General features: G+C 36.1%; 1 protein-coding gene and 2 long non-coding RNA genes across 3 annotated transcripts in view; 1 reads left to right on the top strand and 2 right to left on the bottom strand.

Moving 5' to 3' along the window:
* The window catches only part of rgma (repulsive guidance molecule BMP co-receptor a), a 20,224-nt gene extending 20,063 nt beyond the window's left edge, over nt 1–161 (bottom strand). Inside the window, 1 exon segment of the mRNA NM_001045011.1 lies at nt 1–161. This exon segment is cut by the window's left edge and continues 286 nt beyond it. The gene's annotated coding sequence lies outside the window, so the exon portion shown is untranslated.
* Nucleotides 162–66,326: 66,165 nt separating this feature from the next.
* On the top strand, nt 66,327–139,411 carry LOC148679551 (uncharacterized). The gene is made up of 5 exons (XR_015945122.1): nt 66,327–66,411; nt 78,926–79,026; nt 98,369–98,589; nt 98,761–99,086; nt 138,289–139,411. It is a non-coding gene; the product is annotated as an uncharacterized LOC148679551 (long non-coding RNA).
* LOC147839737 (uncharacterized) lies at nt 135,385–141,335 on the bottom strand. Its single transcript, XR_015515012.1, has 3 exons — nt 140,229–141,335; nt 139,728–140,033; nt 135,385–136,662 (listed from the first exon to the last, which is right to left on the bottom strand). It is a non-coding gene; the product is annotated as an uncharacterized LOC147839737 (long non-coding RNA).
* Nucleotides 141,336–144,179: the final 2,844 nt, after the last annotated feature.

The following is a 144,179-nucleotide window of genomic DNA, read 5'->3' as shown; positions in this document are numbered from 1 at the left end:
CAGCCAGTTTGTCGAGACACACACGATAAAACAGAAAACCTCGAGCATGTTTTCGAATCAACAGTGCTATTGGTTTAGCCGTGATATTCCCAGATTCGTCTGTGGCTCTCAGGACCGAGTAGGAAGAGCCCTCGGGGCAGCAGTGTTGATAGCGCTGGCTCGTTTCCTCGCCTCGGTGTTGTGAAATGACGAGTTTGAAAGTGTGTGAGGCGCAATGATCAGCGCTGCAGACTCCAACTCCCCACACTGTCACAGTCAATTCAGGGTTATGCCTGCTAAACCAAACCTATTTCGACCCTGACGGTTATTGAAATTCTTCCAGGTTATTATACTAGCACTAATTAATTATATGCACGATCACGATTACAAAATAAATGCATTAAAAAGACATTTTGTTCACACACTGTCTGCATGCTCTAATTTAGTGTTTGGATGTGTGTTTTCCACCCTATCTATCTATCTATCTATCTATCTATCTATCTATCTATCTATCTATCTATCTATCTATCTATCTATCTATCTATCTATCTATCTATCTATCTATCTATCTATCTATCTATCTATCTATCTATCCATCCATCCATCCATCCATCCATCCATCCATCCATCCATCCATCCATCCATCCATCCATCCATCCATCCATCCATCCATCCATCTATCTATCTATCTATCTATCTATCTATCTATCTATCTATCTATCTATCTATATCTATCTATCTATCTAATGTTCCTGTATCTGTCTGCTAAAACCTAACAATCTGCTAGATTATGTCATGGAAACTATAGCATGTGCTATTGTTACAATATATTCTTAATGAATGGACTATAACTGAACACACATATTTTAAATTATTTTTATGAATTTAATGTGGTTATCAGATGTACACATTCAAAATAATCAAAGCAGCGGGAGAGTTAAACAAATAAATCAGGAGTGACTAGATTTTATAGAGTGTAATCCATATGGCAAAAACGTTACTACAAATTTACTATAATTTTTATAAAACAAACAATTCTATAAGATGCTTTATTGACATCATTCTGCAGTATAAATCAAATTTGCTCTCAATCTGTGCTCTCTCAATCACTGGCACTGGAATCGGTCTGACATCAGATGGTGCAAGGCTCACCTTCACTAACTGCGACTTGATTGATTTAGAAATTGGAAACTATATTTTGAAGACAACCATTACAGTGACATGTATGGCTGCACGATATTGAAATATCTAACATTGCAATATTTTGAATTTTGCGATGTGAATACAATTCCACCAGATGACTTCAATATCTATATTAAGAAAGAATTGATCATTTTAGATTAATTGGGAAGATTTTGCAGCTGAGCGATATCACATTTATCAAAAATGTGATAAACAATTTCTATAAATACAATAAAGAAACAGATACAGTTAAACTAAACAATGATTCGTTGTTTTTCGAGTCTAACTGTATTCAGGTACTGTATAACATAAACAATACAGTCAAATTAATCATTATTAAAGTTACAAATGGTACAATTCTTATGTCTGGATGTTTTTTAAAACCTTTATACAGCCACAGGCCTCAAATACATATGTAAATAAAAAAAATTATAATACAAAATTAACATTGCAAATCCTGCGATGTGACTGATCACAATGCGATATTGATGCTAAAACGATATAGTGTGCAGCCCTAATGACATGACTGTCTACCAATGATTTACACGACACAAGACTTCTTCTAGCACTCAGGAATATTGAAATACAGGACAAAACTTTTTTTGTATTTCAATTAGTCAGGACACTAAACGTAGAGCTAAAATACATGACTGTTTAGGGAAATAAACAAGACATTTGGATTACAATATTTCAGTAACATAAAACAACTGACCAGTTAGATATTTTGGTTCTGCAGCTAACAAAACAGTTTGAAAATAGACATAGCATCAACATTTGTGCAGTATCAAGGAACAGAGAGCCTGGAAGCTGGTCTGGAGTAGCATATATGTGGAGTGTGAAGCGTATTTTCCCCTCCCCCTCTCAACACAGTAATTACAGTACTCCAGTTCAGGTTTTCCACTTACCATTTTCCATGAAACACCATTAGGAGTGAAAGTGTTAAAACTGACACTTGGACGTAAAGAAAAAAGTTTTAGTCAGAGCTGTGAAGCAATGAGCTGTGCACGTGCTTAGCACATGTTGCCTCATTTGGGACCAAGCTCCCAATCCCTCTACATTTATATAAAATATACTATCAAAATACTTTAGATTATATCCAATTTTCACATCAATTCTCATGATTATTTAAGTTGCAACAGTGTATTTATTTAAGAAACTCAAAAAAAAAATCCATACAAACACACTGTATCAGCTAGAATGATTGTTTATTGTTGGGTGTAATTACAAGCGATCTTTAACTAAAAGCAGTCAAGTTACAAATAATATAATTAGACAGTCTAAATGTAAATGGCACAGATCCAAAAAGTAACTCAAGTGCTAGAAACAAGACTTGCTACTCTGAGTCATTTTCTGGTAACTGCAGAGCAGAGGTGTGACTGGAGACTGCCACTGTATGACCTAACTATGTTATAGCAGTGCAGTCACATAAAATGCTTTGACTAGTCCCTATGTATAAGTGAGGCATTTTTTCTTCAATCTTGTCAAAGCCTTTTTAAGTCAATTACAAAAAAGATTGATAGCTCTGTTATGAAATAAAAAAATTAAGACTGGTTAGTCTGTGACTAATTGCTATTTGGTCCAAGTTCTTAACACAAGGGCTAAGCTTACACAACTGGTTCGAAATGGTTTGAAATGGATATCAGGGAATATAAATAATAAAACATAAACAATGACAAAATTAAGAGTTTTTGACTCATTTCAGCCCAACATCATGAGGAAATAACAATTTTACATATTGTCAAAACAAATTTTGGCTATTTTTTTAAATTGACAAAGTACCCATTTTGTATGGATAACAAAATAAAATTATGCATTTTTGTTTGTCTGTCAAACCATCATTTTCATTAATTTAGTCATTTTCCTTTGGCTTAGTATCTTTATCCATCATGGGTCGCCACAGCGGAATGAACAGCTAACTTATCCAGCATATGTTTTACACAGCGAATGCCGTTTTAGCTGCAACCCAGTACTGGGAATGCACACATGCACGCACGCGTGCACGCACGCACGCACGCACACACACTACAGCCAATTTTGCTTATTCAATTCACCTGTAGTGCAGGTCTTTGGACTGTGGGGGAAACCGGAGCACCTGGGGGAAATCCATGCCAACATGGGGAGAACATGCAAACTCCACACATAAATGCCAACTGGTCCAGCCAGGACTCAAAGCAGCAACCTTCTTGCAGTGAGGCGAAAGTGCTTACCATTGAGCCACTGTGTCGCTCAACTGTCATTTTGATTTATTTAAAATAAGTCAGGCCACATTTTGTTGGAAATGTTCATACACCCATGTATAGATAATTTGTGCATTTATCAGCCTGATGCTTACGAGTGAGAAATATTTATCATTGTTTGGTTCATCAGAGCTGAGAGTCTTTAATATTTCTAACAGCACATTTTCTTTTAAAACATTCATGTCAGATATCATAGTTCACATGGAGTGCATTTTGCATCATGCACAATATGGAAAAGACACAAGCAGTCAAAGATGCTAGTGTTGCAAGTTTACATAAAAAAAAGTAATGGGAAATCATTATAATCATAGTAACTGTCTTCTTTGAAGCATTGCTTGCTTGGGGTGTAGATTGGAGTCTCACACTACAGTTATTGCATATCAAATCAATCTAGTTGGATTTCAATTAAAACTGCTGGAGTGAACACATAAGAAAGGAAGAAAAGCATGATGCTTTGCATGAAAAAAAACAAAAAAACAAGCAAAAACATAGTCAACAACAGGCTGCTGAGAACATGAGGATGAGCCTTTGTGACTGATTGTTGTTAATCATAAATAAACAACTCAATGTTTGACAACCTAAAATGCACTTTGACAATATAATTAAATGGTAACGTATTGTCACTGCTTTGTCTGCTATGGCCATGGCAGATGTCAGAGGCATATCACTTTTGCATTAATCTGCTAGTTTCCTAAGGAAAGGCTTCATCCTGGTGTGAAGAGAATTGCTTTAGAACAGCCGGATGCTGGACCTCCACCTCAAACACAGCTGGCGGAGGACAAGAAAGAGTGGGGGTGCAAACAGACATGGCTTGCTAAAGCTATGTGCTCAGCTGACACACGTTTGGCTGACATCTGAGCAATAAACCTAGCAGTTGTGAAGAATGCACCTTATGTCAAGAATAGCAATTAAATATCTATCATAAGCATTAGTAAGGGTGTCAGTAGGCAACAAGGTGTTAAATCCCTTCTAATGGATTTAAAATCTGTATACTACTTTTGTATTCCGAGTCCACAATGACATCAAATTTGAAGTAAATTAAACGATTTGTTAAAGAATACGCAATAATTTTCCACACTTATTGTAGTCTGCAGGATTTATACTTTCATGTGTCAAGAGTATAGTATTTAGCAATTCATTTAGTTTAACATTTAGAGGAGATTTTCTATGTGAAAAAAGTCTCAGTAACAATATTGGCCGTCTATTATAACTCAAAAACTGTTCTACAGCTGGGCTGGTTTTTCAAATACAAAAGTATGTTTGTATTTAATGGGTCCAAATTGGCATGCTAAAATATATTAGCACCTAAAGTGTACATGCTGTTTCAAAGTGTTTCTCAACCATGTTCCTGGAGGACCACCAACACTGCATGTTTTGGACATGTCCTTTGTCTGTCACAACCATTACAGGTCTTTCAGTCTCGGCAAATGAGCTGATGATCTGAATTAGGTGTGTTTGGTTAAGGAAACACATGCAGAGCTGGTGGTTCTCCAGGAACGTGGTTGAGAAACACTGCTGTATCAGTCACAAAACAAATACAAAAAAAGAAATCTCTGAAAATGTACTATCCCCATGACACTTTTTTTATTCTGAGTGTAGATTACATTTGAAAAAAAATACATAAATATATTTGACAGTTGTTTGTTGTTGTTTTTTTTTGTTTTGTTTTTTTTTGCTTTTTCAAATCGTACATTTTCATACAACTGAATTCATATTTGTAAGAATTAGCCACTAAACTGACAAAACGAAAAATACTTACATTTTCTCTTGAGATCAGGCTGGATAGCCCAGTGTGCCAACATATTGCAACAGCACTCCAGTTCCAATCCCAGCTTGTGGACCTTTCCCGTTTATGTCCCCCTCTCTCTCCCATATTACTTCCTGTCATACTGTCCTATGAAATAAATGTCAAATGATATTAATATATTTTTTTACACATTTTTATTTTAATTTAAGATCAGCAGCTAGTACATCCATTCAAAATAAACCTACTACAATTTTATTATGATCCAAAATAGTTTCATTGTTCAAAATTCATCCTTTTTGGATTGTGTAAATTGTCAATATCCAAATCCAGCTGAGTAATCCACGGTCAAAGAATAGACCCTGGGATCAAAATGACCTGCGAACTGAAAATGTGTAATTTGTATCTATTATGCATTTATAACTACTGGATGCCACATATGCACTGAAAATAAAATAAAATAAAATATTAATTTCTTCATTTTCTTTTTGGCTTAGTCCCTTTATTAATCAGGGCTTGCCAGAGCGGAATGAACCGCCAACTGATCCTGCATAACTTTTACACAGCGGATGCCCTTCCAGCTGCAGCCCAACACTGGGAAACACTCATACACACTCTTTCACACACATAAACTACAGACAATTTAGCTTATTCATTTTACCCATGTCTTTGGACTGTGGGGGAAACCAGAGCACCTCGAGGAAATCCATGCGAACACGGGAAGAACATGCAAACTCCACACAGAAATGTCAACTGGCACAGTTGGGGCTCGAACCAGCGACCTTCTTGCTGTGAGGCGATCATGCTACCCAATATACCACTCTGAGACCGCTAAATAAAATAAAATAATATAAATTGGTCATCCCTCACTCAGACACACAATCAGATGCAATCAGTTGCAGTTATTACTAGAAGAAATGAAGAAAAATCAATGAGAGCAATCCTTTTTGCTCCTCATGATTTCCTTTCATTTGCTTCGTGACTGAATACTGACAGCGCCAATCTCATTATGTTTCATGTAATCCATAATAGACACTCTTGTCAGTTTTCAGGCACATCTTAAAGCCTTGGCCACTATAACAGGACGTGAGGTGAGGATGGAACTTGCCAGAGAGTCAGGCATTGTGGCCAGTAATTATGGAAAGAGACCGTGGATCCTGATCTGGGTGAAAACCATTAATTTTCCAATTTGTCTCATGAAAAGGTAGCGGATTGGGCACAGTGAATCTAGCCGGTGTTTATTTTATGGAGGTTTGTGGAAGAGTCCTCTGTAGGAACGCTGTAATCTGGAGCATGGTCACACATTTTAGATGAATGCGTACAACAATGGCGAAAGCATGATCAAAGGAATGGTTTATCTCATTTCTATTGTGTTGTGTTTAATTAGGTAGATAGGTTTAAAGAATGGCTGGCCTGCCATTTTCCCCTTTGTTACAGGCAGGCTTTATCAGCATATATGTGGGCTAGTGAATATCCGCACTAAGCTTTCTAAACAGCAGCTTAAACAGAGCTGTCGCCGTGTTATCTTCTTCACAGCTCAACACAGAAATAATGAAGTATGCGTTCTGCTTTTAAGTGTAGCTTGCTTTATGTGCAAGTGATGCAAGCTTGAAAGTGAGCCAACAAAAATATGCTTTCAAACCCGTCATGTTCAATGCATGTAGAGATATATGCAGATGCGCATGTGGGACCAGTTCCATATTTAAATATTCACACAACAAAGCAATTTAAGGTTAATTATGTTGACCTCAGTCTGCATCTAATGAATACCAATGCCACATGAAGGGAAAGACTGTTGAATTTTTCAAAATGAAAGATGCAGTTGTACGATAGGAGTCGCACGATATTTGTAAACAGGGTTTTTCACGATAAGGAACATAAAAGTGAATTCATAAACATCTGTGGAGTTTTATTGCTTCTCATAAATTCTGTCTATGATAGAACTGATAGATTCAGGTTTGTTTACATTCTCAGTCAGCTTTGTTCTACCTGCAGGGACATTCCTATAAGTGATTTGTTGTACCAAACTGTTAAGCAAATAGATTTGACACATTCATCAACTGTCCCATTATCTGACACACACAACAGCAGAGAGCAATCATTTGTGACTCGATCTCAAGCTAACATAGTGCTTTAAATCAATAACATGGTGTGTTTTTGTGTGTATACAAGTATACAAGTTATAGTGAGTTATCTCTAAACATATATATATATATATATATATATATATATATATATATATATATATATATATATATATATATATATATATATATATATAAATGTATATTTATAGGTATAATATGTGTGTATTCAGGGACATTTTGTTTTGAAAATATTAACTTAAGGACTCCCATGTCTATTTTTGATTGTCTTTACCTCCTGATTCATACATTCATCTACAATTATCATTAAATAATTAAGTATAATTTGAATCATTTTTGTCTGTTTACTCTGGTTATATAAACAGTTGAATAAAACATCACTGTAAAAAATGCTGGGTTCCACACATTTCCTTCATGTTGTCCTAACACAATCTGATAAAGTTAACATAAGCGTTTTTACAAATTTAAGTAAAAAACATTTGTATTTTTTTGAGTGATCTATTTTCTGTATTATTTGTTATTTCACTTACAGTAGATTAGTTATTTGTCGACTCTGCTATCATGATAATTCAGTTCATTTTTAATTCATTACCTGCAAAATGTTTTTGAAATAAGTCATTTACAGAGCTGGGTTGATTAATTGATAGATTACTTATTAATTGCAATTATACTTATAATGCTAAATATGGAGTACATAGTAATATAATCTCTTATTTACACATTGTAATGTAATCAGATTACTTTTGGATTACATTTAAATCAAATCTATTCTTCAACACGAACAAGAGCATCAAAGCTTCTTTTGTATGAAGAGTAACAGTATCTCAAATACTAACATTTACGGATATACAGTTGAAGTCAGAATTAATAACCCCCCTGAATTATTAGCCCTGAATTATTAGAGATTTCTTCAACACATTTCTAATCATAATAGATTTAATAACTCATTTCTAATAACTGATTTATTTTATCTTTGCCATGATGACAGTAAATAATATTTGCTATAGCTTAAAGAGGCTAATAATTTTGACATTTAAATAATTTAAAAAAAGTGCTTTTATTCTTGCCAAAATAAAACATAAGACTTTCTCCAGAACAAAAATATTATCAGACATGCTGTGAAAATGTCCTTACTCTGTTAAACAATATTTGGGAAATAATAAAAAAAAAATCTAAATATATATATATATATATATATATATATATATATATATATATATATATATATATATATATATATATATATATATATATATATATATATATATATATATTTCAGAGGGGGTTTAATAATTGTGATTTCAACTGTACCTTGCTGTTAGTGTTTGCAGAAAGTAACACTGAATAAAACAAATCAGATCTTATTAATTTAAAATATTTACTTAAAATTAAGCACACTTACGTTGTGGCAAAAGTAAAAAAACCAACGTCCCATGTCTTTCTTTAAAAAATTAAATGTTTGTAAATTATTGATCAATAAGGGTATGTTGCTTCTTTTTCCAGAATTCCTTGTTGCTGATATCTGTGGCAGAAATCTATGAATTTAGGCATAGAATAATTGCTTCTGAAGTTTAAACTGAGCATCAGAATGGGGAAGAAAAGTGACTTAAGTTTAAGATTTTGAACGTTGTATTGTTGTTGGTGCCAAATGTGCTTGTCAGAGTATTTCAGAAACTGCTGGTCTATACTTGGATTTTCACACAAAACCCTCTCTATAGTTCACAATGCAAAGTTAAAAAAAAAAAAAAAAAAAAAAAACATGAGCTTTGAGCTGATAGAAATGCAACTAATTAAATAAACAAATGCAGTCTGCAGAAGAGTACTTTAGAATGCACAACACATCAAACTTTGTATCAGATGAGTAACAGCAGCAGATGAAGAGCACTGGTGACACTGCTGTCAGCAAATAACAAAACAATTGGACACTAGAAGTAATGAGTGAAGTAACAATGTGAAAGCATGCATACATCCTGTCATGTATCAGCAGTTCAGGCTGATGGTAACGATTAAACAATGTGAAAGTAGTTCTTGGCCAGTGGCATTGAGATATGAATGCATAAATATTAATATATATTTTTATATTACACCTGCAAAGTATCTAAATATACATTTTCAGTTTCCTTATCAACCATTGCTGTCACAAAATATGATTCTGATACTTTGAAACGACTCTCAAATAGATTGGCTCCACTGACCCTGTCATCAGTCGTTCCTTGTTGATAAAATAAATCAATGATTCAGCAATATCTAATGAGACATGAAGGCATTGTGTGCTATAGTAGACAAACTCCAAACAAATATGTCAGAACTGCCTGGTAGGAACACCCCCGTCTGTGATTGCTGTGCCAACTGAAATAACTACCTTCATTTATCTCTTTCTCCCACAGCGCATATCAGGATAATCCCTCTTCTCTAGACTTCATGCATAATGCAACAACCTAATCCACAAGAATGGGTGGCAGGTGATTATAATTACTCAGGTAAGACTGCATCAAACAATACAGTGCTTCAGTTATCCCAGATAATCATTATAAATTCCATTTTTATTTTACACATTTTAAGCTAATGGCTGTTAATTATCTACTTCTTATATAAATCTTTGTTATCATGGCGAATTGATAAAATTGTAAGCGATAACATGATCAATTTAGAAAGAAAGAGATAAAGATTTTATGTTATCTTTGACTCTCCTCAGCTTCATTAATGCCTTGTTCATAGGATAACTGATATTTAGGTCAAGATAGTTGAGACTTAGGCCCAATCCCAGTTCTATTTTTTTGTACCCCTACCCCTTAGCCCTTGCAACCGAGGGTTAAGGGGAAGGGCTTAAAAAATTACCCCTTAAGAATTGGGACAGCACTACTGTCACAATGTTCAAGAAGACGTGGAGACCCAAATGCAAGCGGCAATATTTATTAAACAAGGAGGGACACAGAACAAAGAGAAGCTGGCTGGCTGGAAGTCAGGTGTTCACAAGAAGAAGATGAAGGGACAAATAGTTCTCCGTCTGCAGGGCGAACAAAGTTCATCGGGGAGATCTTCAATCTCCGTCAACAGAGCGAATCAACAGTTCATCGGGGAGAACTTCAATCTCCGTCAACAGAGCGAATCTAAAGTTCATCAGAGAAAACTTCAACCAGCGAACAACCAGCGAACTCAACGAGGAGAGCCTGACAAAGACACAGAGACAAGTGAGGATAACGAACTGACAAGGTGAGACAGGAACGCTGAACATTTATAGCCACAGTAATGCGCTACACCTGGAGCGCAATAATCAGCTGAGCGGTGCTAGGCGACCGATGACCATGATCATGTGACCGCCCAGCTGATGACATGAACACAACAACAACACTGACAGCCACGCGACTCTCACACAAACACAGAGACAAGCGCACACACACCGCAAACCCAAATAAACAATTCACACCACGCAGACACATCATAGAAGAGCAGATAGATCCACAACCGTGACATTACCCTCTCCCCTAGGGACGCCTCCTGGCGTCCCCAGACGAGCCTACCTGGCGATTGTAATCATCGATAAGAGAGTGATCCAGTATGTCCCCAGCCGGAACCCAACTTCTCTCCTCAGGACCGTAACCTTCCCAGTCCACCAAGTACTGAAATCCTCGTCCCCTCCGTCTAGAGTCCAGAATGCGCTTAACCGAATAAGCAGTCTCCCCATCTACGAGACGCGGCGGGGGGGGAACTGGTGCATGCGGATTAATTGCCGTATGAAAAACGGGCTTTACTTTAGATACATGAAACACGGGATGAATTCTCCTGTACGCTGGAGGTAATTTGAGGCGGACTGCCACAGGATTAATGATTTTAGTGACAGTAAAAGGGCCAATAAATTTAGGAGCTAACTTATTACAAACGGTGCGGAGAGGAATGTTTTTAGATGAAAGCCACACTTTTTGACCGACAACGTAAACGGGAGGCTTAGACCGGTGGCGATCGGCTTTAGCCTTAGTGCGCTCCCCCACCTGGAGGAGGGTCTGTCTGGCCCTGTTCCAGGTGCGGCGGCACCTCTGGACAAAGGCGTGAACGGAGGGGACCGCGACTTCGGATTCCAGACTGGGAAAAACTGGTGGCTGGTAACCTAGACTACACTGAAACGGAGAGAGGCCCGTAGCAGACACTGGTAACGAATTATGTGCGTACTCCACCCACGAAAGTTGCTGACTCCAAGAGGATGGATTCTGCGAGACCAAACATCGCAATGTGCGCTCAAGATCCTGATTGGCTCTCTCGGTCTGACCGTTACTCTGGGGATGAAAACCAGAAGAAAGACTAACAGTAGCCCCCAATAAACGACAGAATTCTCTCCAGAATTTAGAGACAAACTGAGGCCCCCTGTCAGAAACCACGTCTGTCGGGAGGCCATGAATGCGAAAGACGTGATCAATGACAGCAACCGCTGTCTCTCTGGCTGAAGGTAATTTGGGCAGAGGGACAAAATGAGCAGCCTTCGAGAACCTGTCCACCACGGTTAAAACCACCGTGTTGCCATTAGAAGATGGAAGACCCGTAACAAAATCTAGCGAGATGTGTGACCAGGGTCTCGAAGGCACTGACAGCGGTTGAAGGAGTCCAGCAGGTGGGCGATTGGAAGACTTGGAAGCGGCACAGACAGAGCAAGCCAAAACAAAATCGCGCACATCACGAGCCATTACTGGCCACCAGAATCTTTGTTTAATAACGAATAATGTGCGACTCACCCCCGGATGACAGGCTACTTTGGAGGAATGACCCCACCGGATAACGTCGGACCGTAGATCCTCTGGCACAAATAATCGACTCGGCGGGCATCCGATCGGGGGCGTTACCCCATCCAGGGCTGTGCGAACCCGCGATTCGATCTCCCAAGAAATATTCGCCACAAAAACCCTCTGCGGAAGCACCGGATCTGGAGATGACGTACGATCAGAGCGATCAAAAAGACGAGATAACGCATCAGGTTTGATGTTCTTAGAACCTGGTCTGTACGATATTGAGAAATTAAATCGTCCGAAAAATAATGCCCACCGAGCCTGCCTAGAGTTTAGTCTTTTGGCAGATTTGATGTACTCAAGATTTTTATGATCGGTCCAAACGATAAAAGGCACCCCAGAACCTTCTAACCAATGTCGCCACTCCTCCAACGCAAGCTTGACGGCCAGCAACTCTCGATTACCAATGTCGTAATTTCTTTCAGCAGCAGATAAACGATGTGAGAAATACGCGCAGGGATGAATCTTGCCGTCCAAGGCAGAGCGCTGGGACAGGATGGCTCCGACCCCGACCTCGGACGCATCGACCTCCACCACAAACTGCCGAGAAGGATCAGGGGCTATGAGAATCGGGGCTGAAACAAAGCAACCCTTCAGTTTGGAAAATGCAGCTTCGGCTGCGTTAGACCACCTGAACGGTGTCTTGGAGGAGGTCAAATTAGTCAGAGGTGTGGCGAGCTGGCTGAAATTGCGAATAAACCGCCGGTAAAAATTGGCAAAGCCCAGGAACCTCTGCAGGGCCTTACGGGAATCTGGAGTTGGCCAATTTACCACAGCCTGAATCTTCTCTGGATCCATGCGCATCCCCTCGACCGACACGATATGCCCCAAAAACTGAACCGACTGTGCATGAAAAACGCATTTCTCCACCTTGACATAAAGCCCATTCTCTAACAGCCTCTGCAACACTCGCCTGACGTGCTGAACGTGTTCCTGGAGAGAGTGAGAAAAAATCAGAATGTCATCCAGGTAGACATAGATAAACTGATCTATCATATCTCTCAACACATCATTGACGAGTGCCTGGAAAACCGCCGGAGCGTTAGAAAGGCCGAAGGGCAGAACGCAGTACTCAAAATGCCCTCTAGGGGTGTTAAACGCGGTCTTCCACTCATCCCCGGGTCTTATGCGAACCAAATGATAAGCATTGCGGAGATCTAATTTTGTGAAAAAGTTCGCCCCCTGCAGGCGCTCGAAGGCTGAAGACATCAACGGCAAAGGATACGTATTCTTAACCGTGATACTGTTCAGCCCTCGATAGTCAATGCATGGACGAAGAGAACCATCCTTCTTTTTCACAAAAAAAAATCCCGCCCCCGCCGGTGAAGAAGACGGGCGGATGATCTTGGCTGCTAGAGAATCAGAAATATATTTCTCCATAGCCTCCCTCTCTGGAACAGACAGCGAATACAACTTGCCTTTAGGCGGAGACGTACCTGGCAATAAGTCTATAGCACAGTCATAGGGACGGTGAGGAGGTAGAGAAGCAGCCCGAGACTTACTGAACACTCTCTTCAGGTCATGGTACTCACGGGGCACGTTTGATAGATCCACCTGCTCCTCCTGAAACACAGAACAAGGAACATTAGAACAAGCAGACAATAAACAAGATTCATGACAGCTCTCACTCCAAGAAAAGACTGCATTATGCCCCCAATTAATGTGAGGTTTATGTAACACTAACCATGGATGTCCCAGAATGACAGAAGTATCAATGGTGTCTGTGAGAAAAAATGTAATGAGTTCTGTGTGATTCCCCGAAGTAATGAGTTTTATGGGAGCAGTAATGTGTGTGATGGTAGGAAGGGACAGTCCACTAAGAGCATGCACCGCTATAGGTGAAGAAAGAGGAGAAACAGGTATGTTCAGACTGTTAGCTAATTTAGCATCAATAAAGTTCCCCTCGACTCCGGAATTGATGAGGGCGTGGCATGTGTGAGAAATGGAATTAAAACACAGTTTGATGGATAAGGAAGTCATATTAGGAGAGTTTCTTCTAGGCATAATTTCACCCACCAATAAACTCTTACCCATAGATGGCTTATTACTCTTGGCTGGACATAAAGCCACAAAATGACCCCCAACTCCACAGTACATACACAACCCCCCAGCACGTCGACGACGTCTCTCCTCCGAAGACAGACGAAATCTTCCCATCTGCATGGGTTCGGGCTCCGGCTCAGTGGGCGTTACCTCTTGAACACAGGGCTGCGAAGCCAGACGCTGAAGGCAGGACTCCTTGTAATGTCCCCGACGTTGAAGACGATTGTCCACTCTTACCGCCAGATTGATGAGCCCCTCAAGCGTTTTAGGCAACTCCAACGCGTAGATTTCATCTTTAATGTGCTCCGCTAGACCGTGAAAAAACATGTCCCATTGCGCCTCGCTGTTCCAGCCACACTCTACCGCCAGCGTGCGAAACTCGATGGAGTAGTCCGCGACGCTCTGATCTCCCTGACGGAGCTCTGCCAGCTTTCTGGACGCCTCTCTGCCTGAAGCTGCTTGATCGAAAACCACCTTGAGTTCGTCCGAAAATGCTTTGAAAGTGTTACAACAAGGGTTCTTGTTCTCCCATACCGTAGTTCCCCATAAAGCCGCCTTACCTGTGAGCAGATTAATCAAAAATGCCACCTTGCTCTGCTCGCTGGGAAAAGAAGAAGGCTGGAGAGCGATGTACAGTGAGCGTTTAGCTAGGAAGGCTCGGCATAGATGGGGTTCGCCCGCGTAACTCTGCGGCGGAGGTAATCGTGGTTCACTGGAGCGGCTTTGACTGACAACTGGACTGGCTGGTGGATCAACGGGAGGAGGCGGCAGAGCGGATCCGGCGGCGAGACCCGAGCTGAGACGTTGAACTTGGGTGGTGAGCTCGGAGACTTGGTTCACCAGAGCTTGAATGGCTTGGCCGGTGACTTGCATTTGCTGATCCTGATGATCTAAGCGAGCGGTGCTGCGGGACAAAATCTCTTGGATCTCCGAAGTGCTTGCTGGGTCCATATTGGTCAGTTCGTTCTGTCACAATGTTCAAGAAGACGTGGAGACCCAAATGCAAGCAGCAATATTTATTAAACAAGGAGGGACACAGAACAAAGAGAAGCTGGCTGGCTGGAAGTCAGGTGTTCACAAGAAGAAGATGAAGGGACAAATAGTTCTCCGTCTGCAGGGCGAACAAAGTTCATCGGGGAGATCTTCAATTTCCGTCAACAGAGCGAATCAACAGTTCATCGGGGAGAACTTCAATCTCTGTCAACAGAGCGAATCTAAAGTTCATCAGAGAAAACTTCAACCAGCGAACAACCAGCGAACTCAACGAGGAGAGCCTGACAAAGACACAGAGACAAGTGAGGATAACGAACTGACAAGGTGAGACAGGAACGCTGAACATTTATAGCCACAGTAATGCGCTACACCTGGAGCGCAATAATCAGCTGAGCGGTGCTAGGCGACCGATGACCATGATCATGTGACCGCCCAGCTGATGACATGAACACAACAACAACACTGACAGCCACGCGACTCTCACACAAACACAGAGACAAGCGCACACACACCGCAAACCCAAATAAACAATTCACACCACGCAGACACATCATAGAAGAGCAGATAGATCCACAACCGTGACAACTACATCACCTGCACACGTCATCATATGTCCTCGCGATCTCTTGCTTTATATGAGTTCAGATGATGGCGACTACTGTAGAGATGCCAGTCATGTTATTTTTTGGTATTTATCTTGACTGAAGCCATATGTTATGTTATCATAACGATCTAATGTGGCAATAAGATCGTAACAGTATTATGCATTTACACAGTGGCCATATTCATTAATGTTAACACACAAAAAAACAACATTAACATTATAGCAGACATTGTAAAAAGCCCATTCCCAGCCACTAGACTTTTCTGACAAGGTATTCCAAAGTCATCGAGTATCAGAATGTTGTGGGACTGCTGTACAGGAGTTATTAATAGGGATTATAGATCGTGAAATTTAGCGGTCATTATTTTTTGGATTTTTTTTTAAAGCATGACGGTAAAATATGAACGCGGTTATGAATATATTAAAACATGTGTTTGTTTGTTGTAAAAATTCAAAATAATGACAAAAAATACTAATCAGTGGATCCCCTTACTTCCGGGTGCAGCTGGAGCTAGTGTATTTACGGTAATTTTTTCCGACCCCTTGGTTTCAAGTGTGGTCCTGAAAAATCTTCGTTTGAAGGGGTGTATAGGGCTTGCCCTTAGCCTTACGCGTTCAAGCTAAAGAGAATTGGAACACCACTACCCCTACATGGGCATGCGCAAAACAAGGGGTAGGGGTAAGGGGAAGGGCTAAGGGGTAGAATTGGGATTGGGCCTTAATGGGACAGATGAGCTAACAATGTAAGTATTTACTAAGAAAAGTGTATCTGTCAATATGATGAAAAAAGCCCTGCCTACTAGTAAAGGAGCCAATCATTGATTGCTATAAACTGACTATACTCTGGGGGAGGGGCTTGGACTAGTCGTGAGTTTCTGCAGATTTCGTGTCATTTGGACGTTTAGAAATTAAACTAAAGAGATAGTTGTTCAATTTAGTTGGAGATTCCTAATATGAAATTCAATCGTAAGCTTGGGAAACAATTTTGAAGAATTTGATGTATCCCCATTCAGACAGAATGTCCGAGCATACTGCCCAAGAGGCGTTTCAAAGATGGCCACCAAGTGAAATTACTTGCCTTAAAGGGACTTTTCTCAGACATACTGATATTGAAAACTTGAATTTGAAAGATGCCTTGCGTATTTTAGAAAATACTTGTTTCTAAATGATGTTTTATAAACAAATTTTGTAAAAGGCATGTGCAGATATTTCAACAATGCTAATACATCATTGACAACCATATATTGTCCAATCAACATTAGATCACACCCCCATAAATACCAAACCCGTCCTACCGCTATGATCCCACTATTTTAGCATCCCTCCACCACCACGGCACCTCTCTACTTAAAGGAGAGGTCCAATTTGATAATATATTTTAAACTTTAGTTGATGTGTAATGTAGCTGTGTGAACATAAACAACATCTCTGAATGTAATATGCTTAGCAAAGTCTACAAAGTCTACAGCTAATAAAGTTTGGGAACTACAAAAAAAACAAAAAAAAAACAAAAAACGTCCTGGCTGGTGAGATCACGAAGGCTTCAGGTTACGCTCATTCTCCTCACGCACACACCCCGCACAGCAAAGGGAAGTGGCCAGAGGCGCTGTAATGTCATAGCAGAGAAAGCTAAAATGACGCCCAAACGCTGTTATTGTATTTGGGCTTCCAAAGGACATGACACAAAGAGAAATGTGCTTACAGTTTAATGTTAATTGTATTCCAGAGAATTATAAAAAAAAAAATATATATAGCTAGCATTTGACAAAGGACAGCTTCCCGAATCTCTCCCAGTTCAGCGCTGGATTTGGCTTAAAACTCCTCAAAGAAGGAGCAGCTCCAACCATAATAGAGACGAAGCTGTGTATTGTGAGCTACAACCTGTAGATGTTTTTATTTATTAAAATTGATCTATTACATGCATAGTTTATAGAGATAACAGTATGTTGTAGCAAGGATGTAAACAACAGGAAATTCTGTTTGGCACCATAAAATATTTTAGCTACAAATAGATATTTATCCATCAAACCGCTGTAAACACTCATAGTCTTCACCAGTGCTGTAGTTTCTCTCTATGTGGCTGCTTTTCCTGCATTCTATATTACAAATAACGAAATCGTAAAAGATATGTGAACGTTTAATATTGCTTATACATGCTTATTCCGAATATATGTAAAAGACACTTGTCAGATTTTCTTTTAGAAAGCAGGCATATGGGGGCTGGCTTGTGGTAGCTGGGCGTTGGATAGCAGAGGGGGTGGGGAGTCGCGGAAGAAAGTGAAAGTGAACAGCAGATGGGGGAGAAGGGTGGATGTGGAGGGGGATCAATAAAATGAGTGTCCCGATCGGGATGCAGCATGTTCCGGCACAAATTAAGCCCTGCCTGAATACTGTTAGAAAATCACCAAATGCTGCTAGTCAAAGTATCTTGAAAAACTGTATTCATATCGCAATATTTATCGCAGAAAAATAAAATATCACAATTTTCCCAATCAGATTTTTCTCATATCATGCAGCCCTAGTTTTTAAGCTAGTATATATTATCTTTTTAGTTTACATAATTGTGCCATTTAACTGCAATATCACACTTGTATCATTGGATTGTACCTTAATATCATCACAACTTTATCTATGTATATCTATGATCACATTTTGTTTCTGGAGTTTTTCAAGAATATTTTTTATTTATTCAATTGAAATTTTATGGCTGAATAAATACTGAAACATGATGCAGCCAGTCTACAGATCTGGCTAGATCATGTCATTCACCAGTTGATAGCACAGAAAACTATGAAGAACTGATTGGTAAAGTGTGAGTTGATATATTAGTTAAGTGTTAGCAGCTTATGTATGTTATTAGGACGTTAATCTAAAGTTGCAACTATTCTTCATTTGCTAACAGTTAATAAATGAAGAATAGTTGCAACTTTAGAATAATGTCCCAATAATCCAAATAAACTATTAACTTATACTTAGCAAGATTTTAGTAAGTAATTTACTAACAGCTTGTTCATGATTTTTAGGGATAGTTATGAATCCTTAAAATACAGTTAACAAGTCATCTATAGCTTGTTAACTGACAGCTTGTAAGTTATCTACTGCCTATCTACAAGGCACAGTTATAAACTATTAACAAACTATTAACTTTTATTTAACAAATAATTTATAACTTATTAACTAACAGTTTATTAATGGACTATTAACTAGTTATAACAGATAGGTATAAATAATTAGCAAACTATTAATTTTTGTTTAACAAGTCATTTATATTCCATTAACTAACAGTTTGTTAAAGATCTGTTAACTAGTTATAATGGATAGTTATTCTAAAGTGTTACCTAAAATGTTTCTGAAGACAATCACCTACTGCACCTTTAATGGTGACTGCTCACCTTGTGCAGAGCCTTGTCATATATATTGAAGAATTTAGTGAGAACGCACTTTAACCAACAGGTACAAACAGGTTAATGCAACAGCACATATGCATGACAACATTAATGAACGCCTCTGCCAAAGTTCCTTTACAATCGACACACATTCATTTCTTAAGTAAAGTGTTTTAGCACTAACCTAGCAATTTTGACTTAATTCATGGAAATTGCACCTACATCTCTTAAGTGAAGCAATTTGTGAAAAGCCGATGCTTTATGTAATGCCTCTTCTAAATCACTGTTAAGCTATTTGCATTGCATTATAGCATTGATTTCTTTTTTGTTTGTTTCTCCTGGCCCAAATAACCATAGAATGTTATTGGCTTTTTTTTCTAATCCCAGTATATTATGCACACACATGCGCATGCAGACAATACATAGAGCTTGTGTGCCGAGACCCCATGATGACTGCCTAGACATGCATTATGCATCAGGAACGCTCGCTGAATTAAAAAGCCAAGGAATCGGCAGTGTGCTGCGTCTCAGTGCACTTACATCACCTTAGCTTATTCTCACAGGCGTGTAATTTCCTCCCTGATGAAACACAATATTAAATGTGTGGCCCTGAGAGCAAATGAAAACGAAATAGATGAGAGCAGATATAAACGCAGACAAGTGGCACTAGGAGGGAGCTGCCCACAACACACAGGACAGTGCCAGACTTAAAATGTTGTTCTGTCTTTATGATTGAGGGTTCGTCTAAAGCGCTCGGCACAGCACAAACCACTGATGTTGAGTGCTAGGAGGCATCATTAGCTTCACTTTATCAGACCCACACGGCATCGATGTGTATCCCAGTGAAGTATTATATAAGCCAACACCTTTTAGGTTGAAGAATGGAGCTGAATGTTTATAGCTTCATTATGTAAACACATTCTGACTTTTATAAGCTGGCGCTGTTAGATGTGTCTTCGACATATCAGTCTGTCAAGAGCTCTACATGCTTTTAATTCCCACTTAGCACTTAGAGGAGCATGGTCTGCAATTATAATTGTTTCTGAGGCAAACTGGAGAAGATCAAAATGAAACCCTCGACCACATAGGCAGTTTGGTGGTAAGGAAATGTTTTGGCTCCTGGACTGAACGTTCTGTAGTTTACAGATGTGACGTATTTATGTCATCATTCAACAAACAAAGTTAACTCACAAAAGTTGCAGGTAGTGTACTGCATTTAGAAAAAAGGCCTATGCAGTGTATGCAAAATACATTGCTATTCACATTTAGATGTAAAAAAGAGTTGTTTTGACTTTTTAGTGTTGCCAGATCTCGGTAGAATTGAAGAAAATTAGAGCAATCCATAATAATATCCATCTATTAATTAATTTTCCTTGCTTAGTCCCATATTTATCAGGAATCGCCACAGTGAAATGAACCACCAACTGTTCCGGCATATGTTTTATGCAGTGGATGCCTGGGAAACACACATACACACTCATTTACACACACACTCATCATACACTTAGGTTTATTCAATTCACCCATATGAACCTACATGTCTTTGGACTGTGGGGGAAACAGGAGCACCTGGAAAACCAACCAAACCAACATCGGGAGAACAAGCAAACTCCATACAGAAATGCAAAATGGCCCAGCCAGGACTCAAAACAGCGACGTTATTACTGTGAGGCTAACCACTGAGCCACCGTGCCAACCCACCATTCATTCATTCATTCATTCATTCATTCATTCATTCATTCATTTTCCTTCGGCTTAGTCCCTTTATTCATAAGGGGTTGCCACAGTGGAATGAACCACCAACTTAAGGTTGATTTATACTTCTGCGTCAAACGGCGGCATATGCTACGTCGCTGACGCATAGCCCTTTGCCGTGGCCGTCGGCGTCACTGACGTGCACCTCTCAAAAAATGTAACTACACGTCGCAACGATGCATAGCGCAAGCTCTGTGATTGGTTGGCTTGGTAGCCGTGACGAGTCTGGGCGGGACCAAGAGCCGCATGAATGGTGCGAGCCTGATGGAGCGATTGTTTACAAGTGTGGAGTCCCAAGAAGGAGCTCTGGATGGAAAGTTTTGTTTTGTGTTTATCTCATAGTTAAAGTTGTTGCACATCCGCCGGTTCCTGCCTCAAAATGAGCGAGTTTGAGCCACTTGTACATCCCGGAAGTGTTCAGGAAAAGCAAAACAGCAGTGAAGAAACTCGACACAGAGGAACATTTACACCTCACAGTGTTAATGCAGACCAACAGAGACAACGCGCAGAAGTATAAATGCACAGCTACGCCCGTTGCATGCGCCGTGGGTTACGCCGGTCACTTGACGCAGAAGTATAAACCAGGCTTTATAAAGCATATGTTTTACAAAGCGGATACCCTTCCAGCTGCAACCCATCACTGGAAAACACCCATACACTGTAATTCACACTCCTACACTACGGACAATTAAGCCTACCTAATCACCTTTTGTGCATGTTTTTGGACTCTGGGGAAATACCCAGTATGGGAAACCTAGCCAGGCAATCTTCTTACTGTGAGGCGACAGTGCTAACCACTGAGCCAATGTGCCACCCTTCCATAATAATATAAATAATTTATAATAAGTATTAACCTTAATCCGAGTACTTTTGTCTTTGAAATATGAAATGTAATATTGCGACATGCACCAACCAATTTAGCAACTTAGTAAACAAGTTTGCACAAGGGCAAAGATAATTATTAAATTACCTGCTTCTTTGTAAAGAAATGCTGCCTTACATTCTTTAGTTAAATCAAATGAACTTTTCTGGTCATCTCGAGCTCCATCAATCAAACTGACTGAAGATATTCAGTTAAACTTTGTATAACTTATGTGGAAACCTGATTAACTGATTCAAATCAGTTAAAGTAACATACAATATTTATCTTTTTTTTGTCATATCATTTTTTACAGTGTTGTACATGGCAATTAGGCAACTGTAAGATTAAGCTTTTCCATCATCAAACAAACAAAACATCAAACAACATTTGATGTATAAGCAATTGAATAATGATTAAAATAATGAAAATTATGTTATTCATTCATTCATTCATTCATTTTCTTTTCAGCCTAGTCCCTTTATAAATCTGGGGTCGCCACAGCGGAATGAACCGCCAACTTATCCAGCACACGTTTTACACACGGAATGCCCTTCCAGCTGCAACCCATCACTGGGAAACATCCATACACACTCATTCACACTCATACACTTTGGACAATTTAACCTACCCAATTCACCTATACCACATGTCTTTGGACTGTAGGGGAAACCGGAGCACCCGGAGAAAACCCACGCTAATGCAGGGAGAACATGCAAACTCCACACAGAAACGTCAACTGACCAAGCGGAGGCTCAAACCAGCAACCTTCTTGCTGTGAGGTGACAGCACTACCTACTGAGCCACAGCGTCGGCAAAATAATGCTATAATATTCCAAAATAAATCAAATTTGACCAATACCTAATTAAATTTAAATGTGGTAATAAAAATACATGTAATTTTTAAATTAACTGATATTTATGTTTGATATTTAGGATTTTACTGATATTGTTGGGAAAAAGGAATATATTTATTTACAAAGAATAAAATTGTAATTAAAAAAAAATTTAAATTCTCGAGTAAATACTGATCAAAAATGAACTTCATGAAGCTTTGCAGAAACTTCCTGTCAGCAGAAAGGTGTTAAAACTGACCACAGAACACAGTCTTATGCTTTTATTATTGTGCAGAAAATTTGTAGAAAAAGAGTATGTATGGATGGGGTGCGGCCAATGGAGAACTGGAGAATGATTGACAAGTGACGAATTTCGCTAAACTCCACCTGTTAATGTCAGCTGCCTATATAAGTTGCAGTGAGGAAATGAAAACTGTTGCACACCTCCTGAATGTAACTTTACCATTGCATTGAGGATAACAGAAAAAAAAAACCTTCAAAATTTTGACAAGTAGGGTGAGACTGTGGCTCAGTGCTTAGCACTGTTGCCTCACAGCAAAAAGGTCATTGGTTTGAGTCCCAGCTGGGTCAATTGGCATTTTTGTGTGGAGTTTGCATGTCCTCCCCGTTTTGGTGTGGGTTTTTATCGGGTGCTCCAGTTTCCCCCACAGTCCAACGACATGCAGTACAGATGAATTGAAGAAACTAAATTGGCCATAGTGTATGAGTGTGTGTTTGTGAATGTTTCCCAGTACTGGGTTGCAGCTGGAAGGGAATCCGCTGTGTAAAACAGATGCTGGATAAGTTGGCAGTTCATTCCGTTGTGGCGACCTCTGTTAAATAAAGTGACTAAGCCGAGGGAAAATATATGAATTTTCATTGTAGGGAAAAGAGCCGCATGGGCATTAAGTTTTCTTTTCAGTGAGTTAGAGGACAAAAAGATGAGATCTGAATAACAGAAATGTCATTTTTAGGAGTTTTTTGCTTTAAGGGAATGAAATAGCTGAGATATAGGTCTTTTAATGGGGCAAAACTCTCCAGAGCTATAATGTAAAGATTTCTACTTTCTCAGCCGAAGAGTTATTAAGCCAGACATTATTTGCTGCCTAGCTGGTGGTTATGAGTGTTATCTTGGTAGCCGTGTAGAGCAGAAGATATTTTCTTTTTCATTGATGGAATGATAACTTTTCAAAAGGAGTCCTCAAAATGACTCTGTGGCTGCTATCATCTTAGTTGCCATAGAAACCACTAATGGCAAAAGCCAGTTTTTTTCCTATAAAATAAAGCTCCTTTTATGAAGCCTGGGTTATTTAAACCAGGATACATTTACCCTTGGTGTGCACTTATATATGCTATTAGAATCTGGTTTAAAATGAATATGGACAAGATAAGATGTAGTTTTGGTTTCAGCTTCAAATTAAATTCACAAAGGTAAACATTTATATTATACATTTGTTATTTTAGATTTAGCTTTCAGAAGAATTGTTGAGTTATTTGAGGAATATTTGCAAAGCAAAAAGGTTTTAAATTACAGTTAATTAGCATTTTATGGTACTGTAATCCTTAAATTTGTTTAGTAAACCCTGCTGTTGCTATTGGCATCAAAACTTTTGACATCAAAATTTAAACAGGTGTGTTTAACTTACTCATTAGGCAGCAAACAACTTTATTAATATTTTAAGTTCTCTGAACTTAATGTTTTACGTTCTTTAAACGGTTCACCATGATTGGTTGCTGTTGAAATTCTTCCTTGACCGATTGATCAGGCAGATTGGGTGGTCATTTTCCTTGTGATGCTGAATTTTGCTGAAGTGCAGCAGGACAGAGGCACTACCTGAATTAAAAAGGGGTCTAAGCCAAAAAGGAAATAAATGAATGAATGTCAATTGAGAATTGTTTTAAATATTACTGAAAGTTTTTTAGAATATCAAATATTACATTATATACACTAAACTACATTATTTTGTGTATTTATTGATTTATTTTGTGCTATTTTGATATACTACAGTAACATTAATACTGAATACAAATGTTGGTATGCACTGACTGGTCAAATAGTCACATATTTTTATTACTTTATTAAAATATCAATTTGGCTTAATTGTTATGTAACTTGATATTTTAAGCCAGTGTAATGAAACGTTTTGGTTACAATATTTTATTAATTCAACTTAAAATCTATAAATATAATCTAATAAGCAAGATATATGTATGGTAACACACATCAGTGCATGTGTCAAGAACATCACACACAATTGTATTACTCTCATTAGCATGAAAATCATATCAATCTTACCAACGTGAGCAGCAGAGATAAGAATCACCAAGCGGCTCGATGGTGATTCATGTCATGGACGTGTCAGTCTCTCCCAGTGTCTAATGGCTGTGTTGTTAATTTGGAGGAGGGTTGTGCGGAGCAGTCTTGTATGCACAGCTGTAGAAATACGTCTTTTCTTTCTTTTGTACTGTCCAGTCGCCAAGGCCAGAGCTAAAATTACTACAGCTGCAAGCCAATTATCGACCCTTCGCAATTCTTCACAGCTTTTCTGTTTGGCAGATGGAAGATGGCAGCTGCTCTGAGAGCTTCGGTGGCACAAAAATAAATAAATAAATACAAATTTCAGCCCTGGATCCTTTTGCTTGGAGAATGCAGGTTCAATAATAAAACTCTTATCTCATAGAACCCTGCTAATGCACTTCATAATGCTCTTCAGTGGCTCAGGTGTTTAGTGCTGCAAGACTGTGTATGTGAAACTGCAGATGTGATTTCAAAGCAATTTTATGAGTTGGCAGGAGTCCTCGAAACACTCTAGACAAAAATCACTTTTAATTAGGCAAGGAAAGGCATAAAAACAGACTACAAGTTGCCCAAATACATAATTTGACGGGAGAACTCGGATGCTTTTGCCAAAAGCTGTGAAAGAAAATGGGTTTGTTTGATAGATTGCTCTTATGTCATGCTTGATATGGATTATTATGAGTTGTCTGCCATTTAGTTTAGCTAATTTAAATATCTGGCTTTAATTGTTTATATTGCAAGCATTTTTTTTTACTTGTCTGTGTATCACATTTTATGACATGGGGATTATAATCATTGACAGTTGTCACATAAGCGAAAGGCTTATGTGTTTACTGTAAATACACTTTCAAGCGGCGAATAGATATGTAATATATTTTTTTATCTTAATTATTTTGAAAATGCTATCACTTACCAACCCTCTGTGTGCATTTGTATCTAGTCTTTCAGCTCATGTCATCATGTCACTGCTAAAAAGTACATCTTCTGCATTTGTTTGGTATCCATATGAGGATACAAGGATGGTACATGAAAGGGAGGTGATGTAATGATCTGAAAAGCTGTATTTACATGCAGTTGAGTTTAGTAAATGCTTCCTAAAGAATGATATTCATTATAGTGTTGTGTTAGTTTTGTTTAGTAACTATTGTTGTTTATATTGTCTGTATTAATTGTAAAATTAAAGCTTTAATAATAATGTTTCATGTTATTATTTTAGAATATATATATATATATATATATATATATATATATATATATATATATATATATATATATATATATATATATATATATATATATATATATATATATATTAGTTTATTAACACTTTGGGCTCCATTTTAACGGTCTAGGCGCAAAATCTAAAGAGCATGGTGCAAAAGCATTAAGGCTGTGTCTGAATCCACTTTTGCTATTTTAAGGACAGAAAAGTATGGTTTGTGCCGTGGCACATGGTCTAACATGTTTGTGCTTATTCTCTTAATGAGTGATGGGTGTCTTTTGAAAATACCATGCATTAAGACAATAGTCTCATCTCACATTCCCTTTCAGAGTCAGTTGTGTCACGCTATGTGGCGCATTTGCTATTTATTGACTTTGTAAGTGAAAAAACTGAATGCTTCACGAGTGAGAAAAGAGTTAAACAAACCCCCTGCAGCACAAGACCTCCATTTGACCTCTTTACTTTCTCTTTACTTTACTTCTACTTTTTACTCCTTTACTTTATTGGATAAGGTTACGGTGTTGTATGCACTCCACTGAAGACATCCATTCATCTACATATTTAATTTTGTTTGTTAAGTGCAAAGATTTGTTTCAAAGCTATTTCTAAATTCAGTTCTAATTCCAGCAAATGAATAAATGAACAATAAGAACGAAGTGTGGTCAAAAAAACCTTATCCAAGCACACTTCCTATGCCCCATATGGCCAAAATCCGACAAATCTAGGCTTGTTTTTATTAAAACAAATAGAAATATGTACATAAATAATAATAATAATAATAATAACAATAATAATAATAATTTTATTTATATTTAGATATTATAACATAATTTTTGTGAAGCAGTGGCACAGTAGGAAGAGCTGTCGCCTCACAGCAAGAAGGTCGCTGGTTCGAGCCTTGGCTGGGTCAATTGGCGTTTCTGTGTGGAGTTTGCATGTTCTCCCTGCGTTCGCGTGAGCTTCTTTCGGGTGCTCCGGTTTCCCCCACAGTCCAAAAACATGTGGTACAGGTAAATTGGGTAGGGCTAAATTGTCCGTAGTGTGTGAGTGCGAAAGAGTGTATGGATGTTTCCCAGAGATGGGTTGCAGCTGGAAGGGCATTCGCTGCGTAAAACATATGCTCGATAAGTTGGTGGTTCATTCTGCTGTGGCGACCCAAGATTAACAAAGGGACTAAGCCGAAAATGAATGAATGAATGAATAATAATAACATTATACAAAAGCAAGTTGTCATGAGATTAAGAAGGCATGGAGGCAGCGGCATAGAATTGAACATAGAACTGAGGGGACATGTGCCCACCAATTTCCACCAGTTACTGAAATGCTCCTACCAATAATTTAATCGACTTCAAAATAAGGTAATGCTCTGTCAACTCCTAACCTACACATGTACCAAGTCAAGTTTGCTACTAGTTCACCGTGATACTAAGGCAGTGCAATTAATTTAAATTCAGTTTTGTTTTTGGCTTCCATGATTATGAAAAACAATAATCGGGATAAAACATCACACACCTTCTCAAAGCCCGACTGCAGTAAAATAATGTAAATTGACTTTTGCAGCATGGGACGTGATTGTTATTTTTTATTATTTAGTGTTTATTTTAAATTATTAAGTAGTTTAATCATGTTTTAATAGCATGCAACTTGTGCTGTTCAATGCATGTGCTCAAGGGATGTAATTTAAATTTAATTTTTTTTTTCATATGTAAAGATGTCTGCGTATTGCTGTACATCTTGTGTGTGTTAAGCAATGTGTACGCTTTTAAGGCACACAACTAATGCGTTCTGCGCTGGATTTTAGACCTGTTTTCAGCTGGTCAATTGGGCAGTCTATTTTAGTTCATGTTTATATACTTAACCAGAGTCAATATTTTCTTAGACAATGGTCACCACACCTAAAGACCTTGTTTATCGGTTGCATTTCAAGACATTTATTGGGTTTTTGTTCTCAAACAACTCCTGTGTATAAGACTAATGCATCTCTCATCTCTCTCAATCCAAACTAATGCATCACTCCATGGCTAATTCCAGAATGTGATTTTTACACCTAATGGACACTTGAGCCATTAATAGCAGACCAACGCAGTTACAATAGATTAAATATATTGAGAGTATGTTATAGACAGAACCAGTCAGAAAGCCAATCAGTATCAGGTGCAACCACTATTTGCCTCACATAGTGCTACACATCTTCATCACATAGAGTTGATTAGGTTGTAGATTGTAGCCTGTGGAATGTTGGTCCATCCTTTTTCATTGGGCATGGAAAATATTGGCAGATACTGGAACACACTGTTTTATACACCAAACCAGAGCATCGTACACATTTTCAATGGATGACATGTCTGTTGAGTATGCAAGAACTGGGATATTTTCAGCTTCCAGGAATTATGTACAGATTCTTGCAACTTGAGGTGGATGAATGATGTCGATGATGTTAGTGGATGAATGGCACACCTTGGGTCAAAATATCCAGGATTTCATCATGGTATCTATGTGCATTCAAAACGCCACCAATAAGCATACTGTTGTTTTAGTTGTTCATAACATATGCTTGCCCATATCATAACCCCACTGCCACCATTGGCCACTCGATTTAAAGTTGACATCAGCAAACCACTCATTCACATGATGCCTTACATGCTGTCTGGGATTAATCCGTGAAGAGAACACCTTTCCAAAGTGCTATACACCATCGGATCTGAGAATTTGCTCACTGACGCTGGTTGCGATGACAAAGTGAGGTCTGGTAGAGACCTTGATGAGGATGATGAGCTTCAATGAGACGGTTTCTGACAGTTTAGGCAGAAAGTCTTTAGTTGTGTTTACGGATTGTTGCATCAGTTGTCTAAGATGATCTTGGAGGTGAATATACTGGATGTGGAAGTCCTGGGCTGATGTGGTTATGTGTGGTCTATGGTCGTGAGGCTGGTTGAAAGTATTACCAAAATGCATTTGGAGAAGGCTTATGGTATAGAAATGGCATTTAATTCATGGACAATACCTCTGTTAGACATTCTTGCAGTCAGTATGCCAATAAAATTTTTTTTTGAGTGCATATATGTTTATAGTAACAATTATGGATGCTATGATTGATCAGCCGTAGATCGGTATCGGCCGATAATCACATTTAATGACTCAATTGGTACATGGTAATCTGGCCGATCTTATAAACTGATTGCAAATGTTTGTTATTGTGTTTACAAGCAGATAATAACGCACATGTGCACCTGGGATATACATACAGCAGCTACTGCATGAGCTTCTCTCATTACTGAGAGTTCCTACATAAAGAGCTTCTATTATGGGTTTTTGATAATGACCTCATGTAGTGTGTAACACAGCTCCAAGTGAAGTGAAATATCCAGCATTGCTTAAATCTAAAACTGGATAGTGTTTTTAGAACTACTGATTAATTTATTAAAAAAAAAGAGTTAACTTATAGTGCTTCAAATGAATTGTCTTGATAACGAGTCTTTAGCTGTTTTGGCTTGACATCGATATGAAACCTAAGCCCCGCCCAATTGTTGTGTGCACATACCCAGGAAGATTGAAACCTGCAGTCCCGCCCACAAACAGACAAACACTGTAGCAGATCTCGGTTGAATCAAGTCATGAAGACACTGTGCTCAGCTGGACATTATTGGTAGTGTGAGGGGAAAGTTAGTGTTATTTTCTCTACCCAAAGATGAAACTGTGAAGAGTCAGTGGTTTAGTTTTATTTTTGCAAAAACTCCTCAACATTATAGCCATCATTTTTCTGATGAGTGCTTCTGGAATCTACACGCTTACAACAGGAGATTTGTCGGCCATTTGTTAAACGAAGGATCAGAAAAGACTATTGATATGTGGGACTTTGTCAGAGCTCAACAGTAACTTTACAGTAACTTACACAGTTCAAGGATCAGTTTCTTTCTCCATTTCACAAGTGTAAGTGTGTACAATTAAAATGGTTGCCTCCTTGTTTTCTGTAGCTTAAAAATTATGTATTTAATTGTGTTTTGTTACTTGTAATATGTACGGTATCTTGTTAACTCTTTATATTCTCATATCATGTCTAAAGCCACGTTGAAAACGCAACACATGCCTGCTTTGTTTACAGATTTAAATGCATTTGTGAAATTCTGCTAAATAAGATAAATAACAAAACGGGAGGGTGGCGGGAGATGGCTCTGAAATACGGGAGACTGTGTTGGCAGGTACACTTACACATACACTGTGCACTCTGACTTCTTAAATATTGTTGATAAGCCGTGGTGGCCATTTCAATCTGTCTCACGCTGAATGCTGTTTACCAATCAAAACAGACTGTCATCGGTCCAATCAGTGCAGATTAGCTTCGCGCTAAGGAGGGGTCAGGAACAAATGAATCGCTGAGCGAATCATATGGGAGTCACTGGGATAATCAGGTATAAATAAATGCATATTATAAGACAATGAAAGTGTTTTTTGACCTTGCATGCATATCAGCCTGTTATTGGAGACCCTTAAAACCAAAATATTACCCTTTTTAATGTAAAATAGTGGCTCTTTAGGTTACATTGCATCTACACGCCAACTAATTCTCATTAGATTATAAGTGGACTGTTCGGTTGGGGATAGGGTTGGGTTGGGGTTAGGGTTAGTGTAAGATGTTATGTACTTGCAAAGTTTCTTATAATCAGTTAAATGTATGTTGAAGGAGCAGTATCAACATATATTGAGCAGGCAGTCTACTAATACTCAAATACACCATCAAAAAATGCGTTCCAAAATTTTGAAATCTGTGCTATGTTCTGTAAAGCTGTTTCTGACCATGACATGTTCACACCTAAATGTTTAAAAGACACATGCTTAAGAAATTATATGCAGCATCCTTCATTTATTCTCTTAGGTAAGGAGAGATGTCCACTTAAGCATCATACTTAGAAGGAAAATGTGCTTTACGCCTTATAAAGGTTGAAGCATCAGAATCAGTAATCAGTATCTGAGCATCGTATTGAAATTTTTCAAAATGTTTTACAAGGTTTGTGTTTTGAAGCTTCACAAAACTCTATTGTCTCTTCTAAACATGGCTTTTGAATTCAAAGTTTCACCTCTGTTTACCTGGGGTGTTTCCTTGAAGGTTTTTTGCAGCATTTTTACAAAAAATGTAGTGCCAAACATGTGCTAGTGTGAAATGAGGCAATGTTAGAGTGTTACGGATAGATGGTTAGCAACTGACAGGCAGACTTATATTTATGTGCTTTGGACAATTCTGAAAAAATATTGTACTGTATAAACTGATCTCAATGTCCAAGAAAAACATCTAATAATGTAGGCGATAGGAGTGCAGAACATTTCATTCGTATGTTACAATATTAAAAGCAGTATATAATATAGTGATATGCAATGTTAAAGCCTTTATGTGGACAGTGAAATCAGTAAAACTGGCACCACCAGACATACAAACAAGAATGTAAACCTGGGATTTAGGAGTGTACAGTGTTGAAAATCTATATATGGATACCTAGGTTTAAATGGTTTACCCTGGATAAATCATGTGCAGTATGGAATTTGAAGATATCCAAGTACTTAAGAGTTAATGTTGTAGTTGCATTAAAATATAACCCATATTCTATCATAATTTTCTAATATTCTTTTTCTTTTTAAGCAACATAATTACATCTTTTAAATATGATTGTTGATCCTGAATAAAATGGCAACTTTTCTATTTTTATTCATTAGGCTTTTCTAAATTTTAATTACACCCCAAACATTATATTGAATACCAGCTAATATTTCACAAGCCTTCAAGTGATCGAGAAAAATAAGTTAATTAATTCATGACTCGATAATAGCTAATATTCCACAGGCTTTAAAGTGATCAAGAAAAATAAGTTAATTAATTAACTCAATAATTAATTGTTGCACGTCTGAATTATTCATTATTATACATTGTGCAGTTCTTAAAACATGACATTTATCAAGCTGGTAATCACTGGTCAAGAAACAGAACAATGCTATCTTTATGCTAAGATTTACATGTGATGGTTTTCTGTGCTGGAGAGAGTTTAGTGAGCAACGTTGAACTGGTTTCCATTCGCTGCACTCATTAATGAGCTGAATAAATGTCACTGCGGAGGTCCAGATTAATTAAAAACCACAGACAGCCAATTGCAGGAAAATGATTTACAGATATCCTACCGGCTGTTGAGAATCAAACGGAAAGTTCCGATGAGCTAAATTACACTCTTATTGATTGCTTGCAGTAAAATTAGGCTGTAATTGCTCCGGCTTGCCTATTACGATGAAACTGTTAAAGATGGGGTAAATTCTACAAACAATGTAAAATCTACCCTGGCACTTAATTATAGACATGTGAAAGTAATTTGTTGGACAGTTAGCTCCCTGCTGAGATGCTTCTAAATGTAGCATTCAGGGCAGTTTAGAGATTTAGGCAGTTTAAAATCCTTAATGCTGCAATTCTGATTAAAATTTTTTAGCAAAATTAAGCAAAAACAAATTTAGTGCTTTAGTGCATTTTGTCAAAATCACACTTTAAAAAACAAAAACCTTTAAAAGGATAGTTCACCCCCCCCCCCCCAAAAAAAAAAAAGAAAAAGAAATTGAACATTTGCGTATCGTTAAAAACAACCAAAGCTGAATGAATTTCTTTTTTTCATCTTTGAACTCCAAAAAAAAAAAAAAAAAAAAAAAGAAAATTTTGTATAATATTGAAAACTTGTAGCCATTTTTGTAGCCGTTTAAAGAATTATAAATATTAAACCTTTTTTAGCAATATTTTTTAACCTTTACTAGAGATGCTTCGATCGATCATCCATAAATCGGTATCGGCCGATAATCACATGTAATGACTCGAATACTACTACTACTACTACCACCACTACTATTATTGCTACTACCACTACTATTACTACTACTAATAATAATAATTATTATTTTACTACTACTACTACTACTACTACTACTACTACTACTTCTACTACTACTACTACTACTACTACTAATAATAATAATAATAATTATACTACTACTAATAATAATATTAATAATTATTATTGTTATTATTATGATTATGTAGGATATTTTTTATTCATTTTGTTTATTTATTTTTATTTTGTAAAGTCTACTTATACATTTTGACACATTCAAACCACTGCAGAAATGCTCAAACCAATAGGCCTATATTTGTTTTATAGGTTTGTTTTCACAAGCTTTTAGACGTAACATAGCCTAAATTTCACTTAGATCCATAATATGTCACCTATAGCTTTCGTCATAAGCCACGGCTGTGTTCAAAATGACATAAATGTTTTCAGAGTGCACTGGGACGGGATCGCAATTGTCAGTATGAAGATCGCTAAAACTGAACTGTAAAAATACTTTAATCATTCCAAGTTTAAATGTGGAACGTTCTAAATTAATAGGGCATAGCGGGGATAACAGGTAATAGAACACAATGAGGAACTATGTTTCTAACTACAGCTCTAGAGGTCTAGTTGTAAGCGTACAAATTTGCGATGCAGTTTGCGAATGTTCTTTGAAATGATAGATTTGGGAAATGCCAAATCAACAAACTATGTTTGTAACAACAAAACTTGCAAACTTTTGCGAAAACTTCATCACCTCTGGCCGATCTCATGAATTGATCGCAGGCGTTTACGATTGATTCTTCATTGCAACCATTTATATTCAGTGTTTTGAGCTTTTGTGACACAAATGTTAACTTGAATATTTAATAATTTAACTTTTGTAATATACTGATTGAAATGAATAGTAGTTTGTAGGGCCTTCCTTTTTCCTTTTAGTAAAGAGGCAATATATTTATAGGTGTGTATTTTAACTTCTTATGCATCAAATATGCACTTCAAACTTTTCTTCAGTGAGACATGTTGAATATTTCTTCCATCATTTGTAATGTTTCTAAATTGCATTGTCAATAGTTTTTCCTACCAATTTGTTTTAGTCAGTTTTATCAATTTTTTTTTCTGTAAAGCTCCTTCTGACCATGACATTTATTTACTACAGTAAATGGTTATAAGAGTTATGTTAATTTAAGAGCTAGTATAAGAGTTAGTTGATATTTAAGGGATTATATGCAGCATTCTTTAGTTATTCTCTTAGGTAAGGCAAGATGTTATCATACTTAGATGGCAAATGTGCTTTATGCATTATAAAGCTCGAAGCATTAGAATCGGTACGCAGTATCGGCCGATCACCATGACAAGGAATCGTTACTCGATATCAGCTGCATAAATCCTGATCAGAGCATCAGTTTGTTACAACTTTTTAACATCACAAGTCAAACAAGTCAAATCAGAGATAAAGCTCCTATAATGCATTTTGAAAGTACAAAAACATCTATAAATATGAATATGGAATCACTTTTTTTACAAAGTACATTGCTTACTAAACTTTAAAAATAAAGTTAATTAACTCAATATTGAGTTGGTTAAAAGTCAAGTCAACTAAAAAAAAGCTGCATAGCAAGTTGCCTTACAATTTAAAGTTTAGTCAACCTTTTTTTTGGTAATACTTCATTTTGATGGTCCATCTGAGTCTGCTGATACTGCTTCTTTAACAGACATTTAACTGACTATAAAAAAATTACAAGTACATGTCAACTTACACTAACCCTAACCCCAACCTAACAGTCTTATAATTTAATGAGAATAGTTCAAAAAAACTATAAAAATAAAGTGTAATCTTTTGTTTTGTTTTTACATTGTCTATTAAAAATGTACAGTGACTATTAAAAATAATGTTTGTGTCGTGAGGAATCCATATTGATCATATAATAAGGCCAACTAAGTTGTGTAAACCGCCTTATGACATTATTGACATCTGTTGACATTATAGTATGGCGTTAAACCAGACAAACCACATGCTATAAGTTAAATGGCAGCTACTATTGTGTTCTAATAACAAGTATCATATGGCAATATAGTTATCTAAATTATAAGTTACTTATAGTTGTGGTAAGATTTGATTACGATATCTAAATAATGGGTTTTCGGTATGTAGTTGCATTAGCTGCACTGCTTTGTTTTGTTTTGTGCCATGTGTATATTTATTTATGAGGGCAGGGCAGAGAAAAGCCCTGAGAAACAGAAACTGGCTCAGGTCAAAAGTTGCTTAAACAGAAAAAGGCTGAGGCCCAACACAACTGCCAAAATAATACCAGTGACTCATAGTTGCCTTGAAGCCATGCTGCCATTCTCTTCTCTGTTTCAACACGCAGTCTAGCCATGAACTTTAATTAAACACACTATATTTAGAGACAACATTATCACCACTATCTTGCATTGTAGAAGTGAAAGTTGTGATATTGTTCAAAGAGTTTGAAGTCATCTGTCAAACATATACATATCATTTAACTGTGTGGAGAGGGTTAATGATGAATAGGGTTTGTGGTTGGGAAAAGAGGAATTGGATTAAAGAATTTTAAGGTTTGTTTTGGTAATATAAACAATATTTTTAAAGAATTTAAAAATGTTAAATGCAAAATGTTTTAGTACCGTTTTAATTAATACTAATGTACATTTAGTTGGTTGTTATCACAGAATAGTGCAAAACAAGGAGGAACAGCACAGTGACAGATATGCATATTATACACTATGCACTTATGCAATGTACTTATGCACTTACACACTGAACAGCATAGTATATGTATGCAGTGTCATGCCAAATGGAACAATAAGGTTTTTTTACCAAGTGGAAATTCAAACCGTTTCCCTGATGCGTTTGACAGTTGCCAAATTAATGAAATAAATGACCAAACTACCAAATAATTCCTGCCATGAGTATAACCATCTATATTCACCATCGGAAGGTGGTGTAAACACTCTCATAGGAGAAATTAGCTTTCACAATTTAAAAAAAATAAAGTAATCCAACATGTGTGCCCGATAACTCCGCCCCTTCCGCCGCATGATCAAAGCTGCAGTCGTTGACTGTGTAAAGTGAGCAACGTTACACACTTCATTTTACCAATAAGTGCGTCATCCAGGTAATTACAGGGCACTTATTATTTTTAGAGTTTTCAGAACGCACTACTTACACTATTTATTCTACAAAATGGTGTAGAGTGGTGCATAAGTATGCGATTCGGGGCACACCTTTTTTTTGTTTATATACAGTTAAAGTCAGAATTATTAGATGTTTAACAGAGCAAAGAAATTTTCAAAGTATGATTATTTTGTCTTCTGAAGAAAGTCTTATTTGTTTTAATTTGGCTGGAATAAAAGCAGTTTTAAATTTATTAAAAAAACATTTTATTTATTTTTAAAATTTATTAACCCCTTAAGCTATATATTTTTTCGATATTTTTTCAAACCATCGTAATACAATAACGTGCCTAATTACCCAAATATCACTTAAGCTGAATAGAAGTGTCTTGAAAAGTATCTAGTAAACTATTTTTTTCTGTCATCATGGCAAATATAAAATAAATTAGTTATTAGAAATGAGTTATTAAAACAATTATGTTTAAAAATGTGTTGAAGAAATCGTCTCTCCGTTAAACAGAAATTGGGGGAAAAAATAAACAGGGGGGCTTATAATTCAGGGGGGCCAATAATTCGGACTTAAACTTTATATCAAGTCATCCAAGGATGTTATTACTCATCATAGAATGGCTCATTATATATAATATATACTATTTTTCATTATTAAAAGCCTGTGTCATTTTCTTGACCTAGCAACTATAGGCAAAGTAAGCATGCATGGTTAAGGGTTAAACATCTCCAATGAAAAAGGCCTGGAGTGACTTCAGCAGATGTCTGCAGGCTTTCCCCTCCCAGAGTGGGAAAAAAGCTGTTTTATACGTGCAGTGTGGGAGAGGCATCTACAAATGCTAATGCAAAAATCTGCCTCGCTCAAACAATACCTGGCAAATCCCATGAAAACTGCTCTGTTGTCCAAACCAAGTAAAATGTGGGCGCCTCGACCTGCTGGCCAACATAAACTCTCCTAAATTGGTATTCAGGCAACACACTACACGTTTTAAAACAAGTGTTTGGGTATTGTAGTGCCAAGACTGGCCATCGGCTTTCTCGAGAAGAATGCCAATTTAAACACAGCGGCGCTGCAGTAATATTCTCAGCACTTAGGCCTTGTAGAGTTGAGCGAAAGCAGGATAGATGATGTTATGTAACCACAGTCCGTTCCAGTCTGTTCGCGTCAACCAAAACAGACGGCAGCAGTTTTGAAAGAGCAGAATGCAAAAGTTAGACTCTGCAAACAGTAAAATGAATCCTTTGTGTGAGCATACGGCAGGATGCACTGCATCTACTGCGCATCCAGATGGCTAACACATGTTCTTTCCTGTTGCTGTCACTCTCTCCCCATTTTTTTTCAATAGAAAGGTGATCTACATCAGCAGTCTTGGCTATGTCTCTGTTTGGCAAAGTTATATTGTAACACCAATTCACTGATAGGAAGGTATATGAAAAGTTCCTCTGAATAATAACAAAACATCACTTTACGAAGTCAATTTATGTGATGTTCTCTAAAATAATCAGCTATATTTGCTATTTAATTAAAAAAATAAAAAGTAAAACTAAAAAGAAACATAAAAGGAGGGCAAATGGTTAAAGTTTGTGTGAAATTAAAATTCACAGTTTTTATTGTTTTATTTTTGGGTGAGTTACTTTTGAAAAGTAATCAATTACAAATTACTGATAACTATCCGGAAATTTTAATCTGATTACATTACTAATTATTTGATGCAAAAAGTTATCATTTACTAATTACTTTTCTTTGAAGTTAAAACATATAAAACATACCAAATAAACTGCAGCTCTTTCAGTAATTTAATATTCAACAAAAAACATTAAAATGGGTTGATAACAGCAGCTTGACATATTCAAAAGACTTACAGTAAATAGTTCACCCAAAATTAAAATGCTCTCATCATTCACTTGTTCCAAACCGTTTTAATATTTTTTTAATTTTTTTTTTAACACAAAAGAAGACATTTTGAAGAAAGCTGGATGCCTGTAACTATTGACATCCATAGTATGAAAAAGCACTGCAGTGTTTGGGTGTTCTGTGTTTGTCTGAGTTAATTAGTCTACCAAAATATGCATACTCCAAAGTATGAAGCTGATCGGCCAGTTTTTGTCAAGTGATTTGTGGTTGATTGCACCAGGTGACTGGTGCGCCTTGGAAATGCGAGCACGTGCAATATGTGCTCCCTGTTTAGGCTGAGTTGGGTCGCCATGTTTTTGGGTGCCGGTGTCCTCCTTGGTGACGAGAATTGTTGTAGAATGCTTTCTGTTCAAGTGCTTGAACAAGTTGCTGGTGGAGTTAAAAACAGTTTAAAGTTCTTTATAGACTGGACAAAGATTGATTTTCAAAACAATATTTTAGTTTTTAACGCTTAATGAAGTATTTTCTATATTTCCACTTAAAGAAGCAACCACTCTCAACAGCAGCCATTTCAGCTAGAGTTCTCCAGCAATTTAAAAGCACATGCTTATTAACTGACATTGCAGCAGAAAATGTGATTTAAACAAAGCATTTTTGCTTCTAAAAACTATAATTGTAATGCAACGCAGTTAGTAATTATAATCAAATGACACAAATTTAAAATCTAATTCGTTACATCACTGCATTCCTCAAAAATTTAATTAGAATACAGTAACACGTTACTGTGAAACACCCAAACTATTGCTTCATATTGTCTCAACACAAATCAACTAAGTTAACATAATTGTTTTTTTTTACAAATTTATGTGGCTTGAACATAAAACAATTAAGTTGTCTTCTCCAAAAAGCAGGAGTTATAGTACACTGTAAATAGAATTATATGGTTAATTAGTCCTGACAGCATATGTTTTTAGGTCATTACAACTTATTAATCAAAGTTAATTATATTTTAACTTGGGATGTCCTGATCAGGTTTTTTGCCCTCGAATCTGAATCTGAGTCATTTGATTTTGAGTATCTACCGATGCCGAAACCTGATCCGATACTTCTTTAATACATAATAAAAGAATAAAGAAGAGGGAAGAAACAGATCCAGGATGATCCTTAAAAAAAAAAAATTAAATAATTCACCTTATTTTAACATTTAACAAGTCTGTTAAGAAACAGAGCACTTATGTGAGGTAGCTTGAACAATCAAGTAATAAATTATATACATTTTTCCCTTTTGGACAGTACTGCAACAGTAAATGTAAAAAAAAAAAACTAATATAAAAACAAATAGCACCTAAAATTAAAATACCTCGTAGGCAATCCCAAGTTTACATATCTTAGAGTTTACTATGGCAATTTTGTCTTGATAATACTTTATAATTACTCCAGACCAGACATACTCAAGCTTTCCGATTCAAGCTGCTTCCGTGTTCTACTTTGCCGGCATTTAACCAATAGGGCCCCGATTTCCGATCATTTGATCAGATCTGGTCATCCCACATTTTAACTTAATTTTATATTACACAAGCTATTTTAAGTCATTTTAAGATAACATAATATAAGATCAATGAACTCATAAGGATTATTTGATTAAGCTTAAAAAATTTAAGGCAACCAGGATTTTTTTTACAGTGTACGCATTGCCAATTAATTTATCCTTAGTAAGGTTTACTACATAGGTAATAGAGATTATTAGACTGTTACATTTAAGTTCAACAAATCTCTAAACATGAAGTCTGGAATTTGTTTTAGCAGTGCAGTGTCTTGATCTAAACTCCACCAGTCTGAACGAAGAACCACCTTTATTCCATTTGGCAAAGGCTTTTATGCATACACACACTCGCTAACCACAAAAGAAGGAAGGCTGCAATACACCCCCACAGTGCTGGGTAGTAAAGCATTGGAAACGAGTTGGAGGAGAGGTGAAAATGTGTGTCAGGTTAATCCTAACAACTGCAAACCATTTTTTTTGGCTAAATACGCTATCGATTGAAGGCCATTGATTTGAGTGTGTATATAGTATGAGCACATGTGTGTGTCTGTGAGTGTCTGTGTGTGTGTGTGTAAACAGCTGCTCTTGTGACACATTGGCATTCCTGCCAATATCTGTCAGTATGGAGCTCTGAAAATAAATCCTAGGCTTTCAGCTGTCTCAGCCCACACAGAGGAAATCTGAAATCACACAGCAGTTTTAGATAAGAAAGTCACACAGGCTCGATTCCTGCCAGATACGTCAGCCAAAAACTGCCCGGGCTGCAGATGCTGTCCATACTTGCCTCTTTGTTGCATCTATATCAATATTGTAGGAAGGTGTTGGCTGTTTTTGTAGTATTAAGTTTGAGAGATACAAAGTAAATGGCTGAAGCCTCACTGACTTTTGGTGTACTGTATGATAGAAATGAAATTAATTCAGCAGGACAGGTCTTTCAACAGATGATCATGTCAGCTTGTCTATGTACTTGATGTAAAAGTAATTAGTTACAGTATTTTGTAAGCATATATTAGTGTAGTCATGTAATTCATACATAGAATGACAATTTAATATATATTATTTTGAAGAACACAAACTCAAAATATGTCAACTGTACTAATAGTGTTATCAGAAAAGAAAAGAAAAGCACATGTGGCCAAACTGAAGTTTGTGAACATCAAAACAAGAAATTTTATTAGTGTCCTTAAATTTCAGCTATATTGACCTTTTTATTTTAAGCACATTTCAGTTTGGGTTGCAATATTGTGTCATGTAGTGTAACTCCATAAAATATTTCTGTGTGGAGTTTGCATGCTCTCCTTGTGTTTGCACGGATTTCCTCCGGGTGCTCCAGTTTCCCCCACAAGTTCAAAGACATTATGGTATATGTAAAATTACTAAATTATCCATAGTGTATGTGTGTGAATGAGAGTGTATGGATGTTTCCCAGTGATAGGTTGCAGCTGGAAGGGTATCCGCTGTGAAAATTTGTGCTGGATAAGTTGCCGGTTAATAAAGGGACTAAGCCGAAAAGAAAAAAAAACTCACAGCAAGAAGGTTGCTAATTCGAGTCCTGGCTGTGCCAGTAAGCATTAATGTTTGGAGTTTGCATGTTCTCCCCATTTTGCCGTGGGTTTCCTCCGAATGCTTTGTTTTACCCCATAGTCCAAAGACGTGCAATAGGTGAACCGGAAAACACATTTGTCCATTTAGTGTATGAGTGTGTGTGAATGAGTGTGTATAGGTGTTTCACAGTACTGGGTTGCAGATGGAAAGGCATTCGCTTTGTAAAACATATGCCAGAATAGTTGGTGGTTCATTCCGCTGTGGTGACCCCTAATAAAAAATGGACTAAGCTGAAGGAGAATGAATGAATGAATGAATATATCGCACTGTTCATTCATCAGAGTGTATTACTGTGCACACATTCATAGACATTGGAAGTTAGAATTATTAGACCACCTGCTTATTATTTCCCTAATATCTGTTTAACGGAGAGAGGACTTCTTCAACACATTTCTTAACGATAGTTTAGAAATTAGTAATTTAACTGATTTATTTTATCTTTGCCATGATGACAGCAAATAATATTTTACAAGATGTTTTTCAAGACACTTCTATACAGCTTAAAGTGACATTTAAAGGCTTAACTAGATTAATTAGGTCAACTAGACAGGTTAGAGTAAATAGGCAAGTTATTGTATAATGATGGTTTGTTCTGTAGACTATCAGAAAAATAGCTTAAAGGGTTAATAATTTTGACCTAAAAATGGATTAAAAAAATTAAAAACTTTATTCTTGCCGAAATAAAACAAATAAGACTTTTTTTTCCAAAGAAAAAATATTATCAGACATACTGTGAAAATTTCTTTGCTCTGTTAAACATAATTTGGGAAATGTTTAAAAAAATAAATAAATAAAATAAAAGAGGGGCTTATAATTCAGACTTTAACTGTAGATTTCAGTCATGTTACTGTCTAGGAAGACCAAAATTTCTGTTTGTTTTAAGGCACAGGCAACAAACCTTATTTATTGATGAATTTGACAGTGATGTGCTAATTTACGTAAATAAATGTAGTAAGAGTATTATGTATGTCACAATGGTATAACAGTAATGTGATATAGCAGCATTTTTATACAACCCCTGAATCAGAAAAAGTTGGGACATTATGGATAACGGAAAAAAAAATGTAGTGATTTCTAAATTTACTCTGACTTTTATTTCATTGCAAACAAAATGAACACAAAAGAGTTCATGTTTTGTCAGGTCAACTTCATTTCTGTTTGTTTTTACATTTGAGTTTGTCAAAGTGATGGGCATGAAGTCAACTAAAATGTTAGTTAATTTAGATTGTACAGTGTATATTTTTATTGTTTTACTTGAGGTATCTTGAGTTATTCAGTGTATTCATTCATTTTTGAAAGTGTTAAAGTTAGAATTATTAGCCCCCCTAATTTATTAGCCTCCCATGTTAATTTTCCCCCCAATTTCTGTTTGACGGAGAGAACATTTTTTCAACACATTACTAAACAATAGTTTTATTAACTGATTTCTAATAACTGATTTATTTTATCTTTGCCATGACAACGGTAAATAATATTTGAATTGATATTTTTCAAGACACTTCTATACAGCTTAAAGTGACATTTAAAGACTTAACTAGGTTAATTAGGTTAACTAGGCTGGACAGGGTAATTAGGCAGGTTATTGTATAACCAAAACGATATTGCATAATGGTTTTTAAAAATGAAAAATTTTCCTTGCTCTGTAAAACATTATTTGGGAAATATTTTAAAAAACGTTTCATTGACTTTTTATTGCTTGGAAAAATTCTGCAATGACTTGCATGTGACTTGTTTCGAAATTGACTCTGACCTTAAGTACAATGTTTATTTGGACACATACAGACACACACACACACACATACACCCCCATCTCTGCTACTTCATTTATAAAGGCGTTCTTTTGCACCTGCAAATCCTTTGACACAATGCAGCTGACTGACAAAGAGGTGAAGCCTTCAATCTCATTGAGGCAACTGACAGCCAATGAGGCTCCCACACAAAAAAGAGAAGAAAATAAGATTCTTTAAAGGCATCCAGTGGAACCATAGAAGGAAAGAGCTCTAAAGAGAGACAAAAAGGAGGGGAGAGAGTATGTGAGAGAGTAAGTGTGTGATTGAGAGCTGAACACGGGCAGGCCATGCCTAAAGCAACTCATCCCACTCACCAGCCTTCACCAAACACAATATTTCACCAAACAAAGAAAATGTGACTTCTCAAAGTTCATCTGAGTCGCAGCTACATTTATTAAAACGACAGTTATGTGTTCAGTTAAGCTTACTCTCCTCTTCACAAGCTCTCAACTGTGGTTTCATGCCTTGAATAAATCTAATAGATTAAATCAGCCTCATGAACTGTTTGCTTTATCAGGCCCACCTGACTTGGAATGGGGTTGAACTCTTGGTGCATAAAATATGTAAAGTTTTTTTTATTATCAGTTGAAAAATGATTGCATTCAAAATTATCATCCGCTAAACAAAAGTGGATCATTTAATGCTTTCTACTATTGTTAAGGGAATTAACACATAGGGCTGAACCTGAATATCAAGTTTTGTATACAGTTCTGAGTCAGCAACTAAATGTACTTTACTATACTCATAGAAATAAATGTGCTTAATGACAATAAGGACATTCACAGCAGGTTGTTACAGGACCTCAACCAAAAAAAAAAAAAAAAAAAAAAAAAAAATTCTCCTGGTCTTTTGCCCAAGAACTAAATTCCCTCAGAAGCATTTTACTGACTGCATACTATATACCTCTTCTGAAATTGGATGTAAATCTATTTTCCACAATGTTCCTAAATCAAAATTGTTCCCTTCCTGCAGTGCGAACCCTAAGAATAATTTTTGGCAATAGTTTTAAAAAGTCATTTTAGTAGCAGGAACCTTAGTAGCAGCTTATTTTGATGGTTCCATTTAGACTTTGTTAAAAGTTAAACAATGTTTGAAAGTAATTTTGAAATACATGTTAAGTTATCACAGCAGGCACACAACGTCACAAGATGTTAATAATAGGTTAGATTTAGGTTATGACATCAGATGACCAAAATTCAATATCTATGAAGCATCTAAGGATAATGTTATTTTGAAGTCCAACACCAATGTCAAATGATGTTGATATTTGTGTTGGAAAGTGACCAAAATCCAACATCGAGCCAACATCTTAAACCAACATCGTATCGACGTTAAATACTGCCATTTATTTGACAGGTATGACAACCAAAATCCAATGTCTGATAGGCGCCATTGTGGTAACATCCACACAATGTCAAGCTGCCATTAGACGTTGATATTTGGTTGATTTTAGGTTGGACATTGGACATTGACATTGTCGACATTGACGTTCGGTTATGATGTCAACCTGATTTTTTTCCAAACAAAATGCAACATTCCCACGGCGTTGGGGTACAGTCTCAATCTGACGTCATGTTGAATCTACAAACCCTAAACCTAATCCTAACTTTATCCTAAAGGCCTTAAACCTGCACAGCTGTTGAAGTAAATTCAACAGCAGATGATTTTTTGACGCATGCACAGTGGCCATGTTTGAGGGGTTTCTGAAAGGTTATAGTATGTTATTTCACAGAGGAACTGTGGATTCAACATTTTTGGATAAACAGGTCAATATTTCTATAGTTCAATTCAATGCAACTGGCCTCTTGTATTAAGATCATATGACTTCTATGTATGCCAGGTCACCTGTAAATGTGAATGTTTTTATTGCAGTTTTGGAAAATATTTCCTTTTGAAAAAACGACTTTATGCAAGCAAATAACTCTTTCGATTCTTAATAGTTTCTAGTTTAGGTTGCCCATTATTTGTTGCATATTATCAATGTTCAATTTTTGTCCGATTTTTTCTTATTTTTTGTGTTACTTCTGCTTTGCTTTTGTAGAGACACTAGGTCCGATACACAAAGCAGGCAACTGAAAACTATGAATATGGCAACAGCAATTTCAATTGTACAATACAGTAAATTATAAATATCATGCTTTGGCATCTTTTCTCACAATGCAATGCTCATGTGTACATTATATGCCTCTCTGCTGAAAGAGGTGGTATTTATTTGGCTATTCAAACACATTCAACCTTATGAGTGTTTATACTCAAAAGCAACCTGAATGGAAACTCAAAATGTTTCTGTGAAATCTCTCTTTCGGAGTATGCATTCTTTAAGTTGTTACTAAGTTTGTAATTGTAGGGCCTAACTGTAATTGTAATGGTAATTTATTTCATTCATGCCCAGTCCATGGACTGTACATTGGAAAAATGGCATGATGTGCTTTGTCAGACACCTGGCACATGACTCTAGCTCTGCAAATGAAAGCACCATGTGTCTGAAAGAAGCGCCTTTAAGGAAATGAACCCTGCACAGCAATAAGATGGTGAGCTCCGTAGCCCTTTATCTGATAATCGCCTCTATTATCCAGATTGTGCAGCAAGTCTAATTTGAAATGATAGTCCGTGTGGTGTGAACAAAGACGAGGTGACACCTGGAATTTTACTACAGTTGAACTGACTATTGTGTTAAGCTAAATTAAGCTTGAATTTGTAGAAAGCTCCTACAATGAAGCTCCAAGGATGTGGGAGAGATAAAGCGATGGATGGCAAAATTTTGTGGGTAAACTCTGTAAGAAGTTTAGCAATCATGTAAAAATATTGCATTGATAACATTGAAAACACAGAAAACACTATTAGACCCTTCTCCACAGTGCTGTAAAGCAACAGAAGGTCCCCTGGGGATATTTGAGAGGGAGAAAAAAATCTAACGTCACATTTGACAGTTCTGACATTTGTAGGCAGATAACAACTACAGCGCTTTCTCCTTACTGAATGCACTAGCAGATAAGCATTTCCCTTTAAAATGGTGCTGTTAGTGTGGCAGAGTTACGTTTTAGGTCTGTAAGAGTTTGATGCAATATTTATTGTTAAGAAAAAAATCTCCAATGATCACATGGGACAATAACAAGGGATACCGCAGTTTGAAAAGGTTAAGGTTTTAAAATCCACCAACATTTTCTGCTATACCGACCCTACGGTATGTGTAAGATTTTTTTTTAAAATTTATTATTATTATTTAATTATTTTTAAAGGTTTTTAGGACAACAGTATCTCTAGCAGAAAAGCTATCCAAAAAATTTCGTTTTAAACAAATTTTATTTCTCAAATTTAAAAGTAGTGAAGCAGTCAAGGACATCCGAAGTATTTTAAATATTTAAATGAGTATTTTCTCAAAATAAAATATGTTTTGTTCAAAAGGGGAAAAAAGTTTTTGTTTTTTACCCAGACATTTAAAAGTAATAAATTTTAGAGCAGTCATCACAATACCGTAAAAACGTGAAACCTTGATATTTTTTATCCAAGGTTATCATACCCTCAAAATCTTATACTAATCACATATTTGATCAAAATCACTAGATAAATACACACTTTTTTGCAGTGATGCAATAGACCATTTTCCCCCTAAAAACTTTCCAGTAAACAGTTCTTAGAAAGTACCATGTTTTCATTTGGTTAAAGATGATAATATTTTCTGTGTATTTTCCCCTGTAAAGAACATTTTGGAAAAGAAAGATTCCTCAGATTCACTTATGTGTATTAAATAAATGTGTATGTTATTTGAGTAAAATGTTAATTTCGACTTCGATTCATTTTGACAAATATTAGGAATTTTAAAAAACACAAATACAGGCAAGCCTGAAATGATTTATACCCCTGGCAAATTCTGACTTATAGTTCCTGTTATTCAACCAGCAAGCTGTTTTCATTTATTTATTTATTTATAAATTTTTATAAATTTTTTTTTTTTACCAAAAAATGACACAGGCTTCTCCAAAAAGATAATATAATGTGCAAGAGGCATAACTGTGGGAAAAAAATATATATTTTGGTATAAATCATTTCGGGCTTAATTGTATTAATATGCTCTGAAATATTGGCAGGAAAGTATTCCTTTCTTTAACTGGCCCACCAAGGAAAAAAAAAATGTTTGGATTGCTTTTTTAACTCTTAATATTGCTAGTTAACACACTCAATGCAATTTTCATCAACACATCCCGTAATTTTAAATATATCAACCTCTACCAAATGATGAAAGTATGGTAAAAACTTTATGGTAAAAGTATCCGGTACAATACCGGATTTAATACATAAACTATGAAAAAATGAAAATATGAAGTGTAAGAGAAATTTATTTAAAGATTATTCAAAATAAAACATTTTTGAATACGAAATCATCTTTATTTTTTGAAGTAGGCCATAAAATATTTCCGAATCTCATTTAACATGTATTCTTGTTTTTTTATAATAAAACCAAAATCAAGTGTAGTAGTGCAAAAGCATTGTTTGCTTAATTTTCTTGTAAACCAACAATAATGTGTGTGTAAACCATTATTTAAAACAGTCATTTTTTAATTACTTTAACAGCCATTATTTAAAACAGTAAAGACATGGTTAACCAATTGGTAAAGCAGCAGTGAAATGGTTAAGAACTTTAGTTAAAACAAACTATTTTGAAATCTCAGACCTAAAGACATCTTTTAGCATTCTAAATTTTTAATATTTGATTTATTCCAAATTACATTACTTAAAAAGAATATTTTCATTCCATTTTCCTTTGACTAAGTCTCTTTATTTTATCAGGGGTCGCCACAGTGGAATGAACTGCCAACATATCCAACAAATGTTTTTAGACAGTAGATACCCTTCCAGTCGCATCCCAGTACAGGGATACAACCATTCACTCTCACATTCAAACACATACACTAGGACCAATTTAATTTATTTAATTCACCTATACAGCGTGTCTTTGGACTGTGGGGGAAACCGGAGCATCCGGAGGAAACACACGTGAACACGGGGGGAACATGCAAATTCCAAACAGGTGGGGCTCGGACCTGCGACCTTCAGTATGATTTTATTTCCGCTTTCACTAAGATAAATAAATAATAAGAGAATTTTTTATTTAATTTACTATGTCTTTAAGACCTTATTTTTTACATAACTGACCTACATAACACATTTTTCCTCCAAAATAGGTTGACTGCTATTGAAACTGATGAAGGTGGGTGAACAGTGTTTACACATACCTGATATGACTACACTGAGCATTGAGCTTTAACATATTACTGATGTTACATTTACGGAGCATTTCATTGATACTGGTTTGAAATGAATACAGCATTCACCTAAATCCTCAAGGGTTTTAAACTGCATGTTTTTTTTTTTTACTATAACATAAACTCATCTTTCCAAAGGGCAACCAGGGAGAGGCCGTTTCTATTTGAACAAGACACAATCATTCAAAAGAAACTAATATGGCAAGTCAGTAGTTGTGCTTTATGTATTTCCTCGGCCCCTCCCACCAACTATGTCATCAGTCGAACCCTTTGCTACCTCATAAAAATGATTTAACGTTCACATCCTTTTCATGATTGTCCTCAGAGAGAAATGACTCTAGTCACTTTTCAAAAGGTTAAGATAAAACAATGACATGGCAATACCTGTAAACGGGCCGATGGGTTTGGGAAAGACAGAAGGTCTAATCTCAGTTTGGTTGGATTTATCATATCTGCTTTAGTAATCCTTAACACAAAGCCTGGATGAGTGCTGTCTTTGTGTGTGTCAGAATAGCAGGCTTGCAGAACAAGCCTTGGCGTGTATTTTCTTTTTTCTCTTTTTTTTCTTTGTAACACTGTGGCAGGTAGGGAATCTTAGGTTACAGTGGGGAGATCTTCTGACAACATGGAGGTGCTGAGGGTATTGGGTGGGGTGAGGTGGGCCGGAAGGTGGATGTGGAGGACTGCAACAATGTGATCCATACCTCTGTGAAAGTATTTTTGCTTTTTTTTCAAATAAAGAGTTGAAAGCATACACTGAAAAAAATATTGGATTGACTATATTTGTAAGGTAAGTGGTTGCAAATCATTTATTTAAATAAACAAATTCAGTTTAGTAATGTTCAACTTAATTTTTTTGTTTAAATTTAAATTGTTTGCAACTACTTACCTCAACAAAATTGAGTAAATCCAATGATTCATTTGCATGTCTTAGACACAAGATATAATATGACAAAAATGTCAATCTAAATGTAGGTCAAATATTGACAAGTCAAACTTGGCTGGATTATTACTTTTTGTTATTATTATTATTTTAAATTACACTTGTCATAAAGTTGTTCTATATCTCCTAATGATGTTTTAGAAAGATTATATTTAAATGCTTATGATCAAAGCGTTGTAGGTTTAAAACTAAATGATACATAAGTATTTGCATTAACCTATAATGAACATTTAGATTTTTGTGGAAAATGAAAATATGGTCAATAAAATTGCTTTTGTAAAATAGAAGTATTCAAACTGAAAAATGGAGATATTGAAGAAGCTTTAAAAGTCTAAAGTTGTGGAATGTAAATTGCTGCTTGTATAGATTTCTTTATTTTTTTATTATTAATTCATTTAATTTATTTTAATATATATAAATCCTAATTAATCCTATTATATTAATCCTTTTAATAAGGGTTATTATTTAATTTATATATATATATATATATATATATATATATATATATATATATATATATATATATATATATATATATATAAAGAAGTATTCATCTTGAAATACTGAAAGTTTTTTTTTAAAGATAAAAAAGCCATAATGCAAATGTGGACATTTTACTACACAGAGACGTGTTTTATTCATTTTAAAAATCAAACATACTGTATAAAAGTTTATGTTGGATTTGCAGCATAGTTATGGGATTTTGATAACTTAGAGGCCATGGAAGTTTGCAGTGTTTTTTCTTTCTAAAAGTAATGAGCATATTTTTTTTTTTTCAAAAAATAGTGGGCCTTTTTTTGCTCATAATCTTTAGCAATATAGGCATCTTTTGTAGATTTAACAGATTTTGTACTTTATTATTGTCTCTATTTACTTTACGACTGTAAAACAGCAATTTACAACTCTAAGTAAAAACTAATGGAAACAATTCAAAGTGAATGTGGAAGCTACACACATACAGTTGAAATCAGAATTATTGTTTTTTTCTTCTTTTTTAAATATTTCCCAAATGGTATTTAACAGAGAAAGGAACAGTATGTCTGATAGTATTTTTTTCTTCTAGAGAAAGTCTTATTTGTTTTATTTTGGCTAATAAAAGCATTTTTTATTTTTATTTTTAAACCATTTTAAGGTCAGAATTATTAGCCCCTTTAAGCTATATGTTTTTCCGATACTCTACAGAATAAACCATATACAATAACTTGCTTAATTACCCTAACCTGCCTAGTTAACCTAATTAACCTATAGTTAAGCCTTTAAATGTCACTTTCAGCTGTATAAAAGTGTCTTGAAAAATATATTTTACTGTCATCTTGGCAAAGATAAAATTAATCAGTTATTAGAAATGTGTTATTAAAACTATAATGTTATAAATGTGTTGAAGTAGTTTTCTCCCCGGAAAATATACAGGGGGCTAATAATTCAGGGGGTTTAATAATTCAGACTTCAACTGTACATGGTTTCAAAAATCAAGCTATGTACATTTGCTACATACATTCTGTTTGGATAACAAACAGAGCTACAACTGAAGTGTGCTATATAAGAAATAATGCAAAAATACTGAATTACAGAACACACGTTGCAGCACGTATCAGCACAAGTGATTTTCAAATCAAATATTTTCACGTTTTCACAGGTGCTCTCAGTATGACAAAGCTACTTTCGTATGCTAAAGCAAGTGTTGAAAGAACAAAAGAGCCACAGGTGCAAGCTCGCTTTACACCTTGACCTGGTTTGTCAGCTTGTCTGCTGAATTTGTGCCACGGCAAAGCGAAGTGTCAAAAGCAGCAAATCTGGGTTGACGAGAGGGAGATTAAGGGCCAGAGGTCGGAGAACAAACACAAAACTCCTCAGAGATTTAGGAAATTCTCCAAAACACAACATTATTTTACACTCTTTGCGGTTTCCTTTCATACCTATTGTCAAGTGAATATCTGACGACTAAATGGATCTGGATTGCAATCGGATATGTTAAGTATGCGCGCTTTGTGTACGCGCACATGTGTGTTTATTTGTTACTCTTGGGGTCTATGAACCAGAGCGAGGTGTTACAGCAGTGCAGCTGTTAACAGACGATATCACTCTGTAGCCTTGACTTTGTGTGTTTATTTTGTGTGTGTGTGTGTAGACATAAATGCACCTGGGGGTGTCCATGCTTGCAAACCTTCTGAAAACCTCAAAGCTCTTCTGGCTGAGACACAGAATACCTGCATCATTGTCACTTCAGCACCTTAGGCAGGCAGGAGGCAGTGGATGGGGAGAATAAGTCATTTGTCAAAACGGGGCAAGTTGAAACTACAACCCCATTTGTTCCACTAGCGCAGGTTATGGATCCAGTTAATGAGAAGAGACAAGGTCTTACACATTTTCAAGCTCGCACACACACACGTGTATATTCACATGCAAACATTGACCTAGCTGTTCACACACACCCACCCAGACAAAAATAGCTAGTCATATGGAAAGTCGAAGAGAGGAGCTTCGTCTGTAGGAATCAAATAAATATCGTAATGTCTCACACAATGAACATTCACCATATACTTTCTCAAAGTTATGATGTGTCAAGAAGCAAGACATCCTTTCGACAGCCTCTGTCTTATGAAATATGATCCTCCGTGTTCGAGGAAGTTGTGAAATTGTGTTTGGAATATAAAATCTGGCTGGACTGGTAAGGCATATAGATTCAGTCATTCTGACGAATGACCAGGTCCAGTCAGAATTAGCATTTTAGCATTGCGGTTTTGTGGAAAAAAATCTACTAAATTAATGTAAACATGGAAACATTTATTAAATTGAAGTGAGTGTACAGCCCTCGACAGTGCATTTATTATTGAAAAAGGTTATACATTATATTGGACAGCTGTGAAGGGGAAAAACTCTAGGAACATAAAATATTATTAGTATATTTTTTATTTTGTACGCTGCAAGCACTTCTCAATGAGACAGTAAGAGAAAAGAGGTGACTTAAGCTCTGAATACTAATGATCCAATGCTCATTTCTCTCTTTATAGGGAATATTTTGATAATTCTTATAACCTTGTTAGAACCAGTTTTGGCATGAACTAGGAAGAATAAGCTTCTACCATTCTTACAAATTAGTTCTTAATGCACTTTTCACAAACATTTGACATTCACTACACAGCAGGCCCACAACATAAGACGTTGACATTAGATTAGATATAAGGCATGACGTCAGGTGACCAAAATTCAATGTCTAGCCAGTGTCTAAGAACAACGTTATTTTGACGTTCAATAACGACGTCAAATTACATTGATATTTGGTTGATTTTAAGTAGTGTTGGAAAGTAAACAAAATCCAATGTCTGATAGGTGTCATAGTGGTAATGTCCACACAACGTCAAGGTGTAACATGATTCGTTGATATTTGGTTGATTTTAGGATGGACATTGGACAGTGATGTCGGCCTGATGTTGGGTTTTGATGTCAACTTGATTTTTATTTCCAAACAAAATCCAACAACCTCATGACGTTAGGGTACAACATCAATATGATGTCATGTTGACATCCTGTGCCTGCAGGGTAATATTTCCTATTAAAAATTTGTTCATAACTAAGAGCAAAATCAACAACCACTCTGTATTAGTCCAGTTAAGTGATGATAGTTTGTTCCAAATAGTTATAGCAGTTTTGTTCATAATAGCTTGATAAAGTTTGAATATATAAAGGTATTGTATAGGATGTCAAAAACTTGCCAAATTCACTCTCTTAGGGGCTCTGTGTGTATTTTTGCGTGGTTACTTCATGCATTTATTTGAAATACACTGTTTTAATTCATGGCGACGCAGTGGCGGAGTAGGTAGTGCTGCCGCCTCACATCAAGAAGATCACTTGGTGACCGGTTTGAGCCTCGGCTGGGTCAGTTGGCGTTTCTGTGTTGGACTTCGATAAGCCAACATTTCTTTGCACATGGCCCTAAGATATATTTCTGTGGTGACGCAGTGGCGCAGTAGGTAGTGCTGTCACCGCACAGCAAGAAGGTTGCTGGGTCGCTGGTTCGAGCCTCAGCGTTTCTGTGTGGAGTTTGCATGTTCTCCCTGCGTTCGCTTGGGATTCCTCCGGGTGCTCTGGTTTCCCCCACAGTTTAAAAACATGCAGTACAGGTGAATTGGGTAGGCTAAATTGTCTGTAGTGTATGTGTGTGTGTGCACTGAAAAAAGTGTTGCATGCAGAACTGTTGCAAACAATTTATTTGTGTTGAATTTAAACAAACAAATTAAATTGAATAATGTTCAACTTAATTTGTTTGTTTAAATTCAACACAATTAAATTGTTTAAAACCACTTAACATAAAAAAATTGTGTAAATCCAGGGAATCATCTTTGAATAATTTTTTTCAGTGTGTGTGTGAGAATGAGAGTGTGTGGATGTTTCCCAGAGATGGGTTGTGGCTAGAAGGGCATCTGCTGCATAAATGCATAGTGGATAAGTTGGCGGTTCATTCCGCTGTGGTGACCCCAGATTATAAAGGCACTAAGCCGAAAAGAACATAAATGAATGAATATATTTCTGTTGCTATGCTAATTTAGAATAAAAACTGCAATGTTTTAAGTTAATAATTTAGGATTCACCATTCTTAGGAATGCATGTGAGAACAGTGCTGCTTAAGAACATGTCATGATTCCAGCATACAATAAAAAAAGTTGTTTTTAATAAGTTCACCAAAAAAAAAAAAAAAAAAATGGGCATGAAATCTATGTATATAGTCCTTGTTATAAATGATGTATCTGTGTACTTCATTATTTTGTAAAAAAAATTTTCCATAATAAATATCTTTTTTTTTTTAAATCAAAATCAATCCCTGTCCCCTTAAAATGACTTTTCTTTAATTCTCGTAGCATGGAATGCCTTTTTCTTTCATTTTGTTAGCAAAACCCATCTTTCAATCCAATTAATTCCAATTGGTTCATGCATTATCCTACATTTTTTCTAGGACCATATCAATTGGATGTAGATTATGCTAAGGAAAAAATGACAATTATAACTTTCATTTCATGCCAACTTTAAAAAGATATTGGTAAATGAGGCCCAATGTTATTAGCTGTAATAAAAAAAAGGAATTAAATTAGCTCCTACTCCACAATGGGTTTAACCCAGCGCAATAGGAACTAAAATAAAGTAAGTTTAGATTGATGCAGGCTAAACACCAGCACAATATTAAAAAATAATAACTAAATTATTGATTTGATTGTAATAGATTCAGATATGCAGCACATGAAGACTGGTGATCACTAAAATTGGAAGACATCTGAACTTCCTATTCTCTGACTTTTAATAAACTGACAGGATCTGCCTTATAACCAAATAAATGTAAAACATTTACAAGAGAAACACACACAGCAGATGGTGTGGAGAATTTTGCATGGACCTGCAAGTGACATATTTACATCTCAGGTAGCATCAGAAACTGCAGTCGACCGATAATGATCTGTCTATGTTTAGGATTACTTGTGTTTCACAGCAGTCCTATACACTTCAATATGATATTGGATGCCTTAAATGAAGGGTTTAGTTTTTTGTGCATCATAAATTCAAATGGTGGTCATTAAAAGCATGGATCCTGATCACAGCTGTTCTCAGATCAGTTACCTGTAAGCTCTATTTCTCATGTCATGAACACATCTGTTTAACCTTTGCCAAATCTCATTTCTGCCCTTTACAACACTGGTAATCGCCCTCCTGCTGTCTCATTTCCATCAAACTCACCTTCAGTTTTAATCAGAATGAGCCTTGTGTACACACTCACTATAATTTAAGAGAAATCCTTGCCTACTTGGCTGAAAATGGAATTAGGTGGATGAAAAAGATCTACTTTGGCACACATCATGAGTGTTCATTTTGGCAACATGTTTGTTTTCAGACATGGTGGAAGAACATCGTTTTCACACAGAGAATCTCCTCTGACGGATTAAAATGTGTTTTAGCCAAATGGTATTCATGTCTGGTGTGCATTGCAAAATCAGTGAGGGACACGTGACTACTGAGGGTTCGGTCTGCATAATAATGTTCATTATAGCAGTGATTACAAAAGCATGACAGCTGCAGTTTGCTATTTTCTGGCTCAGAAAAGATGGACAATCCAGTCTGTTTGTGAAATAATAAGCACTGTCTGTTCTTTTTTTAAATTAAATGCAGGCACTCATTTTATACACAACAATGCATAGCAGTTATATACCTTTTTTTTTGCAAAAATAATGGTGAATTTGTCATGTTTTTTGTATGCAGGTTGGACCTTTGAATTCACACAAATTTATATTAAATCAAAATTTCTATTCGTTGTTTTAAAAATCATTTTGCTATGAATTTCAGAACTCTAATATCATTTCTTAAAAAGCTAGACGCAAAATTCACAACCATTGTCAAAATTGCAAATTTAACAAAACTCCTAACACTTTTTTAAAATGATTGGATACACATAATTCAAAGATGCTTCGTTTATTAAACTAAGATCTCCTGTTCAAAATAACAATTTCATTTTAAAAAGCAAGTCATACATTATGTCACACCCTTGGTTTGTTCCTGCTCCTCCAATCACCGCTCTCCCTCACAAACCACCTCTCACCAATCACGCGAACCATCACCAGCCTACTAATCACCTGCACCTGTTACCTCAATCAATGGATACTATAAAGACCTGCCTCATTCTCCTGTTCATGGGCCAATATCAAAGTCGGATGGTTTGCTTCACCTTCGCTTATTTGTCTACTCCTCTTTATCCATGATTGTCTCCTATGAGCCTCAGATCCCCAAGCAACTGAATAAGGGAAGTGAATAGACTATTACAGTGTTAACCTGCAGATCTACCATTTACCTGATGAACTGTGTGCTTATATACTCACCTTCTGATGTTCCTTAGAACGAACTATGTGTGAGATTGTTAACATCACATGTATACCTTGTGAGCTGTTGATGAGATTGCTACCAGCCGTTACACCACTCTCCTGCCTCCTCACTTTGATTCAGTGACTTGTTTAGAATAAAACCCTTAAAGGATAGCCATCCTTGTCTACCAGCGTGACTCATTACATCTGAAATAACTGTGTATTCCCTTAATTAAAATGAAGCAACTATCAATTTATACATGTGCTCTTTAAATAAATAAATACATTTAAATCCCACAGGCTGTTAGAGTCCAGTCAATTCACCCCCTTTGATATCTCATCCAGCACCTCCCCAAGCATTCGTTGGGTATGTCCCATGGTGAGTGGGCTTAACAAACCACTTGTATAAAAGACACCCTTTCATCTCTCTGACTCTTGCTCCAGGTTGAATATTTGCACTATAGACACTTTCTTAATCACACCATGTCCTTTGATAACATTGTGCATTTTAAATTTTGCTTCATACAGGTGAGTAGGTATGACAAACCACCTGTGAAAGCACTGTAGATACACTCTTTTATGCACATGGCACTTTATTTAAGCTCCATTATACACAGAGGAAAACAATGTTTACTATAAATGTACTAAAATCATGTTGCGCTGCTTGCTTCAACCTAAATATCTATTTTGCACAATATTAAACCTTAAATACCTCTTTTTCCTTTTAATACCTCTTTTGTATAATATCCAGCACAACATTGTTCAGTCTCATGTAATTGTACTTGTTTAGCCTGTCTTATGTGTATAGTTAGGTATCTTACAGTGTATTTTAGTTATGCATATTATTTTTAAAACAGCTTTTATGTCCACTGATGTGTTTTATATTTATGTAGCACCATTGTCCTGCGAGACACAACATTTTGTTCCTCTGTATGTCCACACATGTCAGGGGTGTGACACCCTGTCAACCCTGACACTAGCCCCCCCCAAAAGGGACGCCACCTGGCGTCCCTAAAGGGAACATCCAACAAGGTACAAGACAGACAAGAAACACCACAAGACAACATCAGAGACAAGACAGGGAGTTGAACAGGCAAGACGACATGAAGGGGGGGAGGGAGGGAAGCCAAGCCAGACCCAAAACGACAAACAAGGGAGGGATGGGAGGGCAAGACAAGGGAGGATCAGTCCAGGGTGGGACCGGAGGAACTGTCCAGGGTGGATCCAGCGGGTCAGGAGCCCCAGCAGGGAACCAGGGTGGAGCCGGTGGGTCCGTCCAGGGTGGAGGAAAGGAACACCAGGGAGGAGCAGGAGGGATGACCCAGGGAGGGTCTATGAGGGTAAACAAGACCAGAGGTCTGTGGGGGGCAAGGGGCAAGGAGCCGGGCTGGGGCCGGCTGGGCAAGACGTCTGGGTGGTGCCGGCAGGGCAAGGAGCCGGGCTGGGGCCGGCTGGGCAAGACGTCTGGGTGGTGCTGGCAGGGCAAGGAGCCGGGCTAGAGCAGACAGGGCAAGACGTCTGGTTGGGGCCGGCAGGGAAAAGGGCCGGGCTGGGGCCGGCAGGGCTAGACGTCTGGGTGGTGCCGGCAGGGCAAGGAGCCGGGCTGGGGCCGGCAGGGCAAGACGTCTGGGTGGTGCCGGCAGGGCAAGGAGCCGGACTGGGACCGACACTGGAGGGCGCTCAGGGGCTGGAGCCGACACTGGAGGGCGCTCAGGGGCTGGAGCCGACACTGGAGGGCGCTCAGGGGCTGGAGCCGACACTGGAGGGCGCTCAGGGGCTGGAGCCGACACTGGAGGGCGCTCAGGGGCTGGAGCCGACACTGGAGGGCGCTCAGGGGCTGGAGCCGACACTGGAGGGCGCTCAGGGGCTGGAGCCGACACTGGAGGGCGCTCAGGGGCTGGAGCAGACACTGGAGGGCGCTCAGGGGCTGGAGCCGACACTGGAGGGCGCTCAGGGGCTGGAGCCGACACTGGAGGGCGCTCAGGGGCTGGAGCTGACACTGGAGGGCGCTCAGGGGCTGGAGCCGACACTGGAGGGCGCTCAGGGGCTGGAGCAACCCTCGCAGAAGAGGCCTTTCTCTTCCGCCTTCGCTTTTGGGTGCGGGTTAACCCTTGGGGGCTGGACATAGACCAGGAGATGGTGCTGGTGGTGGTGAGAGGGGTCCATTCCCCCTCCAGGATCTCCCTCTCCTTCCTTAGACAGGAATAGTCCACCACCTCCCAATACGTCCATGTCCCGATATCACCCAGCTCCTCCCAATCGAATGGCTCATCCAAGCCCCCGGACTGCCTCGAAGATCTTCTGCGTAGATGCCGAAGGGGCGATGGTTCTGCCGGTGAGACAGTCCTCTGGCAAGGGGTTGGCCGATGGGTCCTTCTTGCTGGGAGCGAGCTGGGCGCAGAAATAGTCCCATTTCCGCTGAGTCCTCTTTTTGGCCAGTTCGTACAATCAGGGGTGTGAATGGGAAATGGGGAAAAAGGGGCAAGGACTCAAATGCAGGGAAATGGGATTTTATTAAATAATAAAAATAAAATAAAATGCAAAATAAACTACCCCGAGGGGGAAAACATTAACAAAACAAATACATTCACATACAAACAGGACTGGGCAGACTGGCAAGGATGAGGACTGGCAACACAACAGGACTAGACTTCAAACGACGAAATGTGATGACGAACTGGCACAGGACAGCAAATGTGAGGGGTATATAAACTGTAGAAAATTAACACACAAACAGGTGAACGCAATTAACTAATAATGGGTTAACAAGGAGGGTGGGACAAGACAATAGACGGGAGAGCGCATGACACAGATAGACAACACAAGCCATGCGCTCACTTAACAGGACAAGAACATGCAGCCAATGAGAGAACTCATTAACCGCATGTTCATGACAACAAACACAACACTGAAGCACACGACAAAAGCACGTGACCACAATGTAAACACGAGCCACATGCTTTGACAAGAGACGCAAGACACGAGCACAGGATAGATAAACACCTTACTATGCGCTCACACATAAGCAATGCGCATGCTTCATCTCAGCGCCAACCAAAACTGAAACCAACTAGACGGAGGCGCTGAGAATAAAGCAGCGCGCTGCTGACAGAACAAACACAAACACTAGTACAAGAGCGCGCGCGTCTGAGGGACGCAGAGCGCGCGCGGCCACATGAAGCGGCAGCGCGCACACTCTGCGTACACCCATGAAGGCGCGCGCGCACACAGAGACAGAAACAGGACCAGGCATGAGTAGTGTCAGAGCTCTGCCACCAAAACAAGAATTTACAAGATCAAAGTGGCAGAACCCTGACAACACATGTAGCGAAATGATAATAAAGCTTGCTTTATTTGATGATTGACTTGACTGACTTGCAAAACAATTATAGAAAATTATAAAAAACTGTAAATGTTTACATTTGTTGTGTATTTGTACATTTCAGGCTGGTCAAGTAAAAATGTAAAAGATCAGATTGAAAACACTGCTTGTACAGTAGCTAAAATATCAGTTCACTTAAATAAAAAAAAAATCAATGATCCTAGAAATCTCTTGCTGACCCTCATGTCATTCAAACATATGGCCTTCTTTATTCTGTGGAGCATTTGATAAAACAGTTTGAGAAAATAATGCGGTATCAGATTATTTTAATGGTCACTTTTAACAAATTTTGGTGATTTTTACATGAAGTACATGCCAATTTTATTAGACTGTAAGATTAGGTTTTGGATTTCGGTGTTAATTGGCATGTACATGTAAAGTTTCTTTTAGTTAGAAGAATATCTGCTGGTGGATCAGTATTAGCAGATATTAAATAGACATTCTACTAGTATTCTAATGGGAATAAGTTGGCATGTATTTGCAATGTAATTTATAGGCCCAATCCCAATTCTATTCCCTTTAGCCCTTGAAACTGTGTGAGTGGCAATGGCTTTATTACCAGCACTACAATACCTGAACGCATCATCATATGCCATCACAAGCTCTTACTTCATATGAGATTGGCAATGGTGACTGCTGAAATTGATCCAGTTGTTATATTTTTGGTATTTATCTTCAGAAAATCACTGGAGGCAATAATATCATGTTTTCATAATGATATAATGTCTCAATATTCTTATAAACACACAAAAACAACATTAACGTTGTACCAGACGCTGTGAAAAGCTCATTCCCAGCCATTAACGTTGGACTTTCCTGACAGGGTCTTCGAGTTCAGTACGGATGCAGCCTTTATGATGCAAGCTGAGATTGGGAGACATCCACACTGTAAGACCTTAGCATTCTTTTTTACAGTAGAACACTGGCAACACTGTTGCCAGATACTCACTGTAAAGATTTGGTTACAGTAAGTAACTGGCAACAGTGTTGCCAGTTATTTACTGTAACCGAACCATTAAAGTGAGTAGCTGGCAACAGTGTTGCCAGTTAATTACTGTAATAGAGCAGTAGTGGTAACTAACTGGAAACTGTGGACAGTTAATTATTGTACTGTAGTGTGCATACACATTAATAGTATGTCATAGTGTTACTAAAATTAATTTGTATTCTTACCTGTTATTAAAAATATAAGGCATAAAAATTCTGACAAATTTATTTTATTGTTTTGGCAGCAAACAAATATACAACAGAAAATATAACAAAATTAAGAAACCAGCAGATATAAATATCATCTTACATATTAATGAGAGCCACAGGTCTGCACAGTAAGGCTGTGGTCACACTAATGTTTGAGTATGCGAAATTCTGTCATATGGCACCGCGAAAAGGAGTGGGATTAAACAAAATAATTAGAGATTGAAAAAGCAAGCGACTGGTCCATAATTTTTGTTCAGAGAGGTCATGGTTTGATCTTTGATTGGTCTCAAGCAATCACATGATGCAGGTGAGAGTTCTCCAAGCTTGAACTTTGCAATACTACGAACTGTAAAATTTGTCACATGAGTTTGCATTCTAGGTCTGCAGCATTCACATGCGTATGAATGGAAGTCTATAGGGAGAAAAGTGCAGTGTGACCGGGACTTTAAGCTGTAACTCTAATTAAACACACCTGATAAAACTAATTAAGGCTCGTTAAAAATCTACAGGTAATGTTGAATCAGGGTGGGAACTAAACTCAGCTGCCCTTCAGTTCTTCAAGAACTTGGAGTTTGACCCCCATGGTATATAGCAGGGATGCTCAATCCTGTTCCTGGAGATCTACCTTCCTGGAGATTTCAGTTGCTACCCATATCAAACACACCTGCCTGTAATTATCAAGTGGTGTTCAGGTCCTAATTAATTGGTTCAGGTGTGTTGCAGTGAAATGTGTTACTCTCTCCTCAATGCGAACCATGCATAAAAAACTGAACAGCAAAAAACACAAAATAATAATTTTATTTTTTTAATTATTTAAAAAAGGCATATAAAAAGAACACATAGATAGAGATATAGATAGAAATTTTTTTGTCAAACACAGGCACATACTGTCAATTCTCAATAAAAAGTTTAAAATAATTATTAAAAAAACAAAAATAAAGTTGGCAACACCGAATATCCAAAGGATCCAATCTTTTTTTGAAATTATAATTGTTATAATTATTATTTACTTTAAAAATCTCATGACAACAAACTTTTATATTGTTTCTAATATAAATTCATAGGTGGAAACACTACTCTGAAATCTGAAATAGCAACAAACTCACAACCTGGGACCTGACAGTAGAGCTTTTGTGTGTGGATGGTTATGTGTATCATGTTTTTGTGATTCCCTGTGATGATTTCTGTGCACATGTTACCTTACTAAGGTGATGGAATTTAATGGTTTTTATGTGCATAAAATCTGCTTATTTGCCAGAAAGATACATGAAACTGTTAGCATCTGTACATTATGACAATATGCAATATCCAATAAATAAATATACTTAAATAAAAGTAATGTAAGAAGTTATATGAGGAGAGGCTAACTAGCTAACAATGTAGCTTTCAACACATTTCAAGATAACTACAATATAACTTAAAACAGCCTTATTTTAGAAACCCTCAACATTCATTTGAACACATTTTACTTACTCATTGTAGATTGTTATTTAAAGCCTAAAACATATCAGACTACATCTGAATTGATGGACAGAGCACCTGGCTCCCTTAAAGGGGCAGCATTTTTTGAAAACTTTCTCTAAAACTTTTTTGTGAAGAATAAGACAGCCTATGTGAGTGTCTGGTGATGCCTAAATCATTGTTTTCTGCCTTTAAAATGCACGTCTCTATGATTAGCAACATAAAGCATCAGAGTAGATGGGACAGTACTGGTTGAACAGTAATTTGCCATTTATTGTCACAGTTACTACCTGTAATGTGTACGTCAAGTAAGTTACTGTAATTTATCATTTGCACTACACAATTTATTACAAAGTCTGCTCCTTTTACAGTAAAATACTGTTTCTTTCATTACAGCAAAACACTGGCTATTTTACAGTTATTTACTGCATAATCTACAGGGTAACAGTGCAGTTAAGCTTTAACCTTAATTAAACACACCTGATCAAACTAAATCTAAAGGTAACGTGTTGAAGCAGGGCTGGAACTAAATTCTACTAGGCTGCGGCCTTTCAGGAGTTTCACACCCCTGGTACATAGCATATTTTCAAAGCAACTGCCTACATGTATCACAATTATGCACATATCGTTTAATAAAAACAATACAAATATACAAACTTTATCCAAAGCAAAAAATCTGTAGTAATAATAGAAAACACAACAAATAACAGGATTTATACATTTATTTAGGAAAGCCTTTATACTGTAGTTAATGCCACTTTTACTTACTTCATTTGAAGTTTTCCAGACAAATTCATTGAGTCTCTGCAAAAATGTATGTGCGTGCTGTTTAAGATATATATATATATATATATATATATATATATATATATATATATATATATATATATATATATATATATATATATATATATATATATGTTTATAAACATTTTTAGTTATTTAGCAATGTTTTTTTATGGTTGAACAGTAATTTACCATTTATTATCACAGTAAATATCTGTAATGGTACATAGAGTAAATTACTGTAATTTATTCTTTGCACGACTGAATTTCATACAAATACTGCTCCTTTTACAGTAAAATACTGTTTCTTTTCATTACAGCTAAACACTGGCTATTTTATAGTTATTTACTGCATAATCTACGGTAAGGGTTAACAGTGCATGGAAGAAAGTGAGTGGGGGAGAAGGTGAGGTGAACCATCTGACTTTGCTTCCATCCGATGAACGACTGGAAAAGGTAAGTCTATATAATGAACTGTGTTTGATGGTGCAGGTGTGTGTATTAGAACTGGTGGTGAGAGGAGGATGGTGAGGGAGAGCGATGATTGGAGCTGCAGGAACAAGATGGTGCTGAAGAATGGTGATTGGAGCAGCAGGAACAACCCGGGGATCTGATGTGAGGGGTAGGAATTAGGGTGTGGTTAGGTGAGCCCATCAAAAGTATTGCATGCAGCTCAGATTGCATCTGCACCAGGTCTGCATTCAGACCCCTCTCTTCAAATGTCATCAAGTGACAGATGTGAAAATATGTTTTGGGACTACTATACTAGAGTTATTATCATACAATAAAGATAGCTCAATTTAATGTTTTTTTTTAATAGTTTTTTTTTTAAGCATGATGAAAAAACATGAACGCGGTTATGAATATATTAAAACATGTGCTTCTTTGTTGTAAAAAATTGTAATAATGTAATACAATTGTAATAAAATGAATGAATGAAAATGAATGAAAATTGTAATAAAATAATGTAATAAAATTGTAATAAAATTTTTTTAAAAATTGTAATAATGACAACAATACTAATTTGTGCATCTCCTGACTTCTATGTGCAGCCATGCTGTCATTGTAGCTTGTGTATTCTAAAAAAGTTTTGAACCCCTGGTTTGAAAAATCTCTGAAAAATCTCTGTGTCAAGGGGTATCTAGCCCTTTCCCTTAGGCCTACGCCTTCAAGCTAAAGAGAATTAGGAGTAGGATTGGGCCATAGTCAGCAAAATGGGACCATCAAAATAAAGTGATACCAAGTATTTTATTTACCCATATAGAGAAAGGCAGTGGCTTCCAGTAATAAACTAAACTAAAAACAATCAGTCGAAACATGACACAATATACTGTATTACATGAAGTAATATCACCTGCATAGTTACAGAAATGTATATATAAGTAAAATTAGATTTTAAACCTAATGTGTAAATATGTTTATTGTGAGGTCGGGTTGTAGTGACCACTTTTTGTTACAGAAACAATGTTTGCTCAAAAATTCCTAGTCAATTTCATCAACAAATCATGAAGAAATCGCAAGAAACACAATAAATTAAATGAGAAATTTTAAAGCTTTTTTTAAAATTCCTGAAACATGTTATTAATACTATTGCTAATAATGTAACACCACAACTTTTGCAGTCAGAAATGTGTTCAGTACACACTCTGTACTGTTGATGCATCTAAAAGGATACATCTCGTAAACAGAAAATTCCCATCCTAGCATGACACAAAGTTACTACAACAGCATAAAGAGCACTTGACTGTAGTTTTGCTCTGACACCATGGCAGTGAAAAGGCTAGAGCTTTACTCTCTGTCAGCCATGAAATGTTTAATGAAGGATCAAGAGTTATGCAGGGAGAAGTGGGACAGTACGTATGGGAGTTGCTTTTCCACATTTTCCACAAGTCTGCCATCTGACTGGCATGTCTGAGCACATTCTCCAGAAGAAAAAAAAATGCATTGGGGAGTGGGGTATAAGACAGTACATTGTTGAGAGGATTACTGTCATATCAATTTTAATGTATATCTCAAGTACATAAAATGCAAGCCATCCACGCTAGGCTGCTTCGTTCACAAAACTGTCCTTAAGGGGAAAATAGTGGCCATGAGAGCTGAAATGGATGGGCATGTGAGAAAGACTGGGGCATTGCTCAAGGATGAGTTGTGTCTGTAAGGGGAAGGAATGCTATAAATCTTTCTGACACAATGTTCCGGTAAACGTCTAGAGTCATCTCATCTCAAAAGTCAAACAGCTCAAAAAGTCAAAAAAAAAAACACTTGTGTCATAAATAAGAATGAAATAAACAATCAAAGACACATTCTCCAATGAATAACCAACATTAAATTAAGACTAATGAAGCCAGAGAGCTATGTAACAATGGAGACGCTGACAATGGAGTGTGAATTTAAATGCAGGTTTGTTGAACAGAAAATGGTCAGGCAAGCAACAGTCAACACAGGAGCAAACAGATGTATAAGGGCAATCCAGAGTCATGGTCGATAAACAGGCAGATGTTCAAAGGCAGGCAGCAGACAGGAATAAACAAACAAAACAAAGCAAGCTTCAAACACGGAAGGCAAGGCAAAGAAACCGTGAGCCGTAAACTCTATATGTGTGTGTAATCAGTACTTGTAATCAATGAAGAGCAGGACAGGACAGGACTTGTAGTTCATATTGAGACAGGATTGTAATCCGTGTAAATGTTCTTTTAAGCGATCTATTAAGGCAGAAAAATATATAATTAATTTAATAATAGGTCAAGATCAAGGTTAATTTTATTTATCATTTCATTCTTTTATTTACTTTTCGGCTTAGTCCCTTAATTAATCTGGGGTCGCCACAGCGGAATGAACCGCCAACTTATCCAGCATATGTTTTTCACAGCGGCTGCCCTTCCAGCAGCAATCCATCACTGGGAAACATCCATACACAATCATTCACACACATATACTATGGGCAATTTAGCTAACCCAAATCACCTATAGCGCATGTCTTTGGACTGTGGGGGAAACCAGAGCACCTGGAGGAAACCCACGCGCACACGGGTAGAACATGGAAACTCCACACAGAAACGCCAACTGACCCAGCCGAGGCTTGAACCAGCGACCTTCTTGCTGTGAGGCGATGCTACCCACTGCGCCACTTTTTTATATAACATCTTAAAACAACATGAATGTTAACTAAAGTGCTTTACAAACATAGCAACAATAATAAGCAGTTAGAAAGACAGGACAATATATGCTACAAAAAAAAAAATCTGTATATTCAAGTCCTAAAAAACGAGAGAGAAAAAATATCAACAGGCCAGAGAGAATAGTTTTTGACTGATTTAACAAAAAAAAACTTAATGTAGATGAAGCTCTAATTTCTAGAAGTAATGTGTTCCAAATTTTTGGAGCATAGACTGAGAAGGCTCTGTCTCCTTTTGTTTTCAAGTGGGATTTAGGAACAATTAGCAGGAGCTGAGCAGAGGACCTCAGGGATCTTTGGGGAGAATACAAACTTAAGAGTTCAGATATAAAGGCTGGGGCAAGTTCATGTAGTGCTTTAAATACATATGTTAAATTTTAAAATCAATTCTGTGTTTCACAGTGAGCCCATGAATAGAGGCCTGAATGGGAGGAATATGTTTTCTCTTTTTTGTCCTATAATAATAATAATTAATTTTTCTTCAGCTTAGTCTCTATTTCAGAGGTCTCCACAGCAGAATGAACTGCCAACTATTCCAGAATATGTTTTATGCAGTATATGTTTTAACCCTTCTGCCATTTCCCTATTGGAAAACACCCATCCACACACACTCATACACTACGGCCAATTTAGTTTATTTAATTCACAAAATCACATGTCTTTGGATTGTGGGGGAAACCGGAGCACCCAGAGAAAACCCACGCCAACATGGGGAAAACATGCAAACTCCACACAGAAATACCATCTGGCCAGGACTCAAACTAGCATCTTTCTTGCTGTGAATCAACAGTGCTAACCACTGAGCCACTGTGCCACCAATAATAATAATAAGGCTCAAAAGAAGAACTTGACGACTAGTGGTCAGTCTCTGTTTTCTACTCTGATTTAGTCCATTCTTATAGACAATTTGTGACATCACTCAACTCGTTGCAGACTTGTAACTCTCAAAGGAACAATTCAAGAGTTCACACTTAGCTGATGATTGATAATAAAGCTAGTTTGGCGTGCTGTACCGGGAAAGAGCCCTGAGCTTACAAGATCCTCGAGCCCTGGGCTCCCTCCTGTTGTGAGGCGAGAGGGGAGTTTGAGCTCAGGTAGATCTCGATGACTCCCCTCTCTTGCTTGTTGTAGCTAAGTGTCAGATATGGATGCTGAAAGGTGTAAGCAGAGTTTAGCGAAAGTATTTTGGATTAATTGTTTAGAGTGCTTGTTTTTTAACTGTGGGAGGAAACCGGAGGACCCGGGGAAAACCCACGCAACCACGGGGAGAACTAGCAGACTCCGCACAGAAATGCCTTCTGGTTTGGAAAGAAATTAAACCAGGGGCATTCTTGCTGTGAGGCAACAGCGCTAATCGCTGGCCACCGTGACGCCCGTTTGAAAGGAGGGAAAGTAGGGTTGGGTGGGGGGGTTTCTTCAAGACGAAGATATTGAGATGAGAAAAAGTCTGGTTATTTATAGTGAGTTAAGGATCATCTGATAAAATAATCAGTCGTTAGCTAAAGTTGGAACAGCTGTGAACAATCATAAGCACGTGATCCTCTCGAAATTTGTTTATAAATAAACTTCACGAAGCGAGTGACGTTATGGGACACAAAAGACAAAAGACAAGCATAATTCATTCCTTCCTTCCATCCATCCTTCCTTCCATCCATCCTTCCTTCCTTCCTTCCTTCCTTCCTTCCTTCATTCATTCATTCATTCATTCATTCCTTTATTCATTCATTCATTCACTCATTCATTTAAGCAAGGCTTATATTAAAAATCAAATTCAGTACTCTAAACATCTGTGTAGCCATACTGCTATTCTTGAAAAAGACAGAACAGAACAATGCCATGCAGAATATAGCAAACAATTAGTGGAAATAAAGATCAAATGCATAAAAACATGAAAGAAGATGGAAAATGAAAAAACAAAGAGACGCAGAATATAAAAGGAAACCGCATAGCTATCAAACAATATGCATGTTAAATAATATTTAACAGAGGCAATTGAGCTGCTTGCAGATTAATTATTCATGATTTAAATGTCCACTGTGTAGCCTAATTAATAGAGCAATAAGGTTCATATAAAGTGGACTCAATTGCTTAAACTCTGAATTCTAAATGAATTGACAACTTTGATTTAGTTGAAAAGATAAATTACACATTCATTTGCATGGTAATCTGTGTAATTGAATTTGTTGAAATTTATGCAGTGGTTAGCACTGTTGCTTCACAGCAAGAAGGTTGCTGGTTCGAGTCCTGGCTGGGTCAGTTGGCATTTCTGTGTGGAGTTTGCATGTTTCCCCCCATGTTCGCAAGGGTTTCCTCCAGGTGCTCCCGTTTACCCCATAGTCCAAAGACAATGGCTATAGGTGAACTGAATAAACTAAATTGGTTGTGGTGAATGTGTGTGAATGTGTGTATGGGTGTTTCCCAGTACTGAGTTGCAGCTGGAAGGACATTCGTTGTGTAAAACATATGCTGGATAGTTGGAAGTTGGTGGTTCATTCCTCTCTGGCGACCCTTGATAAAGAAAATCACTAAGCTGAAGGAAAATAAATGACTGAATGAGTAAATGAATGGTTAGTAGCTGGTTGTTTATATTACATCTATTTTTATTGTCATTCATTTTATTATTAGTTTTACCGGTTGTCATCTGGGAATAACATTCCATGGAATTTGTGATTGACCAATCAGAATCAAGCATTTTGGAGAGGCATGTAATAATGTATGGGTAACATGCCTACATCTAGTTTTATTAAAATAAGGCCTTGTGCAGTGGCAGCAATGGAAACCTATCAACATCAGTCCTCATAATCTTTCAAATTTAAAACTTACTGTTAAAAGAAAAGTATGTTTTAACTGCATAACAGCAATAGTTTTTTTATTTTAGTTTGACATTTTAAACTTTAGCAATTTTTTTTTTTTGCAGAATTATTTCATATAAATTAGAGTAATTAGTAATGATACCTTTAAAGTTCAACTTGTAGAAACTGGATCTCAGGTATGTTGGGTGGGTATGTATAGTGGGACAATGAGTAAAGACTAACCAGTGACTATTTTGGAGCAGGAGTGTTTTGATTGGACTGATCTGGACTGATTGGACTCAGACTGACAGATCATGCTAGCCGTCAATCTAGACCTTTTTGTAACCTCAGAATTAAGTAAATGTGCTGCTGTTGAGATGCTCTGCTCCCATTCAGTGGTAAAAAATGCTTTCCCAGCAAAAAAATAGTCTGCTTGGAAAAGGCCCAAGCATTGAGTTCAAAACATACTTTATGAATTGCAGAACCATTGGATATGTTATTACATGCACTTCAGCTCTAGTCAAATTGACTTGCAGGTCTAATCAAACAGTCAGATGAAGGAAAAGGTCAAAAAGTGCGTTTGACGCTAATAACACAATTTCCGTAGCTACCCAATGGTGCCTTGATCGTATAAAATTTAAATACATGAATAATTAAAGCTCACAAAAACACTGCAACAAACTGACTTAATAAATAAAACCCACAATGCATTATTCATTCTCGTGATAGCTAAATTGGACTTCATTGTAGGGCACAGAGCTTTGTTCTGGAAAAACAACAACAACAACTTTGTCCTCCCTGCTATTTTTTGCTCGTTTCTCTAATGGTATTCAGAATGTGTTTCACACAGACACTGCGTTCATGTTTGGGAATCCAAATGAAGGCAGAACTGAATAAAACTGCTGGGTCTCATTGTAAGAGCATCTCCCGTTTTCATTCCAAGAGCACAGTAACCAAGATCCTCCGAACCACGCAGAAAGCATCCGATTTGAGCCCCGCGTCCCATTTCCAATGCCAGCTCTAGCTTCTGTCAATCACACACAAAACCGTCGCACATAATATATTCAAATCATGAAACAAGTACAAACAACTAATGTTGACAAAGGACCTCTGGTGACACCACAAAAAAGGCTCAATCAGGGAGAGCAGCGTTGCGCCAATGGTGGTTTTGAATGGGAGGCAGCTGGTTTTGTTAGAGCAAAGCCAGTTGTTTTGAGAGCGTGTAAGAAAAGAACCCAGAGATGTCTGAATTCAGGAATGACGGGACACTTCTATGCTGTCCATTTAGTACGGCCGGATGGATTTTCCCAACCCAGTCGTTCTCACGCTTAGTGCTGCATCTGAAATAAACCTCCTACGGATTCCCAACTTCAGAGAGAGGGTTATTGGGATTGCGCTTTTTGGGGGAGGAGCGGGTCACTCATTTTATGGAGATGCTGATTTCTCATTCATGCAAGGCTGAGGGGTACTACAGAGGCCCGGGGAGGAATGTAGTGCTGTGAAAGTGAAAGGAGAAAGAGAGAATAAGACATGGTGTCTTATTGAAGTTATAATTGGTGTTGTACTTTGCTGATTAACTGGTTAGAATAAAAGGGTGCAAGTAAATAAGAATTGTATTGCATAAAATATTATTATAATTTAGAATACTGTTTCTACTTTTAAGATACTGTATAACTGAAACTCAAGGAAATGTTATTGTAATTTTAAATTGAAATTATATATATATATATATATATATATATATATATATATATATATATATATATATATATATATATATATATATATATATAAACGTTAAATATTTTAAATTAATCGCATGTGTTAACGTACTAATTTTGACAGCACTTTCATTTTTAACTTTCGACTTCTATTTTAATGAAATTTGATACCGCATGGTGAATGGAAAGAAAAACCTCTGCATTTTGTGACTCTGTGGTCCTTTACGGTAATCAAAAATTGCTCCTTACATGGTAGACTCTTAATAAGAGTATTTTCTTAATCATATTAACATCGGAGTATTGGCAAGTTGTCAAAGACAGCGCATTTTAATGCCTTTCTGCATGAGCCCTCCATTGTTTCAGTAAGTTTGACGTGTTTCCTCCTTAAATGCAACAAAAGTGTCTGCTTGGCGTTGTTGTGTCAGAATCCTTGTCAAATACAGCCATACTTTAGAACGCTTAGTTTAAGCAAATTTGATGAACACGATCATGCGTGTAGAATCTGAAGGGAGTCGCTCCGGCTACCCTGTCCTGCGCGCTTTGTGTGTGTGTGTGTTTGTGTGTGTGTGTGTGTGTGTGTGTGTGTGTGTGTGTGTGTGTGTGTGTGTGTTTGTGTGTGTGTGTGTGTGTGTGCGTTTGTGTGTGTGTGTGTGTGTGTGTGTGTGTGTGTGTCTGTCTGTCTGTGATTAATTTTCAAAAAAAGGTAAATTTTTTTAATCGATTGACAGCACTAATATATATATATATATATATATATATATATATATATATATATATATATATATATGATTATACTTAACATTATGCGTAAAAGAGCAGTAAATTGTTTAGAATTTCTAAAATATTTCTAAATGCTCTGATGTTAAGGAGAATCCCACCCATCTATCCATCCATCTATCCATCCATCCATCTATAGGCTGCTTATTGTAATATTATATTTGAAAAATCAATATGTTGCTTTGGTGCATTTCTCATAACACTATTAGTAAAAGTACTAGAAAACAATTAGTACAAGCTGCAAAGCCTAGTTGATAACCTGCAAAAGTGTGTCACTTGCTCAAAAGGGATAGCTCATTCCTCAAAAGCAAGTTTTCATGTCAATGACAGTGTCAGTGTCATCAAGATGAAAAGCCCTGACACCATTATTCATGAACAAGATAGTCAAATGGCTTTGTCATGTTTTCATTATGGCAGTTTACTGTGTTATTTTTTTCCAATGCAAAAAAGTCTGATTTTGGTGACACTTCCTGAAAATGCCCAAGACAGCACTATAGACTATTTGCACTGCCCTTTGACAACTACAGTAAAGTTAGACATTACTGCATTGATTGAGCTATCTGAGTACAAGACTGCATATCTATGTTTCACATTTTTACTGCATTTGCTCTGTGCAACTTTAATTTATTCACAGCATTGTGCAAAAGAATAAATACACTCTTATTTACAACAGACATAAACTTCCTTTGGGTAGAGCTGTGCACAACTGTAAACAATATTACAGTACATATTAGAACTGAACCTACAACATACACAGGTCTGTAAATCATTCATGAAACTGTACTGTATTTGTTCCAACTGTATCTGTGAAATAAATAAGAAGAGTCAAAAGTAATTGATAAATAATGAAAGTAGTCATCATTTACAAAATGTGTAATTACTAATTACAACGTTTTTGTTAAAATGTAGCTTGCGTTAAAGAATGCAAATTTCAAAACTATTAGTGTGTGTACTTTTTATAGGTGTGTGCACTTTAAACCCCCCCTATTTTTTTATTATTAAATATATGCAGATTTGGAAAGCATATAAGACACATACAAAAAAAAATCATTTAAAATCTTGATTATTCCAAACTCTTGACCTGCCATCTATTTAAATGATGAGAAGCATCTATTCACAGGCTGTAGAATGACCTCTGAACCCTTACTGTAAAAGCAGCAGATTTCTGCAAAAGCGCTCAGAGCTGAACACGTCTCTCTCTCATCTGCAAAAAGACAAAAAAAAAAAAAGAACGCTTTATCACAAGCCCTGCTCTTCTTTTGCAGCCAAGCGAATATATACATGTATAAGTCCTGCCTGATAAGCAAGATGTGGATTCGCCAGATTGTAATCTCTTTCATTCAGAAACACCATTGAAAAAAACAGCACACAGGACTCCAGCCCTGCATTTTCCTTACCTGCCTGCTTTTGTTGTGTGGCGGATCAAGCTGGAGACATTACCAAGCATGAAGATGAGCGTGACAAAGAGCTGTCATCCATGATAACCATCGTAAACACAAAACCATCCACTGTGAAACAGGTTACAGCATAAACAAATGCTTTTCCTCCTTCCTGCATTTATATTTAGTTTTGGGAGCAGTTTAAACATTGAATTAAATGCAAATAAATGTGTTTCTCTTTAGGTTTGGGTATTGAACCTGGTGTGACAAATGTTTTGTCAAATACGGCAGATTTTTTTTAAAAAATAGTCTGTTTGGTGACAAACATGGTAATTTGCTTGTTTGTTGCTTATAAGAAGCAAAAAAAAACTGTCACATGTTTGGGAACTGTAATTTGAATGGCTAAAATTATGCCACTTCCGGGAGTATATTGTTAGGTGTTGGTTTACAAAGTTTTCCAGGTGTGTGGTTGAAAAAGGTATATATTAAAAGAGTTGTTCGTTTATTAAAGTTTAGGGTTGGGATGAAGTTTGTTAGTCTTTCTAAGGCTGGATCATTTATATTATGCAGTAAAATCCATGGTTCAATACGCGTTTGTGAATTGCGGTTTTCTCAGTTTTGCGTTTAAATAATTTATGTGCTATTTATATCTCCCCGAATGGACTGTGTGTGCCTCTAAATTCATAAAATGAGATGAGGAAACTCCTCCCCGTGAGTAAAGATCCCATCACTATGTTCTAAAGTTAGGGGGCGCTTGACCATCATTCAACACTTTAACGATGCGAGCGGCAGTGAAGTGAGGCTGAGGCTGGAGGTCTGCATTCCTGTGAGACCCGACCAGATTTCTGTGGCGCGTGAATAAATTTCCGAATAAGGTGCAGGAGCAGTCGGTAACTGGTTTAATTTTAGACGGGAGCGGGCCGTCTAGCAATATCGCTTCCGACTCACAAGCAAGTGAGCACGCGTATGTAGATGTGTGAAGAGAAAGTGTGATGCTGTGTTTAGCTTGTTTGTTGCTGTGTTGCTGTGTGTGTGTGTGTGTGTGTGTGTATGTGTATGTGTGTTTTTGCATGCGTGCGCGCGCGCAAATGAGGTGTGTGTGTGTGTTTATACAGACAGCTTGTTATAGGCTCTCGACTCTGTATAACTGGGTGGTTTTCGGTTTTGTTCTCCCCCGCTATTTAGCGGGATCGGGCGCGGCGGGCAGCAGGACAACAAATGCTGAATATAAGCTGGAGCGGTAAGGTTCGGGCTAAAACCTTGCGGGAGTGGGATTCAAAATTTAGTACCGCGCAGATCTCTAGTTGAGGCAACAGTACAAGGAAGCACCTGTAAAGTGAGGCAACAGTACGAGAAAGCACCGGCGTCTTTCAAATCTGCGATTTGAGGACATTTCGGTTTAGCCGGTAAGTATAATGCCAATAAAAGAAAAAACAGTGAACAAAAAATAACTGTGCAAGCATTGTTTTACACGCATAACCACGACTGCACATCTGCAGCGCCATCACCCAGCAATATCACTGTCTGAAGGCATAGCAGAGAAGGTAATAAAGTCCTCTAAACAGCAACAATCCCTTGCTGAATCTTTCAAGCAAACATACCCAACTGGTTCCGAAAGACACATCAAAATAACAAAGACAGTGTGGGTGTGTATTGCTAAAGATTTGCAGCTGTTTTCGGTGATTGGAGATGTGGGCTTTTGTCATTTTATAAAAGCACTCGATTTGCGTTACAGACTACAGTCTCACATTTTTTTCAGTACCGAGATAATTAAGATGGTTTATTTATGTTTACTTAAGTACAAATATGTTTATTTGAAATAGCCAATTTATCTTTATTAACTTCACATCTATGTTTATTTTCAAAGTGTAGGATTTTATGTGTTCCCCAGTTTGTACATGGGCTACCAGCAGCTGTGAAATTTCAGTGTTAATTTTTTTTATACAATACACTAGGAACTAGTGTACTTTTCTTGGCTTTTAAGTAAAACAAAATGAGTATTGCAATAAATCATTTTTATTTATTTTCTCCTTATCCTCTTAATGTTCCTTAACCTCTTACTGTTACTGTATGTTTTGAACTGTGGGCTAACTGTATTGTTGCATCCCTAGTATGTATGTATGTATGTATGTATGTATGTATGTATGTATGTATGTATGGATGTGTATATACATGTGTAAAATTTCACTACCTTCAACTGCAAAAAATGACATACAAGTGGTCTCCTTCTGTCTAATTGGGCTATTCTTGGCCAGATTAATGTAGTGCAGATTTATGGAGTGTAGGTCTGTTATATTCTGACACACTTTCAGCTGGATTTCCATTTCCTTTGCCTCCTCTCTCCTTCCATCAATGTCAGTTTCATCCAAAATGCGAATTAGCTTAAAGTTCAAATTATGCACGGACGCTGGTGGATTTACAGATACTTCACTTTTCCAGCTGACATGACTGTTAAGCAGATGTTGAAAATGTGGAAAATAATCCCAAGTGGAAAGAGGCCAGAAAAAAAAAAACCCTCCAAAAAACAATTGGTTTTCCACAATAAGAGAGGACAAACACATGACTGTCGAACTGCAAACTGTGTGTGTGTGTATAGTATAAGAGTGTTTGTGTGTGCTTGTACGTATGTGCGTGTGTTTGTATGTGTTTATCTCACTCAAGCTCTGTTTATAGGGGCGTCTGCAATTACTCTTCATACGTTGTACTTCACAAAATGCAAAGATTGACATTTAAAATGAAATGGAAATTCAAACCATCACAGTTTCTCGATGCACATGCATCTTCATTTAACTGATTTTGGAACATATGCTGTGTGTGTGTCACTTTTTATGTTAAACTAAAGCTTTTCTCTTTTTTAGATTAACATTGAGAAACTACTTTATGAATGGCTAAACGTTACTTCTTTTACCAGGTCTTAATTTTAATGAAGAACTTAGTGAAGAACTACTGTCCTGAAGTCATTCATTCATTCATTCATTCATTTTCTTTTTGGCTTAGTCCCTTTATTAATCTGGGGTTGCCACAGCAGAAAGTTCTCAGCAGAATGAACTTGTTCACACACACACACACACACACTCATATGCTACGGTCAATTTTAGCATACCCAATTCACCTGCACCACATCTTTGAACTTGTGGGGTACACCAGAGCACCAGGAGAAAACCCAGGTGAACACAGGAAGAACATGCAAACTCTGCACAGAAATGCCAACTGACCCAGCTGAGGCCCAAACCAGCGACCTTCTTGCTGTGAGGTGAACGTGCTACCTACTGGACCACCGCATTGCCCTGACGCCATTCAGATCATTATTATCTGCATATTTGGGCTTGTTGGGCAGTTCTTGCTGTTAAAAACAGAACAGTGTGCCATTTTGCTGCAAAAAATAGTGAATGTGAGAAGCAAGACAGAAAAATGACTGACATACACTGAAAAAAATTTGGTTTCCTGAGCTACAATGAGGTCAGAGCGAGCTGTACATTCAGCCTCACATTAAACATTCCCTTTATTCTCTCTGCTTTCATGTGGCCTCCCCCACGCTCCCTTCACCCCTTGTTTTTTTCCCATTCCACAGTGCCATTATTAGACAGCTATCTAATAAAGGTTAGCACTTTTATTCCACCCTATCTTTTTCAAGATCACCTCATCCATTTACTAAATCCAGATGTTTCATTCTCACCAAAGATCACAGTGAAACTGCAACATGAAATGCTTTTCACAATAAATATTTGAGGGAGTGAAACGTGCTGCATCCCAATTCACATACTATGCATCCTAAATAGTTTGGGGAATTGGTATTTTCCAAATCATAATATGTGAAAGTATACCAAAGATACCAGGTTGGTCTATTATTTCTGATTAAAATTCAAAGGGCTAGGGCCCCATTTACAATAAAAGGTTTTAGTTTTAAAACAGTGTTTTACAACAAAAACTATCCCAGCCACACTGATGTTTCACCTGTGTTTCTGAAAAGATCTCTGTCCACACTACACCACTGAAAAAGCACATCACATGACCACACACATACTCTGGCATGCACTGCAGCGTATGAGCCGCCTGAGCTCTATACAGTCAGCGGACAGTTCATCAAGGGTTTACTGCCAAATCTTACCTCATTATAGTTGTTCAACGTAATGTTTAATTTATCTGGTCTCTATCTAACGACTCTTTGGTCTTTTGAATCTATTACTTGTTCTTAAGTAACATATTTTGGCTAAGCGCAAAGATAAGTTCATATATATTTATGTAACTACATACATTGATTCTGTAAATTTAACTGATTCCTTGCCTTTATTTATTAATTATTAAAACTGATATTCAGCAAAAGAGAGGGTATGTTTCAATGAAAATGAAAGGAGGCAGTTATGGTATAGGCTTCGTTTTGTTTTAAATATGCATACAGTGAAGATGACGGTCATGTAAACATGTAGCTTCAGGACACCTCAACATTTTTGGTGTCTTCTTAAATTGCTAATATCAAAATAAAAATAGGCAGTTCCTTAAATCATGTTATCATTTTGTTGTAAAGATAGTGAAACAATGTAGCCAGGGTATGTGAATGAGGTTATAAAGTACACTGTTCCCTTTAAAGATTTACCCGATGTGTCCTCAGAAGTTTGATTTCCATATCAAACTTGCAAAGTCTGAACATAAGGGAAGGATGCAGGACTGAACTTTGTGCACTTAGTATTGATAAAAAGCTTTAATCAGATGTCTACAGCCACGCTTCTGTTTTCAGATGCATCCATTTTCCCCCATTCACACTGACACAGAGCAGCAGTGCTTTAAAACCAAATCAGCCTCTTCAGCATTTCTAAAATGCTCCGTTTTTTGGGGCACAAAAACCATAGCAAAAACTTTTGCGTTTTAAAACTAAAACATATTAGTAAAAATGGGGCCTAATAATGAACAGATTATGAATTCCATTCATTTAGAACTACAGTTATGTGTGAAAATTGTTAACAATCTACAAACATTGTGGCTATGTAAGGCCAACCGTTAAGTGAACAGGCTTTGGTAAAGATGTTTGAGTGATTGTTAATTAATACCTAACCTACTGTAAAAAGTTTTATGCATTGTATTTAATTTGCAACAACAATTAGAAATGTTATAAATAGTTGTTTGACCATTAATTTCTAAATGCATAATAATTCAAACACCTGAGAAGACTCATAAATGTCATAAATGTCAGATTAACCTGCGGCTGTTTAAGAAATTAAATATTAAATGAATGTGGATGTGTCAAGATGATTGACAAGACTTGTAACTAGGCAACATAACCATTTGTTAATGAGTTAATAATGCTTATTTAAATTGAGCCGGAATAACACAATTCTTGAGTTTTTTTTTTGGGGGGGGGGGGGGCAATTTAATTGTTTTATGTTAAATTTGTAAAAAAAAAAAAAGTTAAAGGGCACTTCTGATGAAATCAAGTTTTGTAAACTGTTTGGACAGAACTGTATGTAGGTATATGTAGGTGTTGATTGTTATATAGGAGTGATATAAAGACAATAAGTCTATTTTTTTTATTTCCTGACGTTAAAATAGTACCCAAGTCCCTGCAAACTGCATTTGTGTGAGACTCATCATTTCAGAAAGGTTTGTATAAACTCCACTGCAAATACATCAAATAAACTTGCTTGGTATTTTTGACTAATGGGCTGTATTTCAGCTTCATCTAAGTCTGTCTCTATATCACTAAATGCTGTTAATTTGATGAAATGCATGATGAGCAGCAGAAACGCACATGGGAATAGTGGGCGGGGAGAAGCAGCTCATTTGCAGTGTCAAAGCCTGCTCAAATGCACTGGTCAAACCCTGCTTCTTTCAGCTTCATCTTTGAAAAAAGAAAAAAAAAAACAGTCAAATCTATTTTATCTGAAAAAAAAAGTTGAAAAAATAATCCATGCTTTTATTACCACTAGAATGGACTCTTGTAACTCATTATACTTCGGGATTTGTCAGAACACCTTATCCTGGTTAAAATTAGTTTAAAACGCTTTTAACAGGTACCAAGACACATGACCACATTACACCAGTTTTACGCTCTTTGCACTGGCTGTCTGTGCACTATCGAGGCACTTTTAAAACGCTTCTCTTGTTTTTTTAAATTCTCTAAATGGCCTGGCACCTTCTTATCTGTCAGACATTTTAATTAAGCATCAGCCTGGTTGGTCTCTTTGTTCATCTAACCATAGACTGATATGCATCCCTCAGTCGAGGGTAGTACCTTTGTAGTAGCTGGTCCTAGGTTGTGGAATGCTCTGCCCCTTTGTATCAGATCTGTTTCATCCCTGGCATTTTCATTCATTCATTTATTTTCTTGTCGACTTAGTCCCTTTATTAATCCGGGGTTGCCACAGCGGAATAAACTGCCAACTTATCCAGCAAGTTTTTACGCAGCGGATGCCCTTCCAGCCGCAACCCATCTCTGGGAAACATCCACACACACATTCACACAAACACTCATACACTACGGACAATTTAGCCTACCCAATTCACCTGTACCGCATGTCTTTGGACTGTGGGGGAAACCAGAGCACCCGAAGGAAACCCACGCGAAGGCAGGGAGAACATGCAAACTCCACACAGAAACGCCAACTGAGCCGAGGTTCGAACCAGTGACCCAGCGACCTTTTTGCTGTGAGGCGACAGCACTACCTTCTGCGCCACTGCCTCGAATATATTTATATGTATATATATTTTAAGGTTATAATAAATTATCTGATAGGTATTTTGAGCTAAAACTTTACAGACACATTCTGGAAACACCAAAGGCTTATCTTACATCTTGTAAAAGGGGTAAAATAGGTGCCCTTTAACTTAATTCATTGATCTTATCCCAACACAAACCAATTGTGTGAAACCCATCAGCTGTTACAGTGTAATATTTCCCAAAGGTTTCATTCTCTTATGATACACACTCAAAAGTATGTACTTTTTCTTCACCAAAACAGTACTTTTATGACGTAGCATAAGCAGATGAATTGGCACACGGCAGTAGTGTGCATCAAGGGAACACTTGCCATTTAATAAAAGGCAAAGTAACAGTTACTGTGGGACATTGAGATGGATTCACCAATAACTCTTGGATAAAGAAACTTGGGCTTTGAAAAGCCTTAATGAGCAGATGTGCTTCTTATTTACAGCGGTGCACTGAGAGATTTGTGTCTAGGCTGTTAATATGTGAAGGTGGATGCGCAGTCACATAGTCGACGGGACCACGGGGAGGAAAACGGTAGATTCGCTGACGGGAGGGCAGAAGAGGGCCCAAATAAATCAGCCTGCCAATTAGGTACTGGTTGATTTAGCTTTGATGTGGCGGTTGTGCCTAAGAGCCCTCCGTCCCACAGCACCTGGGTCTTAGAGAGAAACCGAGAGGCTCGATCCAGCGCCAATCATCAATTGTTCCCCGGATGACCTCGCCATCAATTCAAAGAGGAGTAAAAGGAATTAAAATTGTAAGGAGAGCTGAGATGCCAGAGAGCTGCTAATGAGCATGTTGAATACGGCAGCGCTAGGCAACTAGCAAGCCCAAAACATAAGAACGGAAGCAGGCCTTGAATCCCGGACTGTGACAATAGGCCTCTAATTGGTCTCCCAATACTGGTGGGCAAGGCTTATGAGCAGCTCTGTGTACACATGACCAGTCAAGTGTGAGGAACTGTTTTACTCGGAAAATCTTAGAGATGTAAAGAGCTCTTGTGCTCATTCTGCACATTCCTTCTTTGAGGAGCAACAAATGGCAGTGAAACATTAGGACCTTCAATTATTCCTTCATTTCTTCTTTCCTTTCTTCATTTCTTTCTTCATTCATTCATTTATTCATTCATTCATTCATTCAATCATTCAGTCATTCATTCATTCATTCATTGAGTTGTTTGTTTCTTTTGGCATCATCATTTGAATCCCTTGATAATTTCCAGTTGTTGTAAAATATTTGCATTACTAAAAGCATTATAAAAGTATAATCTACATGAAGATTCTTGATATAATTTACTATGTTTATAGTTCTTAATCTTTTTCAAGCTTTATGCTTTCTAAAATCTTTATAAAAGCATAATCTTAAAACCCTCAATATACTTTAAAGGGATAGTTCACTCAAAAATGAAAAATTCTGCCATCCTTTACACACCTTTGACTAGTTCCAAACCAGTTTGAGTTTATTTATTTATTTTATTCTGTTGAAGATAAAAGAAGGTATTCTGAAGAATGTTGGAAATTTGTAGTTATTAATTTCCAGAGTATTTGTTTTTCTTCTATGGAGGACAATACTGTAACTGGTTTCCATCATTCTTCAAAATATCTTCTTTTGTGTTCAACAGAAGAAAACCAAAAACTTAAACCTGTTTTGAGCGATTCAAAATTTTTGTTTGTGTCCCCGTTTAGACTAAAATACACTTACTCACTCACTCCACTTCAGCTTAGTTCATGGTTTATCAGGGGTTGTCACTTCTGAATGAACCGCCAATTACTCTGGCACATGTTTTATGCAGTAAGTGCCCTTCCAGCCTCAGCTCATCATTGGAAAACACTCACACGCTTTCTCATACACATTAATTCAGTGAGGCTATTTTTGTTTACCCATTTCATCTATACCACATGTCTATGGAATATGGGGTAAACCGGTGTTCTGTCGATTTCTTCTACCTTGTCAGATTGTCCTACCTCCCATTCAAAAAGTAGGTCGCACATGTTGATGACACAATATGCTACCTATAAGATTTTGCTACCAGTATAAATTTTATTGTGGAGTAGTGTGATGTGAAGCTGTAATATTGCCCCAACCTAGTCCCTAACCCTAACCTCAGAATTATTCATTGTTGGTAGCATAATCTGATGGTTAAGATAAAATGTCAGGACACAGGAGCACCCAGAGGAAACCCAGAGAAACAGGGAAGAACATACAAACTCCACACAGAAATATAACCGTTACATGCACTGCAAAACCCCAAAAGGTAAGGTAACTCAACCCATTTGATTGCAACAAACCATTTAAGTTCAAAGACTAATCCTAATGAGTACTGTGATCTTAATCCTCTTGAGTAAATGAAGCAATCTGAGCACAGTAAAACCCAATAAATGAAGAGAACTCAAACCTATTGAGTACTGTAAAACTCAATAAGTTAAGGCAACTCAAACCGATTGCTACAAACCATTTGAGTTAAACTAATCTATGAGTACTGTGAACTTACTCAATTTATGTTGAAGTAATAAGGTGTTTAATTATCTCATTACCTTCAACACGGAATTAAAAACTCTTTTCAAATGAGTAGAATTAACTTTAAGTAAATTTTGAGTTAACTACACTCATTTCATTTGATAAAGTTGACTGTTGGGTTTTACAGTGTGCTAGCCAATGAGCCACCATGTTGCCATGAAAATACAATTAATTAAAGTTTTTTTTTTTTTTTTTTTGGTATTTATTTAAATAGATTTGACACTTTAACCTTCCTTTTTTATTTGTTTCTTTTTTAAAATCACATTTAAAAGATGTTCTCCCTTGGCTTGATTTGACATTAAAGAAATAAATACTTGCTCTGAGCATGCAGTTCTAAATTTTGCCAAAAATGTACTCTCTGTGTAAAAATTACAAATAGTCTCACTAAAGAACTGATTTAAAAGAAGATCTGAGCTTCGCCAGCTGAATCCAAATATACTGTATAGTTGTTGTCCACGTCTCTGATTGATCCCTCATAGATGTGTCTGTCTCTGTGTTATGGTGGATCCATTAGTCTTTAGTGTTAATCTTGAGTTGAGGTATGGACAAACATATGGCGCAGTGAGACCAGCTCCTGTCAGCAGCTTTAGCACCCCTGTGAGGGCCAAAATAGGGCGACAAACAAAACAGACCTCCTGTTTTTTGTGTGCGGTGTTAAAGCAGAGAGGTATTTGGTCAGGTCACATCAAACAGTTAATTTAGTTTTGAAGTTTTTTGTAATTTATGTGGACACAAGTTTGGATGAAAGTGTGATCAGCGGAGAACGGTTTTTATATGTCTTTGGAGATGAACAAACAAAGAACAACACAAATAAACTCATATAAAGATGGTTGTCCCACTGCAACTGCAGGTTTCAAACAGAGATGGAGATAGAGACACAAAACTGAAAGATGGCTTTTTTACATATTAGTCAACTATATATTTTTATCACTCACAAATTCATAGTGTATTGATAATTGTCACTTTTTTTGTAGAAGAGAAGATTGAAGATAAACAGGCATATTGTATAATATTATCTACTTAAAAAGCCCTCCTTCAGAATACATAATTCAGAATTAATAGCCCGCTTGAATTATTAGCCCCCCTGTTTATTTTTCCCCCATTTTCTGTTTAACGGAGAGATTTTTTCAGCATATTTCTAAACATAATAGTTTTAATAACTCATTTCTAGTAACTGATTTCTTTTATCTTTGCCATGATGACAGTAAATAATATTTGACTAGATAATTTTTAAAACACATGTATACAGCTTAAAGTAACATTTAAAGGCATAATTAGGTAAACTAGGCAGGTTAGGGTAATTAGGCAAGTTATTGTATTACGATGGTTTGTTCTGTAGACTATCAAAAAATATATATAGCTTAAAGGGGCTAATAAATTTGACCTTAAAATGATTTTTAAAAAAAATTAAACACTGCTTTTGTTCTTGCCGAAATAAAACAAATAAGACTTTCTCCAGAAGAAAAAATATTATCAGACATACTGTGAAAATTTCCTAGCTCTGTTAAACATCATTTGGCAAACATTTAAAAAAGAAAAAAAATTCAAAGAAGGGGCTAATAATTCTGACTTCAACTGTAAATAAAATGTCGGGTGTGTCTAAATTTATATAAAGTGTTGGGGGAAACGCATTACAAGTAACAAGACTTTACTTAATGACAAGTAAAATACTGCATTACTTAAAAATTAAGTAAGTAATAATAATATAGTTAATAATTTTTTTAATTATGTGAGTTACTATTATTATGTGAGGTCACTGGTTTAAGTCCTGAATTAAATTATTAAATTGAATAATCTAAATTGGCAGTAGTATATGTGTGTGAATAAATGTGTATGGATGCTTCCCAGTAATGGGTTGCAGCTGGAAGGGCGTCCACTAGGTAAAACGTTTTCTGGAAAAGTTGTTTGGTTCATTCCACTCTGGTGACCCCATATGAATAAAGGGACTAAGCCGAAAGAAAATGAATGAATGAATGAAATTAAAGTAGTCACATTAAATAATGCACTCAATGAGAGAATGCATACATTATTTTGAATGCATCAAAGAAGGAAAGGGGGATTGTCTCAATGGACTAATATGACAAAAAATTTAAAATAAAATGATCTGTATATATGCCATCCATGCATACCTGGTATTAGGAAGTTTTCAGAAGATAACATTATCCAATAAATTATTATATTTCAGGTGTTTTTTTTTTTCTTCAAAGGTACAGTAAATTTAGATTATACGCATTGCTAATTGCAGATCCTCAGTCAACAAAGAAAAGTAATGCAAAAGTAACTCAAAGTAATTGTAACACTTTACTTAACATAAAAAGTAACACAGTTACTTTTTTGGGGGAGCAACTCAATATAATGCATTACTTTCTAAAGTAACTTCTCTCAACTGTCTATAACTCATATATAAAGATGTACTTTAATTGAAATCTATAGACCCAGATTAAGTTCGACAAAATAAATTCTTAAATGTAAATTTGGATGAAAAAAGCCTTCCATCCATCAAAATCTCAAAATGACCAGTAATGAAAAAATATGTAAAAGGTATCTAAAAGCCTTTAATAAAGTCAGCAATATAAATAAATGTACTACTGCGTCCTGTTGTGAGATACAACAGCCTGTTGTCTGACTACATATGACCAGTATGTGGTATGTGGTAAACCGTTGTCACACAAAAGGCATTGCATGGCAGGTGATGGGCTTTACTATGTGGCAACTGCTGTTAAAAAAACATTGAGGCCAAATGAGTGTGAGCTGGCAATGTGCATCTGTGAGACAGATGCGCTTCTCAAGGGAGAATTAGTCTGTGAAAACACTTTTCAGTATATTTATACTGATCTTATGGAAAGTTTATGTAGACTGACTGTGCATGAGATTAACAATAGTTTCCAAATAGCCCAAAAACGAGTGAATTTTGTAACAATTGCATACATTCAAGGATTCAAGGGATTCAAATTTTTATTGTCTTATGCACAGTAAGACAGAGGTTCCCTGTACAATGACATTCTTACTTTGCTTTGCACACCACACTGTATGCCAAGTAAGGTTTAATGTATATTATTAAATATAATACTTATTTAACAAAATTGTCATGCAAAAAAGTAAACATTAGTAAAAAACTTTAAAATAAATAATAAAACTAATTACATACATTTAAGTGTAAGTTAAAAAAAAAAATCTAGCACTTCTATACAGCTTAAAGTGACATTTAAAGGCTTAACAAGGTTAATTAGGTTAGGTTAGGGTAATTAGGCTAGTCATTGTGTAACGATGGTTTGTTCTGTGGACAAGTGAAAAAATATATAGCTTTAAGCCTGGTTTATACTTCTGCGTCAAGTAACCGGCGTAACCAACGGCGCATGCACGCGCACGTAGCTGTGCATTTATACTTCTCTGTCTCTGTTGGTCTGCATTAACACTTCCGAAACACTAGTTGGCAGTGAGGTGTAGATGTTCCTCTGTGTCGAGTTTCTTCGCTGGTGTTTTGCTTTTCCTGAACACTTCCTGAATGTACAAGTGGCTCAAACTTACTCATTTTGAGGCAGGAACTGGCGGACGTGCAGCAACTTTAACTATGAGGTGAACACAAAACAAACCTAAATTGTTTTGCATTTTGTGATTTTTTTCACTTTCCCCCTAGTTGAATAATTTTTTTTTCAATAATATTTAAAATTATATATAAACATTATTTTTTACTTATATATTAGCAAAATATTTTGCAGTGTTTGCATGTCCTTTACTACATATAATTCATTAACATAAAAGTAAAAATAACTTTAATTATTTAATAAAAAATATTAAATAACTTTAATAATTTATTTATTTATTTATTATTATTACTTAGTTAAATAAAATATAATTTTTCATTCATATATTCATCATTAAAGATTTATTTAAAATAGGGTAAAAATCTCATCTCGTTTTCGTGAACCCAGTCTCGTGTCTTGTCTCAAGGAGTATCTTATCACACACATATATATATATATATATATATATATATATATATATATATATATATATATATATATATATATAATAAATAAAAATAATAAATAAATTAAATATTACCATATATATGTATACATATATATATGGTAATAAAAGAAATTAAATCACTTGTATTGTCATGTTTATCATATAAAAAGATTAAAATTATCTGAAACACCTATTGCGTTTGCAAAGACTGTATTGGTGTTTTTCATTTGTTATAGGCAACATTCTTTCATTCATTCATTTTCTTGTCAGCTTAGTCCCTTTATTAATCCGGGGTCGCCACAGTGGAATGAACCGCCAACTTATCCAGCAAGTTTTTACACAGCGGATGCCCTTCCAGCTGCGACCCATCTCTGGGAAACATCCACACACACACATTCACACACACACACACTCATACACTATTGACAATTTAGCCTACCCAATTCACCTGTACCGCATGTCTTTGGACTGTGGGGGAAACCGGAGCACCCGGAGGAAACCCACACGAAGGCAGGAAGAACATGCAAAGTCCACTCAGAAACGCCAACTGAGCCGAGATTCAAACCAGTGACCCAGAGACCTTCTTGCTGTGAGGCGACAGCACTACCTACTGCGCCACTGCCTCGCCTATAGGCAACATAATCAAAATAAAAAACTGAATATACACTCAGGTTGAAAAAAGTTTTGTTCTGACTAAAGTTTTTTATTTAATTTTGCCCTCTCAGTTATCAAGTATCACATTTTAAATCAGTTTGTATATTTGTACTGCATGACACTGAATAAAAATCTGCCTGTTGTGCATGTGTGTGTTATCAAACATTTACCATATGGCCACTGTGTGTAATCTAAATCCATTAACTGACTTTCTTGTTCCTTAAAAATGCAAGTGAAGCTTAAAGTGTTGCGCTGTTTGAACCTGTTGTTTAAATTTGCCTGTTGCTATCTTTGTGGTAAAGAGTGTGTGGAGGTAATATGTCTGTTACCGTGGTTGTGTGTTTGTGTTCTGAGGAGTGTGTGGAGGTGTGAACAGGTGTCTGGGTTCACTTGTGTGTAGGAATGGAAGCTTCTCCAGGTGCACAGCTGCAGGGAGAGGCATTGCTGACACACACACACACACACACACACACACACACACACACACACACACGCACGCACACGCACCACAAGTCACATATCCTCGGGGGAAGTGTGTTTATGCAAGCATGTATCAGTGTGCATGTGTGTGTGGGTGGTTAGGTGGCTGTGCATGCACTACTAATAATTAATAAATTAATCTAATTTGTCATAGCCCGGGGTCCGCATTGTGGCACAGTGGGTACCATGCTCACGTCACAGCAAGAAGGGCGCTGATTAGAGCTGGGTCAGTTGGCGTTTCTGTGTGGAGTTTGCATGTTTTCCCCGTTCCCGATAGTCCAAAAACATGTGGTATTGGTGAATTGGGTTAGCTAAAATTGTTAGTGTATGGATGTTTCCCAGTGATGAGTTACAGCTGGAAGGGCAAAAATGTAAAATGTAAAAAAATGTGCTGGATAAATTGGCGGTTCATTCTGCTGTGGTGACCCCGGATTAATAAAGGGACTAAGCTGAAAAGAAAATTAATGAATGAATAAATTAATGATATACCCCTTGTTCAAGTGGGTTTCCAACTCTGCATTGTTTTGCTCCAACCCTAATCAAACACCGCTGATCCAACTAATCAAGGTGTTCAAGACTACTAGACACTATTAAGCAGGTGTGAGTTGGAGGTGGTTGGACATAAACTATAAGCTGTGGCCCTACAGAAATTGAGTTTGTGACTACCTTAAAGGGTTAAACAAATAACGCACAGCACTATGATTACATAAAAGTTTGGTCTGTAATAATTAATTTACATTTTAATAAGTTTTGGTGTGATTATAACCTGCTATATGAAAAAAACTCAGCAACAACTGAAGGTTTTAAATGACAAGCTGTGATGTAGCCGTGGCGGGAATGCATTTTGGAGTGGCGCTCCGCCATGGAAGAATGAATGTAGCGGAAACCCTAGTATATGTTCTTGAACAAACTGTCAAAAAATATATAAATAAATAAATGTAAATATTACAGTTTTGAATGTATTCAGATCATAACAGATTAAATTTTATTCACATTTCATTCAAACTACCTGTAGGCATTTTACTCAGGAAATCTGTCTATATTTTAAAGATAATTCAATAGAATCCATCCTGCTTGAACGCCACCATAATAATAATAATAATAATAATAATAATAATAATAATAATAATAATAATAATAATAATAATAATAATGACAATAATATGCCCTGTGTGGATGTAAATCATTACAATTATAATTAAACCTATATTGTTGATGTGAACGTGTCTTAAGAATAGACCATTTCGGTGTGTATGAGTGTGTGAAGGCTCGGAGAACAGCAATGTGAGACGAAAACATTTGTATTTGTCTGGAGTGAATATTTGACCTTTTCACAGCACTGCTCCGGTCACTTCATAATTAAACTGCAAGTGATTTGCAAACTGGCCGCTCATCTGTTTTATCGGAAGCCCAGAGCAAATGCCAAGCCTTGCTGTTTTTCTCACAACACCGGCCTCATCCATCATAATTTGGGATAGGTTAGGATTAAACAAGCGCTCTCGTTGATAAACACTCACGACCTTCCAGTTGCTGTAAAACAATGCGCCAGCAGCAAAGGTCAGAACTGCACTCACTTTCACACATGATAGATAGAGATTTAAAGGAATAGTTCCACTATTTACTCTACACTTTAATTGTATTTAACATAAAGGATAAGCTTCCTGACTTATATGGATAAACTATGGATCGACTAATGGATCCACTAATGTCCATACTAATTCATTTTTCATGTAAAAACGCATTATTTTTCTCTTCAATTTGGCCTTCCTTCTACACTAAGACTGCATTTTAAAGAAGCAAAATTGTATTTAAAAAGAAAAAAAATGCTGTCCAAAGTCAATGCATTTGAAAAAACACTGAAAACAGAGCCTTTTGTAACGATTATGGGTTTTAGTTACAGTATGTGATGCAGTCTTGTGACCAATTTAGCCAATATGGTGGATGATATTGTGAAGCAGATGTTTTGATGCTATTTGTTTTGACAACTTTAAATATGAATGTGTTTTTACATGCTCTATATAGACTCTTTTCAAAATCCACAGAATATTAACTGGAAGCTATTGTTCAGCAACAGAAGCAGAAGTCATTTTTTACATTTTTGGAAGAGATGAAGGCTGTGTCAGAAACCGCCTATATTATGACTGTTAGAAAAGTATGTTCTATACAGCAGAATGTGAGTAATATGAATAGAACTTGGACTCGGACGTACTACATCCACCATTTATCATTAACATGTGACATATCCCTGTCAGTTGCATCGCTTTACTCACTTTCATGAATTTCCTTGCATTGCTTCATGGGATATGTAGTGAATTGTTGCATTTATCGGATTTGCACTTTAAAATCCTGCTGAAGATAAAGCCCCAGTATGATCACACGATTTTGGCACGATTTCCTTGATGCAGGGTGTCATAGGTATTCGTAAATGACAAATAGGCGTCATCACACAAGATCTTTTTTTTCTTGTGCAATGTGGCTGTCCTGTCTTCCATGTGTGTTTCGGTGCGTTTGACATGAAGCACGGCTGCAGTCAGCAATCAACGAGATTAGCCGAACACATGCGGGGGCGGAGTTGAAAACGGAGCCGTCAAGCCGGACAGCCGGATACTTCAGGGCTTAAAGTTGCGGCAGTCATGTTGACTGATCACACTGCGTCATCATAACTTTTTTTTTTACATTTATGAGAAATAAAAGATTTACAGTACACATAACACAGAATACAGTCTCAACAAACTATAGTTCATTTTTAACCCTCTACTGCACAGCGTAACCATATGGTAACATGAGGTAGCATGATACTCATGTTCATTTCCCTGCCACTGTTTCTTTAAGACCAACATATTATTTTTTTTGTCAAAAAGAGAAGACCCTAGAGTAGCCAATGATGTGCTTTGGTTAAGTCACATGACATCCAGTGTTTTTATGAAGCATGATTTCTGACAGACTGAGTTTCCTTCCATCAGAGTTTGTTCTTCCGAGGTAACCTGGAAACATGTTTAGTACTGTGAAAACATTGCAAAGGCATTTTCTGCTTATTCAAATTTGTCCTTAATAGTGAAAACAGTCTAATATAAGCTTTTCTGAAACTAAATATTTGACAATTTTATTTAGGCTAGATTATTATTATTTTTTAAAACAAAGCAACACAATCTCATGGCAATTTGTGTTTTGGTACATGTACCAGACTTGTTTTATAGTGCATCACCTCTAATGTTATTCTTGTTTATAGATAACTGACCAAAAAAAAAAAAAAATTAAATATATTAAAATTTAAGATAAAATTATTACAAATGAAATTTGTTTCAAACTTTTTTTTCCCAAGAAAAATATATGAGTTATATTTTTGTTTGTGCCTGTCCACTTAACTATATGGCTGTATGATTTGTTTTTGCTCCGAGGAAATAAGTATGTAATGAATATTTCATTGTGATTTGTTGCATTACAAATCTGTCATATTTGCTACTTTTTTTTTTTTTTTTAAATGTCATTATTTTAAAAATTATGTCCTAAGCATCTGATTTCTCCTTGCTGCTGCTAATGTGCTTTCGTTTTCTCTGTATTACTCGTGGCAAGTTCAGGTGAGGGTGTGTTTTAATAAAGCCATGGCAGGAAAATTTAGATTTTAAAGAAAATAAGAACTAATTAGTTTGATTCAGGATAGTTTGATTGTCGCAACAAATGCCCTTAAATACTATAGCTAATTTTTGCCAAGCATCAGTGTTTGAGATTGAAAAAAAAAAAAAAAAAAAAAAATTTAGTCTGGCACATTTGTTAGCCACGACAAGTCAAGATTTTATTAAGAACAAAAAATAAAATAAATCGCATAATCTGACATGGTGACTTTCATGACCTACAATAAAAATCGTGTGATCTGACCATGGCTTAACAGAAAGAAATGAAAATGATACTGTGGACATGAAGTGGTTTTGGTAAAAACACCATTTTCAAATTCTTTCAGGTTAGTGTAGATGTAGCCTAACGTATAAGATGACACACGTTGCAGCATTTAGGATGAGCACAAGTCAAATTTTTATCTACAATAAAACATGTTAGGCATTCCTCTCTTTTAAACTAACTCGCATGTGATATTCATTTCTGTCAAGTAGTGTCATTGGTCGGTACTGGTAGCAGTTAAGTTGATTTTTCTTTATCACCAAAAATCATCTTCTCAGAGAAAAATCTTATTTAATGTTCTTCTGAAAACAAACAGTCATCTACATCTTGGATTGCCTGAGGATGCTTAAATTACCAGCAACTAACTACCCCTTTAAAATTGTGGATTTGATTGCCATCAAACGTTCATATTCTTAAATGAATAAAAATGTTTACACATTTGTCACAATTTTTTTATTTTTGCCTCAAATTCCTAATTTCCTGCTTATAAATAGTTGCTAAGGTATAGTTAGGTAAGTATTAGGCAGGTTTAGGGATTAAGATCATGCATAATACTTAAAATACTTTAAGTCCTAATAGCTTAATAATATACAGGAAATAAGCCACTAATGGTGAGTATTGTTACTTAACGTTGCACATTTCCATTGGATAAAAAGTATCTGTTAAATGCATTAATGTAAATGCACTAGGGTTGCCAATAATCTTACATGTCTGCAGCAGCAATTTGTAATGTCATTGCAGTTCAATTTGAATAATAGCAAAAAGAAAATTATGCATGTTCCGTAATGCATCAGAGCATCAAAACACTGTTAATGAGAAGTTGAAAACCAAATGCAAAGTTATGCAGTCATGATGACCAATCACATGGCATCATCATTTTTTAAATAATTTTTTTTATTTATTTATAACAACAAAAGATTTACAAACAAAACAGAATACAGTCTCTACAAACGAGTTAATTTTTAAACAAAAGAATTGTGAATGAAATATAACAAACACATGAGAGAAATAAGGAGAAACGAGAGGGTAATATACACATAAAAACGAACAGGACTATTAAATACAAAGCAGTAAGCACTAATCCTAGGAGTTTAAACATCACTGTAGGCTAATACTTCATGTTTGAATATGCTAAAAAGGGGTTTACATTCATTTACATCTATAGATATAAAACGAAACACACGTGGTTGTTGTCATGCGGTGTACTGCTGGACGGTCTGAATCAGTCGTCTGATCTCGGATCCACATGTGACAGTCACGCTGCATAAAGAATCTCATGTAAAGATTGCTAGATCTAATGGGCCACAAATGCTAAAAAAGCTGTCATTTTATGCTTTCACTGTAAAGTATTGGTTTGTAAGCATATTAGAAGCTTTCACTTGTCAATACAGGCAAATTGTTGTGGTATAAATGTGATAACCAATAGCTAGCTGTGTATTAAATGATTTGAATGCACTCCACTGTGCATGGGTGGTCCTTTCTTCACAATAGCGTTTTATTGCTAATATACTGCATGAGAAAATAGCAAAAACCCTGAAAATGCCAATTTCCATTTTGAAGGCAATGATTAAGAAACTCCAGTCAAATGGAAAAGTTATGAATCAGTCTGAAAGAGGACGTGTGTTTATAATGTCTCATTTCACTGTTAGAAGGATGGTCTAAGTAGCCAAAAAATTTCGAAGAATCCCAGCTGGAGAACGAAGGAAATTTATTGGGTCTTGAGAATCAGAACGTTTCCAAAACTACAATCCAACGTCACCTACTGTACATCACAAATTAATAGGGTTTAAAAAATAAAAAAAGGCTCTACTTTCATCCAAACTCATCCAACTCAGTGTCTTCAATTTTTTTTTCATGTGCTTTAGTGTGGACAAAAATAGTTTTTTCTGAAACGCAGTAAATTTGTCAATATGAATGAGGAGTGTTTTCAATTTAAAGATTGCTGTTTCAAAACAAAAAACACACTAGTAAAAACGCAGCCCACACCACCTTGAGGCAAAAAGGTTCCAGCCTTGTGGAATAAGCAGATATCTATAAAAAAAAGGGGGTATGCATGTCAAATTTCCCAACGCACTACCTCTTGAAGATATGTTTTGCTTTCTCTTCCTCTTTCTCATCCCTTTCTTTGAGATAACACACACTACAGGACTGGTGATGAAAAGCAGGGTATTATGGGATTACCGCAAGGGCATCCCGAAAGGCCAAAGAAGCAGGCGAGTGGTAAGTGATTCTTTTCAGTCAGTGGATTAACCTCTACAGGGATGAAAAACCTAAACAAAGTTCCCAAAGTCAGAACTCTATACAGAGGAAGTCCACATCCAAACGTTCAACGTGCTTCAAATACACACAAATGATTTCTGTTTTATTTATTCAAGTGCGTGTTTGTTCTCGATCATTGTATTGCGCTTTGCATACAGTATAAATGTTTGTGCTGCTTTGCCATGTGAAAACATTTGTGCAGTTTTTTAATTTTTTTTATATGGAACTGGAATAGTCGTATTTATTTGGATTATCAAATGAAGGGGAAAGCTCGGCTATTTTTCATTCGTTATTGACCAACCAGAGTAAACACAATGGGTGTGAAGTGCATACAATGTGTGTTCCGGATTGCTGATAGCTGGCTGATTGTATCCGTGTGTGTGTGTGTGTGTGTGTGTGTGTGTGTGTTTGAGAGGCTCTCAGTTCATGACTTCCTCTGAATTACTCACTGTTTACTTTCTTCAGGGGCTCTATAAGTGTTATGTTACATTACAATCTTATACACCATGATGCGTTGCTTTAGCGTTTAAATAATTATATTCCTAATGTATGAGGTATTTTTTAATGTTGAGGTGAAGAAATAAAATATTTTTAATGTAGATCAAGCGGTTTATTTAAAGGTGCTGTATGTAAGATCTTCTAAAGCATAAAAATACCATAATACGTTTGTAGATATTTTAGAAACATGCCAAATGAACATTCTTGTTTATCTGAAAAACAATGCTGAAGTCAGGTATTTTGCTTTAAAATGTGTTTTCATGTTTTCATGTGCTGAAACGCTGTCTTCGTTTTGGTTTTATTTAACTTGCCCACTGCCAGTTTAGCCAATTAGCCAATTAGCACATCATGGATTTCATTCATTCATTCATAATGGCTCTCAAAGCATGCGTTCGTGCCCAGGAAATGTGGCCTTCAGTGGACTCCAAAATGAGACACAGATTCAGAGTTCCACATGAGGTGGTTATTAATTAGCGAATACATAAATCTTACAAGCATAAAAATTATGCTACATGACGAGATTTGCAGTGATAAGCAATTTGGCTGTTTGCACCAGATGAAAAGTGACAGAAATTTAAATACAGCCATTCAGAAGCACAGAATAGGCGCTCAATCACAAAATGGTAAGGTTTATTTAATACATATTAAACCTCTTTAACATTATTAAATGTACATGCTGAATCTCTAATATGTGTTGGTTTGCATTATTTCACAGTTCTGAAGTTCAATTTCAAACGATTTATTTTATTTTCAAGATCAGAGATGAACTATCTGCTGCTGCTTTCAGTAGTATGGCAATAAATTTCATGTAAAATCGCATTCAAACTCATATTGTTAGCATTTAACACTGAATAACGCACATGAGGTGTAGCTGAGGTGATCACAATTTATTGTGTTGTTCAGGTCCAATAGTTGCCACTTCTAATATATCAATTTGAGGTGTTGGTTAAACAAAAACTCGTTTTAATATGAAAAATATTTCCACTCGCATGTCGATGCTTTTGTTTAGAACACGACTTACAGTAAATCAGCCTTTAGGCTTGATCGTCAGACTCGCTCCTCAATCTGGCAACATACACTTGCGTTTGTTTTGATGCAGGAATGTAATACCTAGTTCAACCACTGGCTGTCAAACATGCATACGTCACCTTTAATTTAAAACTATTTCAAACACTATTTAGCATCTTTATTATTATGTGTGAAGACTTAGACCTTAGAACTAAATGCGAGATTGCATGTTTTACATCCCATTTACATTACTATGTAAAAATGCTGAAAAAGCCCCAAATGTAGCTGAATAGCAATAGCTGAATATACTGACTGACCATTGTTAGATATTAAGATATTTTATTTCAATTAAAAGTTAGGAACCAGCATGATTTTTTTAAACATTAAGTTCACCTTGGCTGCTAAAATAAAATAAAATAAAAACAATTCAAGCAAATATTAACAACTTTTTAAAAGATAAAAGATACAAATATAAATAATAAAAATAAATTATAAAAATCTATTAAAATAAATTAATAATATGATATAAAATTATTTGATGTACTTAAAATGTACTTAAATCATATTTAAAAGGCCAATTAAAAATTCTAAATATTTTTTAAATTGATTATTCTTAAAATGACTGACTGCTAATTTTTGAACGTCAATTTACATGCCTTTTGTATGATTTTGAAACACTCCACTTTGCTTTAATAATAATTTTTGACTCATTATAGAGCTGTATCTTTAAGGCAGATTGTAATTTCAAATGTAAGCTAATTAGAACAATTCTCGCTTACTGGATGATGTACTGTGTATGTACACACACACACACACACACACACACACACACACACACACACACACACACACACACACACACACACACACACACACACACACACACACCATATAAGTAGCACTATTTAAAGTTTACTTGTTCACTTCTGTTTGAAAACCCAATGGATTGTAAACTGGCCAGTCTTTTACTTTTCCCCCATTGTGTGATTTGCGATGCCTTTAGGGCAAAACTTGAATGGTGCTGATTTCTTTCTGTCTTTCTTTTTGTGTAAATGTCAAAGTCGTAGGTGATTGGCTTTATTTGAGTTGGAATATTTCAAGGCTAATTTAGCTTCTTTAATGCCGAACATTCTGGCAGTTCATCTAGTAAGATCATGTCAGAATGTTTCTATGACTCTGAAAGATCCTTTCCAGGCATTCATGGCGCACGTGGTGATGCATGATCCTAAAATAAGCAAGTGTACTCTGATGAAAAGATTGTTGTTTTTATTGCAGGGATGATTTATTGCCTTCATAACAGATGAATATTACAAACGCAATCTGAACATGATATTCTACTCAACTAAGTAGGACCATGTTTTCTAAGTGAAGGTCAACTGGTGGGGTTTGTTCTGATAAACAATGAACACAGGAAAACACAGGCTCATTGGGAAAATGTGCCCAGGGTTACGTTTTTGAGAACCGATAAAAATGTGCTCGCTGGTATATATGGCTGCATTTTGTATGTAAAACAAATGCTATGGGGTGGTATGGCTTTTCTGGCGTGAATGATTTGCTTGGTAGATCAGCACAAACAGCATCAGACTTGGGACATGCAGAGTCCATTAAAGGACAATTCTGAAAACCAAATAAAATGAAACTCATAAAAGCAGTGTAAGATCGTAGTTGAAGTACGCAGCCTGATGGCTTTTCTATTGTAGTTTGCTTTTAAACACTCAGTCGGGTCAAGCTGATATATTCAGACTTGCTAGTTTTTAACATTTTTTTTTGGTGATAAAAATGACGTGGTGGTAGTAGTTTTCAGAAATGTGTGGACAATTTTGAGATTTTAAAAATAAATATAAAATTATATAAGCCAAAGGAAGGTTGCATAATGCAATGCTAATGTTTTTTGCAGTCTAAAATGCGTCAAACGCACCAAACATCCAATTCGTGCCACAGGATGTCTAATCGCATCTTTGCATTTACTTAACATGTGAATCGCTTGTGTTTAGTTTGCTTTTGCTTACTGGACAGGCTGCAAAAAAGTATTAAGCGACTACAAATTTTAATATCCACACAAAAGAGAGGGTGCCCAAACTTTTGCATAACCTATTTTTCAGTTTGAGTTTAATTTTACGCTTCTCAATACTGCTACACTATATTTCTGTCTGAAAAACATGACATTATCCAGCTTCTCTAGAAACCCAATGGCATTTCACTGTGATCTTTTATAAAGAAAGAGCACATAATTATGCCCAAATGTTTGCATAAAACTGTGTATTTTTGGAAAACTGGGTGACTGTCTTCCCCATCTTGGTCTCCTTTCTTTTTGTGGTTGTCTTTCCTTTACTGAAATAAAGATCGAAGTTCAGAACCAGTCTGTGAAGGCCCATCTTTCCAAATAACCCAATGTGATTCGTAACTTGCAACTATGCAAGATCATTTTAAAATAAAACTAAGTAAAAGTTAAACTGTTCACACCTTAGACCATATGTCAGCTAATCAGGACCAAGCAACCATTAGCCTGTAGTATAAATATGCAACTAGTAATAACATATTTATGTGTGTATTAAATAGTACTGAAGAATAAGGGAATCTTTTTCATTATTGCTGCTAGTATCAGTGTATGAAGAGGATTAACTCAATAATACACACTGATAATCTTGAACATTTGGCCATAATGATAAGCCTCCAAACAGAATTCACATGACGTTAGACTGGAGCACACTTACTCAAATCCTCTTAGGAGCTGCAGACCATGACACCTCTAAATGAGTGATCATTAGCATAATGCGCTATGCTGCTGCTTAGTGATTTCTTTTAATCAACCCCAGAGTCTGTGGTAATTAGCTTCCCAGCTTCTAATAGATTCTGACATTCCTCAAACGTGCAATGTAGGCTGTCATATTATCTTTCTGCCTGAATGCTGATTTACATACAACCTTTAATTCCAGGACTGGTCACACTTTTGACCTGGGCTAATGGAATTTTTCATTCTCATTTGTCCATCGGCCTGTTCTACAGCGCTCTTTTACTTTCTAGTGTTGGCAATAACCGCCCCTGCTTGTTGTATGCTATTAAAGGGTGATTATGATGCCTTGTCAATGGGTCAGACAATGTGGCTGTTATACATCGATTTCAAATTTTCATGTGGAACATGGGAGAGATAATACATTTGTTTTTAAAAATGATAGAAAATCAGTCACTTTTGGTGACTTTTCACCCTTAAAGCATGCATATTGGTACCTAAAAAGCCTGTTTACTTGACATTCAAATGTGTTTTGCTCTATCTGATCACAAGCAGACGAATGAAACACAGTTTTGTTTATAACTGGAGATTTAATCCTTAGTCTTGTCTACTTTCAACTACTTTCCTGATTTGAAATATGATTATTATAGAGCAAACACAAATAACAAAACACAAAAAATCATTCATATTTGTTGTGTGAATGGGGTATATGCACACAGACTTGAAGTCTTCAGCCAGCCATTGCCAGGGCTTTCAGTGAAAGCTGTGAAAGTGTCTTTCCATGACAAAATTGCCACGTTTAAGATCTGATTTCTTTAAAAATCTGTGATATTCATAGCCTGATAGATATATACGCTATGAAGTGGGCCAGCGCCGTCAGGATTAGTAGGCGAGCATAGGAACTGAAAATACTGGGGTAAAATAAACTGCCATTTGCATCAGTGGTGCATTAAATTCAATTTTCCCCGCAATATCTTTAAAATATGACAGTTAATTTTAACCCAGTATTTTCAATTTCTATGCTTGCCTGCTGATCCTGACGGTGCTAGCAGTTACACGGTCTTTCATCTCGTTTTAATTTTGAACAACTAAATGAACGGTAAAGTCTGTTTAACTGAGACCCCATTAGAACTAATCTGTTTTAGTTTTAAACAGCGGTTAAGAATGGCATTTCTTCCACAATGGCATTTTATCTAGCGTTTCTAATAAACTCTGTCCACACTGTACCACTGAAAACGCACATCATGTGACCACACACATTCTGGCATGCACTGCAGCATATCCGTGAGCCTGCAGCTCCAGGCAGTCAGCAGTGCTTTGAGTACATTTAACCAGATGAGAGCTGTGCATGTCGGACTGTTTATCAAGGATCCACCGCTGAATCTAATCTCACTATATTTGTTAAACGTTATATTTAATTTATCTTGTTGTCTGTCTAACATCATATTTCCTGACTTTGGTCTTTTGAATCTATCACCTGTTCTCAGGTAACGTGTTTTGGCTGTTTTTAAAGATTGCTAGCCCTTATTTCCTATAATGTATACAATTATTGTACGTTTTTCTTTTATAATGGCCATTATTGATTATTAAAACTGATATTCAGCAAAAGAGAGGGTATGTTTCATATTTTCAATGAAAATGAAAGGAGGCAGCAATGTTATGGGCTCTGTTTTGTTATAAATATGCATACAGTGAAGATGACGGTCACATAAATATGTAGCTGCAGGATGCCTCAATTTAACTGTTGTTAATATCAAAATGAATATAGGAAGTTCCATATATCATGTTTTCTTTTTATCATTAAGAAACTGAAATGGTAGCCAGGATGATGTGAATGAGGTTATAAAGTACAATGTTCCCTTTGAAGATTTACCTGATGTATCCTAGGGAGTTTGTTTTCCATATCAAACTTGCAAAGTCTGAACTTACAAGGAGAAGATGCAAGACTGAACTTTGTGTAAGCTACTTAATTTTGAGGAAAAAGCCCCAGCCAGAGAGGCGAATGTCTGCAGCCACGCCTCCGTTTTCAGATGTCTCCGTTTTTCCCCATCCCTAACATGGAGCAGCAGCATTTTAAAATGAAAATGGCTTCTTCAGTGTTTTAAAAAAGTTCAGTTTTTGGTGGTCGAAAAACTCCGGCATAGTGTAGATGGATGGATGGCATAAGCGTAGCAAGACTTATGTGTTTTAAAACTGTAACTTATTAGTGTAAACTGGGCCTGAATGTATTGTAATTACAACATTGATGCTGTAAAAGCAATCTTGTTATTTAAAAAATAACCTTCACTGGAAGTTTATCATTGGTTGATCATTGGCTGAAAAACACTAGCTGTGCATATAGCCCATTAAACCAACTGAACCACTAAATTGATTTCTTTTATATACAGTATATTTATAAAATATACATGCTTTTATTTGTGATTAATCACTGATCAATCATATGATTGCTTAATTTATCGAAAATGTTTGACTCTAGAAAACACCACTTGCGGGCCACTTTTGTTATTTTTGACCACATTTATCATGTTTAGGTGAACTGTCCCTTTAAGTGTCTTTAGTACAATGTTCAGTCTCCTGTCCCTCTGAGCTAGAAGCAGCCCTGAAGCTTAGGCGTCTTATGCTCATTTGTCAGAGAACTAATTCTGCCGAGCCGCCAGTCGTCTATGTGCTCTGAGCAATCCGGGGGATATTGTCATGCATTGTACTTTTCAGCTCTTCTTTCAGTGTGCTGAAGCTTTGTTTCTCCACAGGACATACAGTAATTGGAGTTCTGAAAGATAATAACGAGATGAATCCAGCACCGTCAAACCGCAGCAAAAGAGACCACAGGCAGGGGGGATGGAAATGGAAAAAAAGAAAAAAAAATAAGAAAAGAAAAATGTTGTTAAAATTCATTGGATGAGAGAATGATGAATGCACTTTGCAGCACTTGCTGTCCCAAGGACAGCCAGAGGTTAGGGTGTGTGTCTGGCTCAGTGCCTGAAGTTTATATTGACATAAGGGAAGGAATTTTTGTGAAAAGAGTATATAGGCAGTCAGAGCGTTATAGGATCATTAACTTCAAAGATCATCTGTAATGTTAGGACCATTGGCCATCTGTGCCTTAAAAAGCAGCTCGCCAGTAAAGAAGAAGCTCAATTTGTTCTGTTTGCTTATCTTCATAGCTTTATTTCGTTTTAGAATATAAAGTAAGATATTGTGATGAATTTTCATAGATTGTTTCTAGTGTTGGGTAAGTTACTTTAAAATAGTAATAGATTACAAAATACTGACAACTACTGGAAAACTGTAATCTGATTTCATTACTAATTACTTTATGTAAAAAGTTATCAGATTACCAATTACTTTACTTTTAATGTTACTTTTAAAACATGTATAACATAAAATAAAAAAAATAATGCAGTTTTTTTTTTAATACATAGGAAAAAACAACTGCATACCAGTAACCATTTTGGTGTTCTGTGTTTGTCTAAGGTAATTATTCCAAAGTATGGAGCTGATTGGTTAGTTCTTGTCACGTGACTGGCGGTTTTTAACTGAGAGGACCTGGGAAATGTGAGCGTGTGCAAAATGTGCTCCCAATATATGCGAGTGCAAAATGTGATTCCAATGTACAGTATGTGCGCACGTAAAAGACGCAATATGTAAACGGCCACATAAGCAGCTACGTTTCTTTTCACATTCAGAAGATACCTACCCTCAGGATCCTGCACATTTTTTTAAATTTAGCCTTTTTGGGTCGCTGTGTTTTTGGGAGCCAGTGTTTTCATTGGTGATGAGTATTGTCGTTGAATGCTTTCTATTCAAGGGCTTGAACAAGTTGCTGGTCGAGTTAAAAGCAGTCAAAAGTTCCTTAGAATGCATTTCACAGCAATATTTTGTTTTTATTCTCAGAGTAATCAAAATAATGCCTGTATTTCCATTTGAAGAAGCAATCACTCTTGACAGGAGTTATTTCAACTTGCATTCTCCAGCTTTTTAAAAGCGCATGCTTAATAACTGACGTTGCAGTGGAAAACATGATTTAAAAGAAAGCATTTTTTTCTTTTCGTTTGTAAGTAACGCAATTACAGTGACATTAGTATCTGTAATCATTTTACACAAATTTAAAATGTAATTCGTTACATTACTAGGTTCCTCTAAAATGTAATTAGAATACAGTAACATGTTACTGTGGAACGCATTACACCCAAGTCTGATTATTTCCATCAATTGATTAACATGTAGTAGTCACTACTGATATGTCAGTATCCAAAAACCAAAAAAATTAAATAAATAAATCCCCAAATCTTTAAAGCAATCCAAAAGTGGTTATATTATACTACATGTTATGACATATATACTCTACATTCTCAGAAATAAGGCCAGTCATTCGGGCAGTATCTAACTAAAAGCAGCCACATCAGTCTCCTAATACTGTATATTAGTACCCAAACTCAACAACCTTTTGCCACAAATAACAGATTGTTTCTTTGTGTTACCTTGTTTCAGTCAGGATCAGTTTCAATAAATATATATTGATATATTAAGCATACAGTTAGTGTTGATGGGATTGTTCGGTTCTGGGCAACACTCCATATGCCTGTCCACATACACAGAGCATGGAGAGCAGCATCTAGTCAACCCCCCCACAGGGCTAACAGAACAGATCCAGAGATCATGCAGAAATAGCAATCAATAGCAACATGAGGCGGACTATAATTTACTTGTGCTTAATACCTTGAACCAATATCAGATATGAGCTAGGAGGAGTTAGGAAAGGTGGAGAGTTTATAATTGGTGTTCAGCCAAGCACTGAAGAGAGACCAGATGCATTGATTCAAATAGATGAAGTAATAGTTGTCAGAACTGGATTGGTATATGTCATAAACTGCAGACCTTTAGCTGAAACAAGCTTGACTGAATTGAACACAATCCTCGATATGTTAATTATGTGGCACATGTAGTACTCAACACATGGGAAGTACAGTAAGCTTGAACACAACCAAAACAATTGAAACACAATGCATTTTAAAATATAAATGTAGGTTTCACAGCACAACAAAATCAAGCCAAACACAACAAATTTGTTGTTGGTCTGCAAAAACAAGTCATTTCTTTCATGTGTTTTACTGGGATGTCTGACACCTTTACTGTTTCTTAGTAAATACAGTTGAAGTCAGAAATATTAGCCCTCCTGAATTATTAGCCCCCTGTTTATTTTATGCCCCAATTTCTAACAAAGAAATTTTTTTTCAGCACATTTCTAAACATAATAGTTTTAATAACTCATTTCAAATAACTGATTTATTTTATGTTTGCCATGATGACAGTGAATAATATTTGACTATATATATTCAAGACACTTCTATAAAGTTTAAAGTGACATTTAAAGGCTTAACTAGGTTAATTAGGTTAACTAGGCAGGTTAGGGTAATTAAGCAAGCTATTTTACAACGATGGTTTGTTCTGTAGACTATTGGAAAAAAAAAAAAACACAGCTTAAAGGGGCTAATACTTTTGACCTTAAAATGCTTTAAAAAAAAAAAACTGCTTTTATTCTAGCTGAAATAAACATATAAGATTTTCTCCAGAAGAAAAAAAAATATAATCAGACATACTATGTAATTTTGTTGCTCTGTTAAACATAATTTGGGAAATATAAAAAAAATCAAAAAATCAAAGAGCTGCTAATAATTCTGACTTCATCTGTAATGTTTTAAGGGACAACTGAATTGATTTCTGCTCCATCAACTCCAAATTTTAAAAACCATTAAGTTAACTTGATTTGCATTAAGACCAGATGAAGAGATTCGATGGGACCCAGCATTTTATGCAGTGCAGCTTCCCAGCGTCCTAGTGATCTGGATCATGTTGTGTTGTGAACTCTTGTTTGCTTTTTAAAATGTGTTGTGTTGTGTGCTACCGGGACACCATAGTTAGCTCTTATTTTTGATTTTTAATCACATAATTATTTGCTCATATTTATCAAAGGTGCCAATAGTAGTGGAGCACTGTCCACAGAATAAAGACTTCTGCAAAAATAGGCTGAATAAAAATAATATTAAAAATATTAATAATGTTCAGCTTAATTTGTTTGTTTAAATTCAGCCCAAATAAATTGTTTTCAACCACTTACATAAAAAAAAAGTAAATTCGATAAAATGTCCTTGAATATTTTAGTTATTTTTAGTGTATCTTGCAGATTGTGTGCCGTACAATTTGACACGCATATCTCTTTTTTTTATATTTACTTTTTCTACAAGTCTGGAACAGTTTACCTTCCGGGGACTCAAACTGCACACACAGTGCAACAAAGAGAGCTGTGGAGGGGATTTCTCAAACACTGATGGCTTCTTTACACACTGAGTCAGACTCTGTGCATACAGAAGAAGAATGACAAAATATTACCCTCTGATACCAACATAAAGCAGAGTATCACTCAATTAGGAAATCCATTATCTTGTTTGCGTATGCAATCCATCAAGTTGCTTTAGAGGACAGAGGGAGAATAGCAAATAGTTCCTATGTGGTCTGGAGATTGCTTTTATGGCCAGTGCTAATTTAGATGATATTTTAAAAATATAATTGTCTGATAAAAACAGCCTATGGGTGATAAGGATTTTAATTAGTGTTTTATTTGGCACTGTTGCCTCACGGCAAGAAGGTTGCTGGTTTGAGCCTCGGCTGGGTCAGTTGGCATTCTGTGAGGAGTTTGCATGTTCTCCCCGTGTTTCGCGTGGGTTTCCAAAGTCATGTGCTTTAAGTGAATTAGGTAAGCCAAATTGTCCTTGGTGTATGTGTCTGAATGACAGTGTATGGGTGTTTCCCAGTGAGGGGTTGCAGCTGGAAGGGCATCCACTGCATTAAACATATGCTGGATAAATTGGCGTTTCATTCCGCTGTGGTGACCCCAGAATAATAATGGGAATAAGCCAAAAAGAAAATTAACGAATGAACTACTACTACCTATTTATTTATTTATTTATTTATTGATCTATTTATTTATTTATTTATTAAACACATTTTTTAAGTTGTTGTTGTTTGTAAAGATGAGTAATCACTTGTACAAAAAATAAACCAAATTGTTATAGTACAACAACAACAATAATAATAATACTACTACTACTACTACTAATAATAATAATAATATTGGTAATAATAGAGATAATAACAACAACATTAACAACAATAACAACAAGAACATTAATACCATTATTATTATTATTATTATTATTTTTATTATTATTATGAAATAATAAAAAATAATAATATAAAAAAAATAATAACAACTATAACAACAACGACAACGACGCAACACGACGACGACAACAACAATATTAATAGCAACAACAATAACACTATGATTAATAACAACTGCAACAACAACAATAATAATTGTATTATATTAGCAAAATTTGTTTACTCTAATATTACATTATATTATAAAATATAATCAAACAGATATATATATATATATATATATATATATATATATATATATATATATATATATATATATATATATATATATATAGGTAAATACTAAATTAAAGCCAGTTTGAATGTTCTGTGACTATAATCTAAAATGCTAACATTGACTTATCATTAAGACAAATCATTAGTCTTACTGTGTACATCTAAACTCTTTGCGATGCCTGCTTACATATTACATTCGTATGCCCCAGGACTTTACATGAGAAAGATGAGAGGTTTGCTTTTAGAAAGCTTCCACATCTGTGTGGTCCAGCAGAATGTAGGAGATCCCCTTCAACTGTGCCCTCAAGGCAGGGCAAGTGTCCCAGCTGCAGTCCCATGTCCTGAAGGCTCGTATTGTCCATTCATAGGGTTCAGTGTGTGAGGGGTCACAGCAGGGCAAGACGGGGCAAAATAGGACGGAAATGGAGGTGGTTTGGCCTCGTTGACTAATGAATGCTGCCGCCAACAGAATAAACAGGCAAATGAGGCTCACAGTATTGTTTGTTGTATTCTGTCATTGTAGCCAAAAGAGTCACAGTCATCTCCACTTCTTAGTGAAGGAAACTCTAAAAAGTTGTGAAAAAATGTCTTTGCTGTTTAAACTTTTGAAATTTTTGCATAAAAATAGATGTTTGTTTTTGGATGACAGTAGATGCTTAAAAAAAAAAAAAAAAAAACTTGATACCTTTCCAAGCAACTTGCAGTGCTGTCAGTGATGTTGGATTATAGTTCTGAAGACTTTCTCATCCAAAGATGTCGGCAATTCTTCAGCTGCGTTTCTTGGATTTTTTTTTAATCATTTGAACCATTCCTGCAATGAGAAAGACAGACACATGTCCTCTTTCAGGCTGATTAATAATAACACTTACAGTTGAAAATAATTTCCTAATTTTTGGCCTGATGGTGGAAACTGCAATTTTCAATGTTTTTATTGTTTTTTTTTACAGCAACTTCTCCTGTTTTAGAGCTCAATAACTCACAGCTTAATTCTTAGGTTATACCCATTATGACGAATTAATAAGAGAGTTTGACGCCTTTTTAAATCTCATTTTATACAATCCTGTGAAAAGGGAGCCAGGTGTGCCACATATGTGAAATATCAATGGAAGTAAACTCAATTAAAATGTTTTTTTGAATTCATAAAGGGTTGCTAATTGTTGCACATGTTTACAGTGTGTGAATACAATTGAAGTCAGAATTATTAGCCCTCCTGAATTATTAGCCCTCTGTATATTTTTTCCTAAATTTCTGTTTAACAGAAAGAAGATTTTTCAATGCATTTCTAAATATAATAGTTTTAATTACTAATTTTTAATAACTGATTTATTTTATTTTTTGCCATAATGACAGTAATTAATATTTTACTAGATATTTTTCAAGATGCTAGTATTCAGCTTCAAGTGTAATTTAAAGGCTTAACTAGTTTAAATAGGTTAATTACTGCAAGAGGCAATTTAGGGTAATTAGGCAAATCATTGTAATAATGATGCTTTGTTTTGTAGACGATCAAAGAACAACATTGCATTTTTTTAAATAAAAAAAATTAAAACAGCTTTTATTCTAGCCGAAATAAAACAAATAAGATTTTCTACAGAAGAAAAATATTATAGGAAATACTGTGAAAAATTAATTGCTCTATTAAAAATCATTTGAGAAATATTCGAAAAAGAAAAAGAAATTCACATCAGTGTTAATAATTTTGACATCAGGTATGTGTAAAGAAGTGTAATTGTTTTCAGTGACAAATGAGTACTTTTGTTAATATTTTCAACAAAAAGAAAGATTTAAAAAAATATTTTGCTCATGTTTACTAAGAGTGTCAATGTTAGTGGTGTGCACTGCACAGTCTCAGTCTTTCCAATCCCTTATCCTCCCACCGTCAATTAAGACACACTCTTGGTTGAGTCTTTGGAGCGCTTCGCAGATGTGCAGATAAATCTTCATTTTTCAGTCAGTTAAGCAGGCGTAGGTCGCCGCCATGCTGGCTCTGGTCAAAGGCACCTTGCAGGAGCCAGATATCCTGCAGAACAAATTGGGGAACAAACAGGCACACAGGGTCACTCTCACTGTCTTTTATTTCCAGAGTGAAGAGGCCCTAGTGAAGGGCACCACGGCTCGACAATAACCAATAACAGACATGTTATGATAGCAGCCCACTGGGACTGTTAAAGACTACTGTGTTTTAGAGAGATCCATGCAAGACGATCTAAATCATGCATGATCAGAGCTGTGTGGTTGAAAGCTTCATGCTGTAAACACCCACACCACTAGCTAAAACAATAAATATATTAGTGTCCAAACCAATGGACCGTATTACTGTCTGAATCTCGAAATTTGCAAGCTCTTAAAAGTCCCTAGGTTGTGCTTTTATGAGTGTTTTTATTGTAATTAGAAAAAAAGCTAAATTCCTTGTTGCATAGTTGTGCTATGGACTCTGTTTTTTATTGATTTATTTTAAATGTGTTCTTGTTATCATTGTAGTTTTTTTTCTTTACTTTTTCTGCCAACAAAAAACAAACAAACAGACAAACAGACAAACAAACAAACAAACAAAAAAAACAAACAAAAAAACAAACAAACAAACAAACAAACAAACAAACAAACAGAAAAACTATGAAACAACAACACTGCAAAATCATCCACAATTCCAGCCTGATCACACTAGGAAACGTAAGTATTTTATGTTTTGCCAGTTAAGTGGCTAATTCTTATGAATTCGTACAAGTTCAGTTGAACGAAAATGTACAATTTTAAAAAAGAGGCGTAAACCCAACCACCATGTGGTGATGAGCAAATCGTACTGAATTGTACAAATTAGATTGTACTGATTTATACGAGCTAGCCACTAAATCAAAAAGTAACAAATTGCAGAGAGATTGCATTGACAATTCCAGTTGTCATTCATTTAAAAATTGATTAAATTATTATAAAATAATTTTAATCAATTTAATGTCAACACAAAAATAAAACATTAATATCATAAACATGAAAAAATGTACCAACCAAACAATGAACTAAAAAACAAAAATAAAAAATCTGGTCTTAAATATTTGAACGAATGAAAATATTGACTGATGATTCATGAAAAAGATTAATCTAATTGATTTATTTACCCATTTTCCATCAGCTTTAATTTTCCACAGCAGAATGAACCACCAACTATTAACCAGCATATCTTATACGCTGTGGATACCCTTCTAGCCGCAACTTAGTACTGTGAAACACCCATACACTCTCGTTAACACATGCACCCATACACTACAGACAATTTAGTTTATTCAATTATCTTATTGCGCATGTCTTTGGACTGTGGGTGAAACCGGAGCACTCAGGGGAAACCCACACAAGCATAGGAAGAACATGCAAACTTCACACAGAAATGCCAACTGACCCAGCCTGGACTCAAACCACGACCCTCTTGCTGTGAGGCAACAGTTCTAACCACTGAGCCACAGTGCCTCCAAAAGATTAATTTATTATTATTAAAAAAGTGGTTACTTTCAAAAGACACACAGCTAGATTACTAGATAATATTTTTATAAAGTTATTATATAAGTTATATAAATTTATATATATATATATATATATATATATTATATATAAATATATATATATATATATATATATATATATATATATATATATATATATATATATATATATATATATATATATATATATTCAGGGCCGGAGCAAGCTGAACTGCCGCTCTAGGCAAAGGACGGTCACGCCGCCCTCAAACCTAAAGTGAAACCGGGGGGGTCTATTCTGCCGCCCTAGACGCGGCTATAACTGAGGTGCGGGTGGGGAGGGTAGTTTATGGGACGCCGCCCTCTCTATTCTGCCACCCTAGACGCGGATATAACTGAGGTGCGGGTGGCGAGGTTAGTTTAGGGGACGCCGCTCTCTATATTCTGCCACCCTAGACGCGGATATAATTGTGAGCGCGGGAGGCGAGGATAGTTTCGGGGACGCCGCTCTCTCTATTCTGCCACCCTAGACGCGGATGGCGAGGGTAGTTTCGGGGACGCCGCCCTCTCTATTCTGCCACCCTAGGCGTCTGCCTAGGTCGCCTCTATGGAAGCACCGGCCCTGTATATATATATATATATATATATATATATATATATATATATATATATATATATATATATATATATATATATATATATATAGATATACATACTTTTTTTTATTGCAGCTTTTTTGTCAACATTATCATTAATAACAGGCAATATATTAGGCCCACTGGTTTGTCTATTACTGCCAACCCAGGCTCATTCTGAAAGTGTGCCAAATACATCCCAGGAGCAACTTTTTTGCAGTTTTTGTTTTTGCGAATCCATCAGAGGCCACTGTGTATGTTTTTTTTTTTTGAGATCTCAAATTTTTCTCACAAGTGCCATTGGGCCTCCACCAGTGGTCCCTGTCGATTCCTCCTTCCTTAAACCCAATCAATAATATTTTCAAAAGCAGTGATCAACCCACTCTATCCACCCCCTTCCCTAAACCCAACCTCAGTGTTTTGAAAAGCAATCCAGAAAAAGAAAAGCCCTCAACTTATTATTTTTTTTTACCACATTTTTAGATTTTACCCTGTTATTTACTTTTTTATTTTATTATTATTATTATTTTTGGCTTCTCTTTCTGTCTTACCTGCTTTCTAAAACTGTTTCTCTCCATACTCAAACCCTTTTATCGTGGTCAACTCCTTTGCGTCTCAAGTCCACCGACGTACATGGTGAGCTAACTGGAGAAACTGGTAACAGCTGGATGTGCGATTATTATTAATGGTAATGTTGATTTCAAGAGTTCACACTTAGATATTGCTTGACAGCTGTAAGCAGGTTTGGCATGCTGTCCCGGGAGAGAACCCTGAGGTCGGAGATAGTTGAGCCCAGGGCTCCCGCCAGGTCCATGTGAGGGGACTACGAGATCAGGTGGTTCTCGAGAGCTCCCCTTTTTGTAAAGGAGAAAAGGAGGAGAAAGGGGTGGATGGGGGGTTTCTTCGGAAAACGAAGATAAGGGAGTAATGTCTAGGTAGGCTACTTATAGTGGGTTAGGATAGATCTGATTGGCTAACTAATGAGTGTAGATAGGTGGCCAGCTGCTGTCAATTATATCACGTGCTCCTCTCGAAATTAGTTTAAAAACTTCACTTCAAGAGTTCACACTTAGATATTGCTTGACAGCTGTAAGCAGGTTTGGCATGCTGTCCCGGGAGAGAACCCTGAGCTCGGAGATAGTTGAGCCCAGGGCTCCCGCCAGGTCCATAGAGCATGTGAGGGGAGTACGAGATCAGGTGGTTCTCGAGAGCTCCCCAAATGCATGAAGCTCGGGATAGCAGCCGTGTATTCGAAGAAACTCCCCAAAAGGCTTGAAATGCTATATCCGGCTGCTGGATATAGTTATTTGAAAAAGAAAAGGTAAAGAGGGCTCCTTTGGAGCAAAGGGAGAAACAGGTTTCTGCGGGAACCCAAGCAGAGTTGGCTTGGGCTGTGAATACTCCTGCTGGAGTAGAGACTCGGGGAGACCCCTGCGGGGGTCAGAGCCATGGGGTGGGCGGGAATCCTGCTGGAGTCATTATAAGGGAAGGGGAAGGAAGGACTCCGGCTGGAGAGGGGGTTGAAGGGGGGCAGGGGGGGCGGGGACTCCGAAGGAGTAATTTGCTCGAGGAACACTCCTTGCGGAGATAGAGCTGGGAGGTGGCAGCACTATATATAATTATATATTTATATGAAACATATAGATATATAAATATATAATGGGGTAATCTAGGGCCTTGGGGGGGCGTTTTTACTGACTCTTGCGAGAGTCGAAGCTCTTGACTCTCCTGCGGGAGAGAGAGCTGTATGTGCCATCTCCAGCTGGAGTCGGGAAAAGGAATGGTCGGTGAAGCCCCAGCTGGAGGGTGAAATGGCAGTTGGGGGATGACCCCTGCGGGGGTCCGGTGCTCGGGATTAACTCCGCTGGAGTTAGAGCTTGAGGGTGACAGCACTATATATAAATATATATTTATATGCGTGGGTGCATATATATATATATACATATATATAAATAAATTTAAAAATAAAAGATAAGTGTCAGAAATAAACAAAAATAACCATAAATAAAGCTAGGGCCGGGGAGGGTCGGTGACATGACTCGCGTCACAGCTCGGGGTTGGGTGAGCTATTTAGCTGGCTCCAGTAGGAGTCGGGAAAGATGAGGGGGAGGTGAAGACTCTTACTGGAGGGTGACGGGCGGTATAGGTGCTCTGGGGGTGTTCCTGCAGGAACAGAGCGTGAGGGTGACAGCACTATATATAAATTCATATTTATATGCGTGGGTGCATATAGATATAAATTTATATAAATAAAATCAAACAGAGAGAAAAATAAATAGTGCTATACTATATGTCATTATGGAATGACATATAATATAAAAAGCTGAGGCCAGGGCAGTGAGATGATTCCTGCGGGAATCGAAGCTTGGGGTGACGCCCCTGCGGGGGCCAGAGCCATTGGGGGGTGGGGGGGGGGGTGGGGGGGGTCCTACAGAAATTAGAAAAGTTGGGGGGCAGTGAAAACTTCTGTGGCAGCGGCCGGGGGGGGGCAGGGTTGACAAGGGGGCCTGGGCAGGGAGAGAAGGTGAGTGAAAAGGGGGAGAAGGCTGAGTGCAAATCAGCTGGAAGGAAGAAAGGAAGTTAGATGGCTGGGTCATGCCCGCGCCCTTGGGAGACTGGGTAGTTCCTCTGCCCTCGGGAAGCTGGTATGGTTGGGTCGTATTCTCTCCCTGGACTAGGCCCATGCCCTTGGCCGCTGGGATTACTGCGTCTGCTGGTGAGGGTCCTCTGAGCTTCCCTGAGATGGCTGTGGCTGAGTCAGATATAAGATTTGAAGGCGTCGGGAGACCACCTTCCTATTGTTTGTATGTGTTGTTACGATAGCCCTTGTGTGCTGCTGTGGTGGTGGCTCCAATTCTGAATGGGTGACTGGATTATGAATCTGGTGGGAAGCCTGAATAGTCCTATGACTTTAAGGTGTTTTGAAACCAAAAATGGTATTGAACGGAATGTGTGGATGTGTTGAGCAGTGAGAAACGGATGAGGTGTTCTGGGGTAACTTAAAATGTATAAATGAATGCTGACGCAAATTGTGTATGCTGTGGTTATGGGATTATCATCTTAAAAGGAGAGATGGAGTCAGCTGCGGCTCTGCTTCTGATACCAGTTTCTGAAAATAAAGCAAAAAGAGAGTCAGCGATTTCCTATGCAACTAGCAACATGTACAACAGTTTTTTTTTTTTCCCCAGAATGTATTGACGATATTGCCCATTAGAAGCGCATTGGCGGCCCCGATAATATACCCCACGAAGGGGGCAGCATCTGTGTAAAAAGGATATACTGAGGATGAAATTGGATAGCTAATAAATGAATGGCTTCTATTCCAGCGCTTAAGGAAGGAAGCATAAGCAGGTCGCATGCTTAAGTGCCACCTGATGGTTACAAACCTTTATGAATTTATTTTCTGTTAAACCAGGAGTCACCAAATATGGTACCGATGGGCACCAGGTAGCCCACGAGGCTCTCATGTGTTGCTCACAGGCCTGTTCTAAAATAGCTCACCATAACGCCACTTACAAGTAAGGTTTCTCTGATATAGAAGTAATCATTTAAAAATGTAAATATTTGCAAAGATAAATAAAATAGTGTTGCACATTGATATATTAATTACAGGGTATTCCCTACCCTGTTAAATCATTGTTGGTAACTTTAAGCGAATCATAACATGATCAGTGACTTCACCTGGATGAATATTATTAATTATTACCAAAAACTTAAATTATAATTATAAGTGAATTGAGCAATTTGTTATTTGAGAAGGGTTTATCAAACTGGTAGCCCTCCACGTTAATCGGTGCCCGAAAGTAGCTCTTAGTTTCAGAGGTTGGTGACTCCCGTGTTAAACGCTCAAGACAACATTTTGAAGAAAGCTGAAAACCTGTAACCATTGACTTTCACAGGAAGGAAATAAATACTAAGGAAGTCAATGCGGCTGTCCGTAGTGCCCAGCCACAATTCGTGACACTTCGTATTCTGCCGCGCCGCGGAGCGCTATTTGTATAATTAATTAGTTTATTTGATAAGTATGAATGCGTGAGTCTGGTGTGCATTAATCTACTATCCCCTGTCATAAGCGCGCCGTGTCACCGCGCCGTCGGCGCCTCTGGTGCGCGACGCCCTTCAGGCAGAGTTTGTTACGGCCAAGATCGGATTTAGATCATTTCTCTTCTATTCCGGAGATTGCTGCTGCGAGATGAAGTAGGTGAGTGACGAAAAGGCATCCCTGCGGGATAATGCGCATGTGTGTTTGATGTTCTAAGATGGAGAGCAGTTTATGCTTAGCGTGATATTTCTTCCAGAATATAAAAGGGGACTGATTTGTCGATTTATTCAAGTAGCTTATTAATGCTTGAAATTCTATCACTCCAAATTGATGCTTAAGAATTCTATAGAAGTGCTTAAGCCGGAGGTTCTTCCGCAATGAGAATGCAAATATTAGAAAACCGGTCACTAGTTTAGCTGGGGGATATTAGGGAGAGAGAAACGGGGAATTTGTAGGTAAATTACGTGCAAACGCCGTAGTTATTGGCGAAATCCAGCGGATCGTTTTTAAGCATAAATGTGTGGGCTACTTCTGCATCCGAATGTTAAACGGACTACGAAATATAATTGTGACCTCCGATTGCCAGAAATCGGGTGACAGGTGTAATGTTGATTGCAACCGAGCGCTGCAGCCGTCTAGATTAGATAGATTGCTTGGTTTATAACGTGATAATTTAAGCATATTCATCAGGCAGAATCATGCTGTTAAAGCTGAAAAAGGCAGAATTATGAGGAGATGAAAGAGCCGTTATTAGACGTTTTTGGAAACGTTCTAATGCCCATTTCAGTAGGGCTGGTATGGATGTGCTTAACAGGGAATTGCTCTGTGATTTCTGGTTTAGCATTGGTGGACGGCTAGTGAGGTTGTGGGAAGGGAGCGCCGAGATCGGCTGTGCTCCAGTAGACGAAACCTGGAATGAAAAATTCAGAAAATTAGGTCAGTTACAACGTAATTCAGTAAAAGCATAAACATGTTGACAAAAGTCGACAAGTAATTTCTGTTTTCACTAGGCTTAGCACTTGGCTGACGGCGTATGCACCGCCGCAGTAGCTGCGAGCTTGTATAAATTAGAGGGGAAAAAGCAATGATAAGCAAGGTAGAGGGGCGGGGTGCGTTGCCCGTAGGTGGTAAGGATCACTGAAAGAGGAGGACTGAAGTGTGCACTGGAATCGGGAGCTGCAGGCTGGAAGAGGTGAGGTGGGATTCCCAAGAGTTGCTTTATTGTCCGGGAGATTGGTTTTATCCGTGTTTAGAATTATGATTGCTGCAATATGTCCAAATCCAATATTGCTTTTTAATCCTTTCCTTGATTATCCGGGGAGGCGGAGAGATTGCGGGTTTAATGTCTGTTTAGGATAGGGGGTGTGGCAGGAGTTTTATGGTGTTTTATGGAGCGCAGAGCTTTCTTTCTTGTATGTAGCTGCGCTGATGCTGTTGTGATCTCCGCCGCCGTCGCTGTTGTTGTTGTTGTTGTTGTTGTTTTTGTCATTTTTTGTAGTTGCTGACGATGGTAGTAAAGGTGGTGTGGTATTGTAGTTGAAGAATAGTAGGAGATGTGGAGGATCCGTTTTGTCCGTGAGTAACTTTGGAGGAGCTAGAGCGGACCTGTCGTTTGTTTTTTCTGAAAACGAAGATAAGGGAGTAATGTCTAGGTAGGCTACTTATAGTGGGTTAGGATAGATCTGATTGGCTAACTAATGAGTGTAGATAGGTGGCCAGCTGCTGTCAATTATATCACGTGCTCCTCTCGAAATTAGTTTAAAAACTTCACTTAAAAAAGATACAATTAAAAATAAATTTAAATATATATAACTGATACAACTTATAAATACTAATGCTTGCAAAATTAGTGCGTTAACGCATGCGATTCCTAAGAAATATTTACAGCGTTAAAAAAATATACGCAATTACGCAGTTGCAGGTTTTTTTTTATTTTTTTATTTCCTGTCGTGGCCGACGTGTGTTTCCCATGCAAAGAAAATGGATAAGAGCAAGGAAGCACTTTTTCAAGGCAAGTTTCAGTATAAAACAATTTAATGGCACATTACCAGTCTATACAGAATTTCCTCTAGAGTTTCATGCAATTTTGGCAGTTTTTCATGCAGTTTCATTTTTAATTTCACTTGTTTTAATAAAATTTGATATCGCATGGCGAACGGAAGAAAAACATTTTAAAGCATTTTATGACTCAGTGGTCCTTTAAGGTAATCAAAAATCGCTGCTTACGTGGTAGAGTCTTAATAAGAGTATTATCTTAATCAAATTAAAATCGGAGTATTGGTGTCCATGTAAATGAATACATGAAATCACAAGCTGTCATAGACAGTGCATTCCTCTGCCTTTCAGCATGAGCCCTCCAATGTTTCAGTAAGTTTGACCTGTTTCCCCATTAAACGCAACTTTTGTTAAGCGTCTGCTTTGCGTTGTTGTGTCAGAATCCTTGAGCCTAAACCTGCCTAAACGTCATTGTCCGTAGCCACTAAATAAACAAGTTACGAATTGTCATAAGATTGCATTGCACTCTGAGCTCACATCATTCAAAAGAAAAGATTCACATTGTCCCCCGATAATGTCAACAGACTGGACTGTTTTAGCAACTGGCTGAATGTAAAGGAGGACTAAGCAAAATTGTTTCTACTATATAATTAATGTTCTCAACTTGCAGCAATACAACTTTAAAATGAGTACAATTGTTTGTATTTAATACTTTATTGTTATTATAATTTTCCATTTTTCCATTTTTGCAATGCCTGTATTTTCGCCCTTATTGCAGCCCACTTAGAATCCAACTTGGAAATAACTTTTTTTTATTTTTTTTTATTGGCATTGATTGTTTTGAAATTCAAATGGCACCAACATGCCTGTGTTTTTTATTTCTGTGATAAATATGGCTGTCAAGCCAGAATCTTATTGGTTTACTGTGGGTGTGTTGTTTACATAAATAAATCTGTGTTACAAGTTGAATAAAAATTCTAATAAATAATTGTATTTTGAATTTAAATAGTTTTTGTCTCGTGTTTACAATAATTTTACATTTGAATAGCCAAAATTACAACTTTCAGTCTTTTAAATGTGATTAATTATCATAAAAGTGTGATTGATTAATTAATTTTATTTAATCGATTGACAGCACTAATAAATACATAAAACCAGCACAAAACAATGCTTTCACAGCATTTTGTCTTCAATATTATGCATGATTACTCTGCTGTCATGTCAGATTTCATGTGATGTAATCATCAAAGAGTGACATAGAAGACTTGTGGAATCTCTGAAAGCCAGTGTCTGTGAGGTCTGATGGGCCAAATAAACACACACACAGTTTCTCTAATCCCTCATCAAATTGGAGGGTGCTTTTTCATGACACTGTTCCTCAATGGGAAAGGAAGACATTTAAATAGACTTAAAAGTAACTTAAAAGAATCAAGAAGGCCTCGGATATTAGGAAAGGCTATTCAGTATTTTGACCAGAGTAATTTGTTACTCTGACAAGACAATTTCAGGAGCATTTGGGAAGCTTTGAGTCTAATAACCTAGTCTGCCACCGCTGGCAGATCATGTCTTGTCTAGACACGGCAGAACACAGCAATGTTACATGAGACTAATACTTTACAAACTATGTTGGTTTCTATTAACAATCGTGTTCTTCCATTTACTGCAAACACAGATGTGTAATGCTGAGCCTCTAATGTGATTTACTATTAAAGCACTACGTTCAACAAAGATTCAACAATAATGGTGGGAACTCCACTCGAGGACGATTGCAAATGCCCAGGTCTGTGGACATAATACACCTAATTACTTCTTCGTAAGCAGCCTCTTTTCACAGACAAACAAAAGCCACACAAAAAGGGAGCAAAACACTGTTAGGCACAGACATGGGGGATTTTTAAGCACTTAAAAAGCTTAACATGAAAAAGAAAGAAAGAAAGAAAGAAAGAAAGAAAGAAAGAAAGAAAGAAGAGATTTTTAGCATACATTTTTACAGTGATGCAATTACATATCTAACTAAAAATAAAAAATAAAAATCCCATCTTAAAACAACAAATTGTTGAAAATTAAAAAAAAAAATTTTTTTTACAGAATAAAGCACATCTTTTGGCCCATTTCTATTGAGTGGTAAAGTATGGTACGGTACGCTTTTATGGCTGTTTCCACTGTCAAAAGGTACCAAAAAGCAAACTGTACCATATTACTTTTTGGGTTCCCTTTGCAAAGGGTACTTAGCATGGCAAAAGGGTACCAAAAAGCTGAGCAAAGAAACCACAATTTTTGAATACGCAGCCGAGACATTACTTCATAATACTATATGCATATAATAGTGAGCCATGGATGACCCGAGCTTAAACAAACCTTGTCACAAATCTAAGAAGAACAAATTCTGCCGTGTCCTGTTTTTGTTTTACGAGGCGAGCAGTTTCACTTTCTCCAGTGAGCTTGAGATCACTCATGTGTGCATCTATATTTAAAATAGCAAACTTCTTCATCTGATGATAGTAATGTGCATGAGATTATTGGAGTGCTTCTGACATCAGATCCTGTCAGAAATGGACAAATGCAAGAGTAAAGTGAAAAAAGCAAAAACAAAGGAGAAAGCCGAAAAAACAAAGGAGCAAATGATTCTTTTACCAACCTAAACCTTGCACAAACTGCCATGTTTATCATCACCTTTTGGACTATTATGAACTCAGAATGACGGAATTGTTTTCTAACATTAGCTTACAAGTGCTGGTAAGGATTAAAGATACAAATGAGAGGTTTGCACTGACTGTGGGCTATATGGTGCGTGTTTTTGAACCCAAATAAGGACTAAATGTATGCTGTGTGTAATTTCTCCGTCAATGGTAACATATCAAGACTGTAAGCATCTTTTGCATATATATATATATATATATATATATATATATATATATATATATATATATATATATATATATATATATATTGCATTTATTTATTTATTTATTTATTTATATAATTGCAGACATTACAGTAGGCCATTTCGCACTGTCATTGATCTGCAGTTATAATCAAATCATGTTCATGTTCAAGTGCTTCTCATATGAGATGTGAATGACCAGTACAGCTTTAATTTGAGTGAGATTTCCTCAAGCAAGAATGACGTTGACTGAAACTCTCTGTCATACACCAGGCCCACTAAAAGGGTACCCTTGGTACTCCTTAGGCAGTGGAAACGCACGTACTGACCCGCACTGTACCGTACTGTACCAGTCAGTGAAAACGGGTCATTTATAGCACCATATATTGGAACATTTCTCTAGATCACGCACTAAACTGTAATAGTTACAATCTATTTTTAAACTAGCTTTTAACATTTTTATAAAAATACAAACAATATCAACATATGAGGAACCTTTTATCTTGTTTTGTTTACTCGTATAAAAAGCCATCTTTGCTCTTCTCAAAATAAAATTGAACAATTGACATTGTTCTCACTTTTTTTTGTGAATACCTATACCACAAAATGAACAAATGTTTAGAAAAAAACACCAAATAAACAGAAAAAAAAACATTCTAACCATGAAAACATTGACAAAAGATGACAAATCCATGAAACAATTAAAGAGAGTTTCACGAAGGATACAAAAAGGTCTATCATGAATTAAATCAGAGTTCAACACAGTAACAAAAGCATTGACAGCCACAGCTGAATGAAAAACCCTCTACTCTAAATCAGCAACTTTCTTCAGAAATGGAGGTTTGTATCGTGCTCTCCATTTCAGGTCCAACATCATCAGCTGAACCTAAGTGGGCTCTCCAAGGAGTATCAGTTTTCTTATTTAGTTTCTCTTTATTCAAAATCTTAACAAGCAGTCTGTATACAATCCACTGCAGTCCTTTAAATCTGGGAAAACCTTCACTAAGGGAAACATATCATCAGCACTAGGTTGACTGACACCATTACAATAAGAGTGCAAAAATATACTGTTTAGTGTCTGTTAAAACCTCTTTCCACTTTTTAAGCAAAACGTTAATTAACCGAACATAGTGCATCTTTAAGTTAGAAGCAAACATAAGAGCATTGTCTATCTTTGCTCCTGTGAATGGAATCACATGCCCCAGAGTTACTACATTAGACACAATGAACTTTCCACGTACTGTACACTGGGACCAATTTGACAGGTTGAACTCATACAGGGCTCCTAAAGAAGCCAGGACAATGAGCTTGAAAAAAAAAGAAAAATAAACTATGGTTGATCTATTAAAATAGTAATATTAAAAATAATTCTTGGTAAAAACTTAAATTACTTTTGAGACGTTTAAACTGTGAATAATCAGTAATGAATTATTCAGAGTTGAAAAACTTTTGGTTTTTAGAACTCGCAAATAAACACCATAGACACCATAATTGAACTCATTACCGAGAAAGAAAAAAAAAAAAAAAAAGTTTCTTGTGGTTTTTGTCGTGTTGCAATTGTAATGCAAGAGCAGTGAGGGTAAGCTCACATACAAGAGACACTAAGAACAAAAGAGATACAAAGATGTAAAAGAATCCCTTTTCTTTTCCGTGAACAAAGTACAGGCTTGACAGAAAGAAGATAAAGCACAGAAATGTAAAGACGAGCGAGACAATAAGGGCTGGGAAAAGCGAGTAATTGGAGTTGTTGGAGGGAGGAGTGCGACTGCTGACCAACTGACTCCTCACTCCATCAGAGACTGATGATAAATCAGAGCAATTATCAAGCCCCTCAGTACGTTTGTTCTGATTTCAAAAAGACCCAGACAGTGATAATTACCACCCTCAATGGATTCTGAAGCATGACACCATATTCATATATATGGTAAAAAAAAGCTATATTCACACCTGTGCTAATATGTGCTCATATAGCAAGCATATAGACATGTTAGATATAAGTACATAAATACAAAAGAAACAACCATTGTATGTTTTAAAGATATCATAAAATGCAATAAAGCAATATGTCGTGCAGAGATTTTTTTTTTTTCGTATATCTAAATATGATTACGGTTGCGCCTCGCTTACGCACTGCTTAATACACACAAGAGAGCAATAGGCAAATATCTTTACATATGAAAAAATGTAAATATTAAGGATATAGAGGATATAATAAGAATAGATATTGGATATAAATATAAAGGATTAAAATATTACAAAACATATTATTTTCTAGCCTATATAAATATGAAAAATCACTACTTTTATGTCTTCTTCATCTAGGGAGGCTTTTTCACTTCATTCATAACAATTTGCTTTTGTATAATGTTATTATTATTAGCAGTATTATTTATTATATCCATATTTATATTTGTTTTATTAAAAACAAGCTTAGAATTGCCCACCTGTCTGGTTTTAGACCATATGGGGCACAGCATGTGTTTTAGGATATAACTCAGGTTTTTGAGCACATTTTGTTAATATTGTTCATTTATTCGTTTGCTGGAAATTATAACTGAATTTAGAAATAGTTTTGAAACCAATATTTGCACTTAACAAACAAAATTATTTATTTATTGACTAATTGATGTCTTTGCGTAAAGGTTATCCCTACCGAAGAGTGAATGTGAAAGTAGTTCCATTATCTCTCATTCTCACACAGTAGATGCTCTGTTTAACAGTTTTCTGTTAAAAAAACTGTTAACTGTTTGCTAGTGAAATGCTCATTTTTTCCACTTAGACTTACTTTACGTCCTGTAAATAGCATATGCGCTCTTGGCGCGACGCAGCTGGCTCTTAAAGGGAATGGGAGATGAGACTCTAATTGGTTTATTCTCAAAACACACCTATAACTCATTAAGAAAATAAACTCAACCCTTTTAGACCATGCGCCACGGCGCAAAGCAGGTTTTCCCGTCCTTAAATTAGCAAAAACGCGTTCAGACACGCCCTGAAGCGTTAGCGCCCTGCGTTTTGCGCTCTGCGCATGGACCGTCAAAATAGAGCCCAAGGTATGTGGCTTAAGTAATTGCCAAAAATCTACAGAAATGGTTTTAAAGGTTATTTCCTCACCCTAGGAATTGGTCCTAATATGATATGCTTGGTTTTGACCATATTTGGAGGGATTATGAATATTAATGACTGCTGCTCTAATGGTCCTGACTTCCAGTGCCTGACTACTAAAATACACACATGCTAAATAATCATGCTTCAGTTGTCAGAAAATATTTTAACGAATTCAATAGATTGTTAAATGACAATCTTTTTCAACTGAAGTGATAGAGAGGTTTATTTTAGCTAGAGGTGGGTGAGTGATCTTCATGCCACCGAAGTATCCTAATCTGTGAGTTGTGTCGTGGATGAAATATAGATAAATATAGGTTAGCACTGTCATCTCACAGCAGGAAGATCACTGGTTCGAGTCCTGGCTGAGCCAGTTGGCATTTCTGTGTGGAGTTTGTGTTCTCTTCGTGTTGGTGTGAGTTTCCTTCGGGAGCTCCAGTTTCCTCACGGTCCAAAGACTTGCTCGATAGGTAAATTGAATAAACTAAATTGGCCGTAGTGTATGAGTGTGTGTGTAAATGAGTGTGTATGGATGTTTTTCATAACTGGTTTGCTGCTGGAAGGGCATCAGCTACATAAAACATATGCTGGAATGGTTGGCTGTTCATTCCACTGTGGTGACCTTTAATAACTGGCTTTAATATAAATGAAAACATAGGCAGGAATTAATATCCACCTCTGCATAAACAGATGAGTTTTTGAAGTTTATTGCTGTCCTTACATTGTAAAAATAGTAAGAGCTGAATGTTATGACATGATGCATAAAGGTGCATTAAAAAGTTATACTCAGCAGTCTACATGTGTTTGTTGCCTCATTACAAACATATACATATCTTTTGCATCATTACAAATATATGCAACACTTTTCATAATACACATTGAACTAGCAAAACTAGAAATAGCCTCTTTGGGGTGGCATTTAATTTATATTTCTTATCCTGCATTTTGACAAGCTGTGATTAGATGATACACTCCATAGTCATGCATGGCTGCTTGCGTTTCAGAGTAAAGATCCCACATACACTGTTAGTATAATGTTAGCTTAGCTTGTTGTAATCTCACTATGAAATGTTGTGGCCAATCAAATGCTGCATGTGGCATGCATAATTAATCCTGTGTGGATGGTCAAAGTCTGTGTTTTGTTCAGATTGGCCTGTTTTTTTTTAACCAGTATTTCACACTCACAAAATTTACATGAGAAGAAGGAAACAGTGGTATTTACTGCATATTTTATTTTATTCGGCTATACAGTACCTTGGTATGTTTAGATTTCGATTCTATTGCATCTTAATGGGAGAAACTGTTTTCTTTCACCACAGATTCAGATATCAGTAGTAAAAGACAAATTAGAAATCTGAAAATCTTATTTTAGGACTAGAAATGAAAAAGTGTTGAGTTTCTTCATTGCATCAGCTATAGTAGTAGACGAGGATTTGCATGATCACTGATACATTTATTCATGATTAGAACAACAAAAGAGAATAAAACAAAGCACAGAGTTCTTTCTGCATCCTCTCTTAAAAACAAATTAAATAAATATTCAAATAATCATGATAAAAATGATCATAGTACAAGTTTGAAGCTGCTCTGTTGAATTTGAATATAACAATTTTAATGCATCACTTTAGTCCTGACAGTGAAAGCTTCACATACCAGCATAAAAAAAAAATAATCCTGTCAAAAGCAGTCGCTGTGCTCAACGAGCTGCCTTGTAAATCTCAAAGTGGCTCAAAAAGACTGAAACTGAGCAAATAACAGGCTTCTGATGTCGCTTTACTCTGGATCTCCAGGTGCCCACGAGAAACGCAGATCCATGTGCTTGCCACCACACACACATCCCACAGGGTGATCTGTTGACATGTCTAGATAGAAAAGCACATCAACTGTTTTCACATAGCCACACAAATACACACAGCCCTCAATGTCAGCACACCTTTTGTATTCCTCTGAGAGAAAGGCCTGTAATTACACAGGGTAGGCTACAGTAAAAGCAGTCTGATCGGCTGTCAGACAACATTACTGTCAGACAGTAATCTGCCAATATGAGCTTCTCACGTGTCTTTGTAAAAGGATTATGGTGCTGCATGTAATTGGCATGAGTAATTATGATTGGTTGGACAAAAGGCCATGTAAATTCAACATATTTCCTTGAAGGTGATCTAGGGTGATAATTTTGTGTGTGTAAGGATAAATATAGCCTACAACAGAATTTTCTGATTATTGCATATTTAATGGAAATGATGCATCAGCAGTTGATAAATGATCAGTTTCAAGGAAAGGGTGAAAATATTGTAGGAAGCAAAGGGTTATAAAGTTATAACAGTTTAATTTGTGACCCTCACACACATAATAAATAATGTTCAAAATCCATAGCAGATGCTGTTTGCTCACAGAATGAATAATCAGACCCAAGAGGTCTATCAAAATATAGTTATTTATATATTTATTGATAGATCTCTGTGGTCTGATTAGTCATTCGGTGTGTGAACAGAATCTGCTAAGGATTTAAATTTCTCACAACTAAGCAAAACAAGTCTCATTTCAGTGGAGTAGCTCATGTTTCCCTAAAATAAATAAACAAAATGTGTCTGCACACTCTTAGAAATAAAGGTACATGACCTGTTACTGGGGTGGTACCTTTTCAAAAGGTACAATTTTGTACCATAAAGGTCCATATTAATACCTCAAGGGTACATATTAGTACCTAAAAGTGTTCCTCTTAAAATTTTTAGGTACTAATATATACTTTTAAGGTACCAATGTGGATCCTTTGGAAAGGTACCACCCCAGTGACAGCTCTTCTGAGAGTTTATGTATGTATATTTGCATATGTATATACACTACCTAAAAAAAAGTCTTGTCGTCGAGCCCAGTTATAAGAGCAACAAATATTTACTCAAGGAAAAATCATGATTTGGGGTAACATTCAGTATAGGGGCAAGCAAGAGATCTCCAGAGTGGATGGCAACATCAACAGCCTGAGGTATCAAGTCATGTGTGCTGCCCATTACATTACAAACACAGGAGAGGGCAAATTCTTCAGAAAGAGAGCCCTCCTTCTCATACTTCAGCCTCCACATCAAAGTTCCTAAAAGCAAAGAAAGTCAATGTGCTCCAGGACTGGCCATCCCAGTCACCAGACACAAACATTATTGAGCATGTCTAGGGTCAGATGAGGAGGCATTGAAGATGAATCCAAAAAATCTTGATGAACTCTGGGAGTACTGCAAGAATGCTTTCTTTGCCATTCCAGATGACTTTATTAATAAGTAATTGCAGAAATGTATGGATGCACAATATTACACAATATTAATTATTTTTCCTCTGCACCATGACTTTATCTTCACTGCACATTATTTTTTTAAGTGACAAGACTTTTGTCTCAGCAAAGTCAGACCTTACTGTCTTAATTAAATCATTAAAAATCAAGGCATGGTCATATTTTATCCTAGTAAAATAGGCATAATCTAGAGGCCTTTGCCTTTCAGATAAGCCACTTCTGGTACCAAATTATCAACTAGAAGTCAAGTTATTATTTGTTGTCCCTAAAACCTGGATAGGTGATAGGTGACAAGACTTTTGTCAGGTTATGTATGTATGTATGTACAGTTGAAAGTCTTATTTGTTTTATTTTGGCTAGAATAAAAGCAGTTATTAATTTTTAAAACACAATTTTAAGGACAAAATTATTAGCCCCTTTAAGCTATTTTTTCCCAGACTGTCTACAGAACAAATCATCATTATACAATAACTTGCCTAATTACCCTAACCTGCCTAGTTAACCTAATAAAAACAAGTTAAACCTTTAAATGTCACTTTAAGCTGTATACAATGAGTTATTAAAACTTTTAAGTTTAGAAATGTGTTGAAAAAAAATTGGGGAAAATTAAACAGCGAGTCTAATAATTCAGGGGGGCTAATAATTCTGACTTCAACTGTATGTATGTATGTGTGTTGATGATAGAAGAGCATATCTTTTTGTTTGTTTTGTTTTAATTGTATTTGTACAGTATATTAATATAGTAATAATAGACAGCCAAGTGTTAATGAAATATACATCAAGTAAATAAATATAAAAATAACAAAATAAATGTATTAATATAGCTACAGTTATCACCTAAAAAAAATACTTGTATTATTTAGAACACATGCACACACAAAAAACACACATGCATGCACACATACTAGTGTTTATTATCAGTACCTTAGATGTACATATTGCCTAAATATTATTTAATATATGTAAATAATATGAAATATGGGAAGCACGGGGCGCAACGGGTAGCACGATCGCTTCACAACAAGAGGGTTGCTGGTTTGAGCCTCAGCTGGATCAGTTGGCATTTCTTTGTGGAGTTTACATGTTCTCCCTGTGTTTCCGTGGGTTTCCTCCGGGTACTCTGGTTTCCCCCACAGTTCAAAGACATGCGGTAAAGGTGAATTGAATAAGCTAAATTGGCCATACTGCATGTGAGTGTGTGCAAGGGTGTATGTGTTATTCCCAGGGATTGGTTGCAGCTGGAAGGGCATCTTCTGCATAAAAACATATGCTGGATCATTTGGTGGTTCATTCCGCTGTGGCGACCCCAGAGTAATAAAGGGATTAAGTCGAAAAGAAAATGAATGAATGAATAAATGAATATAAAATATTAGTACCTAAATGACACCTTTAAATACATTTTGAAAAGGTACCATTGCAATGACAGCATAGTGTATAATTAAATAGCTTCTGTAATAGATATATGAAAAAACCTCATCTCTTTTAACCTCATTACTCTTCATAAAAGATAGTTAAAGTTACATCAAAGTTTACAGCAGCAATTATGCATTATTTCTAATGAACCGACAGCATTAAAACTCCTGACATATTAAGACATCTAAAAATGTCTTAATATGCAAAACAGTACAAGATTAAACCTCGGGAAGGTCAGATAGTTATGCGACAGGAAGTTAATGGCTCAGTTTGGAGTAGTATATAGAGATGGATTATCTATCAGTGCCGCCTGATCAAAAATCCAACCCGGTCATGTCTTGAAAGTCTTCCTTAATCAAATGAAAGTTTTCACAGATCTATACCGAAAGTTTGTGGTGTCAACAAAGGCTCCGCTTTCAACATATTTCTCAAGGGCAATTAAAAAGATCAATTCCACCGGTACAGAACTGTTCCATCTCATTAAATTAAAACTAATGGCAACATAATGTGCTACAACACCATTTATTTAGTGCACCATTGATTTTAGCAGCTCAGTGAAGGATTCATTAGGCTCGTGTTCGACTGATATACCTCTACACAGGCCCTCAGTACCACCTGGCTCTGAAAACAGTCTCTGGCACATCGACGACTGAAACCTAATGCTGGCAATAGACTTTCTGCTGTGTGCTTTTCTCAAACTGTTTGCTCTGACAGCAAGGGATCTCACTCTCAGTCTTCACAGCTCTATCGAAGAACAGAAAAAAATGTGTTAAAATAGACAAAGGGGCAGGTGTCTTTTTATGTTTTGTTCAATTAAAAAAAAAGTCACATTACACAGAACATAGAAACTCTGGTAATTAAATTGACATCTTCCAAACACCAGACACAAAAGGATCCTATTTTTGCAATATTAGACAGTGCTTAGTTTAAAGTGCATGGCCCAGGTGCACTCAATGCATGTTCAAATCCACTTTTGCTAGTACATCGTTGGAAGAAGTGGTCGGTACATAGTCCAAAATGGTTGTACCGATTATCTTAATGAGTCATGGTTGTGTTTTGGGGGTAAGGTGAATTAAACCACTTAGAATCTCATCAACATTCCCTATTAAAGGCAATTGTGCACAAATCATGGTATTTTCAATTCACTTGGCAAGGATTGCATGCTCAAAAACAGAATGCACTTAAAAAAATAATTAGTTGGCTAAAAAGAGAGTAACCCAATGCAATATCATGGCAATATGGAAATTTGTAGCTTTTAAATTTTTTGGTTAAACACTATAACTTTTTATTATGTTTTTTGTGCAGTTCAATATGATTTGCTAATCGCCTAATGTGTGTGGTCGGATTAGTGTTGAGATTTAAGAACAAGCCTCTTTGTAAAATCATACGTTTTGTTTTGATATGAATTAAATTGTATTTGTAAGAATTAGCCACATCTTTGACAATATGTATAACAGTAAGGTTTCCTCATGAGATCAGACTGGTAAAACCTTTGCTTTAACCATGATTAGTTGACTTTACTTAAAAGAAGATAGACAATCTGTTGACTTAAGATTATTTTAGATCTATAATGAAAGTTTTTTTTTACATAATATATATACTGACACCTACAACTATAAAAAAAACTATACCAAAAATGTTGTTACATTAAAATTGATATATAATTATTATCATATAATTGTTATACATACATATTTTATATCTAAACTTTTATATTTAAACAAATAAAATTCTTAAGTATGTGCATGCATGTGTGCATTTATATATACATAATAAATATACACAGTACACACGTAAATTACGTCAAAACAAACTTCTGGATGTGATCAATCGCAATTAGTTTCTTTCCTAGCACTACTTAAATTATTAAATCAATTATATTTATAAAAGTTGAGTTGTGAACTTAAAAAGTGATAAAACAAGCTGTAACTTGAAAATTTTAAGTACTTTTTATGCACTTATCGCTTTATGACAATATATAATATAATAACAAATTAGTAAAGAAACTAATTGCTCGCTTCTCCTGAGAGTAAACTGATTTACATACATGTATATTGCCACAATTGGTTTATTATTGAGCCAGTTTCTACCAGTAATTCTGATACATGCAATGAGTTTTATGACATTTTTATCTGTATACACACAATAATCATTTACATTGTAAACTGTCAAGTTTGTGTGCTGATGTGTGTCCTATGTGTGTAATAAGTAGACTTTATGTGCATTGTGTACTCACTTACCTATAGGTGAATCTTACAAAAAAAAAAATAAGTAAAATAAAAATTATAACAAAAAAACTGCTCCATTGACTGTAGTCCAGGTTTCAGTTGGTCAATGCCACAACTGTTTCTAGTCATATAAAAAAATAAAATAAAAATAAAAAAATTAAAGCCACGTGCCTGAATATACCTTGTTTTCAAACCAGGAGCCCATGGGCAAACAGATGGGCACAAGTGCATTTGCTATTTAAACAATTTACTGCTGGACATGAAAAATTCTTTAAGGAAACTAGCAAAAAAAAAACAAAAAAAAAAAAAAAAAAAAAAACACTGGCACCTGGTGTCAGATTGTGCCAGGTGTATAATAGGGCCCAGCTATTTTATGCATACCCAAATGCCAGAACATAAAAAAATAGATAGCATGAAGAAAAAGTGAGCAAATTCTTTCCTTTACATTGCTATGGTATCTGCTGCTAGAAAGTTTGCCAAATGTGTTTTAAAAAAGTCCTTGTAGACCCTTTGATTTTATATCTAATTTTGTTTAATTGTACGTCTAACTTAAGGAGACTCATAACGTCCTCCCTTGTCAAGTGCTTTGGGGTTAGGGACTGTTCACCAGAAAAAGAAAATTATCATAATTTATTTACCATCTAATTGTTCCAAGCCATCCATTTGTCACAAACGTAGATGTTTTGAATAATGCTGGAAGCAAGTAGCCATTGCCTTCTATTCACACCACTGGCTACTTGATATCAACATTCTTAAAAACATCAACATTTGTAATAAGGAGGGTATTTATAAATATTTGGGACCACCGGAGGGTGAGTAAATGGTAAGAACGTTTTCATTTTGTTTTAACTATGCTTTAAAATCAATAGGTTAGATTGAAATTTCAAATAGTTAAATGTTTCCATACATTAAGGAGCAAAAAACTAATAGTTAACATGTAAAATCATTAACTATGAATCAAAAAACCCAACAATTGTCAAAAATTACTTCCACATTGTGATTCAATGAAAGAGCTTATTATGCATTATATAAAACCTAAATAAATAATAGATTAATGATGGAAAGGCTTCTACTGAACTCTGTAATGAGATGCAATCAGTTCTGGCATGTCTCTCTAGTGGAACGACACCCTGGTGATCAACCCAATTCTGAATCTGACACAGGATTCACATGTCCTTTTTGCATACCCGTCCCTGAGAGCTCTCCAACTTCAACAAAATACATACAGTAGAGCACAAACAATGGCAGTCAGAAGTTTGGAATAATTATTTAATTGAATTAATTTTTTTTAATTTTTGTTTTAGCTTTTTGCTCTATTTTTCTAGTTACCTTTTGCCTGTTTAATTTCTTAGTTAAATTCTTTGGTTACTCTTTAGTTACAGTAATTATTCATTTCTTTTGTCTTATGTTAAGTGGTTGCGCTAGGTTTTTGTTTGAGATCTCCTGCTTCTATTTTGTGTGTGTGTGTGTGTGTGTGTGTGTATGATTTTCCTTGTGCCTTTTTCAATAAAAGACTGTTTTATTTTCTACTTTTTCGTCATGTGCTTTATACTGCAACCCAGCTTGACAGTTACATTACAAATGAACTGTTTTCCATCTAAATATGTTTTAAAAATATAATTTAATCATGTTATGGCACAGCAGAATTTTCAGCATAATTAATTTAGTCTCCAGTGGTACATTTGCAAGTGGATACTTTAGAGTCTCATTCAGGTGCTCGGATTTGGTGCACAGTTTAATGGTGTTGGTCCAGAAAGTAATTTTAAGGCTTGGTTGTGTTTATAAGATGCAAAGCAATGTGTGCCCATGTTTCACTTGAAGGAAATCATGTTATTTTTTCATAAATCTCACTTTGATTAAACACAGCTACCTAGCTAATATGAAAACAACTGACATATTTCCTAGTTCCTCTGAAAGGCCCACCCTAAAGTGACACTGATAGGTCATCATCATAATGTGCTGTGATTCGCAGATCGGCTCCACTTCACACCCGTTCAAGCACACACTTTTCTGCTGTGTAAACAGTCAGTCAACCTCCTGCCTGCTCTCTAAAATAAAATCTGACAAGTGTCTGTAACGAGTGAAAATGGGGTGCGGCTCCTTTAAGAGACATCACTTTTGTGTGTGTGTGTGAATGTGTGAGCTTTCTGTAACAAGCTCACGTGCGCCAGACTTTCTTTTTGTTTTTCTCTGATGCTCAGATTAAGTTATTTTTCTGTAATATATCGTGACAGAAGAATAAAGCACAAGATGTGGGATGCGACCTGTGTGAGCCTTGATTTATTTTTCTGCTGCTACACTAGTGAGATGAGCTATCCTGTATTTTTTTTTTTTTAGCTCAATGCGTTACATGACATCTTTCACGTATATCTGAATATGCAGGTGTAAGTAATACAAATCATCCACATATCTTTTGCGACTATTATCTGGGATGTAAAACGCATGGAAAAGCTGCCTAAAGAGAATCAATGCAACGTTGCGCACACACATAGAGAGACACAAACGTGCTGGTGAAGAGTGTGTGTGTGTTTACAGCAGTTTTACTGATAAAAATTTGAATTTGTAGCTAAATCGTTTGCGGTGCAAAACAGCATTTCCCATTGTTTACATCGTTGCTACAGCATACTGTTAACGCTAGACACTGTACATGTCATGATCGATTTTAACAAATAAAAACACTTACAGGTTGTAGTTCACAGCTTCTGCTTAGAGGAGATTTTAGCCGAATCAAGCACTGAACTGGAAGATATTCTGGAAGCTGTTTTGTCAAATCATGCTTGCTATGTGTTTTATAATTCTCTGGAACATAATTAATATTGAACTGTGAGCACTTCTGTCTTTGTGTCATGTCCTTTGGACGCCCAAATACAGAAACAGACGAAGCTCTGTGGAAATAGCAGCGTTTAGACGCACTTTAGCTCTCTCTGCTATAACGTTACAGCGCCTCTGGCCACGGCCCTTAGCTGCGCAGTATGTGTGCTCGGTAAAAGTGCGTTTGTAATCACACAAGGGCCGGAAGTATTTTTTGTTGTCCCCAAAACTCTTTCATTGTAGGCTTTGCTAAGCTAACTCTGTAAAAACCAAGGTCTCCCTTTGAATTGAACTTTTTGCTTTTTACATTCAGATAAGTTATGTTCACACAGCTACATTACACATCAACTAAAGCTTAAAATATGATATCATAGTGGACCACCCCTTTAAAATCATTGCTGTAGAATACTTTTGTGGGAACTAACTATTTAATAATTTATTTTAAATTTCTGGTGGAGTTTGCATGTTCTACCTGTGTTCGCGTGGGTGCTCCGGTTTCCCCCACAGTCTACAGACATGCACTATAATTAAACTGAATAAACTAAATTGGCTGAAGTGTATGAGTGTGTGTGAAAATTTGTGTGTATTGGTGTTTCTCAGAACTGGGTTACAGCTGGAAGGGCATCCGCTGTGATACGAAAACTTATGCTGGTGTAGTTGGCAGTTTATTCTGCTGTGGTGACGCAAATAACTTCAAAACACTTCAAATATAATCTGTGTTAGTAAATGCAAAGCTATTTATGAAATTCAGGCATAATGACGGTTCAGATGACTGTTCTATAACCTACAGCTAATCAAAGTTTCAGATTCTGGAGTGCATTTAAGTTCTAAAGAAAAATATAAATGATAAATGGTCTTAAATAAAACAAATACATTTATAGAGATGGTATAGAAGTATATAATTTCACTCACCTGTGGAATGGAGGCCACATGAATAGTTTGTGAACCCAGTTAAGTGCTCAGAATGCCATATCATCTGATAATTGTAAGAAATAATTTCAAAAAGCAACTGAATGTGTAAAGCCACATAAAAAACAGAAAAAAAAAAGAAAAAAGAAAATTATATGTCAAGTTCGGCAGCTAATCGGCCGGATTCAGCTGAGGTGAAATGATGGCAACCAGCGAGACCTAACTGTCACTCAAGTGGTCACGGCCTTAATTATGCAGACTTAATATAACTTCATATAAATGAAACGGATGAGTAATAAAAAAAAATTCACCCTCCTTACAGTTGTCATGAAGGGTACCAAAGAGTTCTTTGTACCAGGCTGTAAACACCTTTTTTTCTGCTGTAAAGTTGGACTTTTTAGAAATTCAGAAATAGAAAATTGCTCTATTATTTAGCCAGCTAGGACTAGCGGAATTTCGATGAAGGTTGCCACTTGGATAAAACTTTTGCAGCCACTGCACTATGTTTGTGAAACCAGTTGCCACCAGACATTATGAGTGCTTCTTCTAAGTTCAGACTTAAGACACATTTTAATTCTATTACCTTCCCAGGCTTTGCATTGTTGTTGTTGTCATACTATTATTCTTTTGTTACTTTCATTGTTATTTTACTCTGTTTTATGCTGAGGTCAGACTGCATGATTTTAGCCAGATTTTGACTCTCCAACAAGTTTTGAGAAATTGCAGACAAATGCCTGAAACCACAGGCAAATCGGTGCTCACTCACGTGAGTGACAATCACACAGTATGAACTAGGATATGTATGATCAAGGATATGATCTGGGAGAATCGTAAATGAGTCGCTGAAGCCTGTGACATATTTAGTGTGCTAAATATCTGGACCTGTCGGCGATTCAAATCATGCTGTGTAAAATGTGTTCTGATTGAAAATAACTTCTGCGATTTCCTACAGCCAATGAGAGAGCAGCATCCACTAGTGTGGATATCTGCAGGCCAGTGGGAGGTTGGAGGAGAAGTTAAAGAGCTCATTTCTAGTTTATTTGGACCCAAGATTAGGAGGAAAAACTAGTGTAAATTTGGCAGGAGCACCCGTGTCTGTTTGACATTCATCTGAGCAATACCACAGCCTGGTCGAAAAATAAAATAAAAGTTGAGGAGAAATTGCTAATTCCCTTCAAAGCCAGGTGAGCAAAATAAGTCAATTTTCTACCTTACTAAAGCCTTCCTTTTTTCATTATAATAACGAAAGATATATTACTTGACCATTGTTTCCATGTCACTTCCTGCGTGTGTTTGGTTGTGAGACGTAGTATGGACAAAAATGTCTGGTATTTTTCCTAATTTAAAGTCATGCAGTGTGAAACCCCCTGTCACCGACCCATCCTACAGTGAAAGCACAGCAGCAACCGAATGCTACCCCAGATTGCCATGCAGTGTGAAAACATCTGTGACACGACTACTTTGAAAATGATGCAGTCTGAACTCGGCATTAGAATGTGCCTTTTGGTTTTGTTCAGCACTTTGGTCAGAGGCAACCTGAAGTTAAATGTGCTTTATAAAAAGAAAATTACTTACTTACTAGCTACACTGTGTAAGGGGACACTGAATAAAAATAGTTTTCATTAACAAACCATGGTTTAAAATTTTGAAAATTTGAATTTGATTTGATGTTATTATTTAGTTCATCCCCAAATGCTCGATAATGCTACCGAATGTCTATAAATGTCTATATATCTATGTGTGTGTGTGTGTGTGTGTGTGTGTGTGTGTGTGTGTATGTGTGTGAATACCCTGGAGACACTTTGCTGCATAATGCAAGAAAATTAGATTAACAATCAACTTGTGAGGGGGAAAACATCTACCGTCAAATTGAGTTTGATTGGATATGTTTGGATGAAACCTGATATTGTGAATAACAATAAGCTTTGCTCATTTTAAGGGGAGAAAAAATGGTGAACCGTCAGAAAAGAGGAAATTGATACAGATGATTCCACTTCACTAGAACAAACATTATGTATAAGCTGGAGATATTGTGACTTTTTTTTTGCTCTTTGAAAACTAAGGTCTTACATTTATAATTCTTACTACATCTTAAAGATGTGTTTCTCAATAATAATCAACAAAAAAAAAACAAAAAATAAATACATTAAGACATTTGTATTTCTTTATTTATACAGATTTTTATACAAGTTATATAGCTTTACATGGATAATCAGGCAAAATAGTATATTAAATATCAATAACAGTTATCGGTTCAATTCAGCAGTTCCACAAAAGATCAATTTTATGTTATTTCAATTCATTCATTCATTTTCTGGTGGCTTATTCTCTATTTCAGAGGTCGCCACAACTGAATTACTACCAACTATTCCAGCTTATGTTTTACACAGCAGATTCCCTTCCAGCAGCAACCCATTGCTGGGAAACACACATACAAACTCATTCACACATGCACTCATACAATCAATTTAGTCTGTTCAATTCACCTATAGCACATCTTTGGACTGTGGGGGAAACTGGAGCACCCATAAGAAACCCATGCAAGGGGAAAACATGCAAACTCACAGCGACCTTCTTGCTATTTACTAATTATTATTATTTATTTTATTTTTTTGAGTAATTTAAGAAAGCATTTAATACATCTGCATTTTCTATTTAAATTTACTTTTGCTATTCAAATCTAATCAACAGCATTAACAACATCACACCTATCTGCATACTGAATTGTGATTGATCTTTTAGCCTGAATCTATTTGCATATTGAATTGTGTTTTGATTTTTGTTGAGGCTGTTTATTTTGACCTTTACAGGATTTTCCCTAATTGATTGTTAGTCAAGATAATTCAGTGATTTTTGCTTCTGCAAGTGGATCTGAACACTGCAATAAAATATAGACAGAAAGTTCTTAAAATGTAATGTATCTCCCCCAATATAGAGGAAATATACTAACAGTATGTTTATTTATGACTAGTTTATCACTCTTAAAGAATATTAGTAATTAAAATAATGGAAAAAAAATTCATTCATTTTCTTTTCAGCTCAGTCCCTTTATTAATCAGGGATCACCACAGCGGAATGAACCACCAATTCATGTTTTTACGAAGCGGATGCCCTTCCAGCTGCAACCCATCACTGGAAAAAAAAAAATCAAAAACAAACTTATATATACATGTGACCACCCCTGTAATGCTCCATACCATTCTGATTGCATGTTTGCACCAAAAAAAATATTAATTCAGCAGTTTGAAACCAGCAAATCTAGAGCACCAACAACAGACAGCGTAAGTGTTTACAAAACATGTTTCTTGTAAAATAGGCGTTTGTACTATAGGTGTTCATATAGATGCATAGCTTGTATTTTATTATGCGCACATGCACACACATAGAAGTTAAACAGTAAAAAAAAAAAAGTATTAGCAGTATTTCATGGTCCTCCATTAATAGGTTTATTTAATATCACAAATGTCACTGAGAACCACTTAATATCCCTCAAAACACTGAAAACATAACACATTTAATTAATAAATTAGATGTAATTGAATTAAATATATAAAAGTGGTTCACTGAGGAGTATTACTAAACATGATCAAAAGACTTGACCAGACCCCACCAACCCCCCTCTCCACCCCGATTGCCAATTTACAATCCGCACCCTGTGTACAATAAGTGATGGAAACGCTTTTGCCAAATTAAAATTGCACATACTATTTTTAAGTAGTTTTCAAGACTTTATTTTTTAAGCAAAAACCACTTAAATGAATCATGTGAAAATTACTACATTTTTTGAGTGATAGATGAGGATTTTGACGTTATTAGTGGAATGTGCTTTTATAATTTAAGCAAATCCACCACCATTTACTCATATTTATTTTTTAGCAAAAACCACTTGAATGAATTATGTGAAAATAACTTTTTTTTGAGTGATACACTGTAAGAAAAAAAATCGCAAAAAAAAGATCAATTGACTGGCAGCTACGGCTGCCAAACAAAAACCATAAAATTACGGTAAAATGTCTTTGTTGAAATAAAGTGCAAAAATTAACAAATCTACAGATATTTTCATAAAAAATGTTTACAAAGAAACACTGTTATTATACAGACTTTTCCTAGAATATTATGATCAAACATCATCAATAAAGTGACTGCACTAAAAGTTCAAGAGAAAACAATGTTATTTAAAAGAATTTTCTCTAAATCATTACGATTAAACACCTTTAATAACATGCCAAGACATGCTCATGATCGTAATTTAAAAGTTTTATTTTGGATCAAAAATTTTTGGAAAAAACAACAAACGAGATACAACTGATTAAAATTACAGTTGTTACATTTTACTGAATAGTGTTTATGTAAAACATGTAGAGGTTTAAGTTATATGGAATGATTCAGTTACAGATCTTAAATGAAATGGAACTGTAACATGAAGGGGACGCTGACAAATGAGTGCAGATCCAAAGGCAAGCAACAGTCAACACAGGGGCAAACAGATGTAACATTTTGCATGGAATCCAGAGTCATGGTCAAATAACAGGCAAATGGTCAGTCCCGGCAGCAAACAATGTAAACAATTAACAAACAAAGCAAGGCAAAAAAAGAGAAACGTGTCATGTTTACAGTAACAGTATAACAAGACTAAGCAATTGGTGCGTGCGGCTGTGCTGCTTTTAAAGTGCATGTAATCAGTTCATAACGATCCTCCGACTGTGTGTGTGCAATCAGCGGAATCTGAAAAAGGTCTATGTGAGCACTCTTAGTGTGATAGTAATAATCTAGAAAAAGTCTGTAAAAAAACAGTGTTTCTCTGTAAACATTTTAATGAAAATATCTGTAGTTTTATTTTTATTTTTGCACTTTTTTTCAACAAAGACATTTTACCTTAACTTTATGGTTTTTGTTTGGCAGCCGTAGCTTCCAGTCATTTGACCTTTTTTTACATTTTTTTTTTTTTACAGAGCAAGTAATTACTATTTATTACTTAAATTTTACGTAATTTTAAATGTACTTAAAAAAACAGGGAAAAAAACACTGTAAATAATATTTAAATAATATACATTTTTTTTTGTAAAAAACAGACAAATTGCTGTAATTTGTCAATACTTATATAGTACATAAAATAACAGTCAAGCCGTTAATTTACAGATAATGTTTGTAATTTTTACGAACTTTTAAATATAATTTAAAATAACAGAAAAAATACTGTATACATAATACTGTAATTTCTCTGTATAAAAAACACAAATGTCAGTAATTTGTCTTTAATAATAAAGTACCTAAAATGAAAGTCAAACAGTTAATTTAGAGAGATTGGTTGTCATTTTACTAAGTTTTGAATATAATGTGAAATGACAAAAAATTACTGTAAAAAATTTAAGGATATTTTCTGTAAAAATTAGTTTTTTTTTTCCACTGTAGATGATGATGTTAATATTATTAGTGTATTATGATTTTATATTATATGCAAATAAATCACCATTTACTCAAATTTATTATTAATAATTACTCTTTCATAAAATGTAAAATATATCATTTATAATGAAGGATATACACAATGCATTTTTGCCAAATGTCATTTTATTACATGTTCTACTGACAAAACAGCAATGTTATGTTCTGAAAATAGTTATTTATCCATGTCATGAAAAAAAAAAATGTTCTGTCAACTTTTTTTGTAAGAATAGTCACATTTTAGACAAACTCTGACATAATTTGTGCATTGCAGAACATATAAAACCAGTATAAAAGCTGTATCTCAAAATATTAGCAACACAGTCAGTCAATCAATGCAGTGACATTTCCCCAAAAGGTTGTAGCGGTGAATTTGTGTCTGAAACTTAATAAAAGTTTGTTTGTGGGTGACTTTAATTTGGGAAATAAATAAAACTAGTTCAGCAATTCTAGATTTTCCAAGCCAGCCATGACTCGTTCATCCTCCAAGACAATGCAGAAGTCCTTATCGTTGGTCATCCTTCTGGCAAGCAGCAATTCTCCATGCAAGACCACACTGTAAAATAAAACATTAAATTTATTATTGTTAAATTATGCAATTGTAAATTTCAAATGTTTAAGGTTTACTAAAACACATTAAGTAAATAAATTAAGGAAATAAACCATTTCATTTTATCTTTGTGAACAGTAATTCTCCAAAATGTTTGAGTAGACGTTACTGACTGACACTATAACACAAGTACACAAGTATTTTGATTTATAATAGACAGGGTGTTTTCATAAGTATAACCATGTTTATACAAGCAATAGTGCATTCAACAATGTAGTGAATAAGCTATATTTTAGTTTTTTTAAAAATGCAAAAATATAAAAGGCAGTTTTCTGAAAATTATAAATATCTGAAACAGTTTAAGACACTTACATTGCACTCCAGGATGAGCTCTTCCACTTTTTTTACACCAGCGACAGAGGAGTACATCTCTCGTCTCGTCTTTGATTTAATGTCGAATGCAACAAAAGTATAGAAATTTGTAATTTTGCTTTATAATAATAATAATAATAATAATAATAATATTAAAAAGAATAATAATAATAAAACATAAATACCATTTAAAAATGACCTGCTGTTTGGCACCCATTCTCTCTATCAAAATCTACCTAAGTAAATTGCTTCTCTTTTGTGGGGAAAATACTTTCAACATTTTCTTCATTAATCTGAAAAATTAAGCAAACAAATATTATTGTTTATATACAGGTATTTTATATAAACACAGTTAATTACATTACATCATCAATGCTGTAAAACGAACCTTATGAAATGGTAAAGCACTAGCTGAGCATAAACCCCATTGAATGGCTATAGCTAACATAGCTTAGCTTACACTGTAAAAAAAAAATTCGTAAAAAAAAGGTCAAATGACTGGCAGCTACGGCTGCCAAACAAAAACCATAAAATTACGGTAAAATTTCTTTGTTTAAATAAAGTGCAAAAAATAATAAATCTACAGATATTTTCATTAAAATATTTACAGAAAAACACTGTTATTTTACAGACTTTTCCTAGATTATTACGATCAAATCCATTTAATAAAGTAACACAATAAGAGTTTTACAGAGAAACACTGTTATTTTACAGACTTTTCCTAGATTATTATGATCGAACACCATCAATAAAGTGACTGCACTAAAAGTTCAAGAAAAAACAATGTTATTTAATTTTTTTTTTTACAATTAAACGCCTTTAATAAAATGCCAAGACATACTCTTTGTCGTAATTTAACAGTTTTATTTTGGATCAAAAAAGTTTGGAAAAAAACATCAAACAAGATACAACTGATTAAAATTCTCACAACTATAACATTACATTTTATTGAATAGTATTACTTTAAAACATGTAGAGGTTTAAGTTGTATGAAATGATTCAGTTCCAAGTCTTAAATGAAATGGAACTGTAACGTGGAGGGGACGCTGACAAAGAAGTGCAGAGTCAAATGCAGGTTTATTACACAGAGATGGTCAGGCAAGCAAGTCAACACAGGGGCAAACTGCATACAGATGTATGCAGTGAATCCAGAGTCATGGTCAATTAACAAGCAAATGATCAGTCCTGACAGCAAACAACTTAAACAATTAACAAACAAAGCAAGGCAATGCAAAAGAAGAGAAACGAGTCATAATGTTCACAGTAACAGTATAACAAGACTAAGCAATTGGTGCATGCGTCTGTGCTGCTTTTAAAGTGCATGTAATCAGTTCATAACAGTCCTCCGACTGTGTGTGTGCAATCAGCGGAATCTGGAACAGGTGTATGTGAGCACTCTTAGCGTGTTACTTTATTAAATGGATTTGATAGTAATAATCTAGGAAAAGTCTGTATAATAACAGCGTTTCTCTGTAAACATTTTAATGAAAATATCTGTAGATTTTTTATTCTTTGCACTTTTTTTCAACAAAGAAATTTTACCTTAATTTTATGGTTTTTGTTTGGCAGCCGTAGCTGCCAGTCATTTGACCTTTTTTTACGATTTATTTTTATTTTTTTACAGAGCAAGTAATTACAATTTATTACTTTAATTTTACGTAATTTTAAATGTACTTAAAAAAACAGGAAAAAACACTGTAAATAATACGTCAATTTTTTTGTAAAAACAGACAAATTGCTGTAATTTGTCATTACTTATATAGAACAAAAAATAACATTCAAGCTGTTAATTTACAGATATTGTTTGTAATTTTTACGAACTTTTGAATATAATTTAAAATAACAGAAAAAATACTGTATAAATAATACTGTAATTTCCCTGTATAAAAAACACAAAAGTCAGTAATTTGTCTTTAATAATAAAGTACCTAAAATGAAAGTCAAACGGTTAATTTAGAGAGACTGGTTGTCATTTTACTAAGTTTTGAATATAATGTGAAATGACAAAAAATTACTGTAAAAAATTTAAGGATATTTTCTGTAAAATCCACCCTGCTTAAATGTTGCCTGATCACTGCTTTTAAATATTACAATTCACATAATTTGTTTAATTTTAATATATAATTCAGAAAGAACATTGAAGCAAATCAATTTCAAATAGGATTGGGTGGTTAAAAATAATTGTGTATCCCTATATACACTGAAAAAAGTGTTGCATGCAGAACTGTTGCAAACAATTTATTTGTGTTGAATTTAAACAATCAAATTAAATTAAATAATATTCAACTTAATTTGTTTGTTTAAATTCAACACAGTTAAGCTGTTTACAACCACTTAACGTAAAAAAAATTAGTAAATCCAAGGAATCATCTTTGAATATTTTTTTTCAGTGTACATCATATGGCAAACACTTCCAAACAAGCTTGAACAGCATGTGTCTTTCCTGAAAGAGCATATTTAGGACAATAAAAATGATAAACTGTTAATGCTTACATCTTAACTTGCTCACAGTTGATCTGCTCCTTCAAAATGTTGTCTAATCACTGCCGTTGTTGAGGTTCAAATGCAAACATCTCAATCAAATCCACATAATTGAGTCAATTTTCTTAAAATAAAGGTGAATCCATCTTTCCTAAATTTTAATGGCTTAATTGGTTTTTCAATTTAAGCTTAATTATTGCACTGGTTTGCTTAAAAATAAGTAAAATTTATCTCTTGAGCAAAATCTTTGCAATATTTTATAATAAATTCAGAATATTCTTTTTTTTTTTTTTTTTTTTAAGAAAATATGCACATTATTTTTAATGACCACATCATTTTTTTTTTTTTGTAAAATTATAAGCCTCTAGAATGTTTTTTTACAGTACCAATACTATAGTCAGCTGCTCTAGCAACATTTATTTGTCGGATGGAAACCTTATGTGTGTGTTTGTGTGTAAAGCATTAGTAAAAGCAGGAATTAACAAATAATAGTGGTCTTTGCAAAGTGTTACCAATACATCTAAACAATGGGTTAAAGGCCACCGTAACTGGAGCTGAAGGAAGCTGTTAGCTGTTTGCTAGCTATCAAAATAAATCAGGTTTTAGGATCTGAAGTGGAAGAAAGGATCAGTGAGGTTGTGGTTATTTGTTTGATATATCCATCCATCCTCTTTATTTTAGAACCTGATATATGATGGAAAAGTCACTAAATCCCACAAAAGCACTCTAGATAGTTTCTTCAAACCACAATTTAAGTGCTTTGTTGCTTCGGTTTGCATGTCGAGCTCTTTACGTGAGGCAGTTTGCTCATTGATGCAGCCTCCACAATGCATCTTGTTAAACCAAAACAGATTGCTGCTGTTTGACTTGTCTCAGTTCATTACCTGAATCCTGACTCCCAGAAGTGTTCCCTCTTTTTAGCTTTCTACCCGGTAAAAAGGTCCTGAATTTATCCCAAACATGAGCTCATTTGCCCTATTTTGACTGCTATGCCATCATAAATAGTGAAAATAACCCATTGAAAAAAAAAAAAAAAAAAAAAAAAATATATATATATATATATATATATATATATATATATATATATATATATATATATATATATATATATATATATATATATATATATATATATAATTAATGTACCCATATTTAAAGAGAAATACATTTTTGTGTGGGTAAGACCATTGACTGCTTTGCTTTAATTGACGATGATTTCTTTTAGGATGAAATAAACGTCTGGTCTTTCAAATATATGTATTAAGTAATTGATTAATACTAGTATTTAAGAAAGTAAGCACTTGCATTTAAAGTCTTTTATGACATGTCCATTTATTATAATCTTTTGGCTGACCTTCAGAGAAATAAAGTGTTGCCCGATAAAGAAACCAAGTTATTAAAAGTAACATTTTATTTTAGATTTAAAGCTTGTGAATAGGACAAGCTCTTTCTGGATTGTTCCATTAATATGATAGCATCTTTTTCACCCAGTTGATCTCTAATGGCTTTTATGCCATTCTCAAACAGATGTGTAATTGAAAGCTGCTCATGCAGGACATCGCAAAGGAAGATTTCTGACATGTTACTTCAAGCTTCAAGACAATCACTGCTTTATTGTTTTAATGCCAAGTCACTGAAGGTCACTTGAACCTTTCTTTTTACTGGTTCTTTTTACCAACTACACAACAGTTTGTAGGTACACATACACTGCAAAAAATTAAGCATTACTTTAGATGTAAATAGAGGTAGGGAAATTTTTAAAATACAGGGTTTTAATATTTAGCATTTCTTTGTTTGTTTATTTATTTATTTAAAAAAAGCTTTATTTAGTACTTCACCTTACAATATATATATATATATATATATATATATATATATATATATATATATATATATATATATATATATATATATATATATATATATCAGATATTGCTATTCTGTCAAGTTTTTTATTAGATACTATTATTATTATTATTATTATTATTATTATTATTATTATTATTATTATTATTATTATTATGTTACTGATCTAATTACATCCAAACACTTTGTTTCCTCTTGTTGCATAATAAATTAGCACCTCATTCAACAAGACATAATTACTATATGATATAATAAGATTAATTTCAATGTTGTTTAATATAATTAAATTTAAACCTCATACCTTAAAATCAAACCTCAAACACTACAAAGTCAAATCTACAAACATATAGAACCCGCGGGTGGGAATTGAAGATATTTCATTAGCATTTTTACAGATGGATCCCCCCACACAATCCAACCCAACCCAACCCAACCCCCAATAACCCTGCATCTGTGCCTTTGAAGTCTGGAAAAAAAAACCTATAGAGCATGTGGAAGCCTCTATACACCTGCTTTTAACATTAGCTAAGATTTATTGTGGTTTACCATGTAGGTGTTAATGCACTTAGCAAGTAAGCTAAAAATATGAAACAACAGCAAAACAAACAAAACAATATCAACACCCACTCCTCAAATTTATTGAAAGTATAAAGTCATCCCAAAATAAACATTTTCTAATATTTATTAAAGCCTTTTTCTGTCAATTTGTTTTCGCTTTGTAGTGAAAGACGGATATGAAATATTGATGCGCTAAGCATGATGGAAGCACTGGAGAAAGGTCTAGCCCTTTCATCGCCGCAGCACAAAGGGAGCTATCATTTAGTGAAGTCTTTGTTGCTTCCCACCAAATCAATATTCGCTGACGTTTTTAGCAAGGAGCCGATCCTATGGGGAGGTGCAGAGCCAAGCAGTGCTGGAACAAAGGCAGTGCTTTTGAAACTATGACAGGCATTGCATGGCCATTAGCTTCTCTCTGAGTCCTGCCGGGGACGCCATGGAGAGACTGTCATTTCAGGTCGCTCGCTTTCATCAATATGCAGCGCTCAGTGATACTAACACCTACCAGGACGCAGCTCGCTGAACGGAAGAGTGCCAGCAATTCATTAGGGATCAAAACACTTGCTTAAATGTGGAAGGGCAATACTACAGTATAATGTCAATAGCAATAATATAAACTGACAATCCTGCAGTTTGATTCAATTACATTTCAATTCAATCAACTAAATGAGTTTATGCCAAATGTCACTATATTTGTTGAATTGTGAGGCATTTGTTGGTGCATTCATTGTGAGATAAAATACAGATAAAGTCACATTCTGATATGTGAGGTTGTAAATGTATATCTGCATACTTGCTTTAAAATATTTTAAAAACCACAGGCCAGAATAAGTGTTTAATTTTTTACATTGCATTTTAAGAAGACCAAATTATATATTAAGAAAATTTTAATAAGAATAAGAATTGTACTTGACAAAAGTCTTGTCGTCTATACTGGAATAACTAATAATAACTTGACTTCTAGAGGATCATTTGGTATCAGAAGTGGCTTAAATGAAAGGCAAATGCCTCTCGATTACGCCTACCAAAATAAAACATGATCGTGCCTTGATTTTTAATTATTTAATTAGGACAGTGATTTCATCAGCATGTGACTTTGCTCAGATAAAAGTCTTGTCACCTAGCAGAAATAATGTGCAGTATGGAATATAAAGTCATAGTGCAGTGGAAAAATAATTAATATTGTGTATGACTCTCATAAGCTTAGACAACTGCATCCATACATCTCAGCAATGACTCAAATAAATCATTAATAAAGTCATCTGGAATGGCAAAGAAAGCGTTCTTGCAAAACATCCAGAGTTCATCAAGAATCTTTGGATTCATCTTCAATGCCTCCATCTTATCCCAGACATGCTCAATAATGTTCACATCTGTCGAATAGGCTGGCCAATCCTGGAGCATTTTGACTTTGATGTGGAGGCTAAAGAATGAGAAGGAG

Source organism: Danio rerio, chromosome 18 (genome assembly GCF_052040795.2).
Source record: "Danio rerio strain M-AB ecotype USA chromosome 18, GRCz13ab, whole genome shotgun sequence".
Taxonomy (NCBI): Eukaryota; Metazoa; Chordata; class Actinopteri; order Cypriniformes; family Danionidae; genus Danio; species Danio rerio.
This window is presented reverse-complemented; position numbering and strand designations above follow the sequence as displayed.